The sequence below is a fragment of the Beta vulgaris genome, chromosome 5, assembly GCF_026745355.1.
Source record: "Beta vulgaris subsp. vulgaris cultivar EL10 chromosome 5, EL10.2, whole genome shotgun sequence".
NCBI classification, from domain to species: Eukaryota; Viridiplantae; Streptophyta; class Magnoliopsida; order Caryophyllales; family Amaranthaceae; genus Beta; species Beta vulgaris.
Window position 1 is genome coordinate 24,743,733 of NC_079206.1, and position 144,179 is coordinate 24,887,911.

Here is a 144,179-nt window from a genome sequence, read left to right on the forward strand (position 1 = left end):
TCGGATCTAAAATGTTTAAAAATCACCAAGAAATCATGGTCCCGGGCTGCTTCATTTCCTTTTGAAGGTAAACTCAAAGAGGTCAAAAAGGGTCGAGTCTTATGGAATGAAAATGAATTTGGAGACATCAACTCAAACATCACTCGAGTAGAGCAACTGATACGACATTTTGATAACATAGCCGACACCAGAAATTTAGATGAAGATGAATTAAAAAAAGAAAGAAGGCCTAGATCGATCTTTGGGTATCGGTCAAGAGAAGAGAGACTTATTGAGCGCAAAACTCGCGCTTACAATGGCTGAAAGAAGGGGACAGAAACTCAAAATTCTTTCATGTGGTTGCATCTATCAGAAGAGGCACACCACTTTATCAATTGAAGTGGAAGACAAGTTGGTAAATGATTCAACTAACATAAAAAAAGAAGTCGTTGTTTTATTCAAAAAATTGTTCAAAGAGGAGTTTAATAACAGACCAACCCTCGAAGGCCTAGACTTCAAGAAAATCTCCTCATCACAAGCTGCTTTTCTCACTGAGCCTTTCTCCAATGAAGAAATCGATGATGCAGTATCTTCATGTAATCCAAATAAGTCGTCGGGGCCGGATGGATTTAACTTCAAATTCATCAAAAGTGCATGAGATGTAATTGAGGGGGACGTTTACAATATTATTAGAGAATTTTGGTATTCTTCTCGCCTCCCACAAGGTAGTAACTCGGCTTTCATTGCCTTAATCCCCAAAGTCGATAATCCTTCCGACTTCAAGGACTTTCGCCCTATTAGTATGGTAGGGTGCCTCTATAAAATTGTTGCTAAATTACTATCAAAGCGGCTCCAGGTGGTCATGAACTCTACTGCAGGTCCCCACCAATCAGCTTTCATCAGTGAACGTTAAATTCTAGATGGAGTTTTAGTGGCAAGCGAGCTCTTAGACTCTTGTAAAAGAAAGAAAACTCCGGCTACTCTATTGAAAATTGACTTCCACAAGGCGTTTGATAGCGTCTCTTGGCTTTTTCCTGATTGGACTCTTTTAAAAAATAGGCTTTCCTTTGAAATGGCGCGATTGAATCCGCTCATGTGTGATGTTCGCTTCGTCCTCTATCCTTGTAAATGGCTCGCCAACTAAATCGATTAAACTTCAAAGAGGCTTGTGTCAGGGTGACCCTCTTTCTCCCTTTCTCTTTGTATTAGTTGTCGAAATTCTCAATCTTGTCATTCAAAAAGCAATTGGTGGTGATCTTTGGGAGGGCGTTGAATCAAGCCCAGGAGGTATGAACATTACCAACTTACAATATGCGGATGATACAATTATATTGTGCCCTCCGAAGATTGATTATTTGTGAAACATAAAGAAAGCCCTAATCATATTTCACCTTATGTCGGGACTGCAAATAAATTTTTACAAAAGCTCGTTGATTGGAGTCAATGTCTCATCTTCATGGATTTAGGAGGCCACAAAAGCAATGTTATGTAAATCTGGCTCCCTTCCTTTTAAATATTTAGGATTGCCTACTGGCGGTCAAATTTCAAGATTGAAAGCATGGGATCCAATTATTGAAAGAATTGAAAAGAAACTTGATCTTTGGAAAGGCCGACTACTATCAATAGGTGGGAGGGTCACTCTCATCAAATCTTTTCTTGTGAATCTCTACTCTACTTCTGTCACTCTTCCCCATCCATAAAGGGATCATTGATAAAATCAACAAGATCCAAAGACAATTCTTATGGAGTGGTAGCATGGAGAAAAAAAACTCTCTTTGGTGGCATGCACATTGTGGAATTACCTAAATCTCTTGGAGGTTTAGCCCTTGGTAATCTCTACCACAGAAATATCGTTGTCGTCTTCAAATGGGTGTGTGAAATTCTTCAACAATACTTCCTCTCCTTAGAGGCAGTTGATCCAGGAAAAATACGAATACCTTACAAATCTCAATATCAATGATGTCTCGCCTCTCCTTGTGGGTGGGCCTTGGAAAGGAATTTGAAACTCCTTTATTCTTCATCCACAAGCAAAAGTAGTGGCTGAAAAAGAATTGAGGAGGAACGTGGGTGATGGCTTGTCCACTTTTTTCTGGCATGATGTTTGGTTAGGCTCTACACCTCTAAAGGCCCAATTCTCGCGACTATACAGGGATGGTCTGGGCTGGGCTTGGAGTTTCTCGTGGTCTAGGCCTCTGCGAGTGAGAGATGAACTGGAAATTGACTTCTCCTTCTCTTAAGGCCAGTTTGTTTCGATCTCTCGAGACAAGATTCTCAAAATCTGGAAATTTCGCAACTACGGAAAATTTTCATCCAAATCTTTTTCTACTGAGCTATCTAGATTATCAGCCCCTCAATGTCACGTAATCAAAGGCTTTTGGCGAAGTTTAGTTCGCCACCATATTGAGATCTTTGTGTGGGTTGTCCAGTTAGGCCGAATAAATACTCTCCATAAACTGGCCTCACTAGGTATTATTCCTTCTTCATATAATATTTGCATTCTATGTGGATCCATTCCTGAACAAGATGCTTACCTTTGCCTCGAAATTATGGGCATGGTGGCTCGACCTTTGGCATATCAAATGGGTTTCTCCATCTAGAATTTGGGATTTTTTTTATCAATGGAATTGTCCATAAGAAACCCATTCTTCAAGAAAGTATGGATTTTAATGTTCTTCATTATCATTTGGTCGATCTGGAGGGAGAGGAACTACCGAATATTTGAAAATAATTCTTCAAGCATGATCCATATTCAGGACCTGATTTTGCTTCGACTTGGTTGTTGGATCTCAGGTTGGAATGAATCCTTGTCTTACTCTCCCCTGGATATTCAAAGAAACCCGAAGTGCCTTTTATGGGGTAATCGGTCATGTTTATCATTCATCTCCAACCCAGTTCCAAAGTCTATGCAAGCCTCTCTATGGATGCCTCCGGAATTGAATTACCTCAAGTGGAATGTGGATGCCTCTTTCAATCTGCTATCGTCTCGTTCAGCAACTGGTGGGGTCTCACGTAATCACCATGGGAAATTTGTCGGTATTTTCTCCTCTCCGATTCCAGTAATTAAGATAAATAGTGCCAAAGTATTGGCAATTTCTAGGGCTATGTCCATCTCTCTTTCAAGTCCAAATACCAAACTTCTTTTGTAATTGAATCAGATTCAGTAAATGCAGTTGAATGGAGTAATGCTGATTCAAGAGGTCCATGGAATTTAAAATTTCATATCAATTTCATCTGAAATTCTTGCGAATCCACTCAACGATTCTCAGTTATTCATAAAGGACGCTCCTCAAATGTAGTGGCCGACTCCTTAGCTAATCAAAGCCTCCATAGGCAGTCTGACTTCCTAGCTTGGCTCTAGACTGACTGATGAGTCGCTCGCTCACCTCTCCCATGCCTAGTCTAATCTGGGTATCTCAAAACCCTCTGTTAAGGGATCAACTTATTTCTTGTGTAATCATGGTTCGACTATTGATGCTTTGAGGGGGTGGATGTAATCTTTAGTTTAATTAGGATGCTATGTACAATCTAGTTGTATTTTTGTGATGTAGTTAAGAGACTTCCCTCTATTGGGTGTGCTTTGTGTTATAAAAGTTTTTGCCTTTAGAGGCTGGATACCTAGTCTTGGGTTGAGTTTCCTATCTCTTGAGTTTTATTAATAAAATACAACAACCAACTTATCAAAAAAAAAAAAAAAAATCTAATTGCATAGCTTATTGGTTAGAATTTTAGTATATTAACTTGATGTTGACCCTTGAGTTTTGAAGATGACCTAACCACAAAAGACATAGTATATTTTATTTATGTTGTTGCAACGTAATTCATGCTCGAGCTAAGAGAATACTTGATTGAAGATTAAAGCGGAGAATTAATCAAGATCGAAGTAAAGATGTTCGAGAGATGAAGAATCAAGCATGGAATGAAGATTAGAATACATTAGGGTATTTATTAATCTTCTTGTTAAGGTTGAGTAAAACCTTAATTAAGTTTGTGGTGAATTCTCAATGGACCTTGGTTTTGTTCCCATGAAAGGAACATACCTGGCAATATAGGAACAAGGTTAAGGAACAAGACTTAAAGGTTAGGGAACAAGACTTAAAACTAATTTAGGAACTCCTAAGTGACTCTAATATTGTACGCCTAAGTGAAATCTGTGCCCAATATAGTTGTTAGAGTTTTTAGGGATATTTTGACTAAGATCCATTATTTTAGTAATTTAGTTTAAGTTTGTTAGGAAAATATTTTAAAAAAGATTTTCTGATTTTAATTTAACTGATTTTCAAATATTATCTTTTTAAAGTTTATCTTTTATCTTTTATATTTTATTTAAAAGATTTAGTTTTCGAAAATTTAAAATTTCCGATTTTTAAATGTTTCGGATTTTTTAATTTGTAAAACTGTTTTTCCGGTTTTGAAATATATATTTTGAAAAAGATATTTTTCCTAAAAACTAGCTAAAAGATTTAATTTATTTATTTCCTAAAAACTAGATTGCAAGCCTAGAACTATGATGAGTTCCTTGTCTTTGCAAAGAAAGTTCAAAATTTGAGTGGTCATAAGTTACTACACCTTAGATCCGACCATGGCAAGGAATTTGAGAATTTTAAGTTCGATGACTTTAGTAGAGACAATGGCTTAGATCACAATTTCTGCCCCTAGAACACCTCAACAAAATGGTGTTGTTGAAAGGAAGAATAGAACACTAGAAGAAATGGCTAGGACTATGTTGATAGCTAGTGGTCTTCCTAAAAACTTTTGGGCAGAAGCTGTGAATACTGCTTGTCATATTATAAATCGAGCCATGGTAAGACCTTTATTAAATAAAACTCCTATGAGCTGTATTTTGGTAAAAAGCCCAATATTACATATTTCAGAACATTTGGATGTAAATGTTTTGTTCATAATAATGGGAAACAAATATTGGAAAATTTGATGCTAGAAGTGAAGAAGCTGTATTCTTAGGATATTCTTCTAGTAGCAAAGCTTATAGAGTGTATAATAAAAGGTCTATGTGTGTAGAAGAAAGTGTGCATGTTATTTTTGATGAAACAGATAAATTTGATGCAAGCACACAGGTTGAAGATGACTTCGAAATAGGATTGACAAAAGATCTAAGTCTTATTGATGAGACTTTGGAAGACGAAGTCATGGGAACAAAGCCAAGGGAACAACATCCTGTTCCTGTTCCCAATGAGGAAGAAGAAGAACTAGTGATGATCACAGTGAATGAATCCACTATTGTTGAACCTGGTTCCCAAGTACAGGAAATGAAGATGATCAAGGAAACCAAGTTTCCATCCAGGATTTCCAACCAAAGCCTTGGAAAACTCATCGTTCCCATCCTGTGGAACTAATAATCAGTGACATAAAAAGGGAACTCAAACGAGATCTCAATTGAAAAACTTTTGTGCTTTTCATGCTTTTCTTTCTATGTTGGAACCTAGGAATCATGAAGAAGCTCTCACTGATGCTGATTGGATCGTAGCATGCAGGATGAACTTCATCAATTTGAAAGAAACAAAGTTTGGCACCTTGAACCTAAACCTAAACAATAACAAGGTTATTGGTTTAAAGTGGGTGTTTGAAACAAATTGATGAGTTCGGAACATATAAGAAACAAGGCCAGGTTAGTTGTGAAAGGATACAATCAACAGGAAGGCATTGATTATGAAGAAACTTTTGCTCCAGTTGCAAGATGGAAGCAATTAGAATTTCATAGCATTTGCTGCCTTCATGGGTTTTAAATTGTATCAAATGGATGTAAAATGTGCTTTTCTAAATGGTTATCTTAATGAGGAGGTATTTGTAGAACAACCTCCAGGTTTTGAAAGTAAAGAATTTCCTAATCATGTCTTTAAGCTTGACAAAGCTCTTTATGGGTTAAAGCAAGCTCCAAGAGCATGGTATGAAAGACTTTCTAAGTTCCTTCTTGAAAATGAGTTTAAAAGAGGAAAATTGGATCGAACCTTGTTTTTAAAATCAAAAGGAAAACATTTATTAGTTGTTCAAATATATGTTGATGATATTATATTTGGTGCACTAATGAATCTTTGTGCAAGGACTTTGCTAATCTCATGAGTAAAGAATTTGAAATGAGTATGATGGGTGAGCTCAACTTCTTCTTGGGGTTGCAAATCAAGCAAACAGAAGAAGGAATCTACATCCATCAACAAAAGTACATAAAGGAACTATTGAAAAAGTATGGTTTGGAAGCATCCAAAGTAAATCATACACCTATGGGAATTCAACCAGATTGGATGAAGATTCTATAGGAATAAGTGTGGATCAAACCAAGTATCGAGGTATGATTGGCTCATTACTATATCTAACTGCAAGTCGTCCTGATATTGCTTTCAGTGTAGGGTTATGTGCAAGGTTTCAAGCCAATCCAAAGGAATCTCATCTCACAGCTGTGAAGAGAATCCTAAGATACCTCAAGGGAACAGATGATTTAAGCCTATTCTATTCGAGAAGTGATACCTTTGAATTGAAAGGATTTGCGGATGCTGACTATGCAGGAGATCTGGTCAATAGGAAGAGTACATCAGGTATGGTTCAGTTCCTTAGTCATAGTTTAGTTTCTTGGAGCACCAAGAAGCAAAACACAGTTGCTTTATCTACAGCAGAGGCTGAATATGTTGCAGCAGCAGCATGTTGTTCCCAAATGCTATGGATAAAACAACAACTACGTGACTATGGAATTTACTTTGAATGTGTTCCCATCTATTGTGATAATACTAGTGCTATTAGTATTTCTAAAGATCCCGTGCATCATTCAAGAGTCAAACACATCCATATTAGGCATCACTTTCTGAAAGATAATGTTGAAAAGGGTCTTATTAAAATGGAATTCTGTGAGACTGAACGTCAAATTGCAGACATTTGACAAAGCCCTTAAATAGAGATAGGTTTGAGAAATTGAGACTTGAACTTGGCTTAATCAAGTTGAAATGATTGCTACAATATTCCCCTTTGTGTTAATTCTTTGGCATTATGTCTGGATGTGCATATTCGATGTTTTTATTTGCTTAAATACATCACAATCTTATATGATTATTTCATTGTATAAGTAAAAATTTCTGAGAACTGCTCACCAATGTCCAATAATATTCCCCTTATTGTTCATAAGACAATTCTATGCCTTAAGTGATGACAAAGGATTAAAAGAATTAATGGATTCCAAAGTAGCAAATTTTCTTTGCTTCCATTCATTGTTCCCAAACGTTGTTCACAGCGTTATATTTGATTTTTTTTTCTTTTCAAAATTCGAAAAACAAAAATATTCTGTTCAGATTTTATTTCCTAAAAATCTGATTTTTTTTTCCTTATATCTCTCAAGTTAGTTGAAGATATTTTTTTAATTAGTAGAAGATTTTTTTTTCAAAAACGTGTACATACACGGTTTTATATTATTTTTCTTCCTTAAACCAAAACAAAATTTTTCTTTCCTTCTCATAAAACCGAAAATATACTCCACAAAATATGAATCCAAAAACACTTCTCACTCTCTCTCCTCCCACAAAGCCGAAAAACCCTCTCCTTTCCTCTACTAAATTGAATCACCTACACCCATGGATATTTCTCCCAATTCTTCATCAGAATTCTAAGGAAAAGGAAGAAAATGAAGAAGGTTGAAATGGAGGTTGAAGAAGCACATGCAACAAGTGAGGGGGAATCGATGTTCCGAGAGAGGAACAACTGGTTGCTCGAAAAAATCCACACATCTAGGTATGTCATGGACTTTTTATTGATGTTTCTTGGTGCAAAAGAGTAAATTTTGTCAATTGCTCAATATGATTAAGTTTCAAGGTTGGGAGAATCTTTTTGTGAAATTGTTATGGAAATAGTTTATTCCTAAATTATGGATGAATTTTGTGAAAACTTTTCCATGGATGAAGAAGGAAATTGTTCCACTTTGGTAAAGGAAACTCAAATAGATTTTAATGCTAAAATTTTGGGTAAACTGCTTGGTGTTCCCGTGAGAGGAACTGATGTTTATTTCAAGAAACAACGTGGTGCTATCCATTTTCGGACATCTTCTTTTGATCAATTGATTGTTAATATGGTGGTCAAAAGGGAAAAACATTTCTTGATCATAATCTTCTTTCTCCCTACACAAAATTTGTTTCACATCCTAAAGAAAGCTTATTGCCTCGTCTTTCAAACGTGCTCAAGTTAGCATGTTGGATTATATTATATTCATTGTTTGCTTCAAACACATAAACTTTCCCTCTTTAATGATTCAACATTGAGTCATTGCATTGAAAATGGATTTGTTGTTGGATATGGAGCTTAGTAACCGAAATTCTACTTAAGTTAATGTAAAATTTCGGGAACTCAGTCCATTGGTGTATCACGGGAAATATGTTGAATGTGCGTGCCTTGAATAACTTGAATGTTTGTGTTGTGAATGGAGAAGTATCAAGGGAGGCTAACCTTGATGATGATGAGGATGATGATGTGGATGATGAAGTGGAGAAGAAGAAGAAGAAAAAAGAAGTTGAAGAGAAGAAAAATGAAAAGGAAAAAGAAAAAGAAAGAAAAATCAAAAAGAAAAGAAAATGAAAAAGAAAAGAAGAACTAAGAAGAAAGGGAAGAAGGTGGTTGATAAGGTGGTGAAATCGATTGCTAAAAGCACTAGAGCTAGTCAAAGAGTTCAAAACATGAAAGTGCTTAATTTTCCTTTGCTTGATGCCGAGGAAAGTTTTGAGGAAGATGAAGTTAAGGTGATTGATAGGGAAGATTATGAATCTAACCTACCTCCTTCTAGGGAACCGACTCCTGTTCCCATGGAAACCAATCCTCCTTTTCCTCCATCTCCACAAAAATCTGCCTCACCTTCTACCCTAGCACCACAAAATGATCCTATCCCTCCCTCTACCTCAAAACCCTCCTGTTCTGTTCCTAAAGCTAAGAAACAGTGTTGTTCCCATTTCAGAGGAACAACCTGCTGTTCCCAAACCTAAGGAACAAACAGCGCACCAATCCTTCTCAAATGCTCCCTCGTTTCTCAAAATCCTACCATTGGTTCTACATATACTCTAGCTCATGCTAGAAGATTGGATTCTTTGTTTTCCTTGATTATGGGTCATTCGGAAGCAATGATGGAGTTTGCTACGGAAGCTAAGGATTTAAATGGGTTGGTAAAAGGGGTTAATGCACAAAGTTGACAAAGCCTTGGAGGACAACAGATATGGCTCGGCTTGGTGAACTTTCTTCCTCCATTCAAGCAATGAACTCTAGTTGTTGAAGTTGGAAGACATTGTGCTCAAGGGCAATGATACTTTGGCCGAAAATCATCAAGAAGTGATGGCAAAGCTTCATGATGTGGTGGAAGAAGTGAACAACCTCCCTCTCCTAAATCATAAACTTTTCTAGTTTAGTTTGTTTTTATTTTGTGTGGGAACATGAACTTTGTTTAATATTTGTCTTTTCTATCCTTCTCCTTTAATCATGCTACAATGGAACTTATTAATTTGCTAATTCTAAGTTTGATCTTTTTGCATGTGTGCGTCTAAATGAATGGCTAATATTCTTGGATTGCGGTTTTTGAGAGTTGAATGCTTTATTTGCTTATACTAACCAACTTATTTCTTACAAGTTTGGTGGTGTGATGTGTTTAGTAGATAATATTCATCTTTTTGAAATCACGGACTATGTTTTTGAAGATACCAAAGGGGGAAAGATAAAGGCAATCAGAGTAAATTTTTTTTGTCATGGATTATGTTCTCATATTTCGACTTTACAAAATAAAATAACGAGTCTATAATACTTAATTTAACTTGGTTACATACTTTGTTAAAATTATTTTTATATGACTTATGTGTATTATTTTTAGTATATGCCTTTTGTTGTCATCTTCAAAAAGGGGGAAATTGTTGACCCTTGAGTTTTGAAGATGACCTAACCACAAAAGACATAGTATATTTTATTTATGTTGTTGCAAGGTAATTCATGCTCGAGCTAAGAGAATACTTGATTGAAGATTAAAGCGGAGAATTAATCAAGATCGAAGTAAAGATGTTCGAGAGATGAAGAATCAAGCATGGAATGAAGATTAGAATACATTAGGGTATTTATTAATCTTCTTGTTAAGGTTGAGTAAAAGCTTATTAAGTTCGTGGTGAATTCTCAAAGGAACTTGGTTCTGTTCCCATGAAAGGAACAGACCTGGCACTATAGGAACAAGGTTAAGGAACAAGACTTAATAAGGGAACAAGACTTAAAACTAATTTAGGAACTCTAAGTGACTAATATTGTGCGCCTAAGTAATTTGTGCCCAATATAGTTGTTAGAGTTTTTAGGGATATTTTGACTAAGATCCATTATTTTAGGAATTTAGTTTAAGTTTGTTAGGAAAAGATTTTAAAATATAGGAACAAGGTTAAGGAACAAGACTTAAAGGTTAGGAAACAAGACTTAAAACTAATTTAGGAACTCCTAAGTGACTCTAATATTGTGCGCCTAAGTGAAATTTGTGTCCAATATAGTTGTTAGAGTTTTTAGGGATATTTTGACTAAGATCCATTATTTTAGGAATTTAGTTTAAGTTTGTTAGGAAAAGATTTTAAAAAGATTTTCTGATTTTAATTTAACTGATTTTCAAATATTATCTTTTTAAAGTTTATCTTTTATCTTTTATATTTTATTTAAAAGATTTAGTTTTCGAAAATTTAATATTTCCGGTTTTTAAATGTTTCGGATTTTTAATTTGTAAAACTGTTTTTCCGATTTTGAAAAATAAATTTTGAAAAAGATATTTTTCCTAAAAACTAGCTAAAAGATTTAATTTATTTATTTCCTAAAAACTAGATTGCACGCTTAGAACTACTGCTACACGTTTTATGTAGTTAGTGGATTTAGTGGCTTAGTTAATTATCCTCCAAGTATTTATTTAATTAAATAAGTTTAATTAATCTCCAAGTTTGAAAAAACCACGTAATGTGTTACTGCTTCTATGAAGTGAAGTAGTGGATTAGTGGATGCTTTACATGACATGGAATAATTAATTTAATTTAATTAATTAATTAAACATCATGGAGATCATGTGATAATGGTGTAATTAGTGGAGAACATGTCTTATCTTAATTGTCTATAAATAGGCACCTAATTCATTTGAGCAAAATTGTGTCTGACTTAGTTAATTTGTCTTAAATTATCTAAAGTGTCAGTGCCTTTTCCTTAAGAGAATTCATACTTACATTAATCGAGTTTATTACTCTTCCATTATTTTATAAAGTGTATTTTTGAGAAAAAGGGTTTGAGTGAACTCTTGTAAGTGTGAGAAAGCTTTGAGTGAAGCAAGAGAAAGAGAAAGAGAAAAAGAAAGGAACTTCGAGTGAAGTTTGAGAGAAAACGTCAGTTGCTGGGAACTGTCGTTGGGAACTTGAGTTGAGTGACTTAAGTTGAAAATCGAGAGAAAAGTAATAGGTTGTAATCAGAGTTGTTTTGGCCTATTATAGTGGAAAGTTGTTTAAAATCCCTTGTGGTCGAGGTTGTTTCTTCCTACTAGGCCTAGGAAGTTTTTCCTCGCTAAATCTCTCGTGTTCCCATTGTTTGTTCCCAAGTTTACTTTTAATTTCGCAAAAAGTATAGCTTATTCTCTCACTATAATTCACCCCCCTTCTTATAGTGCTCATATTATACAACACTTGAGGTCACGTAGTTAAATCTTATATGGAGCATGTTTTAAATTTTTTTAACTAGTTATTAGGCCCGGGCTATGCCCGGATAAGAAAAAATTTCATTTATTAATATTGTACTTTAAAATGATAACACTATATACAACTTGGTCTGGTGGTTAATTAGAACTTTAGTATATTAACTTGAGAGCATCACGTGGCACAATTCCTTGTTTGGGAACGCCTTTTAATATGTTTATATTTTATATTTATTTATTTATTTTTTTTTTAAAAGGAAAGAACCAACTAGGGTGGATCCCAAGAATTGGGCCACCCTAAAGCATCCTTGCGGATGATTACAATAAAAGGGAAAACAGGAACATCAAACCAATAAGTAACGTTAGATGTCGTGTGACCGCGATGAGCCATCCAATCCGCTGCAGCATTAGCCTCCCGAAATGCATGACGAATTTGGACATCTTCAAAGTGCTTTAAGTCTTCACCTGCATCAAATATAATAGCATTAATAGTCCAAGGAATCTTCCAAATTTTTCTAATAGAATTGATAATAACCAGATTGTCATCCTCAATAATAAGTTTTCTAATTCCTAAAGAAATAACCCCTCTAATACCTTCTCGTAAACCCCTAGCTTCAGCAATAAGAATAGAGGACGACGAATCTAAAGCACCAGCACCACATAATAAAACTTTCCCTTCTGAATCACGAATAACAAAACGAAAAGAGGCTTGACCATTTGAGAGTTTAGAACCATCAAAATTAACTTTATAATAATTGGAAGGAGGAGGATACCAACCAACTTGATCCCGAATCTTAGACTTACCAGAAGAAACACCAGTCTTCTGACTAGATTGTTGCGAGAAATGAGTATCAATTTCATTAACTGTTGCTTCATTAATCCTAACCTTAAGCACATAAGCTCTAATCATCGCACTAACTTTAACTGGAGAACAATTTTCCCGACGAAAAATCACCCCATTGCGGTTATACCAAATAAACCACCAAGTTATAGCAAATATCTCAATTTGATCTATCGAGAAACAAGATTTCAAGTATAACAAATTATCTACAAAGGGAAGGTCATTCACAATAACAGGAGGAACACTCCAGTTCATATGACTATTATGATCCTCAAACACATCTATAACAAAAGGACAACTAGAGAAGAGATGAGAGGAGTCCTCAGAGTGATAATTACAAAAGACACACTCCATAGGAAGAAAAACATGGCTTAGTTCCAACCTTTTCTTTGTAGGAAGACTGTTTTGGCAAATTTTCCAAATAAAAAATTTAATTTTTGGTGGAACTTTTAATTTCCAAATCCAATGAAAAACTGTAGGCTCGGTTGATTGAGAGTTTAGACCTTGAATAAGCTCAACACCTGACTTAACAGAATAATTTCCATCAGGGGAGAGGCCCCAAAACAATTTGTCAGAAAGTTGGTTACTAGGAATAAATAAATTAGAAACTACATTAGTTATATCTAGAGGGATAAACTGCATAAGAAGAGATTTATCCCATTGACGATCCTGATTGATGAAGTAACTAACTTTTAAATTTTCAGATCCACTAACAACAGGGCATATATCCGCAATGGGATAGCTAAAGGCCCACCTATCATGCCAAAAGGAAATATTCTCACCATTTCCAACATTCCATCTTAACCCCTTCTTAAAAGAACTTCTTAACCCCATCAGTTTTCTCCATTGCCAAGAAACATTAGCTTTGACTCTATAAGAAAACAAATCGTCATCCTTTAAATACTTTTTCTTAACTAAATCAACCCATAAATTGTTAGGAGAATCCAAAATCTTCCAAAGAAGCTTGAACTGAAGGGCAATATTATTAGCCTTAGCTTTCCTTAGTCCCAATCCTCCAAATTTTTTAGGTTTACAAATCTTATCCCACCCAATCAAATTCGGTGATTTAGAATCTGATACTTTATTCCAAAAGAAATTTCTGTAACATTTATCAAGGGAAGAAAGAATTGTAGGGGGCAAAGAAAAACTTTGCATTTGATAATTGGCTTTCGTTGCTAAGTTAGATTGAATAAGAATGGTCCTGTCTGCTTGAGATAAAGAGTTAGCTTTCCATTTCGTCAACTGAGAAAACACTTTTTCTTGAATTTCAACAAACGTAGCATTTGTTACTTTGGTATCAATAATTGGACAGCCAAGATATTTACCTAACGAGAATGATTTCTCCATTTGAAGGATATTAGCAAAATTAGTAGAAACCAACTCTGAAACATTTTGCGTACATTGAAATGCAGACTTGTGAAAATTAACAAGTTGGCCTGACATAGAACAATACTTATCTAAAATATTTTTGATAGTATAACAACTATCCTCTGTAGCTTTAGCAAACACCATAGTATCATCTGCAAAAGTTAGGAAAGGAATTTTAACCCTTGAGTGTCCTAATGTAACACCTATAGTTTTAGAGCCAATAGAACTAGCTCTATGCAATTTACAAGCTAAAATTTATGCACATAAAATAAAAATATAAGGAGATAAAGGGTCTCCTTGACGAATTCCTCTTGACGGGACAAAAGTTTCACCAGGAATAACATTAGCTAAAACTGAAAAGGAGACAGTAGTAATACATTGTTTTAACCACTCTATCCAACGAGAACAGAAACCCAATTTCTCAAAAGTAATAAAGATGAAATTCCACTCTAGACGATCATACGCTTTTTCCATATCCAATTTCAAAGCAATCCAACCTCCCAACCCTTTTTTATTTTTAATAGAATGAAAAACTTCATGAGCCAGGAGAATATTATCTTGAATTAATCTTTCGGGGACAAAAGCTCCTTGTAAAGGGTGAATAATTTTACCCATAACAACTTTTAATCTATTAGCCATGATTTTAGAAATAATCTTATAGACTGTAGAACAAAGACTAATAGGTCGGAAGTGGTTAGGATTAGAAGGATTATCTATTTTTGGTATTAAGGTAATGAATGTGTGGTTGATCTCCTTTAAAAGCTTGCCTGAATAGAAAAAAGCTTTAATAGCTCTAAAGACTGATCTTCCAACTAAAGTCCAGTATTTTTGGAAAAAAGAAAGGTGGATAACCATCTGGACCAGGCGCTTTATCAGGCGCCAAATCAAATGTCGCAGTTTTAACTTCTTCAAAGGTAACATCCCTACATAGATATAAGTTATCTTCATCTGAAATAATTACATCTAGTAAGTCAAAATCATTATTGGCATCAAATGAGCATAACGGATTTGCCAGGAAGCAGCTTTTAAAAGCACTGGTAATACATTCTTCAATACGGCTAGGATAAGTAACTACATTATTTTGAGGATCTTGAATTGAATTAATTAAATTACGATTTCTTCTAATAGAGGCACAAGAGTGATAATACTTAGTATTAGCATCACTAAGTTTAATATGATTTGATTTTTCTTTAACTTTCCAATGTAAATCCTGAAAATGTAATAATTTAGCTTGTTTTGCCAAAAATTTATTTTGTGAAGCTATTAAATGTGGGCAATTCTCATTATAAATTAAATCTTTTTGAATAGACTTTAGCTTTTCTTCCACAATCCTAAGTTGTCTGGAAATATTTCCAAAACGAGTTGTTGACCATATATATTTTCGCTTTCTCTTTAAGGAGTTTACACTTTCTAGTGAAACAAAACATATGAGAACCTTGGAATTGAGTACTCCAAGTTTTTTTAATCAAACAATCAAAGTCTTTTCGGGTTGTCCAAAGTTTATTAAATCGAAAAGGAGGAGCTTTCCTACACTTACTTAAATTTAAAGAAATTGAAACTTGACAATGATCAGATGAAGTGAAATTATGGTGAAAAACTTTAGAATTTGGGAAAAGATTCAACCAATCAAGACTAACAATTCCTTTATCTAAACGTTCAAGAATGTTATTAGGACCGTGGGATTTTTTCCGCCAAGTATAGGAATTACCTTCAAAAGGCAATTCAATACACTCAATTGAACCAAATAACAAATTCATATAAGCTAATCGAGAAAATCTAAAATTCGATCCTCCCAACTTATCAAGATGAGAACTAAGTTCATTAAAGTCACCTAATATAATAAAGGGGCTACTTAACGACTTAAGATATGAAATCAGATCTTCCCAAAAAATTTGTTTAAAGGCAGGACTAGGAGGAGCATAGATAAAGATAGCAACGAAACTACAATTCATAGAGAATATACTTATATTACAGGCCATAGATCTATCAGATTTATGAATGACTGACAAATTATAAGGATTACTAGCATTATCTTTCCACATTAACCAAATCCCACCAGCCATACCAATGGATGGGAGAAAGTCAAAATGACGAAATCCACAATGCCTAATACTCCCCTCAGCGGGAGGGGATTGCAACTTAGTTTCACACAGCATCATTATATGAATATTATTATGATTACTAAAATCCTTGACCTCCTCCATAGCAAGATGCCGTCTACACCCTCTGATATTCCAAAAACTAATATTCATAATATATATGCAGAAAAAAAAGCAAGACTGAGCTAAGTCTTGCCCCTCAACATACTCGAACTCGATGGTTGATAGACTTTTCCATCTTGTGAATAAAGATTCCTTAAAAAGAAGCACATTAATAGCAAGCATTATCATGAGGAAGCGAACCAAGAACATACGGAGTTTACTAAAAACCTTGCTGCTCACAGGATAAACAAAGGATTGAACATCCTTTACCTTGCTCTTAGCAACCAAAAGGCATATATAATAATAGTAATATGATGGTGCCCAATGTTCAACAGAGTTTTGTAAAACCTCATTAGGCAGATTCTTTAAAGAAATCTCAGACAAATAGAGATTAACACCTTCTATAGGCAGAAAATGAATAACACAAAATTCTCCATTCCAATAGCTTCTAGGGCCTAGAATGAAGCTAAATAAAAAATTATGGGAACCCACTTCTGGCATTTTGAATAAAAAACCTCCAATCCAATAGCTTCTGTAGCCTAAATCGGAGTTTTCATTAAATAGACAATATTTGTAAAATAACCAACAACATCCAATCCAAAAGCTTATTTTGTCTATCTTGGAATTCGCTAGACTGCGCAAAAAGCGAATAGCCACCCAAAAGTAAGAGTTCTCGAGCTTATCATGATAATAATTGAGAACCAAGACAAACATAGATATATACCAGACACTCAGTCGATTCCAGAAAAGGGGACTCACAGAAAGAATGTCTAACCAAGAGTAATCAATTTGAAGGGACCGGAATTCCTTCCTATCTTCCAATACAATAATAACATGTAACAGGCCACGAGTATAGCTTACAACAGCAGACAAAACCCATACAGATTGACTATCAAACAAAATGCAGGGGGAACCATAACATGACTAAGAGAAGTACTACAATACTGCCAGCTGAAATTACCTTACTTCTTTCATTTAGATCACAAACCCAATGGAGGCGACCATAACAGAATCTACTGCTTGATTTTGATAGCAGAGAAATCACACCTACTACAATATTGTCTTTAAAGATCAGCGACAAACCACTGAATGAAGCAACCTTGCCCGACAACCACAACCTACTCGCATTATATGCGAATTTCTTAAAGAGAGGACCATAGCAACAACTAAATCTTAACTTAACAATCTTGATTGATAGAGTCACTAAAGGGCAGCTTAGAACAGCTGACCCCAAATCTAACCACCACACATAAAATCTGGCATCCCTAAAGAACAAGGGAGCCAACGAAAACCCACAACCATCATAGGGAAAACCGAAACCTAACACCACACCACCCTCAATAACTCCCAGCATTAGCGAGAACGCAACCCAAATAGAGCAATCACCAAAATCAACTAAAGGGAGAGTACCACATGGAGCATAAACTTACTTAAGAACTCTTTTTAATATATTAGTATAGATAGATAAGTAAATGGTTACCACTAATAGTAAAAAAAATTGGGTTACCATTGAAAATAAGCCAAAGTTAGGGATTACCAATGAGAATTTTCTTTAAGTCCAACTAAAATGTAATGATATTGCTTATCATAATTATATGTGATTATTTAATCACTTCGATCTAAGAAAAATGTTTCATAACCACATTTTTTGCTTATGTAAAATGAAACAAAAAAAAAATTATAACTTAATCATTAAATTAAATTTAGAACATAAAATGGTACTCCAAGAAATTTTGTGACTCCTTTTTGAAAATGTAGAGCTTAAAATAATTTTGAAATCACCTCCAAGTTAAATTCAACAAAAGAATTTTCAATGGTAACCTTCAACTTTTTTAGTTTTCTATATATTGGTGACCTTTAATATTGTCGACAGATGTTCCTGTTACACTAATAGTCTCTAAAGGATGAGAACCCCATCCCACATGCAAAAGGTGTCCCACATGGGTCATTAGTTATAAAAAATAACCCTCAATTATTGTCCTAATATCAAACGTGGCATTATAAAGCAAAAATAGGTAATCCTTTGACTTTTGGTTAGATATAATGCAGCGATTTGCGTACCTAAAAACTACCTCAATTTACGTATCAAAAAATTGCTCAGTTAACATTTTAAGGGCCACTTTAGCCCTTAAGGACCAAATTTGAAGTTGGAATTGCAAAAGCGACCAACAATGTCTCAATTTGCATACCAAGAAACACCTCAATTTGTGTGTCAGCTAAATTGTTTAGTTAAGATTTTGGAGGTTATTTTGGTGCTCAAATTTGTGGTCGAAACCAGCAAAAAAGGACCAGAAATGCCTCGTTTTGCGCGTTAGAAAGTAACACGGTTTGTGTGCCACTAATTCTAACAGGTGTGAACACCTCTTGCTTCATAACTAGTTATTAGGCCCCGGCTACGCCCCGGGTAAGAAAAATTTACATTTATTAATATTATAATTTAAGATGATAATACTAAATATTATTTGGTCTAGTGGTTAAGACTTTAGTGTATGTTCTTGAGGTTTCGGGATCAAACCTTACACTATGCAATTTCTAATTTTTTTTATTGTTGTGGATTACTTGGAGTTAAACTCCCTTAGGGAGAGCGCCATGTGGCACCGTTTCTGACTTAGGCACGCCTTTTAATATATTACTCCCTCCGTCCCATAATATAGTGCTTGTTTCTTTTTTCACGGTCTCCAAAACGTAACTTTGACCTTTAATATCTTCAATTCCTTATTGATAAAAAATATAAAAAGTTGATATTATGAAACTACACATTGAGACGAATCTAACAAGATCCTACATGAATATGTTTTTTTATATATACAAATGAGAATATTCGGTCAAAGATTTTAAAGTTTGACCACCAAAAATGAAATAGGCACTATATTATGGGACGGAGGGAGTAGTATAGATGTCACGTTCGACATTATAATAATAACTGAGGATTATTTTTATAAATAATAAATTCAGGGTGAACAATGGAAAACTTAAAAATTAGAGGTTACAATTAAGAATTTCTGTTCAAGAAACCCATACAAGTAAACTAATTTCCAAAAGTAATAAGTTATGAAATCCATCAATAATTTTTACCCATATGATTCAAACAAATGGGAATTCGAACCATATGAAATTTTGTGAGCCATATGCACATCTATATATTTTAAATTGAATTCAGATCTTATTTTAACTTTTGGAAAATTAATATTTAGACACTCAGGCAAAAAAAAAGCTAGTTTGTTTTACACACTATTTAAGGAGAGTGAATAAAAATAAGGTTATACTCTATTCAACTTATTTGTCCTAAATTTTTTCTTAAACTTTCTAAAATTTTCTTTAGTTTACAAAAAAAATTCATTGTTTGTCTACACAATCTAAACTAGATCTCTTACATGGTCTGAACTTTTCTTATTTTTTCGTTTCTTTTTATTTTTCTAAACTTTATTTTCCTAATATATTATGAATTTTTCTTAATTTTGAAAATAATCTCTATTATATAAGGGAAGAGGGGAACAATGGTGTCCTCTTTTGAAATGCCTATTTTGCCCCCCTTCCCTTTCTAAATTACAAAAAAAATGTCAAAATCAAAATCGACACTTAAAGAAAACTATCGAAAATTAATTTACAACACTCACTCACAAATCACTTAAAAGAAGAAATTTTACAAATCACTCATACAATTGAAAAAATCGCGTTATAAAATCACACAAATCACTCAAATAATCAGGAAACTTAATTAAAACTTAAAATTAACACACAAACTAAAACGAATAACCTAGAACGTCAATACATACAAAAACATTTACAAAAAATTACTTACAAATCACTATTCTCAAGAACCATTCACGATTAATGGTGGGTCATGATAAAAAATAGAGGTGTATTTGTAGTGAAATCAGAATTTAGAAGTTAGACAAGGAAAAAAAATATAGATTTTTTTTATAGTGTTTTCTATATATGATGAAACTTATACATATATTTGGACCTATCTTTCTCTATTATATAATAGCGATTAATTATCGAGGTAAAAGGTTTATATAAAATATCATTCAAGAATTAAAGTACAACGTATCTCTATTATATAAGGGAAGGGGGGGTTATGGTGTCCTCGAATGAAGAGACTATGTTACCCCCTTCCCATTCTAAAATATCAAATGGGGCTTCAAACAAGAATACCAAACATATAATTGTAACAATCACTCACAAGTCAACTAAAATCATAAAATTGCATAATTTACGTTATGCAAATTCCTAAAATGAGGAAACTTTACAAAAACTTAAAAATTCACTTACAAACTACAATCTATGAAAAAATTGACTTGAAATCAAAGTGTCCACTTTCTTTACAATCTATGAAATATTGTACTTAATTCAAAAATCAACTAAAAAATTATAATATTAGAAATCATAAACAAATTCAATAAAATTTCTATTTTGTTCATAGAATTTAGCTTTGAAAAGTAAAAAAAAAAAAACAAAGAGAATGGTGAGAGACTTAAGTGACAGAAATTAAACCAATCAAATTTTGCAACTAAGGACCTGTTTTCCCCAGCTTATTTTCAGTTCAGTTCAATTCAATTCAGTTCAGTTCAGTTCAGTTCAGATCAGTTCAGACTAGTTCAGTTCAGTTCAGATCAGTTCAGACCAGTTCAGTTCAGTTCAGTTCAGTTCAGCTCTTGACAATACTTTTACACTCACATATCACTATTCATTTCAGTTCAGTTCAATTCAATTCGGTTCAGTTCAATTCAGTTCAGTTCAATTCAGTTCAGTTTAGATCAGTTCAGTTCAGATCAATTCAGTTCAGTTCAGCTGTTTTATGCCGAAGAGAACAGGCCCTAAAACAATTATACTTTGTATGTCTAATATTCAAATTTTGACTCTTATGTCGACGAAAATCGAGTTTTTGTTTCGAAAAATATTCAAGACATTTTCTGTTAAAGTGGTTTAGCAATTTTTTAGAAAAAAAAGTTAGTTTAGAAACATTTTAAAGTCATTTAGCAAAGTATAAAAATTTTACTCTGGTGATCTTGCATGATAGTGGGATACATTAGTTCTAGTTGTAACTTGTAAGGTTGCTTGTCAAATACTCCTACGACCTCTTTATGACTTTGTTAACAACATCAAAAAAGCCTGGTTCAACTGTACGAGACATGTTTTTTTTTTGTTTTATTGTTATTGAAGCCAAAAAGAAAGCTGAGTGTCAAAAGTGTCACAGCAGCTAGTCACGATTTTGCTCTCTTTTTTCCTAGTGTTGCGGTTTATCCATTTGTTTTCAACTTTTAATGTATTAGGTGGTAATAACAAGAACTTTATTTTAACAGGAGTACTTCATGTATTTATCTGCTTTAAATTGCGAATCAATAGTGACTAAGCACCACTCACTAATTGATTCTAAGATAATGGAAGAAAATTGTGTCCTGGAATCTAAATGAAATCGGTTACAAGCTAGTATACCCAAAATATTATTGATGGAAATACAGTTGAACCAATTTACACTTACTTGCTCCTCAATTGAGTCGTCTTTGATAAATAATCGTTTGAGACCTTTTTGATAGCAAATTAGGTCTATTGACTATGAGTTATAGACTTATGATGGTTAGCTAATAAAATGGCTATCACGGAGTTGCTCAAAAACCTATAATTATTAGTTAATTGAAAAATGCATGTTTTTAAAACTTAACCTGTTTAAGGGGGCATTTGGCATGATGAAAGGAAACATAATGGAAAGGATTTGGATAAGGAGGGGAAATGGAAATAATAATTGTTACCTTTAATAGTTGTTTGGTATCCTAGGTTATTTGGTATCCTAGTTGAATGAAAACAATTGAGAGGTTTATGATTGAGAAATGAAACGTGATTTGTTTCCACTTGTTTGATAAAAATAACAAATGAGGAGATTGTGTTTTCCTCCGAAAATGGTATTTGTTACTTAACGCTCATACCAAACAATTAAAAATGGAAAGCCTCTTTGAATCCGTTTCCTACATCATATTTTTCTACACCAAACACCCTCTAAGAGTTAGTAGTGATATAAGAAAAACATTCATTCATTCCATATTAGTTGCAAGATTTTTCTTAATTGGAAGTTTCACATAATTGTACCATTATTACCTTATTTGGAAATCGGTTCTCTTTACCCCCCCTCATCTTCATATAAGTTAACATTCTCAACTAATAACAACTCCCTTGAAAGAAAGGAAACTCCCCCCCCCCCCAAAAAAAAAGAAAGAGAACCCTACCAGTTGCTTGCCCTCCGCTATGGCAGCCACCCTTCTTTGCCCATGGCGAAGGAGATCACAAACATCGTATCAAACCTGCGACTAGATGATGAGGAGGAAAAGATCATAGAATTTTATACCATAAATCCTAGCACCAAAAATTCAGTTTCCCTACTAACTATAGGGTGACTTGTCACGTAATGTTCTTTTAATGTGGAAGCTTTTAAACAGACAATTACCACCGTTTGTGCTCCCAACCATGGCCTTATTATTAGGGCACCCTGACCGAATTTATTCGCCTTTGAATTCTTCCGCTGGCGCAATATGATAAAATTCCTCAATGGACGTCCTTGGTGTTTTGATAACATGCTTGTGCTTCTCAAGGAAGCCGATAGTGATGAGCCCCAGGATCAGGTAACCCTAAACCAATTCCCGTTTTGAATCAGGTTAAAAAATCTTCCTTTTAATATGCGATTTAAAGTTGTGAAAGCTTTGATTGGTAATATGGGAGAAATACTGGAAATTGAAGAAGATGTTCTAGATTTTGGTAGATTTTGTCTGTTACCATTAAGAAGATATAGAAAATTTAAAGATAAGAAAGGTAATGAGATACAAATTGACTTTGCTTATGAGCGACTTCCATAAAAGGATTGTCAAGTTGTTTTTAAGGAGGATAAGTGGGAAAATTTGGGGGGGAATTTGGGGTTGATGGCCACTCCTCGCAAAGGCATAAGTAAGGAGATAGAGGAGGAGAAAAAAATTTAGACACTGCAAGAAGGTTTTGTTTGATGCTGTGAGTTTGACGAGGAGTGATACCAAGCAGGAAGATGTTATTTCAACTCCCTCAAAGCCCCATGTACGTGTTATGGAGCATGGAGAACAAAACCCGGTAACTCCCACTAAGAGCATCTACAATGGGGTGGGTTGGTCTTACTTGGTCTTGGAGTTTTTTTTTCTCTCTCCTTTCCTCCTTCTTACACCTCACATCCCACTAAAACTCCCACCAACTCATCTTTTTTTTGTCACAATGGTGTGGTTGGTCTTACTTGGTTTTTCTATTTCTCTCTCCTACTTTTACCAAACCCCACCATATACTCTCTCTCCTACTTTTACCAAACCCCACCATATACAATGTTTATTTTTTATATAAAATAGATGATTTATATAAAATAGATGCTTTTTGTGCACACCATCCCATGCTCATATGGTCTAGATTTTCAGACCAACCAAGTCAAAGAGTCAAGTTCCACAACAACAAAACCAAGTAAAACTAGTTTTACTATTTGCTAGACTAAGCTAAACCCACCCCATTGTAGATGCTCTAAATTAATTGTTGCTGCTGATGATAAAGAGCTCGAAAATCCAACCTTTTCTCTCTCTGTGTCCGATTCCCATGCAACCCATGCATCCCATAACTCATTAAAGCACACGTTGGCTCCCACTTTAAATGAGGTGTCAGTGAACTTAAATGAACAAGTGGCTACTGATTTTGTTTTTTCGAGCAATTAACTCTTAGAGCTCAACAGGCGCCATTCTATACAAAGCCTTAGGTAAAGGAGGAGTATTAAGAGTGCGGTCAATGCGAACTCAACATCTCTTTCAGCAGGGATACGTGATAACTCATCGGGAAAGACCTCCGGATACTCATGGGACCACGTTGATATCTTCTACCATCACTTTATGAGACAAATCTTTGACCATGGAACACTTGCTCCCCTTTTTGACGAAGCTTTAGCATCTTGAGTTACTCCTTTCTTCAGAACTACTCCACCATAGGAGATATTCTTGCGACAGGGACTACGAAGAGTCACCGATCACGAAAATAAACATGAGCATGATAATTAAACAACCAAACCCATGACCAAAATGACGTTGAACTCGGACATAGAGAATTTCTTGAGATCAGCAGAAAGATCAAAACCCACATGGAAACGGGTACGCCAAGTTACTCTGTAATAGCCCAACTTTTTGTTAAGCCTTAAGCCATAATTATTATGTGGAAGGTACGTATTAATTTACAATTTTGCACAACATGTATTTAACTGTGTGTGATTAGTGATGAGAAAGTTAGAAAGAATATGTGTTATGATATGTGTTGTGTTAGTAACTTGAAAGTTACTAAGTATAAAATGTTTAAATATGTGTTATGAGATATGACCAATTTGTGTGCATGAGTATGAATATACATTATTAAGCTGTAAGCCATAATTATTATGTGTTTATATGAATTAAGTTAAGTTAACAATGACACGTGTGTGTGTGATTTGGTATCACAAGATATGTAAGTATCTGTTATGAATTAATTGTGTTATTAACTTAAAAGTTACTAAGTGGGGAGATATGCGAAGCTATTAATATGATATAAGTAAGCATGATTATGTAAAAATTAAATATATGTGTGTGTATAAGTATATTGATGAAGGATTATTTTTGATTAAGTGTTCTCTTGCTTAGGATTGTGATTTAAGGTCTTATACCCAATTATATACGTTTCCATATTTAAAGGAATACAAGAAAATGGGAAAAATTATGTAGCTTACTAATTTGAGTGTGGATTAATGAGTATTGCATATTTTCGGGCCAAACAAATGAGAAATTAAACCTTGGGATGTCCCCAACACTAATTGGGTTGAGTTGGATAAATAGGTAGCCCAAACAGAGTCCCATTAATAACAAAAGAATATTTCACTGAGGACACATAATTCATAATCAACTAAACCCATTTGTTGAAAAAACCCATATGCACCATAAGATCATTTTAAAATGACCACTCCACTCTATCCTAGCTTTGCTCATATCCAACTTCATAGATATAGCCCCACGACGACCCTTATTCTTGTACTTCATAGAGTGAAACAACTCCAGTGCAATGAGGGCGTTATCAGTAATCAGATACCCCGGAACAAAAACACTTTGGTTTTCGGAGATAATATCAGGGAGAATCCCTTTTAGTCTATTAGCAAGAACTTTCGACGCTAATGTTATAAATCACATTACATAAACTAATAATAGGTCGAAACTCATAAACCAAAGTAGGATCTTTTAGCTTAGGTATAAGTGCCACATGGGTATGATTAAGCGAGTCAGGGGGCGGGTGCCATGAATGATACCGATCACAAGGGTAGCAACGTCATCTCCAACAATATACCAGAACCTTTGATTGAAGACATCATGCATACCATCCGGGCCGGGTGCTTTGCAGGGGTGCATTTGGTGAAGCGTTGTGTTAATTTCCTCTTTAGAACACTGCCTATCCAACATCTCATTCATCAAGGAGTAACAAAAGGGGTGACATGCCGTAGAACATCATCCTTCGAACTCATAGTGGGGTGCGAAGAATAGAAAAGAGTTGCATAATAGCCAGTAACTATACGCTCGATCTCCTCCTCATACTCACAACAAACACCATCATTTTCTTTGAGACCCTTAATGAAATTCCGTTTCTTCCTTTGTGAGGCTTTATGGTGAAAATACCAATAGGCTTCTTGTTTTCCTAATGGACCTTCAAGCGAAGATTCAAGGTTTTGGGCCTCCTCTGCATCATCATTGTTGCTTCCCCCTTGTAAACGTAGCAACCTCTCCTCCGTCTCCTTAATCTTATCCCCAAGATTATACAAACAAACTTAGAAACTTTCTCTCCAAGTTTTCTCTCGGTGCATGAGCATCGTGGCCATGGCGAGAAAATCAGGTGGAAAATCCCAAGATTCAGGCAAGCAAAAGGAGAAACCTAGAGGTCCATTATCAGATTCTCAAACATTACGTACGAAATCTATGGATGAAGTATTGGTTAGAAGCGATTCTCCAAAAACTTCAATCGAACAGTTACAAGCTCGATCAGAAGTACGACATACTTTCAATGAATGGCTTCAATCCTTACATAAAGCTAGTGGTTCGAATAAATAGGAGTATGGTTCTTCTTATGGAGGTAAATCTCTGCATTTGAACCCTATATTCATGGTTGATTCACTTGCGCATTTTGCTGAATATGTAATTAATGTTGAGTCTGGTAAAGAATTAGTAGTTCATTCTGCTGATAACTTGGTTAAAATTATTGAAGATGAGATTTAGTTCTGGAATTCGTCTATTGCATGTTATGTATTAGGAGCTAATTCTCCTATTCAAGTTATGGAGCTAATTCTCCTATTCAAGTTATGGAAGGTTATTTTAGGAGAATTTGGAAAGCTTTTAATGTTGATAAGGTGAGGCTGATTAAGAGAGGGATTTACTTGGTTAGATTTGCTGCTATGGAGTCCAGAGATAAAGTGTTGGCTGGACATTTTTTCTTTGATAATAAGCCTTTGATTATGAAAGCTTGGCATCCTGAGGTTGATCTTGAGAAGGAGGTTGTGAAAACTATTCCTGTTTGGGTACAATTGAGGCTAGCTTTGAAGTATTAGGGAGATAAATCACTGTATAAGATAGTAGCTCAAATAGGTACTCCTATCAAAAGAGATGAAGCTACTAAGAATCATGAAAAACTGCAATTTGCTAAAGTTTTGGTTGATATGAATGTTATCAAGCTTTTCCTAAGTATCTTTTCTTTCTTAATGAGCATGGAGTTAAGGTTCAGGTTGGATTGGTGTATGAGTGGATGCCTAAAAAGTGTAATGTCTGCAAAAATTTTGGCCTTGAAAAGGAGTGTAGACTTCAGAAGCCAAAGCAAGTATGGCAACAAAAGAAGGGTCCAACTCAGGAACCTACTACTCCTCCTAATGCAGTAGCTGTGAATCATACTCCTATTGCTAAGGAGAGAACAACACCTCACTTGGATCCTGATGGATTTCATAAGGCTTTGAAACTAATCAAGATTAGAGCCAATAATACCACAAGTACCAATACTGAGAATTCTTTTCATTTTTTAATTCAGGAAGCTGCAAATAAGGAGATAGATCAGGTGAATTCAGCTGAGGAGGGGGTGATTATTGAATTGGGAAAGGGAACTTTCCCTATTTGAAATGGATAGATTACTTTGTTGGAATGTTAGGGGAGTTAATAGTGTCAAAAAATAGATATTCATAGATTCTCAGTTGGCATTGTTGCTCTCCTAGAGACAAAGGTAAAGATGTCTAACATGGGTTATCTTGATCAAAGGATGTTTATGGGTTGGTGTTTTACTACAAAAGCTCATTGTCACAAGGGAGGTAGAATTGTGTTAGCTTGGAAGGCAGGTTACTCTCAATATTCTTAAAGTTACTAGTCAATTGATACACTGTTTTATTCAACCTTTGAGTGGAGCTGTAGGATTTTATGTTCTTTCATTTATGCTTTTAAAGAAAGAGCTCAGAGACTTGAGATGTGGAGTGATTTGAGAAGTGTTTACTGCTGAACCATGGTTATTATGTGGTGATTTTAATTCTGTGATGAGTACAGAGGAGAGGCTTGGTGCTCCAGTTAGAGAATCTGACTTCATGATATTAGAGCTTGTATGCTTGATTGTGGAGTTACTGATATTAAATGTTCAGGTAACTTCTTTACTTGGAATAATAAGCGGGAGGGTGAAACTAGGGTGTTCTCTAAGCTAGACAGGATGCTTGCTAATGCAGTTTGGCAAGACTTGTTTAGCTCTATTGAGGTGAATTTTCAAAGTGAAGGTGAGTTTGATCACTCACCAGCTCTTCTTACAGTCTTTCCTGGTGTTGTTCATTGTAAAAAGGCTTTCAGATATTTCACTATGTGGAAAGGTGCTACTCAGTTTGATGATTTGATTAGGTTAGGTTGGGCAGAAAATATAGAAGGTACCAAGATGTACATTATTTTACAGAAGCTGAAGAAGATCAAATGTTCTTTGAAAGAACTGAATAGGAATGGTTTCTCTGATGCAAAAGCAGCTGATATCAGAGCTTATAGGCAGATGATTGATGCACAACAACAGCTTCATGCTCATTTAGGTGATGTTAATCTAGCTGCTGTTGAGTTGGCTGCTATTCAGGAATATAAGTCTACACATGAGGCTTTTCTTTTCTTAGTCATAAAGCAAAGATGGATTGGCTTAGAGAAGGGGATGAAAACACCAAGTTGTTTCACCAAAGCATCAAAGCCAAAGAAGTGGAAAATCATGTATTTAGTATTAATGATAATAATGGTTATTGGCATGATACTTCTGATTCTGTTGCAGAGGCCTTCCTAGGCTATTATAAGAAATTGTTAGGGTATTTCATTTCTCAGAGAACTCATGTTTTTGCCCAAATAGTCCAGTCTGGTCCATTATATCTGCTGACCATTTAGAAATTCTGAATGCCCCTTATACTGCTAGAGAAGTTAAAGCAGCTTTATTTTCTATTCCTGGATGTAAAGCTCCTTCTTCTGATGGGTTTGGGTCTTATTTTTATAGAGATGCTTGGCATATAATTGGTAGTGACATTATTGAGGCAGTTCTGGACACTCTCTAAAGTGGTCAAGTTTTGAGGGAATTAAACAATACCTAATTACTTTGATCCCTAAAACTAGATGCGCTAATAATGTAACTGAGTTTAGACATATATCTTGTTGTAACACTTTATATAAGTGTATTACTAAGGTGTTGTGTGGGAGACTTAGGCATAATTTGCCTGATATTATTGTGGAGAATCAAGGAGGTTTTGTGCATGGTAGATTCATAGTGCATAATATCGTGGTCATTCAAGATCTTGTTAGGCAGTATGGTAGGAAGAATGTGAGTCATAGCTGCTTAATGAAGATTGTATTGCAAAAGGCATATGACGCTGTGGATTGGTTGTTTTTGGAAGAAATGTTGCAGCATTTGGGGTTCCCTATGCACTTTGTTAGGCTTGTTATGAGGTGTGTAACTACTCTTATGTTTTCTTTAATTTATTGATTAATGGAAACATGAAGGGTTATTTCAAGTCTTCTAGAGGATTGAGGCAAGGAGATCCCATGTCCCCTTTGTTGTTTGTGATTTGTATGGAATATTTGTCTAGAGTCCTATTGAAAATGAGTGAGATGACACAATTTCAGTTTCATCCAAGATGCAGAGAGGTGAGAATGACTCATATGTGCTTTGCTGATGATCTTATTTTGTGTTGTAAAGCAGAATTTCCATCTGCTTATTTGATCTTAAGAGCCTTTAAGCTCTTTTCTGATTCTTCAGGGTTGCACGCTAATGTTGGTAAGTCTGTTGTTTATTGTTGTAGAATGACTGATAGAGATGTACAAAGAATTGTGGATGCTTATGGGTTTGTAAGGAGTCATCTCCCTTTCAGATATTTGGGAGTTTCTATTTATTCTAAAAGGATCTCTAAAGCTTAATGTGAGTTGATTGTTGAAAAAATGACCGCAAGGATAAGAGTGTGGGGAACTAGGAATTTGTCTTATAGTGCTAGAACACAGCTTTTTAATTCAATGTTGCTAAGTTTGCACAGATACTGGGCTCAAGTTTTCATCATTCCTAGAGGTGTATTGCAAGAGGTAATGAAGATCTGCAGAGCCTTTTTTTGGAGTGAGCAGGCTTATTTTCACAAAGTTGGGGCTTTTGCTTGGGATCAACTTTGTTGGAGTAAATCTTGTGGAGGTTTGGGTTTCAGAGAAGTGATTACTTGGAATATTGCTTGTTTAGGGAAATATGTCTGGGCTATTTCTTCTAAGCATGATAATGTTTGGATCAGATGGGTGCATTTTGTTTATATCAAAGGGGAAAATTGGTGGAATTACACTCCAAAGGCTGGTGCAAGCTGGTACTGGAAGTGTATTTTTCAGGTTAAAGAATAGCTCAAAATCCTTTTCACTGAAGCTGAGTTTTGTAGTTTGCAAAATTATATTATTCAGTTAGTATATGAGAAATTGAGAGGTGATAAACAGATAGTTCATTGGGATGGAGTTGTTTGGAACATACATAATGTTCCTAAGCACAGATTTGTTCTATGGATGGATGTTCAGGAAAAATTGAGAACCATTGAGAGGCTTGGTAGCATTGGGATCAGTACTTTTAGGAAGCATGAGACTGAACCTGTGCTAATGAGACTGAACCTCATAGGCATTTTTTTGATCTGTGCTAATGAGACTGAACCTCATAGGCATTTTTTTTCCTTTGTAATTATAGCAGGATGTGTTTACAAAGTATGAAGCATTGGCTTGGGATTAGCAGTTCAGCTACAGCTCTTCCAAGTCTCATCAGATGGTTGAGGATTGCAGACCAGATATTCCGAGTTTAGGAAGCATGTTCTTGCAGCTAGTCTATCAGCAGTTGTGTATGGTGTTTGGCATGCTAGGAATTTGAGCTATTGGCAGCATGCTATTCCTAGTATTGCTAGTAGTATTGCTCAACAAAAATGTATTGTGAGAAATAGAGTTAAGCTAGTTATGCCTAAGAAAGTGAGTAGGAAGGATTTTTTTTTGGTTTTGTACGTAGTTTGTAAGTGTGGTGGTGGTGTGTTGTAATTTGGAATCTTTCCTTGGTTATGGGTCCCACCTAATTGGTTCTATATCAAGCTTAGATTGGTGTATTTTGGTTTGAGCATGCAATCAAATTACTTGCTTAGCAAAACAAAAAAGAAAGATTAGACAAACTTTTTACTCCACAGGGTTAGTTCGTCGGCAACCGAACTAATCCTTTCACTAAAGGAGAGTCCTTCACAACCTTTCCAAGCTTCAACAACACGCCTCTCACAATCGTCATCGAGCAACCATGCTGTTCAAACTTAAACGACCTTTTCCTCCGCTTATGTTTCCTTGAACTACCCAACAAACGAACCATAATGGGGGTGTGGTAAGATTTCATTCGCCACAAATGTTCCACAACCGCAAAAGGGAAAGCTGCGTTCCATCTTTGGGAGTCTAAGAACCTAGCAAGACGTTCCCTAATCCGCGAACTAGGATGTCTTCCACGTTCCCAAGTGTACCAGAGACCCGAATAGCCAAGGTCCCTAAGCTCAAGATCATCTACCATGTTACGAAAATCAGCAATGCTGCTCCTATCATTTTCGGATCCCCATTCGATCTCACTCATCATAAGAACTTTCATTAAAGTCACCTCCTAGAAACAATGGCCCTTTATAGTTACAAAGCGAGCGAATAAGATCCCACGTCTTGTACTTATTCTCCCTATCCGGCTATCCATAGATGCCAATCAAACGTCACATTACTCTGTCTAAAATCTGAACATCACCACAAATATAGTTCCTAAAGAAAGAAACCACCGTAAAATCAACCTTCTCACTTTGCCAAAACACACACAAACCTCCTGATCGGCCTTCACTATCAACACCAAAAGCATTCGAGAAACCCATACAAGCCTTCGTAGACTCCACATCCCTCTTACTAATATTCGTTTCTGACACAAACACCATATCTAGGCTAAACCTATTCCACCGTCGGCGGAGAGCATGAACTGTCTAGGGGTTTCCCAAGCCCCGACAGTTCCAACATAGGGAATTCATAATGCTTGGCAGGTTTGGGTCTCGCCAACCACCGCTAAACACGTAGTCTCAGCACTAGCAAGGGAAAGGGAATTAGAGAGTCTTGCTTTCCTCTTGTTTATGCTAAAATTTGTCTCTTACGACATAATTAAAGTTTGGGACGATTTAACCAGATTATGAGTATGACGATGCAAGGAATGAATGCAATGGGGATCAAAGGGATGAACACACAAAGATGGTGCTGCGGAAAACCCCAATGAAGGTGGGTAAAAACCGCGGGTGGATATGGATCCACCAATCTACTATCGTTGACTGTCGTTACAGATTAGCGACAATCGTTACAACTTTTGCTTTCTTTTGCTCTTCGTACAAAAAATGTCCAGTAGTCTAATCTAATGATATTCCTCTTTCTTTTGTATGTCCTTTGCCGAATTTTTCTCCTTTGGCTTTTTCCAAATGAATGCACTATTAAATTCCTAGATTATTACAATGGTAATGGTCCCTTGATTATAGGAGATCCTCCTAACCAAGCTCCCATGAAAAAATCTTCTTTCCTTCTTTACGTAATTTATCTCCATCAACGGCTATCTTGGTTGAATAAATGTCGTGCTGAGCTCCTTCCTTTTTTGGACAATCAGTTACGGGTTTTAGGCGACTTGGTCTCTGCGTCCTCTCGTTACGTCTTAGTGTCAAAGTCACTATGTCATCATGTCAATGTCATCCTGCAAAAATCAGTCATAACAGTTTGCCCCCAATTGTCGAATTGGGGTAACACAAGAACCATGAGACAATTTAAAAAATCAAAGAATCAAACAAAATATCTTCAATGTAACCAAGATACTTTAGCAAAAAAGTATAGAGAAAATCTTGCACGACAGGTATAGAAAATATCCTACGAAAATACTTAGCAAAAAAGTATAGAGAAAATCTTGCACGACAGGTATAGAAAATATCCTACGGAAATACTTAGCAAAAAAGAAAGAGGATCAATAAGGCAGCCCAAAGGTCTCAAATATGTAGTTCTTTTTTTTAAAAGGAGCCGTTAATTTCTAACCGTTGGCTTAAAATGATGATTGCCCTTGGACATATAAATAACTTGGGCGGTTGAAAACTTCATCCCACCAAATCTTTCTCTCTCTAAAGCAAGATAATTTCCATAACCTCCATAATTCTCTCCACCGGGAAACTGATTTCTATTACCAGGTAAACTTTTATTTTTCTTCCATTAGTTTCTTTAATTCACACTTTTCCTTTCTTCCTCAATTGTATCTGTGGCACCTAGTAGGCGTAGCATTAGGACGTTCGTAAAAAACCAAGAAAAATCGAGAGGTAAGGAGAAAGTCGTACAACAAAGAAGCGAGAATGAGGACGAACTGTCGACCATGTCAGAGGAAGACATGATGAGGTTTCTAGAGTTAGGAAATTTGCCCGACAACAGATTGTCTATTCAATTTACTAATATTTTTCATGTTGTATGTCTTGTGGAGTCAAGTCTTATTTTACGAGTTGAAGTCTTGAGATATATTTATTGATCATGTTATATTGCTTAGTAGTATCATGATTAGATTTCGTAATTTATTTTATTTATGTATGTACTCAGCTTTGCTGATTACGTGCTTTTTTGTGTGTCGATCATGGTTGTGCCTATTGATCCTGTGATGACCCTTTATTGGCGAGTAGTTTTCAATTGAGTATTTGCCTACAGGTTTGAAGCCATGATGCATCATCTCAATTACTCATTTGGGACGTGGGATGCGTGGTTGAGAGATCGTTTTATTATTTTATTTACTTCATACCCTTTACGTTATTTAAATTACGTTGTTTTATGGATTATTTATTTTTAAATATTTTAATTGGTTTTGAATTGTAGTAGATGGACCTTTAGGCATGTCTGATAGTGAAGCCAATCGAGTTGGAAGTTTTTACAACCCTATTGTATTTAGTGATGATGAGTTCGACACTGAGTCTGTGCTTGAGAGCTATACTAGCTTAGAGGTTGGATTACGCCATATTCTGAGAGTAGCTACTGAGAGTGATGATGAGATGTGACAAGAGTTCGACCGAGCTAGAGGTCAAACTCGTAAGGATATTTATGCTGCTTTTCTGGCTGACATACTTAATGATGATACTGATAGTGAAGATGAGATTGAGGACGTCGATGAAACTTCACCTAAACGTATTAGGAGGACAACTAGAGGTGAATAGCCAAATTATAAATGTGTGATTGAGGATATGGATGATTTCGAAGACGAAGTATTCACTTCTGAGAAGTACAAGGAAAATAAGGATAGGAATCATGATGTTAGTCCTTGAGACTTATTTTGATGTCATTTATTTAGAATTTCTTTTAAATAAGGTAGCTATGCTACAATAGTTATTTATTTTGGTACTATTCATTTGAGGAATTATATGTAGTGAACTCTTGTTATGAATTGAGGAAATATTCATTGTTATTATTTTCGGAGAAATAAAATATTATTTTACTTATATGAGTTGAACAATATTTATTTAGTACGCGAATGGGAATTATTTTATTTTATTTCTTACGGTTGGTTATTTAATCCTTGCATGATTGTGCAAGTAGTGGTAAATTGTTTGAGCTTGGATGTATTCCAAATAAATTGTTTCTGCTTGGATGTATTCGAAATAAATTGTTTAAGGTTGGATGTAGTCTAAATAAATCCAGTTAGTGCTTGGATTTGTTCCAAATAAAATTGTCTATACTTCGGATTTATTCCAAGTAAAACTTCGTTGAACCTATTTTCTTTAGATGAACTTGTATGATCAATTTTCTTTTCGATGCCTTCGTAGAATGGCAATTAGTTATGAATCGTGACATGAAATTGAACGTATTTGTTTTTCATACGTTACGCAGTAGGATGGCCAACAATGATATCGCCCTAGCCTCTGCCATTCGTCTTTTGGCAGAGAGGTTGACCCAAGAGAGAACTGAACGTCCTAACACTACAGGCGACATGTTTGAGAAGCTGGCTAAAGTTAAGCCGTCTTATTTGAAGGGACACACTGACCCTACGTTCTTGGAGAGTTGGATTAGAGTATTCGACAAGATATTTGGAGCTGTAAATTGCCCTGCGGCAATGAAGGTGGATCAGGCTGTGATGTATCTGAAAGATGAGGCCGATCTTTGGTGGAAGGAAAACAGGACTAGGATTGGTGCCGAGACTGATTTCAATTGGGAATCCTTTACCACTGCTCTTAGAGGAAAGTTTTACCCTGCTTTCATGAGGAAGCAAAAGGCCCAAGAGTTCATTAACTTTAGAATGGGGAGCATGACTATTTCTGAGTACTAAAGCAAGTTCATAGCTTTGTCTAGATTTGCACCTGAGGTAGTTGCCATCGAGGAATTGAAAGCTCAGAGATTTGAGCAAGGTTTGACTGAGGAAATTCAATCGGGGTTGGGAGGTGAAACCTTTACTTTCCTAAATATTGTGTTTGGGCAAGCCGCTCATATTTATGGATTACAGAATAGGTGTGACAAGAAGAACGTTGCCCTAGGAGATAAGAGGAAAGATTTCCAAGCTGGAGGGAGTCAAGGTAATTACAAGTGGAACAGGAATGAAAATGGAAATTTCCAAAACAGGAATGGCCAAGGGTCTAGTGATGGGGCCAAGCCTGAGAGGACTTACTATTATAAGAACCAAAACCCATCCCTCTTATTTTCTCTCTAGTCTCTCCTCCTCGAGCCTTCTTCTTCAATCAAAGCCAACTCATTCTTCCTCCCTTCCTTCGTGTCTTTCTTGAATTAAGCCACCAAAAAGATTTCATCTTGAGCTGTAAGACTTGCTCAATTACATTACCGAACATTTCTAATTTCAAATGGAGAAAAACCCAAAACCCCCAAACCCGTGAAAAAAACCCCCAACCCTAGCGAAACCCGACCCCTTTCTCTCCCCTGCTTTCTATCTCGTCAGAATCAGGTTGCCTCGCCGGTGTTCTTGTTGCTCGTCGGAGTCCTCCTTTCCCTTCTGTTCGCGTCGTTGTTGTCGGTGACGTGGTTGTTGCTGCTGTCCTGTTTTTCTCTCTCCTCTATTGTGTTATGCGTGTGGTGCTGCTCGCAAGCCACCACACCGCTGCTGTTGTTCGTCGTCTGCCGCTATCACTCCTCTCTTCTACCGGTGGTTGTGTTCAGTCGCTACTGCCGCTGTTGTTGTGGTTGACGGTGCTCAGTCGACGTCGAAGACTTGAAACCCCCCTCTATTCCCTGTTCTTCGCTGCTCAAGCAGAGCAGAGGTATACACCTCTTGTTTCTTTTCCTTTGAATTTTGGATTATGGAATTATTTATCCAAGCCCAAGTTGTTATTTGTTGTTGTTACTGTTTGTTGTTGTCATTGTTGTATTCTTGTTGTTATTGGGATTATGGTTGTGGTGGCTGTTGTTTTGTTGTAGTGGTGGTGTTGAGTTGCTGTTGTTATTGTTGTAGTTGTGGAGGAGTTGTGGTAATTGTGGTGGATGTTGTTGGAATGTTGGGTGGTTGTTATTGTTTGATGTTATTGTTGGTAGTGGAGTGTTGTTGTTGTTATGTTATTGTGTTGATGTAGTGTTGTTGGAGTTGATATATTTGGAGATAAATGTAGAAGTTATAGAATTGCTTAGTTTCTGTTTCGCAGATTTAGTTTAGGTTAGTTAGAGTTTATTTTTAGAAGTGTTATGGCTAGTATGGTTGTTATATATTCTCTAGGAATGGATATTGATTATTGTTATTGTTATGAGGTGATTATTGGAGGATGACTAGGACTGGAGTATCATTCGGAATTATGAAGGGGATTGTGTTGTTGGAATTGTTATTCGGTTGGTTAAGGATATGAGTGCAAGATGGAAATCAGTTTATTGAGGTTTATATATGCGTCGAGTTAGCTTTATATTCTCAATATATTTGTTGGTAGCCAAATTATGTTCTTGATTTAAGTAAGGTTGTGAGTTATGTTTAGTTGGTTTAGTTATATAATTTAGAATTATGATTATGAATTGGGATGCTATTCGATGTAGCTAATATCATCGAAGTTATAGTTATTAATTAAGAATTAAGGAAATTAGAATGTTAAAGATTGATAATTTATGGAATTGGGAATTAGTCTAAGTTTGGTTATTGATTATTGATGTTATTGTGAGGTGGTTGTTGGAGGATGGCTATGTAAACGTATATAATTCAAGATGATATGAGAAATCAAGTTATGATGCTTGGAGGTTTCGTATAATTGTTATTGAGTTGAGGTGACCTTTATGTTCAGCAAAATATATTTAAATGCTCCTGTGTGCGTCACATTGATTTTTAGATATCATATATCGTTTATAGTAATGGCCATGATTATAGATGCATCTCTATGAGTTAGTTGTGAATTGTTATAAAAGTATCCTTTTGTTCAGTTATTGGAATTGTTCGAAAATACTATATTTCTCAAAATATGATTTGGTATGTTAATGAGGAAATAATTCAAATATGAGTTAAGACCAGATAAGGTCGAATATTATGTTATGTTTTGAGTATTGAGGATTAAAGTATAAATCATTGAATATCTTATATTATAAATATAAAAGTGAGGCATGAACATGCACCCGACTTAGGACATGTCCGGTTAAGTTTTGCAAGCAGAACAGTAAAAGGTGGGGTGACGACCCTCAATAGTTTGGAGACAACTGGTGATGCATGGTACCCCTCTCCATTCGCGTTCATGCCAAACGATTGATTTTGTGAAACTATAGTAACTAAGTTAAGAGTGATTGTCTGTTATTATAACTGTGTGTTAGTTTTCAAAATACACCTAAACTTGTATTTTCTCTTATACGGTGTGTACTCAGCTTTGCTGATAGTGTTGTCATTTTTGTGGCCTGTCACTTAGTGGGTGGCAGAGACAAACATTGTTGTAGGTTTGGTGTGGTGAGCTCGAAATTGGAAGTGGAGCAAGATAAAGATGTCGTCGTAGCTTATGGATTGAGTTTGTATCTAGATAGTTGATTTGAGAATAATTATTTATATTTTTGTTGTATATAATATTTGGGAATCTAGCCAAGATAATTGTTTTTTTTTTAAGGATTTTGTTTTGTGGGCCAATAACCCACAGGTCCAGGATCGTTTTATAGGTTATGTTTCCGCTGCGAGTAAATATTTAATTCGAGCCTTATTAAGCATTGATTGTGATTAGTGAATCTTAAGTGTGTTTAGCTAGTAGCTCGAGAATCGGGCTGTTACAAATAGGGTTACGTGCAATTACTGTCAGGAGAAGGGACATAAAGAGTTTGAGTGTTTCACGAAGCAGAAACGTGAACAGGATGCCAATGGAGGCAATGGTCAGGTAAGATCTGGTTATAACCAAGCTAGCAACCAAGGACCGAAACCTTCGGGGTCGCAGAATGGTCATGAAAGCTACACTAAGGCTGTGAATGGAGGGAACAACAACAACCAGAGTAATGCTCCGGGGAAGCTGTTCGTGATGAGTAGTACTGAAGCTGAAAAGTCCGCTGATGTAGTTTTTGGTACTTATTCTATCAACTCCACTTTAGGTAAAGCTTTATTTGATTCTGGAGCGACCTATTCTTTTATTTTGTCGTCTGTTGTTAAGAGTTTAGGTCTAGTAGACTTTGAAGTCGTTGATTTTCCCATTTGTATTCCTACTGGAAAAGTTGTGAAGTGTACTAAGATGTTTAAAAACTTACCTTTGAAGATCAGAGGTTGTACTTTTCCCTCTAATCTCATAGAATTCAATTTGGGAGACCTAGATGTTATTCTGGGAATGGATTGGCTTAGTCCTTATAAAGCCAAGATAGATTGTGAAGCTCATAGGGTAGTTTTAAAGAGTCCTTCGGGGAAGTCAATTTCGTACTGACGTTTTGGGAAACCTAAGAGTTTTGGGATCATTTCTGCTATGCAAGCTGAAAAGTTGATAAGGAAAGGTTGTGAAGTATTCTTGTGTAGTGTGCGAGATGTAAGCAAGGAAGTTGAGTCGAGAATTGAGGATGTAACTATTGTGAATGAATTCTTGGATGTGTTTCCAAGTTAGATTTCTGGAATGTCGCCTAAGAGAGCCGTTGAGTTTACCATAGACTTAGTTCCTGGTACTGCACCTATTTCGAAAGCACTGTACAGGATGGCAACTCCTGAGATGAGTGAATTGAAGACTCAATTGCAATAATTGTTGGAGAAAGGTTACATTAGACCTAGTGCGTCACCTTAGGGAGCACTAGTGTTATTTGTGAAGAAGAAGGATGGTAGTATGAGGTTGTGTATTGATTATCGTGAGGTGAACAATGTGACTATTAAGAACAAGTATCCTTTGCCTAGGATAGATGATCTTTTTGATCAGTTGAATGGAGCTAATGTTTTCTCGAAGGTTGATTTGCGTTCAGGGTATCATTAATTGAAGGTAGCCGATAAGGATATACCTAAGACTGCTTTTAGAACGAGATATGGTCACTCTGAGTTTACTGTCATGCCATTTGGGTTGACCAATGCACCTACAATATTTATGGACTTGATGAATAGGATTTTCCATGAATTCTTCGATAATTTTCTCGTAGTATTCATTGACGATATTTTGATTTACTCGAAGAATGAAGAAGAACATGATGAGCATTTGAGAATTATTTTGGAGACGCTTAAGAGAAATCAATTGTTTGCCAAGTTCTCTAAGTGTGAATTCCGTTTGGAGAAAGTTGCATTTTTAGGTCCTTATGTGTCTAAGGAAGGAGTTTCTGTGGATCCTGCAAAGATACAAGCCGTTAGTGAGTGGCCTAGACCGAAGAATGTGTCTGACATAAGAAGTTTTCTGGGATTGTGAAAGATTTCTCGAGGATAGCGAGACTTATGACTACTTCAATTAAGAAAGAATCGAAGTTTGATTGAAATGAGAAGTGTGAGGAAGCCTTCAAATTTTGAAGGATTGTTTAACCTCGGCACTTTTTTTGACTCTGCCCGATGGGAATGATGGATTCGAGGTATATAGTGATGCTTCGAAGAATGGTTTGGGATGTGTGTTATAGCAGAATGGGAAGGTGATTGCGTATGCATCGCGTCAGTTGAAGCCATATGAGTCTAATTACCCTACTTATGACTTAGAGTTATCTACCATTGTGTTTGCATCGAAGATTTGGAGACATTATCTCTATGGAGCAACTGTGAAGATATTCACCGACCATAAGAGTTTGAAGTATATTTTCACTCAAAAAGATCTCAATATGAGACAGAGGAGATGGTTAGAGTTGATCAAGGATTATGACTTAGATATCCAGTATCATGAAGGGAAGGCGAATGTAGTCGTCGATGCTTTGAGTAGGAAGACGAGCTATAGCGTGAATGCGTTGGTAGTTTCCGAAGAGTTGTATCGAGATATGCAAAGGTTTAACCTTGAGATTTTGAATCCTGGAGAGATAGAAGCAAGATTGAACCCCTTGTCGTTAGGATCGTCGATTTTCGATGAGATCTTGGAGAGTCAAGTTGGAGTTGAACATCTTGGCAAGATTAAAGAGAAGATGAAGCAAGGAAAGGAAGTTGATTTTAAGATCCATGAGGATGGAAGTCTGAGATTCAAAGGAAGGTGGTGTATACCACAGAAGTGTGAAGAGCTTAATGGAAAGCTTATGGAGGAAGGTCACAATACTCTGTATTCCGTACACCCTGGTGGTGATATATAAGTTGTATAAAGACCTTAAGGAGAATTATTGGTGGGCGAATATGAAGCGAGAAGTCGCTGAATTCGTGTCGAAGTGTTTGACTTGCCAAAAAGTGAAGATAGATCATAAGAGACCTATGGGAAAGGTCCAATCGTTAGAAGTCCCTGGATGGAAGTGGGATTCAATTTCTATGGATTTCGTGACAGCATTGCCAAAAACTAAGACTGGCAACGATACTATTTGGGTGATTGTGGATCGATTGACTAAATCTGTCGTATTTATTCCGATCAAAGAAACGTGGAAGAAGAAGCAACTTGCAAAGACTTATATCAAGCACGTTGTGAGACTCCATGGTGTGCCGAAGGATATTATTTCGGATCGTGATTCGAGATTTCTCTCGAAGTTTTGGCAGAAAGTTCAGCAGAATCTTGGAACTACGTTGAAGATGAGTACTACTTTTCACCCTGCGACAGATGGTCAAACCGAGAGGACCAATCAGACTATGAAGGACATGTTGAGAGCATGTGCGATTGATTTTCAAGGAAGTTGGGAAAAACAATTAGATTTGATTGAGTTTTCATACAACAATAGTTACCATGCGAGAATAAAAATGGCACTATTTGAAGCTTTGTATGGACGAAAGTGTAGAATTGTATTTGTTGAAGCGACTTTAGTGAGAATATAGTCTTCGGGACTGAATTCATTGAAGAGACCGTTAAGAATGTGAAGTGGATTCAAGCTAGAACCCAAGCTGCCCAGTATAGGCAGAAGAGTTATGCTGATTTGAAGAGGTGTGAAGATGAGTTCGCCGTTGGCGATAAAGTGTTTTTGAAAGTCTCACCGACGAAAGGTGTTATGAGATTTGGTAAGAAAGGCAAGTTGAGTGCCAAGTATGTGGGTCCGTATGAGATTGTGCAACGAGTTGGTAAGGTAGCCTACAAGTTGGCTTTGCCAATAGAATTCGAGAAGATGCACGATGTGTTTCATATCTCGCAGCTTAAGAGGTATATTCCTGATGAGAATCATGTACTAGAACCCGAAAGAGTTGATATTAATAGTAGCCTCACGTCGTATAAGGAAAGATCTGTGAAGATTTTGGAAAAGAAGGTGCGTAGTACACGCAATAAGGATATGAGTATCGTGAAAGTACTTTGGTCTAACCATGAGTCCGAGGAGGCAACATGGGTAGTCGAGGATGACATGAGGAAGAAGTATCCTAACTTGTTTGTTGAGGTGAGTTACGAGGGCGTAACTCGTTTTCTTTGAGAGGGGTAGAATGCGATAGAATTTCGCGCTTTTACCTATTTTTATGGTATTTTTATGCTTATTTTTGCAATTTGCACATTCTGGTGCAAAATAACGTGTCCATGAGTGACATATTTGAGTTTGGGTTGGTAAACTTTGCACATGTGTGACACAAGTTTTTTTTTTCTGGGTTCCTCGTTTTGAAAAGTTTAAGTATAGAATTTTTTTCAAACGATTTAGTTTCTTCGTGCCAAGTTTCGGGACGAAACTTCTTTTAAGACAGGGTAGACTGTAATCCCCCGTAATTTTATGAATTTTATAAATATATTTACAGTATATTTATAATCATTTTCATATTTATTTTATTTAACTATTTAAGTATTGACTATTTTGAAAGTCTAATGATTGTTTAAACGTTTTAAATAATCATTAATATTTATTGAATTGAATTTAAGTATTGAATATTTTATTTAAAGGTTTTGGGTCGTGTTTAAAATGATTTTTAAATGTTGGGTTCAGGAGTCCAAACCATTTGTTTAAGTTTCATGATCATCTTGAGCCTAAACCTAAGCTAACCTAAGTGCCATAGGTTTTTAGGCAAAACCTATTAATACCCCCCAAACCCTTAGTTGTTCACTTTTTATTTTCCCTCTCCCTTCTTTCCCCAAACCAGCGCCCCACTCCCCCTCTCTTCTCTCCGTTTTTCGTGCCGCCGTGCACCACCACCACCACCACATCTCTTCCGTTTATTTTCCGGCGATCCCACACCACTTGCCACCATTCTCTTCCTTCGCCTAACGTGCAGCCGCAGCAGCTGCCACACTCACTCGACTCTCTACTTTCGTCCGCCAGCAGCGACGCGCGTGACTGCCACACGCCACCCGCAAACCACGCACCTCTTCGTGCGTGTCTTCGCTCTTCGTTTTTCTGGGTTTTCGTGGTTTCTTCGGTTATTTCTTAACCCTTATCCTCTACTTTAATGTTTAATTATAGTTTAATGTTAAAGTTATAGTTTTTATGAGTTTTTATATGTTTTATAAATAAAGTTGAAAACTTTATTATTCGAATTATTAAAAATCTGATTTTTGTTTATTGTGAATATAAAGTATAATTTCAGATTTGTTAATTATGGTTTAAAGTGAGCTTTAAGTACTAAAGTAGTGATTTTTGAGGTTTTAAAAGCCTAGGTTTATGAGTATTATTTTAAAGATTGTTAAAGGTTGGAACTTTAATGTATTTAAAGTATTTTAAAACGAGTTTTGAAGCATTTTAAAATAAATTATATTGTTGTGAATTAATTAGTATATTAATTCATTGTTGTATTATTGTTTTGGTAGGCGGAGAATTTACTTTAGGTGACTTCTAGAGTTTTAAAGTGGCCTTTCACTTTGTCTACACAAGGTACGTACATGTCCTTATGCGTTAGACTAGTATTATGTCCTAAGGATTAGGATTATTTATACTATCATGTACCGGGAACCCTTTTATGGTTCATACGTGGCTATTGAATTGGAATTACGTGTTGTTGAGCATGTTAATTGCCTTTATTTTTTATTACATGATTGAATGGATGTTTGATTCAAGCATGTTTGGTAAGGGAAGTTATTTATTAATTTACATGAGGGATTAATATTATCTTATTGTTGGATTATGGATTTGGTATTGTTTCCCTTATTGGATATTTTATTACTTTTCAAAGGTCGAGGACTTTGTGAGTAAGTTGGATTATTATTGGATATTATTATTTTACTACTTTGCAAAGACCGAGGGGTTTGTAGGGTATGTATATTTATTGTCATTGGACATTGGATTGTTGATATAAGTCAACAAATAAATTTAAAGGATTAATTCTTGGTCAATTGGAATTGTTTGATGACTTATCTAATCCTAAGATAAAAGAGGAATATTTATTGTATCCATGTTATGTGTTGGTTGTCTGTTTAGAGTCTAACATCGAATAATGTACTAATACTTAAAGTGGAAATGAATAGCAATAGCTTTTAGACTTGTGCACGTCTGAAGTTCTGGACTAGTATGAGTTGGAGTACATGGTGATAGCCCATGGCTTTTCTTGGGGTCAGATTGATCACCGTACCCTATTTTTATTTCTAAAGGTTCCTCGATATCGTTGGTCAAGGGGTTACGCAGTCGCGCTTGTAACTCGGTCTTTCATTTTTGAAGATTGGTTTTGGTTGGACAACTCGATCCATTGCCTATTCAATTTACTAATATTTTTCATGTTGTATGTCTTGTGGAGTCAAGTCTTATTTTACGAGTTGAAATCTTGAGGTATATTTATTGATCATGTTCTATTGCTTAGTAGTATCATGATTAGGTTTCATGTTTTATTTTATTTATGTATGTATTCAGCTTTGCTAATTACGTGCTTTTCTGTGTATCGATCATGGCTGTGCCTATCGATCCTGTGATGACCCTTTTTTGGCGAGCAATTTTCAATTGAGTGTTTGCATACAGGTTTGAAGGCATGATGCATCGTCTCAATTACTCATTTTGGACTTGGGAAGCATGGTTGAGAGATCGTTTTATTATTTTATTTGCTTCCTACCCTTTACGTTATTTTAGTTACGTTGTTTTATGGATTATTTATTTTTAAATGTTTTAATTGGTTTTGAATTGTTTTCGTGGCTTGGATAATGGTTGACAATTATTATGTTTTAAGTATTTAATAAAGTATATTTAATGTTTTTCTGCTGCAATACTCTGAGTAAGCCGATACGTTTTCACACAGGCGATAATGCCTTGATAATTCTCTGTTTTAGTTGGGAAAAATATATGTTTTATAAAGAGAGAGTTGTCGGGGTGTTACAGCAATAACATAAAATTTTGGAAATTTTATTTCTAAAAATACCTTCAACTAGAGTATTTGGTTCTAAAAAAGAGTTTTGTTAAATGTAGACGTAATTTAATGCAATTAACTTCTTATGCAATAAATTTTTTGAGAAACACAGCAAGGATCATGCTACTTTACAGATTTTTACATTTCTCATTGTTGAAAGAGGTATTCACCATTTTTACACTTCTCAATTTCTCGATTCTCACTCATGCTATCTTCTTTGTTCATCTTTTCATCCTTTTTTTTAAATTATTTGCTCAAAACTGAAAGATTCGCTCATAAGCAAATGAGAAGAATTATTTTGCTTAGTGAATTTTTCCTATCTAACGTTTTTATTTTCCTCATGAATACAATTTAATTCTGCTCATTTGCGCAAATGAGTTGGTGTTTATTTGGTCAAGACGGAAACATTTGCTCATTTGAGCAACTGAGCAGAATAAAATTCCTTTAGAGAAAATTTTATGCTCAGTTCCTCTGATGAGTTTTTTTTTTTGAACGAACAGATTTGCTCAGGAAGAAAATTTCTGCTCATTTCTTCAAATGAGCATTTTGAACGAACATAATTAGTTTGCCTGGGCAGAAAATTTTTGCTCATTTCTTCAAATGAGCAATTTTCACTTTCTTCAAAACTATAAGTTTTTGCTTATTTTCAAAGATGGGCATTTTATTTTCCCTCATGACAAACTTGTTCACTCATTTTTCCTCAGGACAAATTAATTCTAATGAGCAGGTGTTTAACAAATCATCAGTGAACGAAATTATTGATCATTCAAAGAAAAGAGCATTTTTTTTGCTTAAAAGGAAAAAGTTGATTTTGCTCATTTAAGAAATGAGCAACTGTTATGGTACATCCATTTTTCATTCAAAAAAAATAATTGCTCATTTTCATTATTCTCAGGACAAAATATTCTACTCATTTTCCCCATTAATTTTGTAATTCCAATTCATGAAATAAATAGAAATAGCAATGAATTACCCTGATTTTGTTCTTCGATTGGTTTTACGGCGCCACAAATGGTATTATTTCTGCCATTGTTGAGTTCAAAGTTTCAAAATTTCAGTCTATAAATATCCGAAATTATTCCAAAACTTTTAAAATTTGCAACGAATTTCTTAATTTGTTTTATGAATTTGTTGAAATCACATTGATTTGCTTGAAAAATCAGCATTTTTTCCTGTCGAAATTTTTTTTTGCATGAAATCAGGGTTTTTCTGGGTTTTGGGATGAACAGAGAGTTGCACGCTCATGTTTTGTCTTCTTATGCCACAAATTGACCAGTGTGCCCCTAGAGTTTGCGTTATTTACCAAAATACCACCGGGTGTACCATGAGCATGGTACACCCGGGTGTAGGATGCATGATCTCGATAGAGAATGGCTTTGGTAGGACGGACCCGTGTTTGAATCCCCGCAACATCCTTGGGAGAGGAATGGAACCTAACCACCCCGAACTTGGCCTCGATCCGGATGTAGTCCGAAGGGTGAATCAGGTGCAAACACCAAAAAAATAATTAATATAAATTTAATTTTTTTATAAATAATTGTATTCTTTATCCCACGATATTAAATTGATTTTTTAAATGATTTTTCTAATCTATGACATTTTAACCATCTTGATTACAACTGGTTTTGTAAGAGATCGCCTACTTTTAAAATAAAATTAGGCAACTGCCCAATCGGCCCAATAACAAGAAAAGAAAATCAACAAACCGTCTTCTGAAAATAGGGGCCAGTTTAATCTATTTTGTGACCTATTTCATTCATTTCGTGACATGTTTAGTTCATTCAATACTCAATGTTAAATTTATTTAGTGACTAGTTTAAACCATTTAGTGACTAGTCTAATTCATTCGGTAAGCCATATGTTTTCTTTTAGAATCGCTTGTTATGAAATAGAAAAGACAAGAGAATGAACAACTAGAATGGTGCTAAATGTCTAGGAGTAGTATTGGGGTAGAGTAAGATAAAATGAGCTTGTTAATAGAATGCGGACTTTGATTTGTCTAATTTTATGCTAAAATTAAACCGCCTCTTTTAATAATTTGTCTCTTGATTAAAATCTATTACTCCATCCGTTCAAAATGTTCGATACGCTTTTCTTTTACATATTTGATCAATAACTCTAAGTGTGTATGTGTAAAATTTTTGAAAGTTTGATATTCTTATAAGACTCATTGAGACGAATCCAACAATATCCCAGACGACTATATTTTTTCTTATGTATTGAGAAAAATTTAGAATATTCTCTTTCCAATTGTGAATAGTGTCAAGATTCCAAATATATCAAACAAAAAGAAACAGAGCGCGTACTATGTAATCCATCAACATACATTAAAGATAAAGGCAAATAAACCTTATATTTTAAATAATAATTTTTTTGATTGATTTTTTATTTTTAATTGATATTTTTTAATCTACGACATTTTAAACCTTAAATATAATATCTTCATGAATTGACCATTAATACTCAACTTTTATAATTTTTTATAATCATGAAATTGTAGATATTGAAAATATATAAAATGTACATTGAGAAGTGTAGTAAATGCACAATTAATTATGGAACGGAGGGACTAATTTGAATTATAGAAAGATATACTCCCTTCGATTTTTAACATTCTGTGCATTTTCCTCGTTTGGACGATTTTTAATGTTTTGTGCACTGTCCTTTATTCCATTTTAGAACACACTCTCTCCAATCTATTTTTGCTTTTTAACCCCACATAAAAATACAAAGTAACTCTTACTCTTAATAAGTCGGTGAATAAAAGTCAAATACCGTTTTGTTGAACATTCCAACATAACGTGCATATTGGACCCACCTTAGAGCACGATGGGTCACGTGCGCATCCATTTTAAAAAAATCAGCTTCAATTTTTTAAAAAATAAAACCTCACGCAAACGTTGGCTTATCCCTCACAATTTTTCCAAAAATAAAAACCAAACACATGCTCGGAATCTCGGGTTGGGATACAACTATTAATTTGCACCCGGGTGTACCGTGCGCCGGGTACACCCGGATACAAACTAAGCAATATGCATGCTAAGTATTAAACGCGTGTTGTTGTTACCATGTAAGTAGCTTAGCTCAGTTTTGAATTTTATTTTTTTTTAATTTTTTTTGGTTTTCCATGTTTCTTCCATAGTCTTAGTTCTTATTTTAGCTCTTTTATTTTTTACAATTATTTTGTATATTGTTGTACTATAATTTTTTTTTTGAGGGATGTTGTACTATAATTATTATTTTTAAATTTCTAAATATTTTATTTTACAGGTAGAATATATAATTATTATAACACGCCTTTTTTCTTTTTAATATTTTCCATATTCTGTAACAATATATATTTTTAAAAAAATTTTAAAAGAAAATTTTCTTATTATATTCTTCTTTTCTTCTCCACTCTCAAACTTTTTCCATTTCTTACAATATAGTTTCATATTACTCATTTGATCAAATGAGCAATCATTTTTGTGCAGCAAGATTACTAAACATTCTGATCACAATTGAGCGGTTTTATTTTACTCATTTGATCAAATGAGCAATCTATTTGCAGAGGAAGATCGGTAAAGATTTTGATCTTGAGTGAAGTAAAATAAATCTACTCATTTTGTAACAATTAAAAACAAACAGAGAGATTAAAAAACAAGGAAATGAGCAACATGATTTTCAAAGGAAAACATGTTTGATATAGTTCACATTATGATTTGATATTGAGTGAGTTAAATTAACTCTGCTCATTACAAAATGAATAGTTTTATTTTACTCATTTTGATCAAATGAGTAGTTTATTTTGTCTTGAAGAGAAATCAATCTGCTCATTTTGACAAATGAGCATTTTTGTTAAGATAAGTAAACATTTTGATCTGAAGTGAGGTAAAATAAATCTGCTCATTCACAAAATGAGCAGTTTTATTTTACTCATTTGATCAAATGAGCAGTTTTATTTTACTCGTTTGATCAAATGAGCAATCTTTTTTACACAGGAAGACCAGTAAACATTCTGATCTTGAGTGAGGTAAAATAAATTTGCTCATTCACAAAATGAGCTGTTACTATGACTTTTTTTTCCTTATTATATTCTTCTTTTCTTTTCCACTCTCTAACTTTTTCCAATTCTTTTTTGAATGTGGAGAAATAAAAATTAAACAAACAATAAGATACCCATTGAAAAATTAATGAAATAAGCAATATAGCTTTGAAAATGAGTAAATATGTTACTTAGTGCAAAAAGGTCCTTAAATGAGCAAAAAACTCTTAGAATATTGCTCATTTAATGAAATTATTAACAATACCACTGAATATTTATGGAGAAAAAAATAATTTAAATGAGTAAAACATCCTTATAATGAGCAAACATTGTCTTATTTTACTGGTAGAATATATAATTATTTTAAATTCACTTTAATTTTTAAGCTTCCAATATATTACTAGAATGAACAATACATAGTTCGAATGAGCCATGTATCTTAAATGAGCAAATTAAATATCTATTTCTAATGTCTTAAAATAAAAAACTAACTAGTCATAAAAAAGATGAAAATAAATAACATTATTTTCAAAATTGGTAGTAGCTTAGCAATGGTACGTGGAAAATAAATAAATGAGTAATTTATCTTTTAAATATGTAATTATGTAATTCTTTATTGATTAGTAAACATGAATGTACTGTTTCACATTGAGGAATATATTACTAAAATGAGCATTATGTATTTCAAATGAGCAATATTGTTAAAATATATTGTTTCGCATTATATATTTTCTAATGTGTTAAAATAAAGACCAAATAGAGTAATTGGTTATAATATAATTAAATGAGCAATATTGTTTTCGAATGAGCAAATAGATTGCATCGTAAGTTTCAAATGAGAGTGGTAGAGGGAGGATTCGAACCCAGGACCCTCTAACGCGGAGAGAGTAATAGAGGCCCAACCACTGAGACAGCTTCCATTTTATGATGTAAAATGGAAGGAAAGAGTATATGAAGCAAAGATGCTAGGCCGGTGTACCGTGCACGATGAACGGTCTCGGGGTTGGGAGGACTTCTCTTTTTTTTAAAAAAAACTAAAAGAATGGTGAGAGACTTAAGTGACAGAAACTAAACCAATCAAATCTTGCAACTAAAAACAATTATACTTCGTATGTCTAATGTTCAAATTTTGACTCTTATGCCAAAGAAAATTGAGCACTATTTCGAAAAATATTCAAGCACGCATCGCGTGCAAAAAGTTCTATTTTCTTTGGCATAAGAGTCAAAATTTGAACATTAGACATACGAAGTATAATTGTTTTTAGTTGCAAGATTTGATTGGTTTAGTTTCTGTCACTTAAGTCTCTCACCATTCTTTTTGTTTTTTTTTTTTAAACTTTTCACAGTTAAATTCTATGAATATAATAGAAATTTTATTGAATTTATTTATGATTTCTAATATTATAATTTTTTAGTTGATTTCTGAATTAAGTACAATATTTCATAAATTATAAAGAAAGTGGACACTATGAATTTTTCATAGGTTGTAGTTTATAAGTGAATTTTTAAGTTTATGTAAAGTTTCCTCATTTTAGTGATTTGCACAACGTAAATTATGCAATTTTATGATTTTAGTTGACTTGTGAGTGATTGTTATAATCATATTTTTCGTATTTTTGTTTGAACTCCCCTTTGATTTGTAAGTGAATTTGTAATTTAGAATGGGAAGGGGGTAACATAGTCTCTTCATTCGGAGACACCATAGCTCCCCCCTTCCCTTATATAAACCTTAATTTTTTCATTGGCTGTACTTTAATTCTTGAATGATATTTTAAGTAAACCTTTTTTACCTTGATAATTAATCACTATTATATAATAGAAAAAGATAGGTCTAAATATATGTAAAAGTTTCATTATATATAGGAAACACTATAAAAAAAGTAAATAATTTTTTTCCTTCTCTAACTTCTAAATTCTGCTTTCACTACAAATACACCTCTATTTTTTATCATGACCCACCATTAATTGTGAATAGTTCTTGAGAATAGTAATTTGTAAGTAATTTTTTGTAAACGTTTTTGTATGCATTGACGTTCTAGGTTATTAGTTTTAGTTTGTATGTTAATTTTAAGTTTTAATAAAGTTTCCTGATTATTTGAGTGATATGCGTGATTTTTATAACGTGATTTGTGAAGTTTCTTCTTTGAAGTGATTTGTGAGTGAGTGTTGTAAATTAATTTTCGGTAGTTTTCCTTTGAGGCTTCGTTTGGTAGGGCATAAAACGTTTTTTTTTCCCTCTATTTTCAGTTTTACATTGTTTGGTTAGCAAAAGAGTGTAAAACCATTTTCCCTTGGGGTAAAATTACTCTCCTAATGATGGAAAACCATTTTCCTTTCAAAATGAAAGGAAAACTATTTTCCTTATCTCTCTTGTACACTCCTCTCACTACCTCATTACTTTCCCTTTCATTTTCCTTTCATTTCATCATTTTTCTTACATGGAACCAAACAACGGAGAATTAATTTTGGAATTGTGTTTTTCATTGTAAATTGTTTTCCATGAAAATCATTTTACACTGAAAATGTTTTACACCCTACCAAACGAAGCCTGAGTGTCGATTTTGATTTTGACATTCCTTTTGTAATTTAGAAAAAAAAAGGGCAAAATAGGCATTTTAAAAGAGGATATTATTGCTCTTCCCTTCCCTTCCCTTATATAATAGAGATTTATTCAAACCCTAACACAAAACCAACTGTTTATTCTTCCTTGTTTTCTCTCTAAACTCTTAATTTATTCTCATTCATAATACCAAGTATTTCTTTAATTTCTTCCGGCTGTTTGATTGAGGTATTCTTTTTCTTCGATCTCTTATCTTTTCTAGTGTTCTGGAGTTGGTATTTGCTTCTGAGAATTATTGTTCATGTGTGGAATTGATGATGATCACTAGATTTCCTGATGCATTGATTGCTCTAACTCATTCCATTGCTGAAGTTCTGTTTCAACCTAATTCATTCATGTTAGTTAGCTTGTTCTTCCTGGTTTGTGTTATAATTAATTTAATTCAATTTGATTAATTTACGGAGTACTGTACTATGTTCTGGTTTGTGAGCAACTAGAAATTGTTTAAATGACTTTTTTAAACACAAATTAATCCAGGAATATGTTCGATGATTTTGATTTTTTTTTTAAATATTTATTTGAACACAAATTGGTAATGTTTCATGAAGTTTTGTTGTTGTTGTAAGACTTGTAGCACAAATTTGATTAATTTAATAGCTTGTACTCGAAATTTAGCTTTAGCTTTGTTGTTTTTGGCATGGGAGATGATGAATGGTTAAATGCTGCTGCTATAGATCAGGTGAAAGAAAAGCCAACAAACTTTTTTAATTAATAATTTAAGGGTGTTTGGGGATTTTCCAATTTTGTGCTTAGTATTCTTTACTACATTCGAGGGCTGCCCAGTTCCAATCAGATAGATAGGAGCTGGGCATATATCAAGCTCATTTTTTTTAAAAAAATTTGTAGATTATAGAAAAGTAGTATACTTATAGATTTATGTAGTATATTTAGGAATATTGTAGTATATTTATATAGAGATTTAGGTAGTATAGTTTCTGAATAATGTAGTATACTACAAAATCGTAGTATATTATTTTACAAATGTAGTACATTCCTATCTGATAGATATACTTTTCACATCTATCAGATGGGAATTAGGACTTTAACACTACTTCTTTTAATGAGATAATTGTTTTTCTCTTCAGGACGAACATCTATGGATCGGAGGTTCAAATCATGTTCTACTATAACTCCTACTACATCCCCTAGTCTATTGGATGTGCAAAATCACAACTTTAGTACCCTGGTAGATAGGCTTACAAGTTTACCTGACGAACTGGTAATTCGAATCCTTTCCTTGCTTCCTACCAAGGATGCCGCTGCTACATCCATATTGTCTAGGAAATTGAGGCGTGTTTTCTCTTATATTACGTCCCTTGACTTTGACGTCTCGCCTATAAATCTTTGTTTGGAACACCCCTATGCAGTTCAACGTTACCCCACTTTTGTGAAGTTTGTTGACACTATCCTCCAAGCATACAAGTCTAAGTATCTCACGAGATTTAGACTTCAAGTTGGCAGCAGCGACTTTGAGAATGTCTATTTCTTTGGCTGTTGTTCTAATCGCTTTAAGCAAGGCTGTCTCCCTGACTTGAAAGTTGCTCATGTTGATGCGTGGATTTCCTTCCCGTTGACGTTTTGTGGCCTTCGGGAGCTCGACCTCTGTATTCTGTTGAGGAACCCAGGGGATGCTCTGCTGCCCCCAGCTATATTCACTTGTAAAACGTTAGAAGTGTTGAAGCTTGAGGTCAATATTGGTCTTGATGAAGTTATCACCATGCCATCTTATTGCCTCCCAAGCTTGAAACTGCTCCTCTTGTCCATGTCTTTTATTTCTGCGATGGCTTCCTGCCAAGGCTAGTATCAAGTTGCCCTGTCCTAGAAGACCTCACATTTGAAGTTTCTACAAGCCATGTCCATCACACAACTGTCTTCTCGACTTCCCTTAGGAGATTGTGTTTACGAATGCATAAACTTGATACTGTGTTCTTAGATAACACTGACACAGTGCTTATGGATACTCCTAATTTGGAGTACCTTGATTACTTGGATAATGTAGCACACAAGTACTCAATCCCAATAATGCATCGTCTTGTTGAAGCAAAACTAAATATTCTACATATCTTACAATTTGAAGAAATTGAGGTGTCTTTTCAGATATACTTAGCCTCATCAGAGCCTATTCTCATGTTCAACATATATCCTTGTTAGGCTTCATGTTGTGGGTATGGCTCAATCTCTATTTTTGTTTTTGTTTTTGTTTTGTTAGGGGGAAAAAAAGCTGGTTTGCCTTTTTTCAGCAGTCGTTAGAAAAGAAGCTAACTTTTGTCTTTAATTTGTTGTTGAAGGAGTTTGAATATGCTGGTGAGAAGGTCTTAAACGATCAACTGCCAACGTTTCCGAATTTAAAACGTCTTGAGCTGCGATGTGGTGTTGAAAACTTTTTTTGGGATAAATTGATCCTACCCTTTCTCAACTGTTCACCTGCTTTAGAAACACTTGTTTTTACAGAGGTTAGTGTGTGGTTTTGGTATCATTTTACTTACTCATGGCTGATGTTTTAACAGTTATGTATTCTTTTTGTTGTTTACTTTGCAGGGACTCACTTTGTATTATGAAGATGGAGATGGGTGCTTTGATGGCAAGCTACTGGAGTTGGAACGAGATTTTTTTAGAACAGATCATGCTATTCCTTCATGTTGCAGGTATTGTCTGAAAAAAATAGTGATACAGGATTATTATGGGCTAGAACAGGAAGTGGAAATGATCCAATTTCTCCTAAGGCATGCATTAGTTTTGGAGGAACTGGTTGTATGCCTATCTCAAACCTCTCTGCATTTAATGCCAGATCTGATATCAGTTGAGAACACATTGAACAATTTACCAAAAGCCTCAGTTACCTGTTCAATACAAGTGTCATGATCACCAATTTATTTGCACATTGCAAAAAATAACACTAGTTCTCTCAATGCATCTGGAAAGCTTCTAACTTGGGCATAGTGGTTCAGCCGAGTTCAGTCTCGTTTGCGGATTGGTTCTTCAACTGGTTCTTATATTTGAGCTCGACGAACTTCAAGGAGTTTCAATTTTACAGATGCAGTGGAGGTGGTTAATTTTTTGCTTAATCCCAATAGAGTTCCCATGGAACTCTCCTCTTATGGTTGCTGATATTATCCATGTTGCTCTTTTGTAGGATAGTTAAAGTTTATAAGGATTGTGCTATTGGGGCCCATGTACTAGCTACTGACACTAGGAAAGTGTTGTACTCCCTCCGTCCTTTTGCCCCATTTACCTCAAAAAGCTCTCACATATTAGACTATGTAAATTAAATATGTTAATGTTTAATTTAATTAGTTAAGTTGTTAGTTAGTTTCCTAAATTAATGGCTTGTAATCTTAGCTTGTAACCTAGTATATATACTTACTTTGTAGTAAATGATATTCAAGGAATATAATTCTTTCATGGTATCAGATTAGGGTTTCGATTTTCCACTGTGCAAACCCTCTTCCTCTTCCTCTTCCCAGCCCAGGACTGTCCGCCACCTACTCTGCCGCCATGGCTGGTGGTTCCAAGGCGACTTCGCCATCCTCCTTCCTCTTTCTTCTTCTCTTCCCTCTCTATCTAATGCAAATATCAAACACAATCTCCCTATCACTCTCGATATGGAGAACGTTCAATATTCCACGTGGGCGGAATTATGCAAAATACACGCACGTTCAAATCGTGTTATACATCACATTCTTCCGTCATCGACAACGAAGGCTCCGTCTACTGATGAAGAAAAGGAAGAATGGTCTACTGTTGATGCTACGGTGTTGAAATGGATCGTGTTATACACCATAGGTTGTAAAATCGTTTTTTCTTGCCTTGGCTGAACAGCCGAAGGTCTTTGACTTCTTCCTTCAGTTCTGGACGGAATCCTCAATGGAGGATCCTTCATGTAGGGGGTAGACCTTGAGGCCGAACGATGAAGAGAAGCTGCCCTCTTGGCTTCCAAGTACTCCCTAGCATTCGTCTCCATCTTGTGACCACTAGGAGGAATGTTATCTCCTGGACGGACCACCAACTTCTAGTCCATCTTTCTCCTTGGTTCACTGACAGCTGGCTGCTTTCATTTAGACAACTGCTTTGTCATTTGGCTGGCTTGTCCCTAGACGACCTTCTTGAGACTGCCCCCTAGGCGGCACCACAGCGTCCTGACATGGATTAACCTGGAAAAACAGCATATTGCTTTTGATTTGCTCCTCCATGACAACGGTCATCCTAGCTTGGAAGTCATTTAAGACAGTTTCCAGATGACTAGCTGTCACTGGATGGTCAAGATTTTCTTGGATGATAGGACCCCTGCTCCCACCAGAGAGACGAACGACAGCAGAGGGCCTGTCTCTTCCTCTAGGCAGCCTCTCATCGCCCACCGTATCTTCCACTTGTATCTCAAAGCTTCTATTCCTAGCAACATTGGATGAGTGACAATCAATCAATGTTGCGTCTCCTTACAGACGGCGCCAAATGTTACGTAGTGTTATACTCGTAAATCAAAACTACAATCCCCAACAGTAGGTTCTAAACTAGGAGACTTGTGCAACAACGCCTGGACTCGAACCCCGAACCTGAGCTATGCCTTGAAACCTGCAAAAAGGGACCCACCTTGGAGGTTTTGGTGGTATTTCCCCCTCCAAAGCTTAAGTCGGGTATTAGGGATATGAAGGAACTTTTAGAGAGAGAAAGTAGAGAGAGAGAGTATTTATGGCAGAATAACAGTACTATGCTCTGAAAAACGTACCTTTCCCCTTATTTCAATGACTACTTATAGTGTCTGGAATGACTGTTGTACCTTGATGTCACCCTAATTTGGGAGCATCTAATTGGATAAGAAATAATGATGTGACACGTGGCAATTGCTGATTGGAGAGTACACCTCACCTTTTTACACAGAAATGTGCTTACCTTTACTGGGCCTAAGTACAATTTTGGGCCATGAGAAGGATTTTAGTACACCTTTTCCTCAGAAAAGTGTACTTTAGTCCATACAAGGTTATGACCCATGTACTTTACCAGAATAGGAGAGTGCCACTTGTAGGGCTGTGATGGAGCCACTTATCATATTTATAGCCGTTGATTTTTAGGCTACAACAATTTGTACTTTATTGGGCTTCTTGTGATCCGAGGAAACCCTAATTCCTATGTATATATATACCCCTTTAGTGGTGGAATAAGATAACCTATTATATTCTCTAATATCTCTCCCTTTATTAGAACATTTTTTTAATTTCAAAAAAGGATTTTTTTTCATTAGATGTTATACATAACAATGAAGGGAGTTGAAGTGAAAGTAAAAAAAGAATAACTAATGAAAAAAAAAAATCTATTGACTAGCTATTTCATGATAAGAAATGAATTAAAGAAATTACCATGAAGCAGACAGTTACATAATACTTGAGAACTTCAAGATTCATGCGCACATCATCCAACCTCCTGAAATCATTGAAGAACAATTAGTAACCAAGTAAAATTAAGCAAAATTCCCGAAAAATGAAAACACAACAAAATAAAAGATTGATCAAACTCATCACTCACAACCTATTTCCTAGTTCTAATTTTTTACGTGATTATGGGATGTATATATGTAACAGCAAGAGTTAAAAACTGTGATAGATGAGCTTATAAATGATTCACAATAACAAATTGATTGGTCAGCCCCAAGTTTTAGACATAAGCCAGAAAACATCAAGGGTACAATAAGAATTAGATAGGTCGAACGATCAGAACACGTCCACATACATTATAAATGAGTATCAACGAGTGAAAGAAAAGCTGTTCAGTTCACCTTTGAAGATTATGATCAACAAACAAGCAAACTGTCGCTTGTGCTTGTTGGATGGTGGTGTCTTGGACAAAGGAATGTCGACCTCGGGGGTTCCGTCTGCAACTGCTCAGGTTCCAGAACCTTAACAAATAGTAGATAATGTGGTGCAGGGGCTCAAGGGAACCGGACTCGCGAATGCAGAGGAGGATTTATGTCGTGCACGAAATCTTTCCAACCTTGAACCTTCACCGGTGAAATATCGAGTTAGCGTTGTCCGATTAGGTGCTTTACGCCTCATGAAATATGTAAATGTGTAGTGCTTCTCATGGTCGTCTTCATCAACTGCAGGGATAGGGATTGGGATCCTCTCCTGCACGATGTCACTCCTTCGTGAGTCATCGTGCCTTCGTAAGAGCATAAAACCCTCGTGGTCCTCTTCACTCACAGAACATTCGCCTCTAAGGCACGTCTTATCCATCATCTTGACAATCGAATTAACTGACATGATGATAGAGAGAGTTTCTAATTCAAAGAAAAAGGGTTAATTCAAGAATAGAGTTTGTAAGAGAGTTAATGGAGAAAGAGGAATCAGCAATTGAAGAAGAAGGTTGGTAAGAAAGAGAGTTGGAGCAAGAGGAATCAACAACAATGGAGGAAGTTGAAGTAAGAAACAAGAAGAAACTAAGAAAGATTAAAGAGATGGTTAGGGGCTTAGACAGAAGATTAGAAAGAGGTAATGAAAAGAAGGAAATGACCAAGGCATAATGGTCATATCATATATTAGGATTAGGGGGTGCATGTCACTGTGTATTCTTTTTGTTTTGTAAAATTAGTAAAATTAGACTATAAAATGGTAAAAATGTTAATTGGTCGTGTCAAGCTAAACTTTTGCTTAAAATAGTGGCACATTTTGGGCTAAAGGATTGGGTTATGCTAATTTTCGAGTCAAAACTATGTCCCCAAACTTGGGAAGTCAGGTCCAACTAATTCAAGCTTATTAGAGTAAAGTTAAGAATATATTAGACTATAAAATGAAATATTTTGGGCCTAAACTTATGTCAAAAGCCCGAAAATATTGTCTAAAATTTGGATCAACTCAATTTGATAAGCTCTAATACACTATTATGATGAGGAGGTATCTGACACTAGTCCACTACTATATACAAGTAAAGATCGAGGAGCTAAAAATTCTGTTATTGGAAAATACTAAGAAATGAAATTTTATGTATATGAATCAAGGTCGGAATTAGAAACATATCTACTCATATCATTACGATATCTCATATGATTCAATTCACATACATTAAGTTTACACCACTAAGTTATCTTCTTTCGTTTTTAAAATAAATAATAAGTATCAAGTAATTTGATTAAGGGTCGAACGAAAATATTATTATAATGATGATTTTTTTTGCATATTTTTTTGAGCTAAATGTGTATATTGATTGTATTATAGATCAACTTTTTTACCATGTTAGTTTTTTTTAATTGAATAAATATTTATTTACTCAACAAGTACTTTCAACTCAAAGAGTAAGATATGGCTATTCAGTTTCAAAAAAAAAAAAATGCACATTCAATTTTAGAAAATAAAATACATATATTTGTCCTCATTTTAAAAAACTTTTTATTATTGGATCTCCCCTCAAGTAACTTTCATAAGTACATAAAATTGTAACTCCAATATGATCAATCTAGAACAATATAGGGTATTTTATAATGCGTATGCTCTCATGACCTTAAAAATAAGTTTTAGAGTTAATCAGGTATAATAAAGTCTAATAAGATCCAATAAAAATTGATCAAGTCAAATTATGTTTAATAATTCTAGTTCAGATTAATTGACAACATTGCCTTAACCTTAAATCCATAATAAAATGACTATGAATCATGGATACAATTTCTTTTTTTCTTTTTTCTTTTTTTGAAGGGATTCCATACAATTAGGGTCTGTTCTCTTTGGCATAAAACAACTGAATTGAACTGAATTGAACTTATTGGAGCTGAACTGAACTGAACTGAACTGAACTTATTGGAGCTGAATTGAACTGAACTGAATTGAATTGAATTGAATTAAATTAAATTGAATGAAATTGAATGTAATAAATATATAAATTATATTTTACACAATAATAATATGAATATTAAATAATAATTATAATGATAAGTAATAATAATGAATAATAATAATAATAATAATACGATTTTTTCACCAAATGCCCCCGACAAATCAACAAATTCACAATATACCCTCAGTGTTTCAACAATTCACCATATACCCCTGACTTTTCATTTTCGTGCACCATATACCCTTTTTCTAACGGACGTTAGGTTGCCGTTTGTTTTATTTACGATTTTGCCATCATTATTCACTAACCCTAATTTGAACCCTAATCCCTAAAATCTAAACCTAACCCTAAAATCTAAATCCAACCCACCCCCTCGCCTACACCAGCCCCCTCGCCACCCCAGCCCCCACCCCTCCCCCTCCCCCTCCCCCACCGGCGTAACATTGCTCCCCCTCCCCCTCTTTGTTCACCACCGCACCCACCCATCGCCTCCCCCATCCCCCTCCGCCGCAGCCCCCCTCCCTCTGCCAACCCCTTTCCCCTATTCTTCTCTCTTTGCCGACCTCGCTGCACCATCCCCTTCAATTCGCCGGCGATTTGCCAGGCTTGTCGGAGATACCGCACCACTCCCTCCTCCTCTATTTCGTCGCTGCTACTGTTGTTCGTGGGTGTACTACGTTGCTGCTCTTCGTGCGTCGTATCGCACCACGCTGCCTTCGCCGGAAATTCTCTCCTCCGCTCGCTCCGCTGTTGCGTCAGTGTTGTTGTTGGCTTCAATTCAAGGGGAGGGGGGTTATTCGAATTTTTGGGCTACGGGGGGTGGGGGGTTTGCGGCAGAGGGAGGGGGTTATTCGAATTTCTGGGCTACGGGGGTGGGGGTTGCGACAGAGGGAGGGGGAGGGTGGGGGTTGCGGCAGAGGGAAGGGAGGGTTGGCGGGGTTGCGTTGGAGGGAGGGGGAGTGGGGGGCGGTTGCGGCAGAGGGAGGGGGAGGGGTTGGCGGCAGAGGGAGGGGGAGGGTTTGGCGGCTGCGGCGGGGGAGGGGTGGGGGGATGGTGGAGGCCTGGAGGGGGAGGGGGAAGAGCTGGGCTGGGCTTAGGGTTAAGGATCAGGGTTTAGATTTTAGGGTTAGTATTTAGATTAGGGTTAGAGATTAGGGTTTAGATTTAGGGTTAGGAGTTAATTGTGGCAAAATAGTAAATAAAGTTAACTGTGAGTTAACGGCAGTTAAAAAAAGGGTATTTGGTGCACAAAAATGAAAAGTCAGGGGTATATGGTGAATTGTTGAAACATTGGGGGTATATTGTGAATTTCGCGATTTGTCGGGGATATTTGGTGAAATAACCGATAATAATAATAATAATAATAATAATAATAATAATAATAATAATAATAATAATAATAATAATAATAAATAATAATAGTATTTTGGATATTTTTAAATGATAGTTATAAATAAATAATATTAACAATCATAAATTAATAATAATAATAATAATGATAATTAATAATAATTATTTTATATTATTTGTATTAATATATTAATATTTGATGATGATATATAATAACAATAATATCTAAGAAGTAAATTAATATTACTATTTTAATAATTAGATTTAATAATATAAAAATATTTAGTAATAAAAATAATGATTGGGTTGGAATGTGAAAATTACATCATAAGCCGTCTTGACGAGATTTGATTGGTTTATGGGCTAAAAAAAGTGGGTTTATTTGTGCTTTGACCTAAATCATGTTCCTCCTAATAATAATAGTAATAATAATGAGTAAAGCTATAATAAACAAAATAATATATAGAAACATCAATAATAATAATACTTAATAGTAATGATATATAATAATAATAATAATAATAATAATAATAATAATAATAATAATAATAATAATAATAATAATAATGATAATGATGATAATAATAATAATAAATAATAATAATAATAATAATAATAATAATAATAATAATAATAATAATAATAATAAGAGTAGTTAGTAAAATAAATTATACCAACATAATAATAATATTTAACAAAATGGTTATAAAAGAATGGAGCTGAACTGAACTGATTAAAGCTGAACTGAACTGAGCTGAACTGATTGGATCTAAACTGAACTGAAAATAAGCTGGGGAGAACAACCCCTTAGAAGTGTTATTACTTCATATTGTAGTATTGGCCATGGTTAAAAAAATGAAGTAAAAGGCGGAGGTTGCACCCAGCAGAGCAGGTTAGCAGGCAATAAATTCCCCTGTCTCTCGCGCTCACTCTTTCCAAATTTCAAGTGTTCCTCTACAAAAACACTCTCCTTACTCCTTTAGTCCTTCCTCTGCAAAAACATACAAACACACACACAACTTTTGGAGAGAGATTAGAAATTCATGCGATCCTCTCACTAAAACTCCGCCAAACTAATCTCTCTCCTCTTCCGCCATTTTATCCGGCGATAATCATGACGGTGTTCTCTCATTCCTCCACCACTATCGCCGGAAAACAAGTGTTTCCAGTAAACTGCGAGGCGGAAGTCTCACAACACCTCCTCGATTCTCTCTCCTCCGGCGATCTTAAGTCTGCTTCTGACTGCATCTCCGACCCCTTCCTCGACGTCAACTTTGTTGGCGCTGTCTCTCTTAAGCTTCGACGCACTGAGGTCGTTCTTCGTGATCATTTACCTAACGAAATTCTCGTTCAGTATCAAGACTTCAAAACTGACGTTACTCCTCTCTTCTTATCCTCTCATTTCGGAATTCTTCATCTCGTTCGCCAACTCCTGGTAATTTTTTTATTTTATCGACCTACTAAATTGGTACTACTTTTGCATTTTAGTCAAAATTTGTTCTAATTTGGCAAGAAATCATCCGATTTTCATATAGATATAATATCTTCCATTTCACATAGTTCATATTCGTACTTGGAAATTTTAAGTCAGACCAGAAACATCAATAAGGAACTAAGAGAGTTTATATTTACCTATATGGATTTGTGGTCCTCCATCTGGAATACTAAAAATTAATTGATAATTTGAAATTCAAATTTTGATGCATTTATTTGTTGCTCATCTCCGTAATTTTTTTTTTTACTACAAGTACTAGTTATCGATGTTGGTGCGTTTAATTATATTTAGTTGACTGTATTTCAACGTTATATTCGTTTTCATTACTGAGAAATTAACGGATTATACTACTCCAATTTGACTTGGATTGTAAGCGCAGAGAATGTGATCTACATTCTACAAGAGTAGTAACTGGTTACTGGTAACTGAATATGCGGGTACCTCACTTTAAATTTGAAGCCTTCCTTTAATTTGACTTTTTTTTTTTTTTTGAGAGGTTCCTTTAATTTGACTTGGATGACTTTCACATAATATTTGAGTGCAAGGGTCGCTTAGCTTTTTCTTTTTCCATAGGACCCACCATTGGTAAATTTGATTTCTCAGAGAAGAGTGAGTATCTTCAGAATTATTTGCGCAAATTTTGGTTGATGTTTTGCTCTTCTTTTTCAAGTTTTGCTATTTTACTTTTTCTTTCTTACCGGAAGATTTGCATATGTTGAAAGTAGTTATGTTCTATATTTATACTTCTATAAGGTATAATATCCTAAAATTATTTCATTGTCTACGTTACCCACATTAGACAACCTTCACATAGAATTTTTATGGAGGGGTCAAATGATGAAATATTTTAACATACCGAAACTAACTTTTAAGCATTATAATATGTTAAATTTTTAAAAAAAATCTTGGAAAAATGTGTTTATTGTTTAGCCGAAATAAATTACATTCAAGTTGGATAAGTATTCAACAAATATAAGTTGAGAAGAACATAACCCTTGTCTTCTTTTGGTTCGACAAAAGAAACAAGAACTTTTGTTTTGACTATTTTGAGCATTTAAGCTCGGTTCTTTTAGACTGAATAAATGAAAATTCAATTATGTTCAGACATATTCAATTCATTCTAATTCAAACAAATGTCTCTCATTATTTCAGTTCCATTCATTCAGTACTAACTATACTGGTTTTTAGAAATTTGTGATGCAGCGTAGTTTAAGTTTGAGGTACAAAATACATTGATCTCGAGCTGATCATTGTGTTGTTTCTTCCTCTTAGTTTCAGCTTTTTAATAATTTAGAAATTATGCTTCTATATGTTTCTTACAATACTATATAGTAATATACTAGAATATAAGAGAGACGAATTAAAAACTATTCCGGTACAAATTTCAATTACTTTTCTAGGCTGTTTGGACGTTTCTTTGGTTTGGTGCAGCCTTAGAAAAAGCTAAAACGCTTCTTTTTGAGCATTAGTACTTTCATATGACACTATTTAACATTATTTAGTACTAATGATAATTCTTTGTGATAGTTAAAATGTTGGTTGGTTAGTTTACCAAAGGTTTCTCTATCCTGCAGTTCTTATATCACGCACTCAACTGTTATTAGGAATTACAATAAGTCAATAACTACAATATTGACTAAGCTATAGAAGTACTATGTATATCTTCTACAATAAACTCGAGATAAACTTTTAGCTCATTAGTTCATCTTGATTCGTTCGAAAATTATGATTGGACAAAAAGAACGTAAATTTGAACGTGTTTATATCTTAGAAAAATTCTACTAAGTAGGTACTTCCTCTGTTTCAAAAGATAAGACATTCACGCTTACGAAAATTTGCTTTGACCACAAATATCTCTTAAATATGATAAACAAAAATTATAAAAATAATACCGTTGAGTTCGTCTTGAAAAATACTATAATAACATTATTTTTTAAAATTTTCTATTAACATAAATTGAGAGTAATTAACAGTCAAAGTTCGACCTTGAACATTATGTGTGCCTTATATTTTGAAACGGAGGGAGTAGTAAATATTAGTTAGCTAGATGAGAAATGGAGTTGTGTGGGCTTAACACTTTGTGCACATAAAAAATGTCCCTTAAGAACCATGAGACAAAATTTAGGCAATTGAAATTTGGCCATTAAAATTGGCCAAATAGCGAAACTCATTTCTGATTAAATCTTGGTGTACATAAAAATCTGCATTATCAGTTGAGAGAAAAAAACAAAACAAGGAGAGGGTTGTTCTGAGGCAAGGCCAAAACAAAAGCACAAGGACGTGAAGTCCCTACTCCCTAGAGCGCCACAATCTGGTATTTATAATAAATGCTTTTAAGTCCCAAACTTGTTCAGTTGGTTCTGCCATTGTTATGTACTTGAATTGTTATCAAAGTAGCAGAGTATTAAAATTATCTTCTCTTGTATCTTGCCTTTCATCTAAAGCTTGTTGGTCAAGTCCCTACCAACTATGATCTTTTTGTAGGAGTATGTTCTTATTATTATCTTCTGCTATCATTTAAGCGTGTCACTTAAATGCTATAATATGTTTGTGCTGTTCATCTGCATAAGATGGTGTTCAACTATGAGTAATTGTATATTTGTACTACACCTACCTAACTCTGCTTTGGAAATTTAAAGGGTTAATAATCCTAAAAAACTACATGTAGGTATTGTCTCAAAATATCTATTGTTACAATCAATGTATTATGTGTGGAACAACTAAAACTATTATATTATTCATTTGCTCATTTTACACCCTCTAAAATTATTAATGAGCGAAATAATAGATTTGGTTGTACTAGATGTTTAGGATACATCTAATTATATGATAAATATTGTCTGATTGTTTATATATATGTTTATAATGGTATTATGATGGGAGTTTGGGACCAAACTATCAATTGTAAAAGATTTTAATATTTCTACTTTTTCTTTTTAAATAATCTTATTGAGTTTTACACATAAAAGTACATTAATCAATCTATTGCAAATCAACCCAACTTTACTCCACATGTTGTCTGATTAATCTCCATTGCATCGCCCAGTTCTACTTGGGAAATGATCCTGTCCTGGGGTCTTTATATAAAATGAGAAACAATTATTTTAATCATTCACAATAAACTAGAAGTACTAATTAAGAATGAATAGATTAAAGTTTTCACTCCCTTTTTTCTGTAAAACTGAATATGTGGGGACTAGGGAGTAAATTTTGGGGCAAGATTATACCAAGTCTGCGTAGGGGTGAGCAGAAGTCTAGAACAAAAAAATTGGAAATAATCTTGTAAGCCCATAGTCAAAACTCAAAACTTCTTGTTTTGCAAGCCCTGATTCTCAGAATTATAAGTATAACCTCTCGTCGTATTATCTTTTGTCTCACTGCTAGTTTGTCACTTTCTTTATTAAATTATATTTATTATTAAAAACATCCACTTGACTTATTTTAAAATAAATAATACATTAATACTTAGTAATCAATAAAAAAATGTGACACAGGATAATGAGAATTTCAGTTCATAGTTTATGTAAAATGTGGAACAGTAAATCTGAGTTACCTCAAAGGAATAGGCATTGAAAGTTTTCTTTACCAATTGTAAATTTTTAATTTCTTGTGAAGAACTATTTCTTTTCCTGACTACTTTTTTAAGTTTAGTGAAGAGTATAGTAAGAGGAAAAAGGTTGCTTCTGTAGCAACCTTTTAATGTTGCTTAACTGATGTTCTATCGTCAACTAAAGAGTTTTAGGCATATTTGAGTATTGCGATTTTTTAAAATAAAACTTTTAACATCCAATCAAATAACCAATGAGTGGTTTGGAATGAGGTCAAAGTTGGTGGAAAGCTAATGTAAGGAACTTAGAATTTGAGTTGTATAATTTAATTTTTTTTTTTTCTTAATCTAATTCTTAAGAACGTGTTATACATGTTTAGACTAAGATGTCTCAAGCTAAGTTTAGTAACAATGGTTTCAAGCTCGGTTGGTGGTGTCAACTGTCAAATGTCAAATGTCCATCTCTAATTTGTGTGTGAATATATCAAAGAAATCAAGCTCATATTGCAGTATAGTTATTTTATTAAGTAGTTCATTGGCGATGTAAGAAATCAGAAACCATTATTGACAAACCCATGATACAAATTTATTGCTTCTTCTATTTTTTGTGATACAACGTTCCCATATAAACAAGTTTCATATTATTTGTAACATTATGCAGTTTATTTACGGGCTCTTTGTTTATATCTATTTGCCTCCCATCACATAGTCCTTTTGATATGTGTGCCCAAACTGTACATTGCAATATATTAAAAAAACGGAGGAAGTATCAGCTTAAACACGAGTCAGGCGGGTTGTCGGGCAGGGAGTGAGGTTAGAAGTGTGGAAACAACATGGTGGATTGGATTTGTTTTGATGATGATAAATTGCATTATTTGTTTTGTCATAGGATTCTTCTGGTAGATGATATAATAAGCGGATCTGAATATCTAGGTGACATGAATAGATGATGCACATGAAGATCCGCAAGGCCCATATTAAATTGTTCCTCTTCCATGAAGACAGACCGACGCTGTAGTTTATAATACAATCTACAGTAGATACTAGATCCCTCATGCATAGTTTTTTTTAATTATTATATGACTTCACTATCCAACACACACAACTTCCATGCTCCCCTGTTTGTCACATCATCATCTGAGTTTTCGTTTGTCATTTATTTGATTCTGAGTCGTAAATCAATATGGTATTTTTTTTTTGGTTTGTTTTTGGCTCAATAAAACAAAGAGAAATACAAGCATGTTAGGGTCCCTTTTTTTATTTTTTTTGTCTGCATTTGTGTTTTCCTTTGCCATCAACAAAATTTTGGAGGGCATTCTGGTAGAAGTTTGGCCTTGTCTAGTTCCAGTACAAGCAACAAAAAACACTAAAATATGTGAGAAAGAGATCAAAAAATACTGTTTGAGGCCGACTTATAATAACTTAGTGTAGACATTATAATAAACTGTATACGTCCAAAGTTTATTAAAAGATCTATCTATAGCCTGAAACTTTCAATTATGCATCATGCCATCATATACCTCAGGGCACAATGAAAATCACCAATTACCCTTCTCTATTGTGAACATCAACCTGTTGTCAGTGTACAAAGACTAATTGTGCTTCCAAACTACTCCCTCCGTATCTTACTTGCTACATTTCATTTTAGCTTTAATATTAGGAAATACATGTGGGGTGTTATGGATCACAACTTAATCAGTAATTCAGAAACTTTATCAACAATTGAGAAACAATAGGGAAAAATAGATTGATAAATGACAAATAGGAGGATAAAATCGATAGAAATAATATGGGGACTATATGCCAGAGATGGTGAATATAGCAATTAATTTGCGATATCCATTTAAGGAAGCTGTAGCAAATTAACAAGATAAGAGGGAATATGAAATTGTGTCCAAAAGCTGAAAAAGGTAATTGTCAACCTTCCAGAAACATCAAAGTCGAAAATGACAATTGATGATTGTTGGTTACTAAAGGCTGATTGGTGAATGTTTTAAGAATGTAGAACCACAAAGTTGGGTATATGGTGAATCATCGAAACGTAAGGGACACAAGGTGATTTTTTTGAGGAAATTCTCTACAATAAAAGATTCAAACTCGAAATAGAAAATTTCATCCAAATTCCATAATAATTTTTTGTAAGTCTGCATTAGATAAGTACAGAGTAATGCTGTAGCACAAAACAATCACATTAGCACAAGACATTAGGGGATTTAGTTGAAATTTCCAATATTGATCTTTCAGAAAGTTTCTAGGTCATATTACCTCAGGATCATGAAATGGTTAACAAGGCTAGGATAATTGGGTTAGTTTCTTTGTAATGCTTTGGTTAGTGCCTGCCTGAAAAACTGAGGTTTAGCTGTTTCATTGATGACAGAATGCTGGAGCAGACGTGAACCAGAAACTCTTCAGAGGTTTCGCAATAACTGCTGCTGTGAGAGAAGGGCATCTGGAGATTTTGAAGGTGTTGGTGAAGGCAGGGGCTTCTCAACCGGCCTGTGAGCAGGCACTGTTGGAGGCAAGCAAACATGGACGGGCAAGATTTGTGGAACTGCTCATGGAGTCTGACCTCATACGTCCCCATGTTGCCCTACATGCTTTTATCACAGCATGTTGCAGAGGATTTACTGATGTCGTTGATACAATGATCAAGGTACTAAATTTATTGCATTAGTATATCCTACTTCCTACACCATGTTTGACATATAGAGAGATTTGTTGGCATCTATTTAGTAATGTTTGCTCTTGGCTTTCTTATTGATGATAAGGACACGTTACTCTTAATTGTTTTCTGACTTGGATTCTATATTGCCTAGTCAAAATCTGATTTAGGTTTTCTTATTTTCTGTTGTTCGGTTTAAAATGGGTAAAAATACTTGGACACAAAGATTGAAAAATCATTATCCATTGTAAATGTTTTCCGTCCAACCTAATAGAGCTCTATCAGCGGCATTGGCTTACACGGACAATTTGTTGTTATGATTGACAGTGTGGTGTGGATGCAAATGCAATGAACCGTGTACTTGTCCAATCATCAAAGCCAACTCTTCATACCAACATTGATTGTAATGGCCTCGTTGCTGCTGTTGTCAGTAGGCAAGCATCTGTTGTCCGTTTGCTGCTACAGGTGACTTTCCGTCTCTTTACTGTAAATTCTGTAACTGCAGTGATACACTGATTTACCATCTGAGACTCTGCACTAGACCACAAACTACTACTGTATGTAAATATCTGAATATCTAGCATGTTAAAGCATTAACACAGTACATTTTACATACAAAAAATGACAATAATGTCCTTGAAATAAGCAAGTTAAAAATTGAAGTGGTCCAGAAAGGGGAGAAACAAACTTACCTTCATATGGTTTTCGTTATATCATATTAACTTTTGACATTATTTGCATATTTCACTACTAACCCTCTTGTATTATCTATTCATAGAAGTAAATATGATTTCATGGGATATTGTTAGATCCCTTCAATATTTATTTTTTGAAGTATTAACCATTTATAACTTTTTATTTTTATATAATTATAGATATTAATGTCTGAAAATTGTACTTTGTAATTTTTTTTTATTTTTAAGTTGGTAAGACAAAGGATCCTATGCAACCTCGCACAGGTATAACCAGCCAAGTTTGCAAATCAAAGTCCTTGAAGGGAGGGGGGATGGTAAGGGAAACCTCACCCCTAAAGAGCCTCTAGTGAGATTTGATCTCATGAGTTTGAAGTCATGAGGTCAAGTCTTGCTTGGTACTTGTGCCTTTGCAAATGTGTCAAGTACTCTAGGACCTAGGTACAACAAAAAGTTAATATTTTACCAAATTATTTGATAAATGATAGACCCATGTACTTTTTTATAGGTTGGAATCAGGAGGGATGATATGAAATTAAAATTTTCTTTGTTATTGTTGGTCTCATTATGTAAAATAGCACCTGGGAGTGGGACGGAGAGGCTAGGCCTATGTACCTAACCGGTACTAGTAGTACAAATATCAATTGTTATGGGAAATGATCCGTTTAACCTGATCTCTTTTCAAAAAAATATGTACTGTTCGTGATGTGTGAAGTAGTTGGGTTCATTAATGAAGTTTGTTCAGGCCTTGAGGGTAACAACTAAATCACAGCTGGATATGTTACCATAAAGAGTACCATGCATCCGTTCAAGGTTCTCGTACGGATGAGTAATGAGAATATCTATCTGAATCCTGATGCCTTCTTAACTCATCGCCTAAGTACACCAGTACATGATGAGATATGGAGCAGCATAATATCAAAGTGGGGAAACATAAATCTGCAATAACTGTTTTCAGTCAAGTTCAAGTTAAATGAATTTGTATTTCAAAATTGACTAGTGACTTACTGTACATATCTTTACAATACTTTTTAGTAATTTGGATCAATTAGATTGATTTTTTTCAATGCAACAGAGTCCCATGAGCCTAGAGGTGTCTATTGGGGCCTAGTTGACTCGGCTATTTTAAGCCAACATTTCATCCGGCTTGGTACTCGCCCTAGCCCATGAGCTGATTAACCCACATGGTCACATTATTTGGTTTGAATTTTTGTAAGGATTTTTTGATGGAAATAATCACACCTTTGAGCGATTCTTCCAAAACAGTCTTAACTTTTATAAATTTGGGAATAATCCAACTGTAGAGTGTGTTTACTAAAAATAAACCCTTACCTGTTGGTAACTTGCAAATGTAGGTAATCTCTTTTGTCCCTCCTTTGCTTCTTTTCCTCCATAACCACCATCACCACCTAGCCACCCCACCCCCACAACAAACCCCAGTCCTCTCCACATCCATTCCCCGCAGGCAGCCAACCCCCCACCCTACCCCACCCTACCCTTCGTCTCTGCCACACCCCCGTCGGCCGCCGCCCCTCCTCCCTTTCCTTGTTGCCTCCCCTCTCCTCTCCTCTCCCTTCGTCTCTTCCCACCCCATTGGACTCCCATGCGGCCAAACCTAAGCCCTTGCAAACCCCCCCTCTCCCCTACGTGCTTCCACAGCAAACCCTCGTTCCTTCTTCTTCCTCTTTCTCCCCACTCTGAAAATTCAAACAAAAATTATTGTTTTTTGAGGGATGGGGCCAATGGCAGGTGCAGGAGGAGGAAGGATGTGGAGCGAAGGCGGAAGGGGTGGCGGGGGTGGCAGAGATGAAGGCTGGGGTTGGGGGCTGGGTGGGGAATTATTGTGAGTGGGAGGGGAGGGGGCTGGTCGAGAAAAAAATGTCAACAAGTTTTCTTTAACCGGTCAAATAAGTCATGGGTCAAAAGGGTCCATTTTGAGCGGAAACACACCAAAGGTTGGATTATTCTCAGATTTATGAAAGCTGAAACTGTTTTGGGATCATTGTTCAAAGGTGAAATTATTCCCAAAAAAAATTCCTTTTTTTAATCCAATTAACCCAACCTAGCCCATCTAGCTACTACCTCTCTGAACACAATAGAAAAATTTGCAACATATCAATGAAACAATAAACACAATTTTCACTTTTTTAGTTGCAACTGTTATTTCACGTTTTCTTAATACAGATTTGACCATTAATATTTTATTACTGATAAAAAAAATTATTTCAAATCTCTATGTTTTCAGAGTACACATGGGAAGAAATAGATCGTAGATGATTGTAGTTTTAGTTTATATAATACTTCCTCTGTTCTATAATAATTGCAACATATCCTATTGACACATTTCTTAAGAAACCCATGTGAAGAGGAAAGAGATAGTTAAAAACTATGGTGATGTGATAGGAAAAGGAGAGAAGATATACGAGTAGAAAGATTCCTAGGAATTAATATGAAGCTTCTAAAAGGAAGATGTTGCAATTTAAAAAGAACGGAGAAATAGTATAAAAAAAATCAATATACTTTTCTGGACAAATAATTAGCTGTACCAATGGAAATAATTGCAGAATTTTGTTGATTCAATTTTTACATTTCATATACGATATTTTTGTAGTTTCTCTACTCTACCCTGTACCATCATCTTCTTCAAAGTCTTTATAGACCCTTGTGTTTCCAAAAGCTTCTCAATGATATTTTGTCTTCTAAGTTCATTTTCTTAGGTATAAAACTGTTTATTAAGCCGAATTCTTCTCATTTTAACGTGGAAAATCCAACATAAACTAAATTAATAAATTTGTTTCATTCCTTAAATGAGATTAGCGAGCATAGAATGCTTGTACAAGTGAATAGATAACAGTAGGGACGGTCTTGAAAGCTGTGGAGATCTGGTTAATGGTAAGGGTGCAATTTAGATAATCAACAAGAGTAAGGGATGCAGTATTATTTGTCTTTTCATTATCTTATGATACCGCACAAAAGAAATGGTAACGTTTAGCATATTTGCTTAGGAAAATAGATGATTGTATATGGGCTTTCCGGAACTCTCATTACTTCTTAATTTGATATACAGGCTGATTTAAGAACAGACATTGAAATGAAACTTGGAGCATGGTCATGGGACACAGATTCTGGGGAAGAGTTTCGAGTGGGCGCAGGATTAGCAGAGCCATATCCCCTCACTTGGTGCGCAGTTGAGTACTTCGAGACCAATGGGGCAATCCTCCGAATGCTTCTAAGAAAACACTCTCCGAATACTCCTCATCTAGGAAGAACTCTTCTCCATCATGCCATCCTCTGTGCTAACAGCGTAGCTGTCAATATACTACTTGACTGTGGTGCTGATATTGAGTGTCCAGTTAAATCAACATTCAACACTTTGTTCCGTCCCTTACACATGGCTGCTCGACTGGGATTACCAACAATCCTCCGAGCTTTACTTGAAGCTGGCTGTGATATAAACTCCAGAGCAAACTCGGGTGACACAGCTCTTATGATTGCTGCCAAATATAAGCAAGAAGAGTGTCTCAGGATACTGGCAGCAGCAGGTGCTGATTTTGGGCTGATAAACAATTTTGGTGTTTCTGTTAGTTCAATTGCTTTTGCAAATAAGTGGTCTTTGGGTTTTCAAGAAACAGTTTTGGAAGTCACCAGATCAGGGAAAGTTCCTCAAAGCAGTAATCTGTCAAGCTTTTCAGCTTTGCTATTTGCTGCCCAAGCTGGCGATACAGAGGCTCTCAAAATTGTACTAGCACAGCCAGAAATAGACATTAATCAACATGATGATGATGGTTTCACAGCGGTCTTGCTTACAGCTTTGAAAGGTCATGTAGAATCCTTCCGCTTACTCGTTTATGCTAGGGCCGATGTAAAGCAGACCACTAAATCAGGGGATACTGTGATTACCTTATCTGAGCTCAGTAGCATGAGAAACTTGTTTGAGAAGGTATTACTCGAGTATGCACTTGAAATGGACAATCGAAATGCTGAAGGGTTCTATGCTCTACACTGTGCAGCTCGTCAGGGAGATATAGCAGCCGTTCAACTGTTGACAAGCAAAGGTTATGATGTGAACGCCCCTGATGGAGATGGCTATACACCCCTAATGCTAGCAGCCAGAGAAGGCCATTCCCATATATGTGAGCTCCTGATTATGAAAGGTGTTCGTTGTGATGTTAACTTCAGAGGTGAAACTGCACTTTCGCTTGCTAGGAAGAATAGTAGAAAGGAAAATGATACTGAATGCATTATACTAGATGAGCTCGCTCGAAGGCTGGTATGCACGGGAGCTTGTGTGCAGAAACACACCAGAAGAGGGAAAGGGTCGCCCCATGCTAAGATGATTAAAATGGTGGGAAACACAGGAGTTCTGTCATGGGGAACATCCCGCAGGAGAAATGTGATCTGTCGAGAAGTTGAAGTTGGTCCCAGTGCACGCTTTCGTAAGAACAGGCGAGGTAAAAGTGATGCAGAAGATGCTGGGGTGTTTCATGTAGTAACAACCAAGAACAAGGAGGTGCATTTTGTCTGTGAAGGTGGTTGTGATGCTGCAAAATTATGGGTAAGAGGAATCAAGCTCCTAACAAATGAAGCTATTTCAGGCTCCAAGCCAAACCATATTTGAATGTTAAAAGAGTTTTGCATTTAGGTGTATTGGTTTTCTATAATAGAGTTGTAATACTTCACCTTGAAGTATTTTTTCATTGTAAATATTTTCCAACACTGTCAAGATTGAAGCAAATCCAAAAAAAAAAAAAAAAAGCTTAAAATTTCTAATAATATTATTCGAACATGTTCCACAAAAAGCTTTATCAAGTTTCCTTAAGTCATCACAACTATGAGAACACATGAAGCTACTGTTTTCTGTGCAATGTATAATGAAGTTGAATCTCTGCATCCTTAAAAAGCAATACCATCTGATTCAAGCACTGTATAAAGCAAATTGCATAAAACATGGTGATCTTATGATACTTTTTAGGCTGAAGATATCTCCTTCTCCTTTGCTTTGCACATATCCTCAGCAGACTTGACAAACTTCTTAGTCAATTCATCAATCTAATGAAGCATAAAGCAACCACTATCAAAAAAGGGAGGGGACAAAAAGAAGAAAAGAATATATAGATATAACCGGCTATTCTTGACTGCTTACTTCTTTCTCCAATTTTTTGGCACCGTCTTTAGGATAACCAGCTTTCTTTATAGTATCCAATGCCTGCATAAAAACAAACAGTAGTTTCCAAATGAGCTTGTTGGACATGTATTTGATCTTGCAACAAGTCATTTGAGAATTAAGTTCTCATATATACTCCTTCCATTTTGCTTTTCCAAAGTGAAGTTTATCAACTTTGACCGTGATTTAACAACTAGATATTACCATATGAGATATTGTTAGATTTGTTCCAATATGTAGATTTAAGTTACCAACTTCTATAAATTTATTAATACATAATTGGAGATATTAATGGTGAAAGTGAGTAAACTAATTAAAAGAAAAGGAGTAACTTTGTTAATGTCCCATGCACTTGTATAAAAGGTTTTCTACTATGCCACAACCGACCTGTAAAAATTTAATAATTTCAATTAAATGATTTTATAATCAAATTTGAAATATCTAATATGCAAGAACTAACATATAATCCCTTAAGAAAGTAATAGTCACAGAATCACACTATTTTAGAATATCCCCCGAAAGTTGTCATACTTTTAGATAAGATTGTAAGGGTTAATAATTAAATACCCTAATATAACATAACTTATATTACAGTATGGGGAGAGGATGGGAATATCATAATCTTAATTATGAAGGTAGGGGACATTGTGACAAATGTCGTTACACTTCACAAGTAAAAGAAAGAAAAAGGAGATATGCGGCTATCTCCAACTCAACTTTCTTATCTAACCAAACAAAACCATCAACATTACCCTTATTCCTTAGAAGAGTCTGGATGAGGTACAAAGAGGTTGGACAAACACAGCCTTACTTAAATCAAAAGGAAAGTTAACCCAATGAAGTTTTGAATAATCATTAGCTCAAGACCTCGCAACTGCCTCAAGCTGCATATCATGCAACTTGTACAACATGCAAAGCAGACAAGACATCCATAATCCTTATTGTGGTACGAAGTGCACATCCATATGCCAGAGTACTCTGCTTAGTCTATATTAACAATGTAGATAACAGAAGCGACATTCAGATAAATATCTAGACTTGGTTTTTTCCCGTCCTCAGATCTCCGCTTCCTACAATAATGAGCTCTCCATAGTAACCCTTCAACTACATAATGAGGAAATATTAAAATCGACAGAATTGTTATCATTACCACCAGAATCTCAGCCATCTGAATTGGACCCAAGACCTACTCATGAAACAGGATCTCTTTTGGGACAACCTAGTTCTCCCTCTTTTATCCCCCCAAAGACAGAGACACAGCACAGAAGAGGCAGATGGAGAAATAGAATGAGAGATTAACAATTAGACAAAGTATGTCCAATAAACCTTTTGGCGAGCTCTTCTAATGCTTTGCTTGACATCTTCACTTGATTTGGCAACAATCTTACACATGGCCTATATTGAAAAAGGTAAATTAATCCTCAACTTCAAAAGCATTATTGTAGCAAAATAACGTACAGATAATGCACCTGTATGTGCTCCTTGGTTAATCTGTCCATTAAAAGGAACCACAGAATAAGTTGGTTAAATTGAAGGAATAAGAACACTTCAGATACTATCCATGAGATTCTAATACGATAAATCTAACAAGTCACTTACGGAGGAACAGCAGCTATCAGTCGCTGACCATCAGATTTTGGATTTAAGCCTAATGGAGATGAAACAATGGCTTTCTCCAATTCTTTACTCGTCTGCAAGTGCAATCACTATATAAGAAGAAGATATGATGACTTTAATGATACTAAAAGCGAGGCATGTGCAATAATAATATTTACAGTATTTTTTTCATTTTCCTTTCAATTGTCTTTTATTTCCTGTCACAAATTTTTCAGCCTTAATATAGAAGATGCATCACATTTCAAGCAGTCACAGGTCATTAGAAGTGAAAGTCAATAGTACTACACATCTATGTACCAGGTCAATTATGGTGACTAAATTAGCTTATCAGAATGCAGCTTGCAGCAATAACAGCAAACGGAATGACAAGTGCATTGAAGTCGTATAAGAAATGTAATCGTAGTGAACTTTGCACTTTGAAGGTATAGTTACTTCTGGGTCATAAGGAGTTATTGATAGAGTTTTAGGGTCAATGATGGTAACAAGAGCCATTCTGTTCAGATTCATCTTTACTCCACCAGTTTCCACAATGATGTGGTCAAGCATTCCTGCAAACAATCATAAAGAAGTTCATCAACTTCTAGCCAGTTATTAATAATCTCATCTTTGTAGGAGCTTCAACAACGGACCTGTCGATGCTCTTCCCGTCCGTAGCTTCATTAGCTCTCTTGATAATGCATCCAGGGCTGCCTCCATCTGTGAATTAGCAGTTGACTTTACAACAGGCCCAATGTCTTCAACAACTTGAGTCGCGCTAGCATCATCGTCCCCTGAAAAAAATTAAACCAAATAAATTGTATTCAGATCCATGCCTTCATTAGTCAATGGATCTTTCAAGATTTATAAAGTATGTGATTCCGTGAAAATGTCAAGATGTATGATTCTGCCTGGGTTTGCGCAATAGAAGTCTAAGAAATAAACATAAGGATAACCAAAAATGTAATCAGCAAGCCTGATTTTCTATTCTGTTTCTTAGTACCACCTTCATTGTAGATAATGATGACTACCCAATTGATCTCCTAGATTCAACAAGCAAAACTTATCTCAAATCTGGGACTGTGTGTGTGTGTGTGTGTGTGTGTGTGTGTGTGAGAGAGAGAGAGAGAGAGTAGAGAGAATATGTAGATATATACTTATATTCAGTCATTTCAAATGCACTTTATTTTCATTTGTATTACAAAATGTCGCTTAATATACTTCCTACGTTTATCAAGGAGATTGACTGGACATGTATTCAATCAATGCTTATTGCACAGCCATGGTAGACATGAAGAGCAAATTAATCCTACTAGAACTCTAAATTACACATATATTTAAAACTATGCAAAAGTGAGACACTAAAACACCAATTAAAAAGATTGTATAGTAGAACTTCCATTGATTGAGAAATGAATAATATTGGAAAGACAATGGCGCAGCCCTTGAAGCCAACAAGGTTAGAGCCTAACATGTTTGGCAGGAAGAAGTAAAGACGGTGTGGTTGATTATTCTCTTAACCATCCTAAAGTAGTAAAGAGGTTCTTTGAACAACACACGCACAAAGAGGATATAATTGGGAACCAAAGGAGGTTGTAAGTTGTAACACATGAGTGTTGAGAAATGGTCACCAGAAGCAAATAAGAACTTTTGAACTTGTGTTGTAATACGGCCAAATCTCAGGCAATTGCAACAACGTTATACTAAGAGTCCCACAAAGCATAAAATAAAGCACATGATGAATTTACGAGTAAACCCCAAATAGGGGGAAAACCAGGTCGCAAGCTGGTATCATGCCCTTCAACTGATCACCAATAATAAAAGTCAATACATCAAATACCTCTTCTAGATAATAGTATAGGCTTCACAAACATAGAGAAACAAGCTTGGAACAACAACTCTGCATAAACATCACTGAAAATTGGTAATTATAACAACTAGGAAGGAATTAGTGCTGGATATAATATATCGACTTCGGAAGCACAAAACGAAACACTATGTCAAATATTGGCAACGATAGGAGCAAATTTCGCCTTCGATTAGATGGCAAAAGCGAACCTTGATGACAGATAGAATTACCTTAAGGGAGGAACTTTACACTTTTCCTCTCCATGTGATAAAGTTGCTTGTAAAACAAGTTGGAAAAACTTGGCACGTTATCGCCCTCCTCAGCCAAGGCAACCATTTCCTTTCATCTCTCAAGCTACGACCAATATGTCTTTGGTGAGTTTCCATTGACCTTTTCTCAAATCATATTGTCCTAAGCTACCAATCTAACTTGTCATCTCCCATCTTCATATCGCCAAAAACACTGCTAGCATATGATTATGAGAACTCCATGTGTGAGGAGAGATGATACAATACCCATGAGTAAATCAACCAACCACCAATAAAGTACAAGCCATCACTAGTGACAGTAGCCGAACTATCGCCATCATATTCAGCCTTCTCAAAAGGAAGGTTTTTTCGACTTTTCTCCCCTTATGTTGGCCTTTGTTTGCTTTTGTTAAACACAGCGTTTCCGCCATCCTAACCAACATATTCCACGGTTGGATTGTCGTTTTGTGCTTCCAAAATCGGTATTCTTATTAAACCATAATTTTTCCATAAGAACTATATTAGCACTTTGAATGATGATTATGGAGAATTATTGTTCCAACTTCCAAGGTTGTTCCTTGATGTTTATGGTGCTTCTTGTAGTATCTAGAGAAAACACTATGGTATACCCACTTGTTTTACAAGTGCTCAGTGGAAGAGCATAATACCACCTTACTATCCCGTGGTTTTCTCTACTTATCAGGGTTTCTACATAAATTATCATGTGCTATACATTTTGCTTTGTGGTTGTTTAAAATTAAATTGTTGTTGTTCAGATATGTTTGCTTGAGATTGGTTGTGTTTGCTGATTTTACAACACAAGTGAGGAAGTGCTATTGAGTCTGCTAGACATTATGTATGTTTTGTGACCTTTTTCCCGACATCTTGCTAGCAAAAGCTTGGTTATTAGTGTTTGGATGTTTTCTTGTTCCCTAAAACAAAGGACGGGAAAGAGCAGAAGCAATCGTACGAAGATAAATATTTAGCACACTAGAACCAAGTGGATTGTTGGTTAAAATGGCTGACAAAGTTATATCTGGTTGCATGTTTAATTTCACAACTTCTAATCATCAAACTTGGAAGATGAGAATGGAAGATACTATCTATATATAGGATTTGCATGAACCAATATTTAATGAGACTAGGCCAAGTGGCAAGGATGAAGCTGCTCGGAAGTTGCTTAATCAGAAGGTTTGAATTTTGGTTTGGCAGTTTATTGACTCAAGTGTTTTTCAGCACTAGCAAGTGACACAAATGCCTAAAGTTTGTGGAAAAAAGTTGAGTATACATATGAGAGATATAATTTACTAAGCAAAGCCTCATTCATGAGAAGACTTGTTAAGTTGCAATACTCTGATGATCAAAGTATGATTGAGCTTTCAAATGTCTCAAGGTTAGTGAGCCAGTTGGATTTGCACGCACTACTTCTCCTATGTTTTCCACCAGATAGTTCGGAGACTCTAGTTTTGTCTCCTTAGCAACTCCCCCCCACAGAAAACTCACAATGGAGATCATGAAGGCGAGCTTGTCAAACAAAGAAGCAGGGCGGAAGGATATCCGCTTAAACAGGGGATCAGAAGCATGTGCAGCCCAATTCTCAAAAGCACAATTGTAGCAAATGAGAATCAAAAGCTCTAATCCTTCTACCTACATTCTGTAACTATTTCATCTTCAATCTCCCCTAACACCTTAAAAAAACCAGCATACTCAAAAATAAAATTGCTAAAAGATCACATTTCCTTATATATTAACTGCACTACTTCAAATCAGAGCAATTAGTAGAACGAAAATCATCAACAAACAGAAACATACTGAAATGGCGAAAACCATCACATATCAAAATTACTATTTGTTGATTTGGGTGGCCCAAATTCCTTTTCTTGGCCCAACTTCATTTAAAGCCTAAAAGCTAAGTTACTCTCTATTACTTGCCGCCTAACATAATACAAGATGATCATGAAGATTCATGATTGTTCTAGATATGATAAGTGGCTTAGGAAGCCTCTAGATATTATTACTCTTATGTTCACAAAATTTGAAGAAGCACCTAGATTTTTTTGGTGTAAGCACCGACCTACCCACCTATAAATATGGTGGTGTAGTAATTTTGGGAATCAACCAAAAAATCATTAACCTCCAAATACTCCATCCATCAAAGCCACCCACATTCTCATATACACAATATCCTACTCCACTATTCACTTTAGTTTTCTCCTTTGTGAGTTTATAATTAACAATTGTGGGAGTTGTAATTTTATCTTTACCCTATTAATTTGGGGTACTTGTACTCTCATAATTTTATATAGTGGATTTTGGTACTCGTCGTCCGTGGGTTTTTTACCTCTATTTGAGGATTTTTCCCACGTTAAATTTTGTGTCCCCTATTGCTTTTCTTGCATTATTTTTCTTATTAATTTCTCGATCTTATTACGGTTCCGCTACGCTCTTATACCTAACAAGTGGTATCCGAGCTAACGATTCAATATGTCGACTGTCACTAAGTTCGACATCGAGAAATTTGATGGCAAGATAAGCTTTAGTATCTGGAGGATCCAGATGAAGGCCGTTCTTACCCAGAACGGATTAAAGAAGGCTTTAGAAGGAAAATCTAAAAAGCCGGCAACAATGACTGACGAGCAATGGGAAGAGATGGATGAAAAAGCAATGTCGGCGATCCAATTATGTCTAGCCAAGGAGGTGTTACGCGAGGTCATCCATGAAGAGACCACAGCCGGTTATGGTCAAAGTTGGAGTCTCTCTATATGACCAAGAGCCTCGCAAATAAACTCCGTCTCAAAGAAAGGCTATACACAATTCGTATGGCGGAAGGTACTTCCATTCAATCTCATCTAAATGAATTTAATTCTATTCTTATTGATCTTGAAAATTTAGAAATCAAGATTGATGATGAGGATAAAGCTGTTTTATTAATTGTGTCCCTACCTCCCTCTTACAAGCACTTTAAGGAAATTATGTTATATGGTAATAATGATACTTTATCTTTTGAAGATGTTAAATCTAATTTACTCTCAAAAGAAAAATTTGACCTTGAAGTGCATACTAATGATAAAGCTGAAGGTTTAAATGTAAGAGGGAGATCACAAGAAAGAGGAAGTACCCATAAAAAGAAATTTAGATCTAAATCAAGGGGACATAAATCAAACATAACCTGTCGTTATTGTAAGAAGTCAGGGCATGAAATTTCTGAGTGTTATAAGTTGAAAAATAAAAAAGAGAAAGAAGAAAAATCAAAACAACCTCAAAAATCCGCCGAAGCCAGTTTCATTGAAACTGACTCTGAAGGTGACTCGTATTATTGGTAACTTCTGAAAAGAAGGGTCTTCATGAATGGATTCTTGATTCTGGTTGCACCTATCATATGTGTCCTCATAGGGACTGGTTTACCACTTATGAATCTGTTGATTGTGGTACTGTCTTAATGGGAAATGATACTCCCTGCAAGGCTATTGGAATAGGTTCAATCAAAATCAAGACTCATGATGGCGTTGTCAGGACTTTAACTAAAGTTCGTCATATTCCTGACTTAAAACGCAACTTAATTTCATTGGGCACTCTTGAGTCCCTTGGTTATAAATTCTCAGCTCAAGGTGGAGTTATGAAGGTTACTAAAGGTGCCCTGATTGTCATGAAAGCCTGTAGATATGGCAGTCTGTATGTCTTGCAGGGACATACAGTGACAGGTTCAGCAGCTGTTTCATCCTCACTCTCTGATTCTGATCTCACTCAGTTGTGGCATATGCGCCTTGGCCACATGAGTGAGAAAGGTATGGAAATCCTGAGCAAGCGTGGTCTTCTTACACCTGGTACTGGTAAGCTGGAATTCTGTGAGCATTGTGTTTATGGGAAACAGAAGAAAGTAAGTTTCTCTACAGCTACTCACAGTACCAAAGCTATTCTTGATTATATTCATTCTGATTTATGGGGACCTTCAAGGGTCACATCTTATTCTGGTAAACTGTTATATGATGACCATTATTGATGACTTTTCTCGTAAAGTCTGGACTATTTCTTAAGACAGAAAAATGATGCTTCCTCTTTCAAAAAGTGGAAGGCTCTTGTTGAGAACCAGACTGGCAGAAAAGTCAAGAAGCTCAGGACTGATCGGGCTTGGAGTTCTGTGATGGTGAATTTGAAGAATTCTGCGCACAAGCCGGCATTGCTAGACACAAAACATTACCCGGCAAGCCTCAACAGAATGGTGTAGCAGAACGTATGAATAGAACTCTTCTCGAGAGAGCTCGTTGTATGCTCTCTAATGCTGGATTGTGGCATCGCCGTGATCTATGGACGGAAGCTATCTCCACGGCTGCTTATATTGTCAACCGATCTCCACACTCTTCTATCGACTTCAAAATTCCAGAAGAAGTATGGTCAGGTACAACTGTTGACTATTCTTCTCTCAAAGTATTTGGTTGTACCGCTTATGCTCATATCAATGATGGAAATTAGCTCCTAGAGCTGTGAAATGCATTTTCATTGGTTATTCTTCTGAATCTAAAGGTTATAGATTGTGGTGTCTTGAAACTAAGAAAATTATTCTTAGTAGAGATGTCACTTTCAATGAAAATGCTATGTTAAAATCTTCTGGATCGGAGTCTTCTATTTCTTCTCCGAGCACAGGTGATCAGGAAAGTGCAGGCGAAAAGGTGGAGTTGGAGACAAGTAGCCGGTCTCCCATGGTTGATGTTCACTCTTCCTCGACCCCACAATCCAGCCATGATGCACACGATGATGATCGTGCTCCAGGTACCACTGACACTATCCAGCCACAACAATCGGATTATAATCTCGCACGAGATCGTCCGAGAAGGCAACAAGTTAGATCCACGAGATATCCTGAAGAGGAGTATGTGGTTGCTTATGCATTAACGTAGGTGAAGAAACTCCAGTCGGGTCGAGCCATCTACTTATTCTGAAGCCATCTCGGATCCAAATTCATCTAATTGGCTCGTGGCTATGAATGAGGAGATTGAAAGTCTCCACAAGAATGGCACTTGGGATCTGGTAGAGCTACCTAAAGGCCGAAGAGCGCTTACATGTAGATGGATTTACAAGCAAAAGGAAGGAATTCCCGGGTCGAACCTGCAAGATGGAAGGCACGCCTTGTTGTCAAAGGCTGCAATCAAAGAGAAGGTATTGACTTTAATGAAATTTTCTCTCCTGTTGTACGTCATACCTCTATTAGAGTCCTTCTTGCATTAGTTGCTATGTTTGACATGGAGTTAGAGCAACTCGATGTCAAAACTGCTTTTCTTCACGGAGATCTTGAAGAAGAGATATACATGAAGCAACCCGAGGGATTTGTTGTTCCTGGAAAGGAAAACCTTGTTTGTCGCTTGAAGAAATCCTTATATGGCCTCAAACAAGCTCCCAGACAGTGGTACAAGAAATTTGATTCTTTCATGATTGGACATGGCTACACACGTAGTCAATATGATCACTGTGTTTATTTCCAGCAGTTTGATGGAGTATATGTCTATTTATTGTTGTACGTGGATGACATGCTGATAGCATCTTGTGATAAGTCTCTAATCAACAACTTGAAGTCTCAACTAAGTAAGGAGTTCGAGATGAAGGATCTTGGCGCAGCAAAGAAAATTCTTGGCATGGAGATACGTCGAGATCGACAAGCCGGAAAATTATACTTATCACAAAAGAATTATATCAAGAAAATTCTTGATAAATTCAGCATGAATAACTGTAAGTCTGTCTCTACTCCTCTTGCTGCTCATTTCAAATTATCATCTACTTCATGTCCACAATCAGAGGAAGAAAAAGAAAAAATGTCTAGCATTCCCTATGCTAGTGCAGTTGGTAGTCTCATGTATGCCATGGTCTGCACTAGACCTGATCTTGCATATGCCGTTAGCATGGTGAGCCGGTATATGCACAACCCCGGAAAAGATCATTGGAATGCCGTTAAATGGATATTCCGTTACCTAAAAGGTACCATAGATCTGGGGTTGGTCTTTGATAGGACTCTAACATCTTCAAGTGATGTTGTTGGGTTCGTTGACTCTGACTATGGTGGTGATCTTGACCGTCGAAGGTCACTTTCAAGTTATATCTTCACTCTATGTTCTGGTGCAATAAGTTGGAAGCTTCTTGCATCTAAGGCTGCTCTTCTAACAAACGAAGCGAATAATTGCAGCTACAGAAGGTATAAAGGACTACATGGTTGGAGGTCTTGTTATGATCTTGGTGTTCCACAAGGTATCACTACGTTTCTCTGAACAGCCAAAGTGCTATCTTTCTCACCAAGAATGATGCATATCACTCCAAGACTAAGCATTTCAGTCAAATACCACTATGTCAGAGATACAATTGCTGAAGGTGAAATTATTGTCAAAAAGGTTCACACTTCAGATAATCCAGCAGATATGCTTACAAAGTCACTTCCTACCACTAAGTTCGATCATTGCTTAGACTTAGTGGGCATTCATGCTTGCTAGGCCCGCTGGGCTCAGACGACGAGTGACCTACGGAATTTGTTCCAAGGTGGAGATTGTTGATTTGGGTGGCCCAAATTCCTTTTCTTGGCCCAACTTCATTTAAAGCCTAAAAGCTAAGTTACTCTCTATTACTTGCCGCCTAACATAATGCAAGATGATCATGAAGATTCATGATTGTTCTAGATATGATAAGTGGCTTAGGAAGCCTCTAGATATTATTACTCTTATGTTCACAAAATTTGAAGAAGCACCTAGATTTTTTTGGTGTAAGCACCGACCTACCCACCTATAAATATGGTGGTGTAGTAATTTTGGGAATCAACCAAAAAATCATTAACCTCCAAATACTCCATCCATCAAAGCCACCCACATTCTCATATACACAATATCCTACTCCACTATTCACTTTAGTTTTCTCCTTTGTGAGTTTATAATTAACAATTGTGGGAGTTGTAATTTTATCTTTACCCTATTAATTTGGGGTACTTGTACTCTCATAATTTTTATATAGTGGATTTTGGTACTCGTCGTCCGTGGGTTTTTTACCTCTATTTGAGGATTTTTCCCACGTTAAATTTTGTGTCCCCTATTGCTTTTCTTGCATTATTTTTCTTATTAATTTCTCGATCTTATTACGGTTCCGCTACGCTCTTATACCTAACACTATTGTTTGACTCGTCTCAATATGTAGTTTTGGAAAATTAAATTTTTATAATTTTTACAAATCCATAATTAGAGATATTATTAATCAAAGTTTTACATCGATAAATGTGAAAAGTCAAAAGGGTAAACTAATAAAGGACGGAGGGAGTAAATAAAAAAAATTGTACAAAAAAATATGAACTCGCAACATTATAGTGAAAAAGAATGAATGAAAAGAAGAAGAAACATACTTGATTTGCGTCCTTTGGCAAAACTACGACGACATTCTTTGAGAAAATGGGTAGAAGGTAAAGTGGGATGTTGGGTGAAGGAAGGGGTGAAGAGAGGGGGATGGGAGTGAGAATGGGAGATGTGAGAGAGATTACGACAATGGTGAAGGAGATAGAGAGATGTGCGATGATGATTCAGTAATCTTCTCAGCGACATGGTTTTTTAACAAGGAATTGCAGGTTTTGAGAGTGGGGATTGAAGGGAAGAAGATGAAGATGGATGTTAACTTCTGAGGGTTTCTGAACTATTTTTAGAGCTAAACACCAAACCTAAAGTTCCTTTTCCTCTCTTGACAACCAGAAACGAGAGAAGAATTTTTTTTTTTTTTTTTTTTTTTGAGGGGAACGAGAGAAGAATTTAGAGCATGTATTTTTGTTGTTGTTGAAATTAGAGAAGTTTATGACTAAGAGAGTGGGTTAATTGCACATGTGCATTGATTTAATTCGTTCTGATTTAATTAATTAAAATAAATTTAGATTAACTTAACTAAAATAAATAACCACCAACACCACCACCAAGGCACCACTGTCAAAAACAACAACATTAAGGCACCACCGCCAAAAACACCAACAAGGCCAACAACCCCCATTTCGGCCCACATAATCACCTTTATGCACCACTGGTATTTGTCACCAACCCTCTCTAACCAGTGGAGGCGATCGAGTTATGCATAATCCATGAGGGTAGGTCCTATGGCCGGCTAGAAGCGGGTCTCATCAAAACTTGAGACTTTCCTAGCAAAAAGTCACCACCCCCCATTCACAATGGCACGAGAGGTCAAGGTATCGTTGGCTCGCCTCTTAGGAAATGTGGTAGCAATACGCTCCATTTGGACCGCAATAGGGTGTTGTATTGAAACTGGCGACGTGTCCCTCTAAGCATATACCTCCCTATCAATTACAGTTCCTCCCCCCTGATCAATTTCCATTCTACCCGCCCAAACAGTGTAGAAGACATAAACCGTACCCAAAGTTTGAAGATGGGTTGGTGGATGAATTTGGCGTTACATTGTTGTAGGATGACGTCATTTTCATCACTCGTGATGGCATAGTAAGTATCACGGTGGTGGTAGTTAGGGGGATGCTCAATCTCCTCCAGCATTGGACTCGGAGAATTCTAGCAAATTTCGGGAGGGATAGGCAGAAATCCTGATTAAGTAATCTGTAGGACACATAGGAGATGGGTCCAGTTTGGGGTTTGATAACCTCTAGATTACTATAAAATTCATAAACAAGCACGGGGTATGTATTAACATGCATGAAAAAAATATTTCATCCCTATGATTTTCATGAAGTCCTTAAATTCATATGCGATAACCAATTTACTAAAAAATTTAATGTTAAGAAAATGGGTAGGACTTACCTCGCGCCCTTTTAGGCGCTAAAACATTTCGCGCTGCTCTTCTGACGTGAAGATGACATCGGAAAAGGTATCGTACAGCGGGATGGCCGGTGGTGGTGGTGGTTATGTCCCGATGCCAGATTCGCGACGCCTCCTCAAATTCATGTAGCTTGGAAAAAATGTGAGAATTTAAGGGATTTCTCACTCACTTTAATGGTGGATGATCGAAGGAAGTTTTTCACTCACTTTAATGGTGGAAGAAAGGAGGAAAAAGATGGATGTGAGGGATGGAGTGAATGAAAGTGAAGAGGATGGAGAAAGAAATTTGTAGGAGATGATGAGATGAGTGATATTGTGAAGATTGAAGTAGCTTGAATGGAGGTCTCTAATGGTGGAGGGTGAATCTGGGGAAGAAGATGAGAATTGGGGGTTAGGGTTTGAAGGAGAGAGAGAGAGAGATTGTGAGAGGAATGAATGAAGAGAGTGAAAATCAGGTGAATATACCTCGAATAAAAAGCCACGGCCGGATAGGGGGAAGTAGGCCCGATGAAATCGGGAGGAGTTTTTTCTTCATTTTTTCCGCCCAAAATTTGGTCGCGGGCCCGATCGGGTAATTTTCACCCGATGTGGTCGGGTGGCCTGCTTTGTCATTCTAGAATTAGACAATGTGCACTCCCGATCACGCGATATGGCTTGATGAGATCGGGCGCACTTCTTGTGGTTATGGAATAGCTGCTTGATCGGGCGATTCAGCCCGATGGAATCGGGCATTTGTCTTTATCTTCTGCCCAGCTTTTTCTTTGTGGGCTAGATCGGGCGGGGCTGCCCGACAGGATCGAGTGACTGTCGAAACAGGTGATTTGCTTTGTTTGTGCGCACTTTTCAACTGGACAACAACCCAAAACTACTATGCTAAAAATTCCTACACACATATAGTTTTAGAATGATGATTAGTACCCTCTCACTCTCACACCAAAAACTACAAAAATAGCAAATCTAAAAATAAAAAGAAGAAAAGGAAAGGAGAAGGGAAATCGGGTTGTCTCCCGATTAGCGTTGGTTTATAAAGGTCCTGCACGACCATAATGCCTCATCCCTCAAGCAGAAGGAGAAGGGCAGTGGAGGTATAATTCCTCCATAGATCCAACAGGAGCTCCTGTATGGTACAACTTTAAGCGTTGGCCATTAACTTTGAACTTTTCACCTCTTGCATTCATCACCTCAATTAAACCAAACTTGTTAGCATTACTGACAAAAAATGGACCAGACCACCTAGACTTCAAGTTATCAGGGAAAAGTTTTAGTCTAGAGAGTTACACAATAAAACCTTGTCACCAATAGATAACTCTCTACTCAAAATTTTCTTATCATGTCATTTCTTAGTGCGCTCTTTGTAGAGACGCAAACTATCATAAGCATTCAACCGGAGTTCATCAAGCTCATTAATCTACAATAGGTGTTTTTCTCCTGCTAATTTAACATCAAGGTTTAGCTCCTTAATAACCCACAACGCCTTATACTCTAGCTGATCAACAGGTAAATGGCATGCTTTCTCATAGACTAACCTGTAAGGAGTGGTGCCAATAGGGTCTTAAAAGCAGTTATGTAAGCTCATAAGGTGTCATCTAATTTGTCACTCCAGTCCTTCCTCGATTTGGCTACCACATTCTCTGAGATAGTCTTTATTTCACGATTAGACACTTCTAACTGCCCACTTGTCTGAGGGTGGTATGCTAGGCCAGTCCTATGGTAAACACCATATTTCTTAAGCAGGGCCTCAAAAGTTCTTTTGTGAAAATGAGATCCATCATCACTAATGACAATCCTGGGTACCCCAAACCTTGGAAAGATAATATTTTTTGAACATTTTCATAACGATTTTGGAGTTGTTAGTTGGTGATGCAATGGCTTCTACCCACTTAAACACATAGTCAACAACAACAAGTATGAAATTATTGCCCGGGGAAGAAGGAAAAGGGCCCATAAAATCAATACCTCATACATTAAATACTTCAGCTTCTTAAATGAGAGTTTGGGGCATCTCATGTCTACGGGAAATATTTCATGTTTGTTGGCATGAATCACAAGACTTAACAAAGGTACTAGCATCAAGAAATAAAGTATGCTGGTAAAAACCAGACTGAAGTACCTTAGCAACTGTTGGCCCATCATGGTCTCCACTTGGATGGGAGTGGGAATGCTTCAGAATATCATGCACTTCCCATTCTGGGATACAACGCCTATAGATGGTGTCAGGCTGTCAGCACAAAGCTTGTAAAGTAGAGGGTCATCCCAAAAGTACTTTTTAGCCTCATGGAGGAACTTCTTCCTCTACTGGTAACTCCGCTCTAGGAGAGTCTGTCCACTCACACAGAAGTTGGTGAAGTCTGCATACCACGAGATGACTGAAGTGACTGCCAAGAGCTTATCATCAGGAAAAGAGTCATTAATGGGTGACCCTCTTCCATAATCTGGACAAGTGATCAGCTACTACATTTTTTGCTCCCTTTTTATCTCTAATCTCTAAGTCAAGTTCTTGGAGCAACAAGATCCACCGAATGAGTCTAGTATTTGCCTCCTTTTTGGCTAGGAGGTACTTCAATGTAGCATAGTCGGTATAAACAATGACCTTGGACCCCAACAAATATATCTTGAACTTGTCAAGTGCATAGACCATAGCTAGAAGTTCTTTCTTAGTGGTGGCGTAGTTAACTTTAGCTTCATCTAGTGTCTTGCTAGCATACTATATCACATGGAGGACGTTGTCCTTCCTCTGACCAAAAACAGCTCCCATAGAATAGTCGCTAGTATCACCATAATCTCGAATGGAAGGGTCCAATCTGGAACTCTAATGATAGGAGCAATAATCAAAGCTTGCTTGATCCTGTTGAAAGATACAATACACTCACCAGTAAACATGAATGGGGCACCCTTGAGGAGCAACTGAGTAAGTGGTTTAGAAATTTTAGATAAATCCTTGATAAAGCGGCGATAAAACCCCGCATGACCAAGAAAGCCTCGAAGTCCTTTGACATTCACATGAGGGGGTAATTGCTCAATCACTTGAATTTTTGCTTTATCCACCTGGATGCCTCGTTTAGAAATAATATGACCAAGTACCACTCCTTTAGTAGCCATGAAGTAGCACTTCTACCAGTTCAGTACAAGGTTGACATCTTCACATCTTTTCAAAACTTTAGCCAAATTTATCAAACATGCATCAAAATCAACTCCATACACACTAAAGTCATCCAAAAACACGTCCATAATAGACTTAATGAACTCAGAGAAGATGGCCATCATACAACGTTGCAAGGTAGCGGGGGCATTGCATAGTCCAAATGGCATCGTTCGATAGGCAAAGGTACCATAAGGGCATGTAAAGATGGTATTTTCTGGTCATATGGATGGATAGGTATTTGGAAGAAACCTGAATAGCCATCTAGATAACAAAAATAAGAGTGACAAGCTAGCCTTTCCAACATCTGATCAATGAAGGGGAGGGGAAAGTGATCTTTCTTGGTGGCAACATTTAGTTTCCTATAGTCAATACACGTACACCAACCAGTTACTACTCTTGTAGCAATTAATTCATTAATTTTTTTCATTTTTGACCACGGTAGTACCTCCCTTTTTAGGAACCACTTGAACTGGACTCACCCACTTAGAGTTAGTAATGGGATAGATGATCCCAACATCAAGCAACTTCATAACCTCTTTCTTGACCAATTTCTATATATTGAGGTTCAAACGACGTTGGCCTTGTATATAGTAGCTAGGACGATGATCATCCTCTAGGTGAGTTTTATGCATGCAAAAGTCAGGGCTTATACCTTTCAAAATCATCAATACTATATCCAATGGCTTTTTTATAAGTTTTCTCAAAACAGACAAAAGTTGAGACATTTGTCTATCATTCAATGAAGCACTGACAATCACAGGATAATTTTCAGATTCATCCAGAAAAGCATATCTCAGAGAAGGAGGAAGGGGTTTCAGTTCAGGTTTCTTTACCTCTACTGATTGAGTATCATATACTAATCGTTCCTTCTCGTGAGTGGTAATATTGTCAAGCTCTTCACATATAAGAGCTTCTTCCGAGTCATCCACGTCAGCACTCAAGGGACTACCATCACATGTAGAAAATGCAAAGCAAAGCCTCCAAAGGATCCCGCAGAAGGGATTGAGGCCATCAATAACCAGCACATCAATGACATCAATTCTATAACAGGCTTCTTTTAGCACGGGACTTTTCAAAGCATTGGTTAAACTAAAAGTCACCTTATCATCTCCCATAGTGAAAGTTAATTTTCCATTCTTAACATCTATGACAACTCCAACCGTATGGAGGAATGGTCTCCCTAGAATAATTGGGATCTGTGTATCCTCTTCCATGTCAAGCACAACAAAATTCACAGGAATAAAAATTTACCTACCCTCACATGGATGTCCTCTAAGATACCTAGGGGGTATTTAACAGAACGATTGACCATTTGAAGAGTAATATTGGTACATTTTAAGTCTCCCATGTCAAGCTTTTTGCAAACAATAAGGGGCATGAGACTAACACTAGCGCCCAAATCACAATAAAAATAGTGTCAATGTTACAAGGGATAAAGAAACTCCCTGGGTCTTTCAATTTGTGGGGACTGATTATGCAAAAGATCACTACATTCTTCAATGAAGGCAACAGTTTCAACTTCATTAAAGGCTCTCTTCCTAGCCAGATTTTCCTTTAAAAATTTAGCATATGTAGGAACTTGAGTAATAAGTTCAGTAAAAGGGACAATTATTTGAAGATTCTTAACTACCTCCAAAAACTTACCAAGCTGGTGATCAACCTTGTTCTTAAATAGGCGATTGGGGAATGGTACCTTGATCACAAGAGTGGTAGATGGAACTTTTCCAGCTATTGTCTGCTTCTCTGCATTGGTAGCCTCCTTCGGAGCTATGGAATTTTCAGTGACAGCTCATTCTTTTCTGGCTCAACCGGATCATCCTTAGGCATCGCTGGACCATCATACTATGTTCCACTCCTAAGAGTGATGGCATTGGCAGTATCTCTTGGTTGCTTTGGTTGTGAAGGTAATGACCCAGGTGGCCTACTAGTAGAAGAACTAGTCAACTGCAGTGGCGGAGCCAGAATTTCAAAATCGAGAGGTCACAAAAAAAGACAAAGGATATTCGACATTGAAAATTTTATAACGCAAAGACACATTGTCTAATATTCATTATCATACATTCCAAACTAAGAAAAAATTACATATACAAAAATAACTATATGAAAATCAATCAATAAATTACCATTATAAAGAAACTAAATCATCATGGAAAATTATAAATTATTTAACACTACCTAATCTATACAAAATTTCACAAATTCAACATTTACAAAAAAACTTAACGACAAACTAACAAAGTGCATCAATCACTTAACACACATCACAAATTCAAAAATTCACACATATATGTATGCAAATATTACAATTAATATCAACCAAATAAGATTTTAAATATACGATTTAGGAATTAGGAAATAAATAATGTAAAAGAATTAAAATATAAACTCTGTTAATACCTGATGGCTGGTCGAAGGAGCAATGCGGGACTGCAGGCGTGCGGCATGGTGGTCCGTGGTCGCCTGGTCGGCGTGCGCCAGCGTGCGGCCCGGTGGTAGATGGACTCTAGTGTGGCAGCGTCTAAACTCGTGGACGTGAAGGCTGTCTGAAGTAGTGAAGCCCGAACTAGGCAGTGGGCAATTAAAAAAAATTTGTATCGTGAGATAGGTGTATTGGGAAAAGGTGGGAGAAAGTGATGGTTTTAAAAATTAAATGATTTTCAATTTTTAACTTAATTAAAATCTTATGAGAATCGGGAGTTGGGACCACTGAAATTAATATAAAAAAAAGAGTAAATGTTCAAGTGGGCCAAAAGTGGCAGACAATTAGATTGACAAGAATACAGGCGAAGCACCCATTCATCTCTAATAGCGTGACTGCTAATTGCTTCGCTGATTTATTTAATTTTTTATTTTTTTTACGAAAAATCCTTAATTTTTTTAATTCAAGGGGTCACGTGACTCATGATAGCTCCGTCACTGGTCAACTGAGCTAGTCGAATCTCCAACATCTTGTTATGTGTACCCAAATTTTCCAGCTGAGCTTTTGTGTCAACTTGAAAAGCATTAAAACCTTTATGCATCTGAAACATCATGCTCTTACTCTGTCATGGCTGGGTCAGCAGTAGGAGCAGGTTATTGTGGAGCTTAATTTCTCTAAAAGCCAGGACAAGCTTGTTGTTGAGGTTGATATTGTTAAACTTGATATTGAGGCACATATGGTTGTTGAGGTTGAGGATTCAACACATTATTACTCCTATATGAGAGGTTTGGATGATTTCTCAACCCTGGGTTGTGAGTGTTAGAATATGGGTTGAACTGACCCTTGGATTGTGACTGAAAAGCAGTAACTGCCTCACATTCCCCATACATTAGAAAATAGGAGAGCAGGGCACTCTTGAGAGTTCTGCCCAGGTATCCCGCAAGCATCACAAATGAGAGCATGATCACTTGAAGCACTGGCCATCGTGCTAACACTCATGTGGGAGGGGTCATTACCTAGCTTCAAAGAACCAATCTTCTAGGTTAGAGCAGCTAGTTTCCCAAACATTAAAGAAATAGCCTCAACATCATGTTTACGTCCCTTTTTCATAGAGGAACGAATAGTAGATGCTTGATTAGAAGTGAGTTTCTCCATAAGTTCATACCCTTCATCAATGGCCTTATCCATGAAGAACCCACCGGAGGCTCCATCAATTACCCGCCTTGTATCTTAGTCAACTCTAGTGTAGAAAATTTGACACAAATAGCACTGGTCCAAACCATGATGAGGACAAAGACGCTGCAGATCCTTGAATCTCTCCCAAGCTTCATACAATGACTCGTAAGATCCTGGGTGAAAGTTACTATGGCATGACGCATTTCTGTAGTCTTTTGGTAAGGGTACCACTTGATGAGAAAGATCTTTGATAGTTCTGCCCAGATGATGATGGTGGGAGACAGCTTGTTATACCAAAATAGAGCTTTGTCGCGCAGAGAGAATCCAAATAAGATGAGTTTCATCTCATCAGCAGTAACACCAGTTTGTTTCTAAGTAGCACAACATTGTAAAAACCGCTGCAGGTGCTGATTTGGGTCTTCAGATGGTAACCCAACAAACTAATTATTTTGAACCATATTCAGAACATGAGACTTGATTTCAAAATTCTTAGCAGCGATAAAGGGCATCCGTACCCCAATGGGCACATTATCAGGAGATGGTTGTGCATAATCCCTAAAGGTTTGTTTAACTTCGTCACCCATTTTAAGAGTAATAGGTGGGACGGGGAATTCTTATTGTGGTGAAGATGGTGGACAAGGCGTCTTTTGGAAGGGTGTACCTGTAGACAAATTTACTTGCTTAATTTTCTTTCTGAGTCTGCGAGCGGTATTTTTCTATCTCCGGATCAAATGGAATGAGATTTGGGGATTTCAATTTCCTGCTCATACACTAAAAACACTAAAACAAACTTGAGATGCTCCAAAGAACAGGTGTTCTTCAGAGTAGAGGTTAGTGTAATACTATAACTTAGACAAAATAAAAATATATCGTCTTTCTGGCAACGACGCCAAAATTTAACAACCTAAAGTCGTATCACCTAATCAAAAATAACCTGAGGTCCACTAACTATGTTAGGAAAGTCAGGATCGAATCCACAAAGAGAATGTTATACTATCATATCTGAATTCAAATAATATACTAACTAAATTAGATGAAAATGGTTGTGTTACTAAACTAAGCAAATAACAAAATTAAATACGAGGGAATGAATCAATTAATAAAAAACTAGGATTATGGATCACTATGCATACAATTCGAGAAATCAGGGACAAACAACAACTACCTAATAAGTCGATTTATCTAGGGTACATGTAATTTCTCTCGAACATTACTTCCCTCAAAGATCGCCTAGCCGCTCTCGCATGGTCAAGGATCACTCTGCCTAATGATTGAAAGCTTATACGATATCTCTTCTCTTGAAGCAGATTCAGTATTGTAATATTAGAAATACAAATCAGGCCTAATTTATAAATCTAGCTAGCATGAACAATTCAACCACAGGAAACAATTGAAATACAAGGCAATTAGACTAATCTATTAATCCCTCATTGCATAAATAGATCCCCACAGTCCTAGAAATAGAACTACTCACTCATATTGATGAAAACAATAAGAAAATTAATATAAAAATTCATACTTCGAAATAATTGCAATTAACTAAGAGATTAATCTAATAAATGATAGAGAAAGCAGTAAAAGAAGATTACCAAACTGAAGAACTATATTGAACTTGCGAATAATCCAAACGTTTGATTTGGAATCCAAAGCAAAAAGCAATAAACTAGGGTTCTTGAATTACTCTCTAGAGAAAACTATGAAAAACTAGGGCTAAAACAAACATGAATAAAAGATATTCTGATTTGGCTATTTATACTACACTTAAAACGATTAGGAAAAGTATTATAAAATAGCCCGAAAATCATCAAATGCGAGTGTCGGGTTAACCACCCGATCGGGCCGAGCATGCCTGATGAAATCGAGCTCAATAAACGCATCATCGCCCGATGCGATCGGTCCAGACCCGCCCGATGTCATCAGGGCGCCTAACCGTCCTCAGCAGCACTCTCAAGCACCCCCGATCGGGGTTCAATAGCGAATAACGACAGGGCAAAAGAGCCCTATCGAGCCCGCAACCAAACTGATTGTTGTCTCTCGTGGGCACCTAATCAGGCTAGATCGCTCGATGGGACCGGGCCTAGCCACTTTTCTTCGTTCTTGGCTCCAAGTGCCAAGTCTTCAACTCTTCTTTTGCTCAAGGGTCCCAGAAGTGTCCTTGGGACCTTGGGACTCAACATCAAACCTCTCCAATCCAGTGTAGCGGTCATATAATAGTAGAAAATAGGGAAATAATTCCCTAAAACATGCAATTCCACACAAACAGAAAACCACAACTAGATGGAGAAAGTTAGACAAAATGGCTCCTAAGAGGACCATTGACATCCTTTTTAGCTTATAAGTAAGAAGAAAAACTCTATATAAAACTATAACATCATTTATCAATAAAAAAAGGGCGACACTAAGACGTTGCCCTTTCTGCTCCAAAAAAACGGCGACATTTTCCCAAAATATTTCATTTCCCCTCTCTCACCAATATTACCCCAGCAAAACCTAAAAGAAGTGTTAGAATTGGAATATGATGCCTTATATAATGATGGGATGGAACCAAAAGTGGTGTTGTTTAGGTGTGATTGGTACGACGTGTATAGTGATGACAAAGGAGTAAAAAGGGACAAATATGGCACTATTAGTGTCAACATAAATAGACATTTAGGAATAAACGAGCCATTTGCCATAGCGTCACAAGTTGGACTAGCATGTGCTCGCATAATGTACCACAATGGTGAATTGTTATCAAAGCTATCCCTCGAAATTTCTATTACTTTCTAGTCGAGGAACTTGATAATAGTGATGACGACGACCATGTTATTTTAAGATCTCATGTAGCTGAAGTTATTCTTGAAGATAATATTGATAATGATGAAATACTTGGTCCAAGAATTGATGTTCCTTCCAATATTGTGAGAGTGGGTGAATACGAAGACTTGGAAGATGATGAAGATGAAGCTTTCACATCTGAAGAAGAGGAATCGAAGGAGGAGGATTTTTTTGGAGAGACAAGTGGTGAAGAAGAAGATGAAATGCTTACGCTGGGAGAAGATAGTGATTATGATGATTCTGAGTACTTACATGGTATATAAGACCAATGTAATTAGCAATCTAACTACACATTTTGAATCATAGATTTGGTAATAAGTTATAATTATGTACTTGAATTCAGGGAGTTCAAAATTCTGTTTAGAATTATGTACTATGTGATGCTAATGCTGAAAATGAGGGTAACGCAAAGATGGAGACGAGTGATGCAGCTAGTGCGACTACATCTACTGCTTCCACATAACCATATACATTAAAGCTTGGAATAAACTCAAGAGGTACATATATATTGAAATTTTATTAGTTAGTGTTTTTTTATCTAACAATGAGGTTGTGATTCTAATGTTTGGAATAATGAAAGGCACACAGATGGGAAACTAGATGATGAAGCTGAACTTAAGCTTCCTCAATTTCAAGAGTTACATGAGAAGGAAATTTGAGAGAAAGGGGTGGAAAATTTATCAATAGAAGAGGCCTTTTTTAGAGGTTCTTGGATATTGTTCAAGTTGTGTTAGGGACTTAGGGAAAGGAGCTCATGTAATGTCTAAGGGAAAGAAGACTCTGTCAACTCTAGAATCTGACCTTCAACAACCAAGGAGCCGTGAAAATGAGTTACTGGATACAGTTCAAAGGATGGAAGTGGAAGCAATTGAAGCACGTGAAAGGGAGAAACGAATGAAATAGGAAATGAAGATACGGGGAGAATGACTTTGTGAGGAACTTAATGCAAAGATGCAAAAGAAGATGGACGACTTCATGAGTACATTGCAAGCTAGGTTGGGCTAGAACAGAACCTTCAGGTTTGATAATTTTTTCCCCCTTTGTTTGCTATTTTGTTCGACCGAATTATATGATTACATTGGCTAGTTGCTAAGGAGTTGTGTTTCTTAGTATGGATGTAATATTTACGTGTAATACAATGAAGGGATTGATGCTTTATTGAACCATGCTTCCCATAGTGTAGAGGCTATAATAAATCACATAAGAGTTAGTTAAAAAGGTAATTAGAATTGAATATACATTCTATAAGAGCTACAATATTTATCGATGGCTCTGTGTAGTTTTATGTTATAATTGGATTGCAGTTTACAGAGGTTAAAATGTTATAGCATCTTTAATTATTGTTTATTTGGATACTCATCTTCTAATCGCTCACATAATACCCAAACGCATCAACTACCAACAATTATGGAAATGAGAGTGAAATATTCCTTCCATCCGGATATAAAGTGGTGAGTGACGATAGGAAGGGGACAACTATTATACAAGAGCTAATAGTGTAGTCATAGTGTATCCAAAGTGGTGGCTCTAGTGTTGTAATTTTTAATAACGATATGGTAAATGAATGTTACTGAATTCCTCTATTTAGAAGTCAAACGTTAGCTGGTGATAAGTGGAAGTTGGCAAACTAATTTTTTTTTCCAGAACATCAGCTTGTTGCTATTTGGTTGCCTACACACACATGGGTTAACTTTACCAATTATTTGGCTGACTTATTAATAAAAAAAATTCCTTCCTGGTTAAGTAAACTGTAAATAACAATTCTCGTTTTAAACCAGCACATGACTAAGTTAGCTTTAGCTTAATAACTGAGTTATTTAGCGGATAATCCAAGTTAGTTGACAGATGAACTGAGTTAATGCATGACAACTCAACTTGGTCATAGTATTATACATTGCATATTTCAATTTTAAGTTGTGGAGTGCGAAAGAATCATCTAGCATGTTTGGTGTGTACCTTATCAAAATTGGAATTTCGTCGTGCAAGAAAAGTGATCTCATTTTGTTGTGATGACAAGTGATCTCATTTTGCTTTGATGATAAGATACACTATCTTTTACGTCGTCAAACAAGTTATTCCGTGGAGGGAGAAGTGAGCTTTATGTTTGATGAACAATTTAAAGACACTCGATTTTGATGAACTTCGCCCCCTTTGATATGATGAAACAGGGCGAAAAAAATTGCCCTTATAGTAATGACCAAATAAGGCGACAAACATCGCCCTCCTTGCTATGATCAAATAAGGCGACAAACATTGCCCTCCTTGCTATGATCAAATAAGGCGACCATAATCTCCCAGTTTGATACAATCAAACCGCCCTAGTTGATGGCATCAAAGAAGGTGACTCGTAAGGTCGCCCTCCACATACCTACGACAACGAAGCAAATGCGGTGACTAAAGAGAGAGCCAAAAGTCGCCCTCTTTGATCTAATAGGGCGACATTTAGACTTAATAGGGCGACTTTTATCGGCCTTTTTTATCTGATTTGTTGTAGTGGTGGGTGTGTCTCACTTATTAATGTTTCTACTGAGGAAGATCTTGATAGTATGACCAGTGAGTATGATCGGTTAGTTCCTAACTCTAGCGTCCAAAAACTGTCGCATATTCGGTTGTTTTTGTTCCCGCCTAAACCGTAGGATGCGAGTTTAATTGGCTCGATTTTTGATGGATCGAATAGGTCCAAAGATTGGTTGTTTTGAGGGGGTGAAGTGGGGATGGGGTGTTTCGTAGGGGTTGGGGTGTGGTTGTTTGCAGGGGGTGGGGGTTTTTTATAGTGGGTGGTCGCAAGATGGTGGGGATTGTTAGCAGAGGGAGGGGATAGGGGACAGGTTGTTTGCAGGGGGTGGGGTTGTTCGTAAGGGAGATAGGGATTGTTAGCATCGGTGGGGGTGGGGGTGGGGGTTTATGGTGACTGGTGAGGCAGGGGAAGAAGGAAGGAACAAAGGGAGAAAGTTTAGACAAGAAAGGAGAAAAATGAAAAAAAAATGTGTTTCCTATTTCAGCAGGTTATCAATCTCACAGTTCAAAATGAGCTGATCTTGTTAAAGGTTGGATTATTAAAAAATAATCAAAAGGTAGTATTATTTTGAGTGAACGACCCAAAGGTTGGATTATTAGAATTAGTTTTTCATTTATTATTTGGAAAATTTGTCAAAATAGATATTATCGACCACTTTTAATTTAAGGGAATAGACTAGGTGGTTTACATGTGCTTATGGGGATGAATCCTTATTTTTTTTTTTTTTTTATTTTTTTTTTTATTGGGAAATTAAGTCAGCCCAAGGGCTAACCCCTACCAAGGCTACTAGCCTTATAGGAACTACTAGCACATTGACTGGTAATGCATGCAAAGCATGCTAAAGAAATACCCCAACATAATGCTGGGGGTAAGGATCGAACCCCTGACCTCAAGGATCAGAGGGGAGTGCTCTACCACATGAGCTAGCTCCTCATCCTTGGGGATGAATCCTTATTGTATGAGTGGTTTTTTGTTATATCGAGAAATTAAGAAGAATTCAATATTTTTAGATTTCAGTTTTTGTAAGAAACACAAATTGAACATATGGAAACTAAAAAAGTTCATATCAAATGACTATATCATACTTTTTTGAGTTTTATTAGCTGTAAAGTTTTGACTTCCACGATTGCCAACGTATAGTTTAAAATAATCTATAACTAAATGTTACTTTGTAAAAAATTAATGAAAAATCTATATTTTGAAAACATACATTAAGTTGAGTCCAAACACATATTTACATGAAAGTTAATGTTACAAATGAATCAAATATTTTCGCTCAACGTTAAAATATGAAGTTTAATAAGTCTAATGTCGCGACTAATAATAATCAGAAGAAGTATATGACCTTAAATTTTTAAAACAAAAACTGAAGACGAACAATGATTGAATGGGCCCGAAGCCTCCTTCCTAGCTCGTGGCCTTAAGCACTTTATCCATGTTAGCCTTCGAGATCAGTGTCTAGATGTTCAACTATACAGCAAATAGAATAATAGCGACTTTCTTTGCGATGCTATTAGGCAACTGTATAGACTTCACAATTTCCATTTAAATCAACACATAATTTGTCATGAGTATATAATCTTTTGAACTTAAAGAATTGCATACTTCTCTATTGTACAGGGCTAGTCTCAAGAATACTTCAGCCCTATTCTTTGACATGATCATCTCCATGGATGACCAAGCTTAAGGCATTGTCCCTAGACTCGTAATTCTCTTGGTTAGACTTCTTTTGTCATGAATTTGTTTTTACTTAGCATTATGAATACTTTCCTTTTAAAGTAGGTTGATAGAACCATATATAGAAGTTGTAATTGAGACTCTGTTTTTAACTTTATCCTTGTACCTTTCACCTTTTGTAGTTCGAAACTCTCCCTTAATGTAAATCGCTTCTCATATTACGGTCATGACTCCAATCTAGTCACAAGAGATGCCTTAGAAGACTCTTTAGTTTTGTGTAACTACATGCTTCAGGCGGTAGCCATGTCATGAAGCTATTACCTTATCATCATTCTTATCATCCTCTAAAAGATATCTATTTTAATGGTAATGAAGACTATTTAGACTAGAAAGTTCTGTCTATCTCGTTATCCTCTATGTAATACCCATTTACTTAAACAAACATGACAATTTTTCTCTACATCTTCAAAATTCCAATTAATGATACTTGGCTACTTGCAATATAGACGAGAAATCTAGATAAATGAGATTTATGATAAGTATAGCTAGTTAATGATGTATATCTCTTCATTTGGCATATTCCTCTTGTACTTTATTATCTCTTAGATATTCTTCTTATCTCCGTCTATCTCTCTCCTTGTACTTATCTAGACTTAGTCTCCTACTGCTATAGCTATCTTCTGTTTATTTTTCCTTTATTCTCTCTACTTAGTTCACACTTGTATTAAAATACTCTTGTATGTTATACGTAAAGATCAATGCAAACTCAATTCTTGCATGGTATCGGGGCGGTTCAATCCTTGAACCTGATTTTTTTCAGCTTCTACCTCGAGCTTTCTCCTTCCATGGCTTCCACCACCATATGCAATGACGCTAACCCCTCCCACCCTCTTGTTGTGTCAACCTTTCTAGCATCCTAAAACTCAACTCCACTAACTACCTCTCATGGCAACTTCAACTCCAAGCCACCCTCTCTGTCTACAACCTCTTTCGATTCCTTGATGGAACACACCCAAAACAGCCAGCTACTAAAACCTCAACCTCATCCAAAACCGACGAACCTAACCCAGACTACACTACTTGGCTCTGCCAAGATCGCCTCCTCTTTGGTGCTCTTATTGGCACGTTTGACCCAACCCTTGTCTCTCCTGTTTCCCGTGTTTCCACATCCAAGGAAGCTTGGGATATTCTCTCCAACACCTATGTGCGCTAATCTTGTGGCCACGTCAAACTACTCAAAACCAAATTCAAACACATTACCAAAGGTTCCTCGTGTAATACTGATTACATGAACTCCATCTGTATGTGTGTTAATCAACACCTCCTTGGCGACACCGTACTTCTCGAGGATGTCATCGAATAAGTTTGTGATGGTATTCAAGACCGTGCCTACTCCGTCCTTATTGAAGGAGTCAATAATCATGACACTCTCATCACCTTCGATGAAATTCAAGAGAAACTTCTCGTGTGCGAAAACCAAATCAACATCACCACCCCTACTGCTTCCCTCCTTGTTAGCGTACACACATCTCTCACTTGCTCCCACCAGCCCACAAGCTCCTCCTCTCACCCCTCTGACCATCAAACCACTCGCCTAAACCCTCATATCCATCCTCCAAGAAACCGACCAAAGGGTAACAAGGGAAGTGCCAATGGTACCATGCCTTTGGTCACTCCCTCAAAATGTCCCTTCTTTCAACAAAAATTCCCTACTTCTAAGCCTACCCTCCCACCTCACCCAAACCCCCTCTACATCCTCTCACCCTCCACGCACACATCTCGCCACCACCATTGCTGCCATGGATTCTCAGTGGCTCCTTGACTCTGGAGCTTCTCATCATATCACTCATGATCTCTCCACTCTCTCTCTTCATCACCCTTATGATGGCACTGAAAAAATCGTAATCGGTGATGGTATGGGAATTCCTATTACTCACATAGGCTCTATAACTGTTTCTTCCTCCTCCTCTAAACCTCTTCTCTTACAAAATGTCTTATGTGCTCCTACTATGTCCGGTAACATTCTCTCTATTTCTCAATTATGTGCGCAAAATGACATTCTAATTGAATTCTCTTGTTCTTACTTTGCATTAAAGGATCTTTCCACGGCGGCACTTCTCCTTAAAGGACCCACTACTCATGGCGTCTATGAACTTTCATCTCCACCACAAGTCTCAATCGCCACTATTACTAACAACTCTGCTCAGTCATGGCATCACAAATTGGGCCATCCTTCTATTTCTATTCTTAAGTCCTTAACCTCTAAGTTCAATCTTTCTATTTCCGATTTCAACAATTTCAATTGTGATGCTTGTCAATGTAATAAAAGTCATAAACCCCCGTTTCATAAATCTACTTTATGTTCTCATGCTCCTCTTGATATTATTTTTACTGATTTCTGGTGCTCCCTCGTTCCCTCCCTTGACAATTATAAATACTACGTTATTTTTGTCAATCACTTCATTAAATATATCTGGTTATATCCTCTCAAATTAAAATCTGACACCAAAACTATATTCATTCGATTCAAAGCACTTGTTGAGAAGTATTTTGAGCGCCCTATTAAAACTAGATATTTCGATAATGGTGGTGAATATCAAGTTCTCACCATATATCTCACTATTGACGGAGTCTCACACCTCACATCACCTCCTCATACTCCTGAGCACAATGGCTTTGCCGAAAGGCGCCATTGCCATGTTGTTGAAATTGGTCTTGCTCTCTTATCTCATGCTCAACTACCATTAACCATTTGGAGCTACACTTTCACTACCTCCACTTATCTCATCAACCACATGATATAACCCCTACTCTAGCCTCCAAATCTCCTTTTGAATGCCTCTTCCAATTCCCACCCAACTACCTCAAACTCCACAACTTTGGTTGTTTATGCTACCCTTGCCCTTATTACTCTCACAAACTCCAACCAAAATCCACACCTTGCATCTTTGTTGGATACTCAAAATCCCAAAGTGCTTATCATTGTTTTAACCTACAAGCACACAAAATATACACCTTTTGCCATGTTCGATTCATTGAACATACCTATCCCTACCTTCACCTTATACCACCATACTCTCCTCACGTCCAACCCCCGATCATTGGTGCTCCCTCACCCATCCTATACTACCCCTCCCTCCACATTAGCCTTCCATCCCCTCGCTTACTCCTCCTACCACACCCCCTGTCTCGCCTGCGCCCTCTACCATACTCACTCCCTCACTATACGTTTTCCCACACACCCGCATCATCCTCTCCTTAACCCATCACATCCACACAACCCATCCCCTCTTCCGCACAATCATCCTCCTCCCCTGCTCTACTTTGCACACTCGCCTACTCTTCTCCTACACCCAGCCCACCTCCCTCGCCTACTGATAGGCTAGAGTCGTATCACCTCATCAAAAATAACCTAAGGTCCACTAACTAGTAGTCAAGGAAGTCAGGATCGAATCCACTAACTCTAATATTATACTAACAAAATCAGATGAATAGAGTTGTGTTACTAAACTAAGCAAATAACATAACTAATTAAGAAGGTATAAATTGATTAATAAAGCACTAGAATCATGGATCACTTTGCATACAATTCGGGAAATCAGGGACGAATAATAGCCACCTAGTAAGTAAAACTGTCTATGGCACATGTAATTTCACTCGAACATTACCTCCCTCAAAGATCACCCAGCCGCTCTCGCATGATCAAGGGTCACTTTGCCTAATAATTAAAAGCATATACGGTATCTCTCCTCTCGAAGCAGATTCAGTGTTGCAACAATAGAAATATAAATCAGGCCTAACTTATAAATCTAGCATGAAGATTCAACCATAGGAAACAATTGAAATATAAGGCAATCAAACTAATCTACCAATCCCTCATTGCATACTTAGATCCCCACAATTCTAGAAATAAAACTACTCAATCATAATCTTGAAAACAATAACAAAATTCATATAAAAACTCATACTTTGAAACATTGCAAATAACTAAGAAAAGAATCTAACTAACAATAGAAGAAGTAATAAAGAAAGATTACCGAATTATATTGAACTTGTGAATAAGAAAAAGGTTCGATCTTGAATTGAAATCAAAAAGGACTAAATTAGGGTTCTTGAAACACTCTCTAGAGAAAACTAATAATAAAAACCAAGATGTCTTCTAATAATTCTAACTTTTCTATTTATACAAGTCCTGAAATCCATAGCAAAAAGTCTCGAAAATCAGTCCCGCATTCATTAAAAAGCGCGTGGTGTAACGTCGCCCGACAACATCGGGCTGCAACATAGAGAAACTAGGTTAAAATCACAGGCGCCCCATGAAATCAGGCTGACCCGCCCGATCGGCTTTAAAGTATAGCAGCTGCGCATCATAATTGCCACGGGCGCCCGATGTTGTCGGGCCATGTCGCCCAATCGGGCGGAACAGCGAACTACGACTTGGGCTTCAACGCCCGATCGGGCCCGCAATAGAAATAATGTCTTGCTTTTGCGCTCGATCGGGTTGTACCGCTCTATCCTATCGGGCCGATCAGCATTCAGTCGTTTCTTGGCTCTTCTTTTGCTCAAAGTTCCGGAAAGCATCCTCTGGATCTTGAAACTCAGCGCCCAACCTCTCTAATCCAGTGTAGCGGTCATATAGCAGATATAAAGTAGGTAATAGTTCCCTAAAACCTACAATACAACACAAAACAGCAAACCACAACTAGATGGAGAGAGTTAGTACAAAATGGCTCCTAAGAGCACCATAAACATCACTTTTAGCATATAAGTAGGGGAGAAAAACTCTATATAAAATCATAACATCACCTACCCACACTAACTCCATCAGCCCTTTTGTCTCCAGCGCCCATGAAGCACGCCCACCCTCCCCCCATTCCGCATCTCTCGATTCCACGTCCAATGTCCCTCTCGCTATCCACCCTCCACCCGCATCATAACTCGCTCCCAAAACAACATATTTAAACCCATCCCAAAACATGCTAACCCCACTACTCTCTCATCATTTCACCTTATTCCTACCAATGCCCTCCAAGCTCTCAAATATCCCAATTGGAAGCAAGTTATGGAAGCCGAATATAATTCTCTCACTACTATGGGAACCTAGAATCTTGTTGAAGCATCTCATGCTTCGAACATCTAAAAAATAAGTGGGTTTTCAGAATTAAATACAAATCAAATAGTGAGATTGAGCTATACAATGCCCGTCTTGTGGCTAAGGGTTTTTCAACAACCCCCGGCTTAGACTACACTGAAACCTTTAGTCTCGTAGTTCGTTCGGCAAAGGTTAGCACTATTTTGACACTTGCTACAACAAAGGGTTGGACTCTCTGCCAACTTGACCTCAACAACGCCTTTCTTCAAGGCACCCTTCATAATGAAGTCTACATGGCACAACCACAAGGCTTCATTGACTCCAACTTTCCTAGTGCAGTTTATATGCTTCGTAAAGCAATTTATGGACTCAAACAAGCCCCACGGGTTCGGTACATTGACCTCATGAACTACCTTGTGCGTCTTGGCTTTCGTTGCACCGCCTCGGACTCCTCCCTGTTCATTCAAAGTCACCCGACCAAGGCTATTTATCTCATCGTCTATGTTGACGTTATTATTATAATCGATCCTGGCAATGTGCATCTTTTATAATTTATCAATACAATAGCCACAAAATTTGCATTGAAGGATTTAGGTGTCCTATCCTATTTTTTGGGGGTTGAAGTCATTCCCTCCTTTAATGGCCTTTTCCTCAGTCAACGTAAGTACATTTGTGACTTACTTGACTCCTTGGATATGTCCGAAGCTAAACCTGCCACAACCCCACTTGCCGTTGGTACCACTCTTCTAGCCAACCATGGAACACCTCTCCCTGCTCCCAAAGATTATCCAACTGCGCTTGGCAGCCTCCAATACCTCACACTAACCAGGCCGGACATCTCTTTTGCAGTAAGTCGTTTATCACAATTTATGCAGTCCCCCTCTACTAATCATTGGCAAACCTTAAAAAGTTTGGTTCTTTACCTACATGGCACTAAGGACCACGACCTCACTATCCGGCGTAACTCTCCCTCTACCCTCCATGCGTTTACCGACGCAGATTGGGCCGGCAACAAAGATGATTACACCTCCACTATGGGTCATGTGATATTCTTGGGACGCAACCCTCTTACATGGTGTTCCAGGAAACAAAAAGATGTAGCTAGGTTATCCACCGAAGCGGAATACCGCGCTATTGCACATATTACTGGTGAGTTATTATGGTTTCGTAATTTATTTATTGCACTTGTTCTCTACATTACATATATAAAAGCCAGTTATTTATTCTGACAATTTAGGCGCCACATTCTTAAGTTCAAATCCAGTTTTTGATTCCAAGATTAAGCATTTGTCTTTGGCCTTTTATTTCATTCACTAGCATGTTCAAAATGGTACCCTTCATGTTGTTCATTTTCCTACCGGAGATCAACTTGCGAACTTCCTTACTAAGTCGCTCACTCGGCCACGTCTCGACATGCTGCTACTCAAGCTTGGTCTAACTGAGCGACCGCCCGTCTTGTCGGGGCATGATAAGTATAGCTAGTTAATGATATATATCTCTTCACTTAGCATATTCCTCTTGTACGTTATTATCTCTAGATATTCTTCTTATCTCCTTGTATCTCTCTCCTTGTACTAATCTAGACTTAGTCTTCTACTGTTGTGGCTATCTTCTGTTTAGTTTTCCTTTATTCTCTCTACTTAGTTCACACTTGTATTATAAATACTCTTGTATGTTATATGTAAAGATTAATGCAAACTCAATCCTTTCAATTTACTCAAACTACCCCAAATGGTATAAATAATTGGTCTGTTTTTAACTGTGGTACATAAAAAGAGTACCGGACTACAATTATTACAAATTATTAGTTTTACCATTCTCTCCTTTTCCTCTTCTTTGTCTTTTTTTTCTTCCTTGATCAAAATAGATTATCATCATTTATTTTGTATCGTTATTGAAAGAGGAAGAAAGCTATAACAAAAAGGAGGTTTGAAGTAGTATGTTACTACTCGCTCACAAATTCCTATATATCTTGGCGAAATAAGTTATATTAGAAAAATCTACATTGATTAAGCAGTGAAGCTAGTTTTTTATGTCAATATATTGTCAAATACATTTTTTTTATCATAACAAAGACTTCTTTTTCAAACTTTTTCAAAATAAGTAATGTTATAAACAATTAGAAACTCTAAGACAAAAAAAGAAGCAGTGTGAGTATTTTATAATGGAGGAGTTAATATATGGTTGTGTAAGGTAATGATTGTTTAGAAAAATAAAATCTTACTCCATATTTTTTTTAATCGACCTACTCTGCCATCTTTTAGCGTAGGGCACTATCCAAATAATTTATTTTCTTTCACTTACCTTATGTTCCAACGAAAAATACAATCACCTCATATTGCTAATATTTGTATTTTTTGAGATCTTTTTGCGGAATTATTTTTGATGAATGATCACCCTCAATGAATGATTCCCACCCTTAATCATCGTTAATTAAACAATGTGTTGTTGTCTATAAAAGTAAATAATAACTACTTGATTTTATTCACCTTTTTAGGGTATTTATTTAGAGGTTGAAATATATTTTTTATTTTTTAAGGGATCATATCATATGTTGGAATATCATACATATGATACAACCATCATTGAGCAACTATTTTAATTCAATAGAAATCATATTTCGTCATATATGTAGATGTTGTATTAATAAGGGTACCATTGATATATAAGCTTTTTGGAAATTTACTTAGTTTTTAAAACTTATTGTAGATTTTTCTTTCGTCAAACATATATATACATTAGTTCGAAAAGAGTTTCACATATAAGTTGTGTATATATTTTAACCATCTTGAGTATTGATACATAATATGCACGGGATATTAGAAAGGAAATTATATACACTTTAGCTAAGAAAATTGCATTACCTATTATTTGAGTTCAATATAGAATGACTCTCATTAATATAATTTCTCCACTAAAGTCATTAAGCACAAACATGAACTCTCTTATTCTCGCAAAATCATGGACAACTAGATTTTAATAATTTAACTTTAATAGTTCATGACCTTTATTGACAGGTTCTTCTACAATTAATGGTATAAGTTTTAATGATGTTATAGACGCTCTTTTTAACTTTTAGTAATTTAATATCTGCAAAGATGTGACTTGTGCATAAAGTTTACCTTACTAATAAATTGCGTAATGATTAGCATTACATATATATAAAGTGAAATAAGAATTTGTATTAACTGGTCGTAAATGGTTCAAACTTAATAAGTCTGGAACTTTTCAACCTAGAGCGAGCTAGGCTTGAATTTCACTAATAATGTTCATATTTATATAACATAACATTATGTTCAAATTAAATTAAAATTGCCCCCAACAATTACAAATACTGAATAACTAATTGTACTTTGTCATCCATATAGGCAAATCACAATCTCAAAACCACCATATGCTACTATGTGGTAGTATTGGTGCAACCGACTCATGTAGCGTAGAAACAACATAGCCATTTTTTCTGCATTTAGAAAAAAAAGTCAAAGTTATAATAGAAAAATGATGTACTTACTAACCATGAACAAACTTATTGAACATATCAGGTTAGGCAATAAGAAAGATAAATGAGTGTGATATATAGGATCTAATTTATATATGTTATTACCGATCCTCTTTGTTGATGGTCAACTTGTTTATATTTGTGCTTGTGATCTTGATCATAATCTTGCTTGTGTTGGTTATTGACATTATTAATATTCTGATTAAACTTTTGAGGACCTCCTATGCCACCTACAGCTGTCCCATTGGTTTTCTTTTGATCTCTTGCTTTATTGAAAATGACTGTAAAACCTTCAGCTGATGCTGGATTGTTTACATCCCATTCCCCAAACTTAGGTAATGGTCTACCTCTTGCATTTGTACCCTGCTGTTGTAGACATTTTAAACACGAAATAACATGAAACCATGTCAGTTTTTAGGTCAACTCTTATATATTACACATTTTATAGTAGAAATTATTGTATAACCGTTACCTATCAAGTTTCTCTCATGCCATACACAGATTTAAACAAACGTGCAAGTTAGTATAGAATTTTCAATTGGTGATATGTTCAACAAGACATCACAAACACACTTATAATGAACTAATCTTACAAACACTTTTGACTAGTCAAACATGTATCCACCATTAACACTAATTTTAATGTTCTTAACACCATCTTGATTATTCGGAAACTTTTTCGAATGGACCCCTTTTCTTAGTAATGAGACTTAATATTACCATCTTCTTTTTCTCCTCCATATGTGCAATTGATGTTTTTTAATATGCTAAATAAACTAAAATTTTCATCAAAGTAATTGGAAGTCTTTGAAATCAAAATACAAAAAATATCGCCATTATTACTTCAATTAAAGAAGATATACTTTATATCTTGAAGTGAATCAAATGTACATAAACCTAAAAAGACTCCTAATTTATACTTTAAAATTCAAATTTATAAGTCTTTTAGTTATATCTTTCGAAACAAAAGTGTGGCTTAGAATGCGAAGCATGTATTAACCTCAAAAAAATTTAAAATACGTATTTGGAGAGACAATCAATGTCCTATGTACCAAAATCAATGGTAAATATCAATGTTGTGATTTATAATGAAGTGGGAATCTATTTAAGAGATGAGTATCTTAATGATAAAATAGTGTTATGATTTATGAATAAAATTAAACAACATATATGAAGTTTCACGACAAAATTATCATTCATGAAACATAATATCTTATATATCAAATTACTATGAATATAAGATATATTTCAAATTCATTAACTAATATGCATGCGTAAAAATAAAAACTTACCGACATCAAAGATTATCGCAGGAAATATCAAGAATGGAGCAAGAGGAAGAAAGAAAATTTTGTGGCTTGGGAGAATCGTAATATAGAATGAGGGAAATTGATTGAAAAATAAATATAAAAAAATATATATTTAACAAGATAAACTAGAAGATTTTGATGCATGATGGAAAAGAGAGAGAAAGATAGTCATTGGCCAAACTAAAGTTAATAGCGAATATAGCTCCCTAATATTCTAATTGTCTAAATTTAAGTAGGGGATGCAAATTTTGTTTATATATAACCTTTGACATGATTTATGGTTCTAAATTTACAAGATAATAGTAGTTATATCATGTTGTGTTCATGTGCAATGTATGTAGAAATCCTATCTGGAGGCTAGTATATATTCTATCTATATATCCCATATTAACACACTTTCCATCTATGTTTGCACCGTAATAATTGATATATATACTTCCTATAATATTATGTTCCCACCACTTTATATATGTATCTTTCTTGATTAGTAGCCCGAATAATAGTAAAGAAACACCCTAAACACTCATTTATTAAAAAAAATTAAGGTTATTGACAAACCACTAAATACGATATCAAAACAATTAAAATTATTGCACAAACTACTAACTATAGTATATAAGAAGTAATATGGAACTTTATAAACTTTGCTGGTTAAAGTATTTAATTGATACAAATGGAGGAAGTACAAAATTTTAATTTCTTAGTGTAGAATTCAACATGTACATGATCCATAACATTTAAGGGAAAATGATATAATCTATTCACTGGGTAATCCACCAATTGGATAAATTAAGGTTATATTTTTCCTATTATAAGAGTGAAATATTCGTATTGCTCAGGCGTTGACTTGATACACTGTTACTATTGGAAGCTAGATGAATTTAGACTAGAAAATTCACATTTATGTTCGATTTTCTTAAGTTTATGTGAAAGAACTTAATGTACATTATCTTTTTATATTTTTTAGGGTTTATCCTAGATGCAAAATTCTCTATTTTCTTGCATAAATGTTGGAGTTGTAAACTTGTCACCAATATAATCTACATGAGAAACTTCCCGAATTAGACAATTGAACACTAAGAGAATAAGATATTTTGTTGTCCTCCTTTTATAGGTCCCTAATAAAATATTATTTATATATGTAGCCCAACTTATTAGTTTAAAAGGTAAAAGAAGTACATATCTCTATATGTAAGTTTAGATAAAGGCTTAAAGCTTGGATGTTAATGTTAAGAAAAAATTAATGAGAATAATCTCGAACTTTAGTCAATCTTCTTAGGAATAATTGTCAATAATAAGTTAATCTTTGTCTCGTCCACTAAAAATAAGTCATCTTTTGATTATTTCCTGAATAAGTCGACCTTTAGTACTTATCAATTTCAAACAAGTTAAATTACAAATAATTTGACTTTTTTCCTTGTTTTTTTGCAAATTTGTATTTCATTTTGTTTTCACTCTCATTCCTTTGAAGAGTTATACATATTATATTAAGTGATATAATAAGTTAATAACAGGCAAAGGATAATCAAAAGATTAACTTGTTGAAGGATAATCAAAAGATTAACTTGTTGAAGGATAATCAAAAGATTAACTTGTTTTTAGCGGATGGCTTAAATGTTGACTTATTCTTAATAGTTTTTCCTTCTTCTTAAAACAATTCACCTTTAAATTAATTCGATATAATCCGATCATACCCTTTGAGCTTGCATTCTTAAATTTGTCCAGGTTCACTTATCACCCATTGAACCGATCAACCTTTTTTCTATGCTTATAGTCATTTTTTAAATATTTTTTTTTAATTATTGTCTCATTGTTAAAATTAAGAGAAACAAAACCCACCTCTATATTTGAGATTATTAAAGATGAAAACATCAAATTATTCGTCTCCAACTTTTGATTTATTGGGTCGCATGTGAACTATTCACCCCTTTGAATTCAACGCTCAAAATTGGCAATGATATTTATTAAATTTGGCAATACATAGGAAGCATTTCTGAGGAATATACTTAGATTTTTTTTATTGAGATCTTCTTTAGAAAAGAATATAGTTGGGTAGAAATAAATTCAGGAAAGATTATACATATAATTTATCCCTAGCAGCCTTAGAATTTTAAGTGGTATTATAACGAGGGGAAGGGAACAAATATCTTTTGGTAAATTATTGGGATTTCACTATGTGAAAAAAAAAATGATTTTCGAAAAGTTTCAAAACACCAAAATTTTAAATTAAGGGGAAATTTAGGTTTTTTTGGGGTTTATAGATTGGTGAATTGACTACTAGCTTTAATTTTAGTCTTTTTATAGAACTTGTTAAACACACCCAAGTCTCGATTGAACTATTAAATAGATAATTAATCTTAGCTTTGCTTCTAATTGTTGTCAATTGCAAGCTGTAAATTCTAGGGATGATAAAAAAAATCAAGGACAAACTTTTAGGGGAAATAAACAAAGACAAAATAATCAAAGAAAAATATAAAGGGATCTAAAAAGGGAAATGGGAAAGGCTAAGCAGAAGAACTCAAAAGGAGTAAAAAAGTGGACATGGGTCGGGATTAGGGGGAAAATAAGAAATATATTGTTAGTAATAAGGGTTAAATGTAGAAATACCTCTCCATGCTTAATTCGAGGCACATGCATAAACTGAGACAAGATATGCATAAAGTAAGCAAGATTTGGTCACGTCAATCCCAAATAGAGAAGACAACTGACGATAAGCTAACGACTCTGTATACATTGCACTAATAGCAAGACCAAGCTTGTGAATTTATTCAATTGGGAAAGATGCACGGCTTAGCGCCTAATAATTTGGATGTCAAGCGTATAATTGTGTTGACACAAGAATAATCTGGAAGAATTACAAGCCACCTTAATACCTAAGAAATACTTCAAAGGACCCAAATCTATCAATTTAAAGCAATCACTTAAATAAGACTTGAAAGCGTTAGTTGCAACGGAATCGTTACAAGAAATAATAAGATTGTCAACATGGACAAGCACATTAAACTGAATAGGACCCTCAGTGAAGGTGAATAGAGTAGTCTACATAAGATTGAAGAAGACCATAGTCAAGCTTGGCAAATCAACAATAATGCGCTTGTTTTAGACCATACAAAAAATTTTGCAGATTACAAACCAGTTTGGGATTAGAACAGTCAAAATTAGGAGTAGCTTTCATGTACACTTTCTTTCTATCGATCAATATGAAGCAACCATGGCAAGGAAAGCACGAACAATAGTCATTTTTGTAACAAGCAAATATCTCATTGTAGTCAATTCAACCTTCTGCTGGATGATTACCTAAAACAACTTGTAACACCCCAGAATTTCAAAGCGGAAAAGAAAGAAATAATAATAGTATTATAAGGACGATGGTGGAAACATCGTCTTCTGGGAATGTCACTACTACAAGAAATGCGTTTAAATAACTAAGTTATAAACCAACATAAGTAAATAGTATAAATAAATTGAATTAATTAGAGTAATAACAAAAGAGAAAACTAACTCTTCAACTAACTAAAAGTTAGGCCTAAAACATCTAGCTTTTTAATGCTCACAACTCAACCCGATCCCAAAACCAAAGAAGGTTCCCATCAACATAACCTGAAAAATATACAACAAACATCCACAATCAGTGGGGAGTAACTAGCAGTTCTCCCAGAACAAAAGAAATCAAAGCATGATTCAGACATAGATTAATAAGAAAGGAAATAAGAAAGTCAAGTCAATTACAATATGCATCCACTTCCATGTAACTCACAAATAACGCAAATGAATAATAAATAGCAAGTGAGCTGGATAAAAATAAATAAATCATCTCAAGAGTACTTTTATAAAAAAATAAAAGTATAGGTAAAACAAGTTATTGAGTCAGAAACCGAACGCCAGTGAATCGCAATTCACTTCCTAAGGTTTGTCAGATCGCAATCTCCAGGTCAGTCTATAGGCTTACGTTCCCCACTGCCTGTGTCTAAAAATGGCCAAACTCTCGATGCAGGGTAGAACACGCAGAACTCCCTGACCTCTCGGACGGAACAATTAACCCAGGTGTACCCCTAGTTCGCAAACCATGTGGTTGGCATGTTCTTCACCGGGGACTACATCTATCCTACCGGATATTCTTTTCTCAAAATAAAATCATAAATATCATCAAAGTACCATTCATCTAAAAAAATATTCGTCAAAAGGGATGCCACCCGGCCTTATACCCATAATTCATCAAAAGATATTTCTTCAAAATTTCTTCAAAGTAGTAACTTACAAACTTAGAACAAATGTTCCAACAATAAATACTTTGAACATCACTAACAGTTCAAACAGAAATGCATCATAACAAATAAGATCACCAATTAACTCCAAGGCTTTTTAAATAAATAAAACGTACACAACTAATCATTTTTACATAAATCAAATATAAATATAATGATACCCAATAATACTTACATCAACTTACTAAACACCAGCATCTAAGAACATGAAAGATTAAAAATTATTTCTGATTAACAAGCTCTTAAATAATTAAAAAACAATATCCTCAATTACACAAGAAAAACTCAATAATAATTATTAAACTAATAAATACGATTAGTAAAATAACACGAAAATTATCATACGACCCTAATGGCTTTAATGACATGGTAAAATTTTTATTTTAATTTTCGGACTCTAAAAGTATTTTTAAATGTTAATTTACAGATTATTCAATAAAGCCAATATAATAATTAAAAATAAAAATAAACCCCAAATTACCAAAAAATTTACATAAAATGTATAAATTCACGAAAATACATAATATACAAAGAAATTAATTTTTCGGCCTCAACAAATAATTTTTACGATTTATATACCGACAGAGACGAAAATTCAAAAACAGATAAATCAATTAAATAAACTGGTAAATTGTAGGAAAAAATTATTCTATGGCATGAAATACATACAGCACATAAAACATGACCCAAGAAAAATGATTTCTGAAATTTTAACACTTTCATCATAATTATTATGCAAATAAGCCAAAAACGCACAAAAAAAATTAAATCAAATAAATACTAAAAATCAGTCGAAAATTATTTTCTATATAGAATATTCATACAACATGCATCAAGTATACACATGTCAAATTTCATCAATAATTTCATTCAAAAAGTATTTTAAATAGTTCCTAGCGTAATAATCTAATACCGAACAATACCCTAATCACTATTGTTCTAAGATAACTACTAGTTACCTGGAACGTCGGAAGGAGAGCTGAGTCTAAAGAGATAGTTAAGAGTTACGCATACAATCCAATTCCTCTTCTAACCCCAAAGCACAACGAACGATAAATTGTAGCAACAAGTCACTAGGCGTTTTCTTCTTGAACATTGAAAAATCTCTTTTCATGCTGTTCTGGTCCGACCATGATTTCCGGCGATTGAAAGATCGTATTCACAATCTCTCTGGTCAAAGTGAAGATCAAGATGTTATAAACGGGCTTTCCAAATTTGAGGACAATCCAACGGTTAGATCTCCGGCTACGGTTATTTTTGTGAAGCTGTGACAGGAAAAACCGGGTTGAACCTTTCTCGTATTTTCACTTCACTTCCTCTTCTCTCTTTTCTTTGAAAATGACAAGGCTTAATGAAGAATGATGTTGAATTTATCTGATTAAAAATCATAATTTATTGGCAAGGAAAAATGAAGGGTTTAGGAGAATGTTAATGAGGGATTAAATGAGCGGTTACAAGAGATCCACAGTTTAGCTTAATAAGCACCAAAACTCTTTATCCTCCACTCCATAATTGCTGATTTTCAGCCAGCATGACATGCCACATGCGATGAAACATTTCATCACTCAAGTCGATCCAACAACGTTACAAAAACGCTACACGATAAAACTGCATCCTAAACGCGCAAATAAATAACGAAACTAATATAACTTTCAAAATAAATAACTAACAACTTAAAATAAATATATATAAATATATCACAGCATATAAATATATGTAAATATATCACAGCATATAAATATATATAAATATATCACAGCATATATATACATATACACATTTTACAACACGTTCGTAAATAATTTAAATAATAAATTATTTATTTTTACAAAAAAAATCATTTTAATGTAAACAAACACCAAAAATAAAGGGTGAAAATTACGGGGTGTTACAATCACTCTCCCTTAAAAGAGTTTCGTCCTCGAAACTTCAAAACATCCAAGAGATAAAAAGAAAATACTCTAGATAAAGAACATTAAGAAAACAGAAATCGATGGATTTTAGTTAACTAAACAACTTTGCAGGTATAAAATTTGATAACTCAAATAATATATAACTTATTTTGGAAGACCAAAGGGTTGTATAGTAAAGAAGCACGGTAACAACCATCATTTATACAATGTGAAAGAACCAAAGACAAGTAGAAAGTTTAGGTAAAAACGTTTGCACAATAAACTATAGGTAATTTTGTAAAAGAAGCAGGAATAAATATTTACGTAAAATTATAGAAGAATAAATCCTACCATACATAAATTTTTTTAGAAAAGAAATGAAGAAGAAAAAGTTCGTAAATAGATAGCCCAAACCAATTTAAATAGAGGTAACCACACGGGCTTATACTCCACTTAAAGAGATAAGAACACTTTAATAAAGAGTAGCTAGCTGCTTTATTAAAATAGCACTTACGAACACAAGTCATGACATATGTTATAAGAGCGTACGCCTCCTAAACATATATATGAAAATTAAAGTTCGCGAAAGAAATTGAAAACTTTAAAATAAATTTCACAACGACGAAACACTAATAATAAATAGGCGATAGAGTAATAAATTATAAACAGCATTTATAAAATTTGCCAAGTCGACACAAACGTGCATGGAACCACCCACTGCAACCTAGTATCAACAAAACAATATTTGAAAACCTTCTTATCAAATCAACATTAAAGTTTAACGGAATCACCCAATATATAAACTTAATGTCAACGCAAAAAGGAAATTAAATCAAATAGATAAAATGTGTGAACTTATCAAATTGACATACAAGTCAAAGGAATCACCCATTATGACTCAATATCAACTCAAACAAGTTTAAAATTTAGACTTATCAAATTGACATACAAGTCAAAGGAATCACCCATTATGACTTAATATCAACTCAAACAAGTTTAAAATTTAGACTGAGTGTATAAATTTCGTTTTCAAAGAATATAAAACAGATCAATCAAAATCAAAGAATTAAATAAGAAGTAATGAAAACATCCAAAATTTTTCTATGAAATGAAAAAGCACTAAATATTTAAAAAAAGAAACAACAAATAGTAAACGAGATCCTTTCACGCATTTGAGTTTGAAAAATAATGCTAATAAGAAAAGTAAATTAGTAAGTAAAGTAAAAGTTGTTGAATACTAACCTTTAAAACAAAATAGTTTGCATCTACATTTCAATCTAACACCAAGACAACTCATTAAAGTACTTTTATTTTCAAAGACTACAAAACTTATTACCAAAATTAAAGGCTAAACAAGGATTAGCATGAAAAATAAAAATATTAAAAGGAAAATATTTATAAATATAGATGGTCAAAGACGGTAAGAGAAATTTGAAGAATGTCTTGAAAGACAATTTCAAAACCCCTTTCTTTTTCCAAACCATTATAAAACAATTGAAATTAAACGTTTTTCAAAAGAGTATATCAAAATATTAACATTAGGAAAATTTGAAAGTCACACTAGTAGAATAAATGCTATTTGCTGCGGTTAAAAAGTGCCATATTGCTGCGGTTTTGGGCGCGCAGCAATTAAGGGGGCAGCAATAGGTATTAATTATATTGCTGCGGTTTTAAACCGCAACAATATCTTAACATATTGCTGCGGTTTCTAGCACAAAACCGCAACAATATTATCATTTTTTATTAGAAAAAATTTCAGTATATTGTTGCGGTTTCTGGTCAAAACCGCAAGAATATGACATGGTATAGAATTTTTTTTTTTTTTTTTTTGCATTTGCCAATTAAATTTGAAATATTAAAACCAAACAATTAACATATTCACTATCCATTAAATTTACAGACAAACTGAAGATAAAATGTTCATTAATATATAAAGATGAAAAATCTAATGACATCAATATTACAAAAGAATCAATGTAAAATAGAAAAGCAAAATTAAAAAAAAATTACCAATAAATGACTAATAAAAACAAATAATACTAAAAAATAAAAAACTGAAAATAAAAAAGAAATCTAACTACAAACCAAACTTAAGAAACAAAAAAAAAGGAAGATAAAAACCAAAAAAACAGAAAATTCTAAAAACAAAAAAACGAAAAAAACGAAAAAAAAATAGAGAAAAAGGTAAATAACAAAACAGATCTTGAAACTTTGAAGGTGAATGGACGTGATGATCATGATATTTATTACAGAGTGAAGCGCGATTTCCCTTTACATCACTTGAAGCTCGATTACAGTAATCGCCTTGGTTTTGATTATGGAACTGTTCGTTTCACTTATTGTAAAGCAGAACTGTTCGATTATGACCGACGACCGCGAACGAGGACCGACGACCGCGAATGCCGACCGACGACCACTAACGAGCGAACGACTTGGTGAATGAACGAACCGCCGATGAAAGAACCGCCAATGAGAGGAGAGAGGATGAACGAACCGCCGATGAGAGGAGAGAGGATGAACGAACCGCCGATGAACGAACCCCAGATGAACTTGAGGATTGTGGACGTGCTTGAGGGTGTACCCCCAATTAGAACCGTCCGATATGTAAACGGAAATGAGAGAGGAGAGAGATAGGAGAGAGAGGAGAGAGAGAAGAGAGAGAAAAATAGTTTTTGGCCTAAACGGCTGACGAGGAAGAAATGACGGAGAGAAAGAAATTTTTTTTACTTAAATGATGAGGAACAAAACCCTAATTGGGCTTCATGCATTTTTTATTTTAAAAAAGCCTATTGCTGCGGTTTTTTGTAAGAACCGCAGCAATAGGTTGCAATAATAATTTTTTATATTATATTAATATATTGTTGCGGTTTTGGTTAGAAACCGCAGTAATATGTTTGGTCAAATAGTCAAAAAATTTCAAAAAAAATTCGTTCAAACTATATTGCTGCGGTTTTCGGTCGAAACCGCAGCAATATGGTTATTTTATATTTTTTATTTTCTTTTTACGTGATATATTGATGCGTATGGGTAAAACCGCAGCAATACCACCGCAACAAATAACATTTATTCTACTGGTGTCAAAAAATAACTCTAATATGGTTATGAAATATATTAAGTTCAATAGATATAAAATATAATTTGAAATATAAACTCCAACTAGAAAGTTTTGTATGTAATAAAACAGATATGTAGTACTCACATAAAAAAAACAACACTTAATTGAAAAAGAACAGAAAGTATATATTATCTCACATAATAACAAATACTATCAAGCAACTAGCAAATAAAATAAAGGCAACGCAACACACATGACTATATTAAAAAAAAAATAAAGCTTATCTTTAATTGCAAAACACAAATAAATTAAACACACAACTAAACGGAGAAGGCTATAAATTACTTTGCTTTCGCTCCGCACTCTGATAAAAGAGAAAATAAATTACATGTAAGAGGCCCTACAAATAAGATTAACAAACTTGGTAGACTAATTCCACCAATAATACAAGTAACTATACATATAACATATGCTCCATAAGCATGAGAGCACATCACAGTCCCATAAGGCTTCCTTTTACTTACTCTACCCATCATACTCTCATTATAGTGAAACTACTAAACTTAATTCTAAACAAATTTTATATCCTATGGCTAACTAATAATTCTAAAGAATTATTAGCAACTCTTTTTCAGAGTTTAGGAACGTTTTGCTCTGATACCAACTGTAACACCCCAGAATTTCAAAGCGGAAAAGAAAGAAATAATAATAGTATTAAAAGGACGATGGTGGAAACATCGTCTTCTGGGAATGTCACTACTACAAGAAATGCGTTTAAATAACTAAGTGATAAACCAACATAAGTAAATAGTATAAAAAAATTGAATTAATTAGAGTAATAACAAAAAGAGAAAACTAACTCTTCAACTAACTAAAAGTCTAGGCCTAAAACATCTAGCTTTTTAATGCTCACAACTCAACCCGATCCCAAAACCAAAGAAGGTTCCCATCAACATAACTTGAAAAATATACAACAAACATCCACAATCAGTGGGGAGTAACTAGCGGTTCTCCCAGAATAAAAGAATTTAAGCATGATTCAGACATAAATTAATAAGAAAGGAAATAATAAAGTCAAGTCAATTACAATATGCATCCACTTCCATATAACTCACAAATAACGCAATTGAATAATAAATAGCAAGTGAGTTGGATAAAAATAAATAAATCATCTCAAGAGTACTTTTATAAAAAATAAAAGTATAGGTAAAACAAGTTATTGAGTCAGAAACCGAACGCCAGTGAATCGCAATTCACTTCCTAAGGTTTGTCAGATCGCAATCTCCAGGTTAGTCTATGGGCTTACGTTCCCCACTGCCTGTGTCTAAGAATTGGCAAACTCCCGATGCAGGGTAGAACATGCAGAACTCCCTGACCTCTCGGACGACAACAATTAACCTAAGTGTACCCCTAGTTCGCAAACCAGGTGGTTGGCATGTTCTTCACCCGGGACTACATCTATCCCACCGGATATTATTTTATCAAAATAAAATCATAAATATCATCAAAGTATCATTCATCTAAAAAAATATTCGTCAAAAGGGATGCCACCCGGCCTTGTACCCATAATTCATCAAAAGATATATCTTCAAAATTTCTTCAAAGTATGTAGTAACTTACAAACTTAGAACAAATGTTCCAACAATAAATACTTTGAACATCACTAACAGTTCAAACAGAAATGCATTATAACAAATAAGATCACCAATTAACTCCAAGGCTTTTTAAATAAATAAAACGTACACAACTAATCATTTTTACATAAATCAAACATAAACATAATGATACCCAATAATACTTACAACAACTTACTAAACACCAGCATCCAAGAACATAAAAGATCCCAAATTATTTCTGATCAACAAGCTGTTAAATAATTAAAAACAATATCCTCAATTTCACAACAAAAACTCAATAATAATTATTAAAATAATAAATACGATTAGTAAAATAACACAAAAATTATCATACGACCCTAATGTCTCTACTGACATGGTAAAATTTTTATTTCAATTTTCGGACTCTAAAAGTATTTTTAAACGTTAATTTACAGATTACTCAATAAAGCTAATATAATAATTAAATATAAAAATAAACCCCCAAAAATTACCAAAAAATTTACATAAAATGCATAAACTCACGAAAATATATAATATACAAAGAAATAATAGATACCAAGATTGACCCCAGGACTGGACGGGTTATGGACAGTCTCGGACATAGTTCAAATTAATTATATAGCGAAAGGGGGATTGTTTGGTAGGTAATTAATCTTGTCAAATGATTAATAGAAACTTTGAAAATAAAAGTTTTGAAATTTATTTTTGATTTTGGAAAGATAGTTTATTGTCGAATTAATAACTGAATGAAATTAATTTTGAAAATTTGAACAGATGTTTTGAATAGTTCGAACAGATGTTGAAAGTAATTAAAAGAGACGCAGATATGAATAACAACTTACTTTGATTGAACTTTGAATGAACTTACACAAGGATTGAGTAACAACTAATTTTGAGCGAGAGGCTTTTGTAACTGATTCCTAATATTTGCTCTCTATTTTTGTACTGAAGAAAAACACACTTAACCTTTACGATGATACAAGTAGTCTATTTATAGTACATAATTTTTTGTTGTTTTGTGAAATGCATTTGATAAGTTTGCCGCTAAACAGAAGCAGCTTTTGCTTTGTTCAGATCGCTTGTATCTTGATGCTATCCTTTGCTGATAACTTTGAGTTTGGAATTTTGCTTCCTTGGATTCATATGACTTCATGTGGAATGATGTATTGATACTATGGTTTGCTGATAACTTTGAGTTTGGAACTTTGCTTCCTTGGATTCATATGACCTCATGTGGAATGATTTGTTTAGTAAGCTCGTGGCTTCTTTTGTGTACCTTAGAGAATAATCCATTTGTCTTCTTACGATATTGTCCTTTTGTGCCTTTGGGTGATGAATGTACAATTCATAAGATAGTCAGGTAGCATACCGGATATTTGATGAATGTCCTAAATTTTGCCTTCTTGAGAGAGAAATTTGCCAGCTCTGAGTTGAGATAAGTATGGAGTTAATGGTTCAGAGTGGTTAACACCAGTAATGAGATACTCTTGTAGCCATATAGGAAAAACAACTGTTGTATTTCCACAATGGATAAAAGTAACAGGGTATTTGTCGTTTTTTCGGATTAATTCTTCAATTTTGCGGATGATGTAGAAAAACCTATATGCTCTTGCTTGAGTTGGATGTAAGACAGCGGGATCTTTGCAATAAAGATCACACTTTATTATATTAATGAGTATGAAGTAGTGGGCTGGTTTGATTTTGCCGTCCACCATTTCTATGTTGGCGCAAATGACTTCTTCATAAATCCATTCTTTCCTTTGAAGAGAACATACGATTGAAAATATATATTGCTGGAATTTTGTGAACTCTTGGAAAAATTCTGTGTCTGATTCTGGTACTTCGTAAAATTTCCTTACCAAGCCATATTTCCATAATTGAAAATATGGATCAGTTTTTTTGAATTTCTCTTATGGATATAAAGAACCCTCCAGTTTGGTAATATGAAAATATTAATATAGACCGTCCCCATGTTCGCCAAATGCTATAGGGGGATATTTTTTCGGATGTTAGGAAATTGATATACCAGGTGTTGAAGTTTTCTTGCTTTACTTTATTGATGATGATTTCCTGCATATCAGTTGGAAGCTGATATATTTGGATGATTAGTTCATATATGAAAAGTTTGGAAATTGTTTTATGTATTGTAGGTAAAGCATGGGTTTTGGCTGTTTGAGTGAGGTTATTTGATAAGTCTTTTGTGGTGGGGAAAAGTTTTTTGAGTAAATCTTGAATACCTTGGGTATGAATTCTTCTTTTTGGGGTGAGGTATAGGTTTTTGGTTTTGGAACTGGAAGATGGTTGAGTTTTCTACATCTGAAATAATTAAATGAGTAAATATGAATAAAAATTAATTTTGATTAATGAAAAATAATTTTTATGAGAATAAATCTTTTGAAATTCAACAAATATTATTACAACATCCTTTTTGACAAAACGGGGCCGACTCTTTTGAACAACAAGAGTTTGACTCATTATCTGGTTTCATTTGCAGTAGATTATCTTCACTATGGTCAGTAAAATTATGTTATGAGGAAGTTTCTAGTGAATATAAGGCTAAGATTTTTTGTTGAAGGTCTGGATCATGACCACATAATTCATTAATCTTTTGTTTTAAGTCACATTCGTTAGCCTTATGACCTACTCGTCCACATTTATAACAATAAATCGGTCTTTTGGAATCTATAATTTTCTTTGGTGGTCTGGTGGGTGCCTTAAAGGTCTTTTTATAATATGGGTCGTTATTAATAATTTTTCTAGTCGGTCGAAAATTTTCCCTATATCTCTTTTTATTGATGGCAGAGGGAGGTTGAATTTTGGGTAAACCGAATGCAGCACAAAAACTTCCTAATTCTCTACGTCTTTCCCTTTTTTCAGATGAATAATTATTTTGAATTGCTAATTCCTGACACAAAGCAATTGCTTCTTTTTTAACAAAGGAAAATATTTGCCCATAAGTCATACTATCATATGGAATTTTGTCTTGACCTGCACTTTCTCTTAATTTTAGGAATATTCTTTGAGAAAATAGGGATGGAAGACCAGATATAAACCTTTCTTTCCAAAAAGATTGATTGCAATCACCTCGTCTAAAAATATTACTAAGGAATACATCTTTATACCATCGATAATCATCTAATGTAGGACACCTAAGATTAGTAAGGACTACTTGGTTTGTTGACATTTCCTCCTTTGGATTACCAATAAAATGCATAGCAATCATATTAATAAGAATCGAGCTTCCATCTAAGGCTTGTTGTTCATTTTCTATTTTAACGTGATTAAAAATTTGAACTTTTGTTTCCATATTAATACTATTATCCCACCAATTTCTTAATTGACCAATAAAACCAGTTGTGAGAAAATCTATAATAGTATGTGTAAACACAAATTTTAGATGTCTGCAAAATGGAATCAAAATATGTGAACAAATGATAATTTTATTAATGTAAAATTATGAGTACAATCTCTAAATTAAATATCCACTGATTCGATCTCCACGAATGATTTGATTTTTTCTTGAATGAGGGCCTCCGGCTTGATCTCCTTCAAGTATGTTTTTTTAGAATAGAACGGCTTTGATGCTTGTTGTTCTTCTTCTAAATTGGATGATTTTGATTTGAATGCGTGGAGTAGGAGAGTTTTTGAACTCTGGAGCAGCTTTCTCTCTCTTTTTTTTAGTCTTCTCCTTTTTTGTTTTTCCTGACAAATGAGGAGGAGCTCTCTATTTATAGAGTTAGGAGAACCCTAGGGTTTCCACTTGACCTGCCTCTTGGGCCTCACAGACATGATAGTCCAACTTTCATTTAATGAGTCCAAAACTCAATAATAAATGATTTAATTAAAAATAGGCCACGTTTAATGGTGAACCCAAATTAATTAATTTAGAAGATCATTTATTAATACAAGTCAACATTTGACTTTAATGTGTGACGTGGCATATAATAAAAATTTTATGCCTACAAATTGCCCCCTCGAGACTATATCACATAAACGATTTTGAGTGTTTTGAGTGTGATTAAGTCTCGAAATTTTTTAACATACAACCCCATCACCTAAAACAAAGCGCGCCAATTTTTGTTGTTTGACTTTCCTTTAAGTTAACCAACTCATGATCCAATTTGGCTTGCAACAACCGAAGCCCACAAGTATTTTTAGCCAACTTTCTTCTTTCTTTTTTTTTTATTACTGCTTCATGCTTCATAAAAATAGGGTCATGAAATCCAGGATCTTCTTGTTACACCAAACACTCGGAACCATAAAGGAAGAAGATAAGATTACTTTCCATCTCTTTCGGTTTAGGATAAGTAAATCTTCAGAATTTTATCCAACTCAAAAATTTATTCCCTGAACAATTGTTTATCTTCCAGTTTTAACTGAACTATAGGTCAAAGAAGATAAAATTTTTCAATCTAAAAATCAATCTAAATCCCTTACGTTTTAGGATAGATAAATTTATAGATTTTTTTTTTATCCAACTCAAACACTTCTTCCCACACTATATATATACACCTTTGACGCCACAAATCTCACTCCACCATCAAAGCAAGACGCGACCTTCTACCGACGCGGAGGACCCGAAACCGACACCGAGCATAAGTCGAAGCCATACACACTGCCACCACTATACTGCACTGCCCCGAGGCCTTTGCGTTTCCGAGTCGTGGTCTCGCCAGCACTACCACACCCGCATTGCTCTCCCCCCTGGCCCTGCGTTTCCGAAGACGTGATCTCGCCACCATACCAGTACTACCACAACTACATTGCACTGCCCCGAGGCCCTGTGTTCCCGAGCCGTGGTCTCGCCAGCACTACCACATCCGCATTGCACTGCCCCGAGGCCCTTGGTATCTGACAGGATTACTACAACGTTGCAAGGTTTGATTTTTATTCTCTACTTGCTTATATCTTTCTTCTTCTTCTGTAAGCTTGGCAAGCACACTGTTGTTCTCCTCTTTTGGCATATCAAATTCATCCAGAAATATGAATGGAAGGTTTTGTGAGGTTTCGTGAATGGAGGAGAGAGAAAAATATGAGATTTGAAAGTTTATGCTTTTTCCCGCCAAAATAAAGCCATATAACTTCATGTCATGGAATTCATGATACATGAGTTAATGCTCACGTTTTTTTTTTTTTTTTTCAGGAAGTATATACAAATGGAGCATACAAGATTGTTGATGCTGATGGATTGCGCATAGGCCCTATCAACGGGAAGTTCTTGAAGCGTTACTATCCTTGAAGTCTTTCACCATGTACACTCCTAAGCAAGAGTATAAACTGCATATTCATGTAATAAACACAAAAAAAAATTTAGTGTTTGACGAACTACGTTGGCTTGATCTTGTGGAGTGAATTCCTTTGCTTCACAAGTACGTAGGCAGCTTGAAGAAGTCATCTATACTTCAAGTCCAGCCCCACCAAAAAAAAAAAAAAAAAAAAAAAAAAACAAAACAAAAAATACCCTTCATTGTAATACTCCTGGCCCGCAAGAGTATAAACTGTGAACGGCGAAAACCAAAATGAAAAATGTAATACTCCTGGCCCGCAAGAGTATAAACTGTGAACGGCGAAAACCAAAATGAAAAATGTAATACTCCTGGCCCGCAAGAGTATAAACTGTGAACGGTTTAAAAGAATAATAAAACATAAATATTCAGACATTTGTCTTATAAGAGAATCAAACATGTATTGCAAGTATTCTTTATTACTAAGTCAAATGGTTATGTATTCTATTTCACAAAAGAAAATGGAATAACAAACTAAGAAATGCACTAGTCTCTTAAATCAAAACTAAAAAAAAAAAGAGGGAAGAAAGAGTGATCTATGGTTCCCATTGCAGGGTCTTCAACGCCTCGTGGACCTCATCAAGACACCCTTTGTTGCCGATAGCTCAGTCTCCACTCGCTTGAATCGACAACTCGTTCTTCAAGAGAAGTATGTGATTTTGTCAAGACTTTCACTGTTGTTGCATGCTCCTCAAGAAGGTGTTTTGAATCTGCAATGACTATCACAAGATTGTTCTCCTTGATGGTCAGCTCTGCGAGTTCTGCCTTCAATCGAGTTTGGTTTTGGTGGATGTCTTTCATCTCTCCTTCAAGTGTCCGGACTCGTTCTTCTTCCTTGTGCGACGACTCACAGCACTACTCAAGTCTGATTCTGCTGTCAAAAGTTGTTGCTCAAGCACGCTCAAAGCAGGTTTCTCGCATGCGCCTTTTGTTGAGAACGAAATCTCAAGCCACACTCTATGTACTTTTCAGCAAGCCCTTGTAAGAAGGAAATGTCGATACCTTTGCTCGTAATATACTGGAAAAGCTCTTCACATTCCTGCTTTAAATCGTGTATTTCTCAGGGGGTTTCCAATAACTTCTTCCTAATGGCCTGGACCATATAGCTCGCAGCATGTCGCTCTGCTCGTGAGATCACATCTCGAACATTTTGAGAAGGCGTCTTAGCAGAAACAGGAGGGACATCAACAATGTCGCTAGACTCTCGCATCAAAATGCAGGCGCAGTTTGGACTATGACAGGATCATGCGAGGCATCAATCAACTCTTGATCCGGAGAAGCGAATGTATTGTTGCAGGCTCGAAGCTCCTCAGCAATGTCCATTTCACTCTGGTCATCCTAAATACACAAAGAAAGAAGTAGGATGTAAGAATCAAAAACAAAAGGAAAAAGGAGAATGAGGTAGAACATTAAGCACTTACGTGTGTTTCCTCATGATCTGATTCCTCATCATAGCCATTACCGAAGATGTCGTCAAAAACCGATTTCTCGTCTTTACCACCTTTTGCAACAACTTCACGCGGAAGGGGAGGTACACAATGACTTGTTAGCTTGACCTTCAGCTTGATTTCTCTTCAGGCTCGATGAGGATCTTGGCAGCTTTCTCCTTTGGTGAACTAGGAGAATCATTCACCTTTCTTTTTCTTAACTTACTCTGGCCACGAGTTTTAGAGACATCTGGAGGACTCGAAGGGCGCAACGAATAAGTTAGTGAATAGACCGATTTCCACCAAGATACAAAGGCAGGGGTAGTCCGAGCTTGGATGCTAGTACAACGACCAGGTATCAGGAAAGAGGAGTTGGTCCCAAGGAGAACACTCGTGCTGAATAGGCTAAATAAGCGATCCTGTCTGGGAAATTTTGGATCTCCAGCTCGCCAGGCAAATCTTGGTAAAAACCAAATTGTCGACTAAACCTATGAGGGCTGTACTGCTGAATCACGAAGCAATTATCATGCCTCAAGGTTACAAAGCTAGATCTCATACTAAGGAATAGTCCAGCGGTCTGACGGGATTGCATGTTATCATCAATGAAATCTTCATCCCTGCTTCTGTTCACAAAAGTAGCAAGCCAAGAAATTGACTTGTTCGATCGGATAAGAGACCTTGCTTCTGAGCTATTGAAAGATAAGGCCGCTTCATGACCATGAAAATTAATCATACGGGCACCAACTGAAACATGTGCGGTTGAGCGATGGCTTGGAAAGTAGCTGGCAATCCAAGCATATACAAAATGCGCAGGAAATGAACCCGATGTTTGCCTTGGTGAAGAGGAAATACAAAGCTCTCCCATGCCTCTATAAATGCTCGCAAGGACAGGAATAGCTAAGGAAATTTCACGACCGCTTGCAAGGTATGATGCAGGTTTGAAAACGCCAGGAGGAATATGACCCTGATTCTTTAAAGGAAGGGCAAAAAGAGCAAATCCAGCATGAAAGGAAAGCTGCGAGATAGGTTTCACGACGATGAGCCTCCGGAATGTCTAGGTCAAGAAGCGCTCCATGATAGTGTCGCCCCATGGCTGAGGGTTCCCAAATGCTGAAAAATCTTTGCATATACGGGTAAATTGCCTTTTTCGTGTGCTTTTGGGTGGTGCTGATATGGGAGAGTCACGGAACCAAAAACGACACCATTCTTCAAAAGTGACACCTGACCTGTTAGATTTTTGGTTAAGTGGCGAAAAGCTTTGAACAAGTATGTACAACTGTGGGGAAGACGTAGATCGTGCTCCGCTTTGGCTTCTTCAAACACTTTGCAGGGATCACCTCGTCATAAAGAAGACCAGAGAGGGCAAACCACCAAGGACATGAATGTCCCACAAGCTGATAGACATCTCTCCCTCCGAAAGAAGTACAGTGTTCGTTAGAGGCACCATGATTCGCAGAAGGTTTGCATAACTGAAATGTCACACCTATAAATGAACATGGATGCATAGACAGCATCGAGTAGATGGATACGGGAAAGGGCACTTCTGAAATGCGCAAGATGTCTTCTAACCACTCCCAATAGCAGGGATGTGCCTGAACTCGACTCCAATGTGCATATTCGGACTCCACCTAGCCTCTTTTTGTGAAATGCGTTCAGAATGTAGGCAGTGGTTTGATCTCAGTGCATGAATAATGATGGGAGGCGAGAAGAACTGGTTTCGAGGGTCTCTGGGTAGAGTTTGCCTTCACAAATTCTTCCACCAATATTTCAGGCTGGGAGGGTAATGTAATACTACCCAATCCTTCGCAAAAGGTCCGATCATGGGCTATATGGACGTAATTGGGATTTAAGTTCATCGTTTGCATCGTCAACAGTCTCCATATGATCTCCAGTAGATGCTTTGACGGATTCAAATCGCACCATGTTGTTCCTGAAAAATTAAAAAGGGAAGTAAAGTCAAAATGGTACATATATAATCACAGACAAAATCACATACTTCTCTTGAAGAACGAGTTGTCGATATCAAGCGAGTGGAGACTGAGCTATCGGCAGCAAAGGGGTGTCTTGATGAGGTCCACGAGGCGTTGAAGACCCTGCAATGGGAACCATAGATTACTCCTTTCTTCCCCTCTTTTTTTGTTATTTGATTTAAGAGACTAGTGCATTTCTTAGTTTGTTATTCCATTTTCTTTTGTGAAATAGAATACATAACCATTTGACTTAGTAATAAAGAATACTTGCAATACATGTTTGATTCTCTTATAAGACAAATGTCTGAATGTTTATGTTTTATTTATTTTTTTAACCGTTCACAGTTTATACTCTTGCGGGCCAGGAGTATTACATTTTTCATTTTGGTTTTCGCCGTTCACAGTTTATACTCTTGCGGGCCAGGAGTATTACATTTTTCATTTTTTTTCCGCCGTTCACAGTTTATACTCTTGCGGGCCAGGAGTATTACAATGAAGATTGTTTGTTTTTTTTTTTTTTTTTTTTTTTTTGTGGGGCTGGACTTGAAGTATAGATGACTTCTTCAAGCTGCCTACGTACTTGTGAAGCAAAGGAATTCACTCCACAAGATCAAGCCAACGTAGTTCGTCTAACACTAATTTTTTTTTGTGTTTATTAATGAATATGCAGTTTATACTCTTGCTTAGGAGTGTACATGGTGAAAGACTTCAAGGATAGTAACGCTTCAAGAACTTCCCGTTGATAGGGCCTATGCGCAATCCATCAGCATCAACAATCTTGTATGCTCCATTTGTGTATACTTCCTGAACCCATACGGGCCATCCCATTTTGAGTCGAACTTGCTCCCTGTTTTGCGAGAGACAATGATGGGCCTCTTCACGGCAAGGACCATATCTCCAACTTGAAAAGAACGTACTCGCACCTTCTTATTGAATGCACGTGTCAGACGGGCTTGGTAGCATTCCAACTTCTGTTGTGCTTCAAGTCTTTTTTCATCAAGTGCTTCTAATTCTGCCAGCCGAATCTTAGCATTTTCTTCCGCCGTAAGATTTCTTGAATGGCTATCCTCAATGATGGGACTTGTATTTCCAATGGCAATACTGACTCTACTCCATACACGAGTGCATAGGGTGTTGATTGAGTTGGTGTTTTATACGTAGTACGATATGCCCACAATGCTTCACCAGCTTCTCATGCCAATCTCGCTTATGCTTCGATACAACCTTACTGAGCAAAGTGCAAATGTTTTGTTGAAAGCCTCAGCCAACCCATTAGCAGGAGCTTATACATCGAGGACTTACGTTGTGCAAATTTGAACTTCTCACAGAGCTTGTCATCAATCTGTTGCAAAATGGTGTGCCATTGTCTGTGATTATATAACGAGGTACACCGTAGCAATATGATGTAATTTCGAACAAAATCAACGACATTTTCCTTCTTAACTTCTCGAAGAGCAACTGCTTCTGCCCATTTGGAGAAATAGTCTGTGCCTGCGAGGATGTAGGCGTGGACCGGCCGAGGACTTTGGTGTGATTGGACCAACAACGTCGAGACCCCACGCTTCAAATGGCCAAGATGTCACAGTAGGATGCAGTGGCTCCGGAGGCTGATGAATGAATTGGAATGATATACTGACAAGCTTCGCATCTTTTTGCAAATTCCATGGAATCTTGAACCATGTTGGCCAAAAATACCCCAATCTTTTGATCCGATCGTGAAGCTTTGGACCAGCTTGATGGGCACCGCAAACTCCTGAATGAGCCTCTTCTAATGTTTTGATCGCTTCTTCGTCTCCAAGGCACCGCAACCGGTTCCAAGAAATGAACGTCTATAAAGCGTCCCTTGTAGTAGATGAAGCGCGGAGCTCGTCGTCGAATTTCCGTCTTGTGTTTAGGATCACTTGGCAACTTTCCATGTTCTAAGTAATCTATGAGTGGTTGACGCCAATCATTTACATTTACTTCATAAACTGAGACTGCATTGGCACCTTCTTCTATTCCATCTTCAAGAGGTGTCACCACCCATCGATTGCAAACCGGGACTGACATGCTTTCTTCTGCCCCCAGTGCCAATGTGGCTGCAAGGTTAGCAAGTGCGTCTGCCATCTTATTGGCACTCCTTGGAACGTGCTGTAATTTGACGCTGTGAAATGTCCCCAACAATTGTGAAGCATGTCTGTGTAGGGTATCAAATCCTCTTTCTTGACATCATAATCATTAAGCAGCTGATGTATCACCAATTTGGAATCTCCATAAACATCCAGGTCCTGGATCTCCATCTCTTTGGCCATTTGAAGTCCAAAAATAAGCGCCTGGTACTCAGCGACATTATTGGAACAAAGCTCGGTAAGAACAAAAGAGTACGTGAGGATATGTTTTTCAGGAAAATAAGAATCACCCCCCAGCACCATCTTGTCGCGCAGCGCCATCAAAGTACATTTCCCATGGTGGCAAGATGTCGATATAGAAGACTTCCTCTCCAGGTAAATCGTCTGAGAGTTCCCAATCTGACGGGGTTGGATGATCCGCCAAGAAATCCGCCAAAGCTTGCCCCTTAATCGCCTTCTGAGAGACGTATACAATGTCATGTTGGCTTATGAGAATTGCCCACTTCGCGATTCGTCCGGACAATACTGGCCTTGACAAGATATACTTGATGGGATCCGCTTTGGAGATCACCCGCACGGTGTGTGCTTGCATGTAATGCTTCAATTTTTGAATGGCAAAAATCAACGCTAAACACATCTTCTCAATGGAGAATAATTCAGTTCTGCGCCCACCAATGTTCGACTAAGGTAGTATAGAGCTTTTTCTTTACCTTCATCGTTTCTTGCACATAATGCCCCCAATGATCTTCTTGAGCTGCGATGTAGAATGAAGGCCTTCCTGAACTGTCCCCCAAGACCGAGGTGTAGATAAGTACTTTTTGATGCTTTCGAAGGCCCTGTGACATGACTCGTCCCATTCGAATGGAGCACCTTTCTTCATAAGATGACTAAAGGGATGGCATCGCCCAGCTAAGTTTGAGATGAAGCGTCGGATGTAGGCTAGCCTTCCTTGGAGTCCGCGTAATTCTCTAAGATTTCGTGGAGGTGGCATGTCTTGGATTGCTATGATCTTGGATTGGTCAATCTCAATTCCCCTAGTCTCACAACGAATCCCAAGAACTTACCAGAGGTGACCCCAAATGCGCACTTCATAGGATTCATCTTTAACTGATACCTACGCAATTTCTCAAACACGTTACGCAAGTGAAGTAAATGATCGCCTCGCTTCTTTGATTTGACAACAAGATCGTCGACATAGCACTCAACCGTCTTGTGCATCATGTCTTCAAAGATCTTTTGCATTGCACGTTGATAGGTGGCTCCTGCATTTTTTAAGCCAAAGGGCATCACCTTATAGCAGAATATGCCTTTTGGTGTGCGAAAAGCTGTTGCTTCTTGATCTTCTGGAGCCATCAGGATCTGATTATACCTGCAGTGCAATCCATGAAAGACAAGGCTTCATGGCCGGTCGTAGCATCAATCATTATTTCAGTGACTGGCAACGGGAAATCATCCTTGGGACACGCATCATTCAGGTCCCTGAAATCTACGCATACACGCAACTGACCATTTTTCTTCCTCACAGGGACAATATTTGCGATCCATGTAGGATATTTGACTTCACGAATGAAACCTGCATCGATGAGCTTATTAACTTCATTTTCAATTTCAGGTATTAACTCAGGTCGAAAGCGTCTTTAGGCTGCTTCTTTGATGAAACCCCTTTCTTTATGGCTAAACGATGTACTACCACTCTTGGATCTAACCCGGGCATCTCTTTATAGCTCCATGCAAAGACATCTTTATACTCCATGAGTAGCTCAAGATACGCCTTTTCTTCTTCGTGGGTGAGCAATGCACTGACAAAAATTGGTCGTGGCTCATCTGGAGTGCCAAGACTCAACTCTTTTAGATCATCGACTGTGGACTGACCTCCATCTTCGAGTGTTTTCGGGGCCTCGCCGTTTCCACTTCCTCATCTTGGCCTTCAGCTTCACAAACCGTGACATGATTGCAGGAGGCGGCCGTTTCTTCATCTGACCCTTCATTTTGGACAATAGAGGGCTTTTGATTTGTGAGAACTATGGTGTGGCCTCGCACAGTAAGAGACTTGCCCATTTTTACCTCTAAAGTTGAGAAACGCTTCATTCGAGATGGTATGGTACTTCTGACCTCCTTCTCCAATTTGAATTCACCTTCCGCTTTACTACATCCTTCCGTCGCCATTGTTGTTTGGAATTAACTTTGCTTTTCCAATTCGACTGAAGACAGATTTCTTGCACTGCGTGTCTTTTCCCAGTCTGTTGAAGACGCTTCTTTTAGATGAATATGGTTTGCATCCTTGCGCCTTCCAGCTAACCGTTGAAAGATCGGACTTGACGATGGAGACTTTTCTCGTCCTTCAAGCCTGTCAAACACCGAACATTGTGGTTGAATCGAAGCAGGTTTAATCCTGTCAAAGACAGATTCCATCTTGATTGGCAAAGTATTTTCTCCTTCACTTTCCTCCAATTCTTCAACTGCAATGTATTGTGTTGCTTGTATTGGTTTCGTCGTGCTGTTATTCTAACCGGCTTAGATTCCGTGAATCCCAGGCCAACCTTCTTACAAAAACACGCTCTCCTTGCTTCTGGAGATTTTGCTGAGTCTTGCTGAGGCCATAAGCTTTAGCTTCTATGACCTTCCCCATAGGCTCTGGATTAGAGAAATCGTATCCAGAGTTCTCCATAAGCTTATACGCAACCGGATCAAAACCTTCTTTTCTCGGCTTGGCGTTTCTGATGATTTCTCGAACCCGGAAGTGGCACGCTGCTTATTTTTGAGTCGTTATCTTTGCACTGGTAAAGTCATTCTTTCAGAAATAACTTGTTTTCTTTCACCCTGCGTGGTACAGGTTTCGTTTTTGCTTCGTTGCCCCACATTGTGCAAAAGGAGATTGACCTTTCTTACGCCTCGACATTGGAATATAGCGCAGCACTGGCGCGTTGAGGTAGATTTGGCTACACTTCTTTCAAAGAGACCTTCTCATCCTTGCTTTCATCAATCTCTATGATCTCTGCTACTGCAAGCTTCTTCGAATGAAACTCCGCCTTGATTGGCTCTTGCTTGACAAACAACTCTTTCCTGTAGATGCAATCTCTACTGGCATGACCTTTAGGCTCCTGCTGCTCAATATAGAACTTCGCATCGGCAAAATGTGACTCAGCTTCAGAGAATGGGTTCACATCTGCACTTACCTTTCTTTCGCCATTTCTATAGTATTTGAGGCATTGATGCAAGGTTGATGCCACAACGCCATTTTCATGCATCCAGGGCCGCCCTAACAACAAGTTATAAGATGTCTTCGAGTCAATCACATGGAAGACTGTGGTTGCCATCATCTCCCCTATAGACAAATCAACTCTGATCATCCCCATGGCTCGTTGACCTCCTAAATTGAATCCTTGTATCATCAAGCGGCTTTCCGACAAATCCTCCCTAGTGATCTTCAATTTCTCCATAGTAGCCTTAGGCATGATATTGACTGCGGACCCTCCATCAATAAGAATGCGGTTGATCTTTTGCTTTCGAATATACCCAACAAACAAAGAGTGGTCTGTATTATGGGGTTTTGACCCCAACATAAGATCAGCATCTGTGAATGCCAAGGCTGCGCTGCATGCGCACAAGGATCAGGATGGTTGTCATAAATTCCTTGCTCAATATTTTCCTTAGATGTATAATGAGTAGGATTTTCTATGGCGCGTGCAAGAGCAAATCGCATTTCTTCTGGGAGGGAAAGAGCTTGTCGCCATCCCATACGTGAAGGAACTGTTTCCAACAATGCAAGAATTTTGGCGTCTCTTACAGGATCATTACCATGATTGAGATTTTCTTTGGGAAGATGGCTTTGTCCACCTTGCTCCTTTCCTTCTTCTGCTACGTCACAGGTCACCATATTAACCGAAACATCTTCGAAGTATTCTTCAGGAAAGAATTCGTCTAAGTGATGGGAATTCGTGCCTCCTGTTCAAGAAGATCAATAGGTAAGACATCACATTTCCTAGTGGGTTTTCTCTCCTTCTTCACCTTAGAGCGTCTGGGATGTTTCTTCTTTTGATGTCGTTTTCTTTGTCGAGGAGGTTGTGACTTTGGCATCACCTTCTTTTTCTGCTGCCTTCTTGTGACTAAAGTCCAGCCTTCTTCTTCTTCATGAGGCATGGGAGCCAAATCTGAATACTCGTGATGCAATGTGCACGCCAAATCCACCACTTCCACCATGACTGGCTCCAGACTTCCGAACTGAATGAGTCTTATTTGCTTCACTCGTCGTTGTATGGGAAGGCTTCCAAAATAACTGAAGCATGATTTGATTCCACCGTATCATCAAGATCTAGAACAATCTTCCCGTCATTGGCAAGTTGCATGATCTTCTCCTTCAGTGTGATGCACTTCTCGATAGGATGACTTACCAAACGGTGGTAACGACAGTAGTTCGGATCAGATGTTCTCCCTGCCTCCTCCGGTCGCTTGGAGTCGGGCAATTCTATAATTCTCTTCTCGAGCAGATCCTCCAACATTCCTGCTAAGTCAGAATCTGGGAAGGGATACTTCTTAGCCTGCAATTCTTTCAACGTGAGTCTATCTTTCTTACCATTCTTAACAAATGACCCTTTCTTTTGTTCATCTTTTGGTTTTGCAGATATCTTCACCGGAGCAGACGTAGTGGTGACTGCAAAAGACTCCTTTGCAGAACTCTTGAAAGGCTTGTCATTCTTTTTGAAGTCCTTCTTCTCCTTCTTGTACTCTGAAGAACTTCCTTCACGGTTGGCGATAGTAAGCTCCATATCATGGGCCCGTGTTGCCAGTTCCTGGAAAGATTTTGGTTTGATACCCTGCAAAATGTACAAAAGATCCCATTTCATACCTTGAATGCACATCTCCACAGCAGAAGTTTCTGACAGGCGATCCTTGCACTCTAGACTCAGAGCACGCCATCGATTAATGTAATCAACAACAGGCTCGTCCTTCCATTGTTGCGTCTTGGTTAACTCTGTCATGCTTACTATGCGACACGTACTGTAAAATCTGTTCATGAACTCTTCCTCCATCTGGTCCCAACTGCTGATGGATTCTGGTGAAAGATCTGTGTACCAATCGAAGGCAATTCCCTTAAGGGAACGAACAAATTGCTTAACAAGCAAATCTCCTGTGGTCCCAGCATTGTTGCAAGTCTCCACAAATGTGCTATATGCTGCTTAGGGTTTCCCTTGCCATCAAATTGTTGAAATTTTGGAGGTTGATAGCTACTTGGCATTTTCATCTTGTCAATCCGCTTGGTATATGGCTTTACGTAACGATAATTGCCATGAGAATCTCCAACCAATTGCATTTTGAGCGCACTGGCTATCATATCCTGGATTTTTTGAACACTTACTGCATCACCATCCGGCTTTTCACCCTTCGAGCTATGTTTGGATCCGCGGCATTGACTGCTGTCGGCATCCGAATCACTTTCACTAGGGCGTTTTCCAAGCTTCTTCTGCAAGGCAGCAATCTGGGCGTCTTTTTCTTCTCCATCCTTCATCATCCTTTGTATGAGATTCTTCATCTCGACCAATTGTTCTTCAATTGTTTTGGCTTCATGTACCATGACAGTAGCAACGCGGGCTCTTGCATTGCTTTGAACAGATGCAGAATTGACGGATGTGATGAGGAGGAGAAACCACTGTTACAATCATCATCCCGTCGGGCACGTTCCTTGGTTCAAACAGGGGATTCGAGGAGAACCCTTCGAGTAGAGCATCATCTGAATCTGACTTCTCATGTGTGAAAGGGTTTGCATTGAATACAGCAACTTCACGCGCTCCAAGGAAAAATGGCGCCATGGATGATTCCGAAGTGGATGAAAGACTTGGTTTAGTGCGCAATTTGGTAGGTATAGATGCCGCGCAAGTTGGAAGCAGCATTCCTGATAGCAGCCTTCTTCGTACCCCTAGTATGGAAACCAAGGGTTACGTCATCAATAAAATCACCCAGAGTCATGGATTTTCGCTGGAATTGATCAGGATTCTCCACATCAGAATGAGAGATGTTCTTCTTTGGTGCCATTTCTTGGAAAAGATTTGAACTTTGTTTGGAGAAAGAGATGAGTGGTAGAGATGTCCCACCGAGCGTGCCAAAAATTTGTAAACACAAATTTTAGATGTCTGCAAAATGGAATCAAAATATGTGAACAAATGATAATTTTATTAATGTAAAATTATGAGTACAATCTCTAAATTAAATATCCACTGATTCGATCTCCACGAATGATTTGATTTTTTCTTGAATGAGGGCCTCCGGCTTGATCTCCTTCAAGTATGTTTTTTTAGAATAGAACGGCTTTGATGCTTGTTGTTCTTCTTCTAAATTGGATGATTTGATTTGATTTGAATGCGTGGAGTAGGAGAGTTTTTGAACTCTGGAGCAGCTTTCTCTCTCTTTTTTTTAGTCTTCTCCTTTTTTGTTTTTCCTGACAAATGAGGAGGAGCTCTCTATTTATAGAGTTAGGAGAACCCTAGGGTTTCCACTTGACCTGCCTCTTGGGCCTCACAGACATGATAGTCCAACTTTCATTTAATGAGTCCAAAACTCAATAATAAATGATTTAATTAAAAATAGGCCACGTTTAATGGTGAATCCAAATTAATTAATTTAGAAGATCATTTATTAATACAAGTCAACATTTGACTTTAATGTGTGACGTGGCATATAATAAAAATTTTATGCCTACAGTATGTTCTTGAGCATTCCTTGACCTATAAGTAGTTATGGCCATAGTCATTTCAGAAAGAACATTTGATATTTCATATTCTGATTTTCCATCGATATTCCATTCATAAACTGCAATTCCATCATATTGTGAGTCTCTGAATTTATGTCGTTCTTCATATTGAATATATGGTGGAGTAGGTCTAGTATAATAATTTCTACTAGAGACATTTTTTCAAGAACTATTATTTATTTTATTGATTTTTTCATCGTCATCATCTAACTTGATTGATTTATTTGAACTATATTTATCCAAAACATTAATATAATTAGTTGACTTGGAAGTACTTAGATTAGATAATTTTTCTTCAATCTTACTAATTAAAGGAGTTGTTTTTTCAGGTAAATTAAGAGATTTTTGACGATGTATAGGAATTCTTGAAGTATTAATATACGGAGCAGCTATGTCGAAGGGAAATTTTGTTTCCTTTTTATTTATAGATAAAGTTTCTAATTTAGATGTAATGTCATCAATATCAGGATATTTTTTTTGACTCTAGTTGCATAGATAATATTTCTATTTGTTTTGAAATGGTGGTGAGAAGTTGGTTTGAATAATTATTTTGGTGATATTTTTTTTTATATCACCTAAGTTGGCAGTGGAGGAGTTGTCATCTCTCTTCCTCTTTTAAAAGGAGCCATAACGAAAGATCCTTCATTATTATTAACTTGTATTTCAGTCAACGGAGGATGAATAGACTTAATTATACTTCCATCTTTTAAAGTCCAACTTTGAATTAAACTACCTGTCATGTTTATTTGGTTTTTATTAAAAGGGTAAAATATATTATTTTTTATGGTGTAAGTTGAAAACCAGATGAAAAAGGAATATTAATTTCTAATTTTTTCATATCAGAAATCCATTCTAGTCTGACATGATTTCTAGCAATTTGATCAAAACATCCAAAGAACCAATCTTTTTTATCATTATTTTGTTTTGAATAAAAGTCATTATGAATATATTCTAAGTATATGAAATTCCTTTTTAATAACATTAATAGAGGAAAAGGTAGGTGGTTTCATAGCTGAAGAAGTAGGTGAATTGGAATTAGTAGAAGATTCTCCTACTGGTTCAGGTATTGGGTTTTTATAGCTGAATTTTGAAGATTCTTCAAAATGAATTTTTAGAAGCAGACATGTGAGGATTATTGTAAGAATTATCTTCATATGAAGGTCGAGCATTTTCATAAGAGGTTGATGGTCTAGCCCGTTCATAATTAGTACCTAACTTTATTATTAATTGACGATCAGGTTCTTCTATGATTTGATCAATTTTCTTTTAAGTAATTTTTCTAGGAGGAGGATTATAATGAATTAAAAATTGTTTAGGAATAGTAATTTCATTCCATTTTAATTTCTTAGGAATAAAAGTAGCCGCACTTTCAGTTTCAACTTTTAAGATTATTGTTTCATCTATAGTGGGATGAAGTAAACATTTTGGATTTAGTTGAGAAGATAAAAGTCTAAAATAGATACGGTAAATTAATGCGAATTTTTCAACATATTCCCTAAATTGTACTGTTGAATTATTTGAAAGATGGACATCTAGAACTAAAGTGTCTAGTATCCATGGATCGGTTAAGTCTACTGTAAAGTTTGGACAACAATTAAAGTAGATTGGGCCATTACAAATATTAGTTTGGATCATAGCTAAAAGGGAATCTTTATAGCCAACTAAGCGATTATCTCTAAGAGCTATATATATTGGACAATCAAGACCTTCTCTAGACAGTGGTTTTAAGGCTATTTGAACCATACCAAAATGAATATACCTATATGTTTTCAAGTATTTATCTATAGATGTCTTATTAACTAATTTAATACTTTGAAATTCCTGATTTAAACTCGTAGTTTCCTCATGATGCTTAATAGAAAAAGCAGTCTTAAAATCAAGTTTCCCTATTTGATAAATTGTGACGATATGTTTCCTAGGTATAGTCCAGTTTTGAAAATTAATCGGAAAAGATATTTCCTTACTTTGTACTACGTTTGAGTTATCACTATCATGTGAAAATAATTTTCTAACAAAAGTAGTCATGATCATATAATAATAAAATTTAATGCATGTAGCAAATAAGTAAATGCATATAAATGGGACTAACGGGACCACCCTTACCGGGACCACCCTTACCGGGACCACCTTTTCTCCTCTTAACGACTGACCAACGAATTTAACAAGGGTGACCAACGTCTGACAAACACTTAGTGCATGTTCTTAACTACTAAACCCACAAAATTATATTTTAATGATGTAGGTAGCTTTTAGTGAAAAGTACTAATACTAGATAGTTAAACTAAACTTAGTACATATAAAGATAATAGGTTTTCTTTTAAATAATCAGGGCTTAAACTATTCTAATATAATATAGTAGAAGTTATCAAGCAATCGTAGTGAAGTGCAACTTCACGTATGAAGTGAAGATGTACATCATAGTTACTAAGAAACAAAACCACAAAAGGACGAAATAGCAACCCATCCTAATTTTAACACTATTAATAGTACTAGTATGAGTAATTAGACTGTTTTAGGCTTAATATCGGCAGATCCTACCCCCCGGCGATTTTTTGGCTCGGATACTAAGAGAAAAAAAATGATTTTCGAAAAGTTTCAAAACACCATAATTTTAAATAAAGGGGAGATTTAGGTTTTTTTTGGGTTTATAGATTGGTGAATTGACTACTAGCTTTAATTTTAGTCTTTTTCATAAAACTTGTTAAACACACCCAAGTCTCGATTGAACTATTAAATAGATAATTAATCTTAGCTTTGCTTCCAATTGTTGTCAATTGCAAGCTGTAAATTCTAGGGATGATAGAAAATCAAGGACAAACTTTTAGGGGAAATAAACAAAGACAAAATAAACAAAGAAAAATATAAAGGGATCTAAAAAGGGAAATGGGAAAGGCTGAGCAGAAGAACTCAAAAGGAGTAAAAAAGTGGACATGAGTCGGGATTAAGGGGAAAATAAGAAATATATTGTTAGTAATAAGGGTTAAACGTAGAAATACCTCCCCATGCTTAATTCAGGGCACATGCATAAACTGAGACAAGATATGCACAGACTAAGAAAGATTCGGTCATGTCAATCCCAAATAGATAAGACAACCGACGATAAGCTAACGACTCTGTATACATTGCACTAACCAAGCTTGTGAATTTATTCAATGAGAAAGATGCACGGCTTAGCGCCTAATAATTTGGATGTCAAGCGTATATTTGTGTTGACACAAGAATAATTTGGAAGAATTACAAGCCACCTTAATAACTAAGAAATACTTCAAAGGACCCAAATCTATCAGTTTAAAGCAATTACTTAAATAAGACATGAAAGCGTTAGTTGCAATGGAATCGTTACAAGAAATAATAAGATTAAAAAATACCATACTCAAGCTTTGAAAACCAACAACAATGCACTTGTTTTAGACCATACAAAAAATTTTGCAGATTACAAACCAGTTTGGGATTAGAACAGTCGAAATTAGGAGTAGCTTTCATGTACACTTTCTTCCTATCGATCAATATGAAGCAACCATGGCAAGGAAAGCACGAACAATAGTCATTTTTGTAACAAGCAAATATCTCATTGTAGTCAATTCAACCTTTTGGATAATTACTTAAAACAACTCATCAGGACTTAAGACGCTGAACATCAGTTTTAGCACAAAATTTTGTCCGGTAAACCCATTAACTCCCCAAAGCACGCTTCCTAAGAGGAAGCTATTCTAGAGTCCAAGTGTCATTATCTTTAAAAACACATATTTCAACTTGCATAGAAATTTTTCAATTTGCTTCAAAAGATCGAGGTTCTTGATGAGAGATTAGAGATTCAAGAAGCTTCCAGTAATTAATAAAAATAATTGCCATAATTTAAAAAGTGTGCTAAATGATAAAGAGTATTAAAGAAGGATGACAGAGACGGGGTGTTGGAATATTTACTTTTCTTGATAATAGCATGATGAACAAGATCCATAACAATACAAATGGAACCTTGGTCTGCATACTATGACCCAGTTGTAGGGATTGATTAGTACTCCCTTCAACTTTTATTAGATTACCCACGTCTTGGGTAGATAGTTTTAGGAGAAATATTTGTGCGGGTCATAAAAGGAAAGAAAAAGAATCAATTTATTGCGTATTTTAATGAAGTTAATGTTGTGGGCCAAAAAAGTGAGAATGTAAAGAGAATAATATAAAACTAACCATACCATTTCAGAAATAGAATAAAAGAAGTGGGTAAACTAATAAATGACAACCCAAAAAAGGTGGACAAACTAATAAAAATCTAAGTGAGTAGTATGTAGTGGATCAGGAGAAGAAGGGGGTAGAGGACTTGCAGTTTAGGTTGGAACAAGAAAAAGAAAAGTTGAAGTGTGGACCTAGGTGAGACAAGAAGGGGAAGTTAGGGGTATGTGTAGTTTTCATCTTTTAGGAGTGCATGTTTACACTATTTACATTATTTTCAAAAGTGAAGTTATTCTTGTGCAATGTTTTTACTAATTTCTTTGTATTGGATCCTCTCTTGGGTCTTTTTTTTAATATTATTTCTTCAAAACTAATTCTTATTAAGTTGAAGTTATTTAGTTTTGTAGCCCTTTGTTTAATTATATTCTTGTGGGATAATATTAAGCAAAACCAATTCTTTAACCTAAGGATTTAAATAGATGAGTTAAACAATTAAACCCATTTATTAAACCATTTTCTTACGAAAAAAGCCCCCTAACATTGAAAAGGAACGGAGAGGAAGATTTTCCGTCAATTATTCCACTTGAAGTTGTTGCACTCTCACCCCTCTCGCTCTCTCAAATATTTTCTTCTTCTTCCTCTCTAATTAACTCCTTTAGAGCTTTGCAATTTTTCTTAACTCATTCTTTTGTCTTAAAAGGTTAATATTTTATAATTGAACACAATGCTTGAATTATTGTATTATCATGCTTGGAATATTTCGCTTGTATCATTATCACATGTGATTGATGTGTTATTTTTTTTTTAACCAGACTAAACAGATCTAAACCTAAGTTTGCATTGTTGCCTTCTTTGTATTCTGAAAACTCTTGTAATTTTATGAAATTTAATATGATTTCTTCTAGAAAAATTATGTTATTACAAACGAACACTTTTTCTGTAATGATTAATGGATGGGTGACAGATAATTAATAAGACCTAATATTTTTGGATAAACCTAAAGATTTTTAGACAATCGTATTAAAAATCGTGAAAGTACTGCTACTGTTGGTGGCATGTCTGATGTAGCCACAATGCGCAAGACGCATGGAGCTTCGTCAAGCGCATCCACTATGCGTGGCGCGTAGTGGATTAGCATCAGGCACATATCTTGACGCATCACTAGTCCGTGAGAATATTGTGTGTGCGATGATATTTCAAAAGTTAACTTTTTAAAAATTTTATATCCTTCCTAGTTGTGTTTTATTTTATGAACCATTAAATTATTGAGGACTATTAAGTTACGTGTTAGTTCATGCTCAAATAACTTAGTTTATTAGTGAGTCCTATTAGTTTCATGTTTTCTCATGCCTTGTTAATGTTGCATGCTTGATAGGTGCGTACACAATAGGTAGTCAACCTAGAAGTATTTAAGTGGTAGTAGTTAAGAATGGAAGCATGAGAAACTTAGTAGCATGTTTAGGAAACAGAACTGTTTGCTTTGTATAAACAACTTCAAAATGATACCAAAATCAAAGACCTGCAAGTCAAAGTATGGAATCAACCTTTTAATACTATCTTTCATAAACATATTTGATCGGCTTATCAAACAAAGAGAAAAACTACCCCTATACGGCTAACACACTTGGAGAACAAATGCCTGGAAACATTGGCTTACACAAGGAGATAAAAATTCAAGGTTTTTATCTCCATCTATGTTTGCTCCGCAATAATTGATATACATCCTATAATATTATGTTCCCACCACTCATTTATTAAAAAAAATTAAGGTTCTTGTACAAACCACTAAATATAATATCAAAAAAATTAAGGTCATACAAAC

At 36.0% G+C, this 144,179-nt stretch overlaps 2 protein-coding genes, 1 non-coding gene and 1 pseudogene across 4 annotated transcripts; 3 read left to right on the plus strand and 1 right to left on the minus strand.

The window, feature by feature from the left end:
- The first annotated feature begins 51,026 nt into the window (after nucleotides 1-51,026).
- LOC104893347 (F-box/LRR-repeat protein At4g14103) lies at nucleotides 51,027-54,397 on the plus strand. The gene is made up of 5 exons (XR_008969412.1): nucleotides 51,027-51,138; nucleotides 52,056-53,135; nucleotides 53,259-53,423; nucleotides 53,509-53,615; nucleotides 53,759-54,397. It is a non-coding gene; the product is annotated as an F-box/LRR-repeat protein At4g14103 (transcript).
- A 6,643-nt stretch (nucleotides 54,398-61,040) lies between these two features.
- On the plus strand, nucleotides 61,041-73,348 carry LOC104893178 (uncharacterized). Its single transcript, XM_010679262.4, has 4 exons — nucleotides 61,041-61,570; nucleotides 67,555-67,830; nucleotides 68,167-68,304; nucleotides 71,599-73,348. The coding sequence occupies exons 1-4, from the start codon at nucleotides 61,250-61,252 to the stop codon at nucleotides 73,147-73,149; spliced, it is 2,286 nt and encodes a 761-aa protein (XP_010677564.1). The 5' UTR covers nucleotides 61,041-61,249; the 3' UTR covers nucleotides 73,150-73,348.
- Nucleotides 73,277-85,136, minus strand: LOC104893177 (uncharacterized). Of its 2 annotated transcripts, XM_010679261.4 has the most exons (8): nucleotides 84,752-85,135; nucleotides 75,942-76,082; nucleotides 75,745-75,860; nucleotides 75,295-75,386; nucleotides 75,165-75,186; nucleotides 75,022-75,090; nucleotides 73,675-73,737; nucleotides 73,277-73,580 (listed from the first exon to the last, which is right to left on the minus strand). In XM_010679261.4, exons 1-8 carry the CDS (start codon nucleotides 84,945-84,947, stop codon nucleotides 73,500-73,502), a joined length of 780 nt encoding a protein of 259 aa, XP_010677563.1. In that variant the 5' UTR covers nucleotides 84,948-85,135; the 3' UTR covers nucleotides 73,277-73,499. The 2 variants fall into 2 exon arrangements, with proteins under 2 accessions (XP_010677563.1, XP_048500647.1); XM_048644690.2 differs by lacking the exon at nucleotides 75,165-75,186 and having other exon boundaries at nucleotides 84,752-85,136.
- A 7,872-nt stretch (nucleotides 85,137-93,008) lies between these two features.
- Nucleotides 93,009-93,122, plus strand: LOC125498047 (small nucleolar RNA R71; annotated as a pseudogene).
- Nucleotides 93,123-144,179: the final 51,057 nt, after the last annotated feature.

Coding starts and splice junctions, on each gene's coding strand:
- LOC104893177 (XM_010679261.4), bottom strand. CDS start 84,947: ATGTCGCTGAGAAGATTACTGAATCATCATCGCACATCTCTCTATCTC. Junction 76,083..84,751: donor TGCCAAAGGACGCAAATCAA/GTATGTTTCTTC, acceptor AATTTTTTTCAG/GGGACGATGATGCTAGCGCG. Junction 75,387..75,744: donor TAACTCCTTATGACCCAGAA/GTAACTATACCT, acceptor TTGCACTTGCAG/ACGAGTAAAGAATTGGAGAA.
- LOC104893178 (XM_010679262.4), top strand. CDS start 61,250: ATGACGGTGTTCTCTCATTCCTCCACCACTATCGCCGGAAAACAAGTG. Junction 61,571..67,554: donor ATCTCGTTCGCCAACTCCTG/GTAATTTTTTTA, acceptor CATTGATGACAG/AATGCTGGAGCAGACGTGAA. Junction 68,305..71,598: donor TTGTCCGTTTGCTGCTACAG/GTGACTTTCCGT, acceptor TTTGATATACAG/GCTGATTTAAGAACAGACAT.